This window comes from Orbicella faveolata, unplaced genomic scaffold, assembly GCF_042242905.1.
Source record: "Orbicella faveolata isolate gen_17 unplaced genomic scaffold, um_ofav_v1 contig_35, whole genome shotgun sequence".
NCBI lineage: Eukaryota > Metazoa > Cnidaria > Anthozoa > Scleractinia > Merulinidae > Orbicella > Orbicella faveolata.
This window is the reverse complement of record NW_028301564.1, coordinates 27,727,696-27,867,500: the sequence shown is the minus strand read 5'-3', so window position 1 is coordinate 27,867,500 and position 139,805 is coordinate 27,727,696. Positions and strand designations below refer to the sequence as shown.

The following is a 139,805-nucleotide window of genomic DNA, read 5'->3' as shown; positions in this document are numbered from 1 at the left end:
TTCTCCCAGTGGGACACCTGATGCATCAGTGTCAGTTGCCAGGCCTCCATATCCTTTTGGCTGTGAAGTTTGTCCTCCTCCTCCAAGATACAGGATTCTAAGTTTGTGCCAGTCCTTCTTTTCAATCACGCTACTCGTCAGTTTTTCAATCAGCTGACTCGACACAGGAACTATGAGAGCTGATGTCGCCTCTAAGATTTAAACGCAGCTGTTTAGTTCACGGCATTACTAATTCAACGACTTCCGCAGCGCGCGCTGCAAGGGACAACGCCTAACATTAGCCAATCTAAATGCTTTATTACTGATCCTATACTTTCTTAGTATCGGACCGAATAAAGTTTTTTCATTGTCAGATTATGAAGTCGTGGAATGAATTTCGTATTACCGTATTTTCTCGATGAAACCCTCGGGGGTGGAGGGGGAGGGGTGTTATTTCGAATTGCTCGATGTAAACCCCGTTGACTAAAACACCTTTTGATTTATGGGAATCATAAATCCGAGACCCGGATCTCGAATTTACGCGGGGCAGCTATTATACGTACTCGAGCATGTAGACCCAGCGCTTATTTGGCCCTAACCTACTGTTTATTCGAGGCCTCGAGAATACACTTGCTAGGTCAGGACTGTACGGGGAGAACGTCGGTCTTTTCTGTATGGACCTTAAAGGCAGCCTGATGCTCCCATGCAATACGGCGTTCACGCATGCTTACCTCGTAAGATATCTGTCCTTACCGGTTGCTGTTTTACATTTCCATGTATAAAGTACAGTAAACTCAAACAAAGTCTATTAGGTGCAGTTACCTCACTCCACGTTTGTCATGAATTTTAATTTTCAGAAACTAATCTAACCCAAATGGCCTTAATTTCTGAGAACATGTTATTGATGTCAAGAGCTTGCGTTCCTTACCTTGAAGATTAGCAGCAATGTCGAGAGCGTCACTTAGAAGGTTATACATGGCGTTTTCATCGGATGTCCTCTTAAGACACTCGTTGATTACTTGCATCGATTCCCTTCCTCTCTTCAAAGCACGAAAACAATAAAGCTGGTTGTGATATCCCTAAGAAAAAATGTTTTGCATGTAGTTTTCACTTGGTTAGCAAATTTTAATATTCACATTTCATTTACAACAGAGAATAGGCTACGAGATTAGCTCGAGATTAGATCATGCAGCCGTTATTACCTCAAACATTTCTGGATTCATCATAGATGCAGTTTTTGCATCTTCCAAGCCACGTTCGTAGTCGCCTAGTCGTTGAAATGCTTGAGAACGTTGGCATAACAGAAGAGAAAACGTCTGCTTTGAGTCAGCAGGGGTGTACTTCAAAGCCAAATTCACGTAATCAATACAGAAGGTGTATGCACTTGACACGAAGGCGTGAGCTGCTCGAACTTCCCATCTCTTTGCTTCTTCCTGTAAGGATAAGATATTGGTAACCAATTAATTTTATGCATTCATAATGATCGCACATCAGGCAAAGTCTGCGTCATGCTGATGCTCATTTACAGGGCGAGAAACGTGTCTTGTCAATGCCCCAAAACACAAGAACACCGACTCCTGAGGCCCAGCTCAGAGGTCGTACTTCTACCATGCCGAACTAAATTGAGGAATTAAGTTCTACAAAAGGACGGAAGAAGCACGTTGTCTGAAGCAAACTATTGAATTAAGGTCAGCAAGCAATTAAATACGTTTGACAAGCTCTGCAGTACCACACGACTCTGGCAAGGTAGCGATTCAAATGTCGTGCTTCTGCCGTGCCAAAAAGATTAATACTTATGTATTTTGGGGTATGAGGAGAAATTCTACGTGGCTTCAGTAAAATCACTGAAATTGGTGTGGCTCAGGCACGAGGTATCTGCCATGTTACAGTCGAGCCTAATTGCAATTACGTTCGGCATGGCAGAAGCACGATGCCTGTAAACCTCGTAGTTCACCAACCACAAAAATAATTGTACCTCCTTCGATGATAAATTCGTTGCAGCGATGTCTGTCATCATTACGTTACAGTGATGTTACATAGAGACTCCTACACAGTAATGTACTCTACAAGGAAGTGCTCGATACTTACCTCTGATTTAATTGGTTGCAATTTAAAATACTCGTTTCCTGCGTCGATAGATCTTTTATGCTCGTTTAAGTTGAAGTGGGCTTCTGACAGACCGTGGTATATCTGACGCAAGATTGATTTTTCTGTCTTGGACTCTGACAGATAAAGAGACATGTAGAGTAACATTACCGCCGTTTTATTGTCGTTAGCGTCCAGAGCTTTTCGACCAAGTTGGAGCCACTGCTTTGGTTGACCCTGTCAAAGATAAAATACTATATTGAGCCAATCGTCTGGCACAGTGATGAATTTTGATGTACTGTTTGTGCAAAGAAACGACGTTTCTAAAGATCACTTAAAAGACACCATCCCTGAAATCTGACTGATTAATCATATCAAGTTCTATTCTGTTTAGTTCTGGAGCTGCTTTGTCAAACGACGTGAGGATAATTTGACCCGAGTTAAAAGAAAGCATTCCGCCATAGGTCCTATCTACAACTCAGTTCTCAGCCGAGATAAGAATACGTTCGCCCATTGGAAACTTTTTGCACCACATCTAAGAACATTACAGTTACCTCTCTGTTAATGAATATCCCATGACCAACAATGCAAGATGGATCCGCATTATTTCTTAGCAGAGTCACAGCTATAGGAAACTTCATCATTTCCATTGCAACTAAAAGCGGGGCTCTGACACAACCTCGCAATCCTGTCGGGGATGCACCTCGTTGAAGGAGAAGTGTGACAAGCGTGTGTAGATCTTTAACATCTGACTGAATCAGAAGGTCAAGTGGCACACAAGAGGCGTCATAGTCGTAAGCTAGGCCCCTGGATGTCTCACTTGCAGCCGTACCAAGGAAAAGAAATCTCAGTTTATTCCATTCTCCCTTCTCCGACGCTTCTTTGATTGCAGATTGAAGCATCTGGGGCGACAATGTGCAGGTAATCTGGGACTCTCCATCTACAAGAGGGGCGAGTTCCAAGTTTGTTTCTTAAGAAATAAATTTCATATCTAAAGTTGTCTAACGATGGCCTATTCTGTACCTGCAGATTGACTTCATCCATATTTAAGTCAAGGTCATGAAAAGATCTCTAGAATAGTAACTCAATCATAGTTATTTGAAATGAATTTCTTTCTTCGAACAATGTCTCTCACATTTTAGGCAGAGGTAACAACTCGTGGAAAGCTGTTTTCTGGTCCAACCCAGATAGATAACGTTTTTAAGACGCAAAACATCCCAACAGGAGCTCCCGCATATGTGAAATATTAATATATTTAAAAGCCCGATCATATCAGTCTGTAGAATGTATGCACACCGTGAGTGAATTTTAACAGTTATGTCACTGAGCAGGCTGCACCTTCACATTTCTACATAGAGGCAATTGTCTTCGATGACAATTCACTGCCCATTGCCCTTCTAATGATTTAATCTTAAGTAGATAAATATTACGGCCACCAACCTTCGATGCTCATAGCCGTTGTAATGACTTCTTTTGCAGTTGCCTGCTTTTCTTTATCAGTGACAGCGTTGGTATGTGCTTTACAGAACGCTCGCAGCGCTTCTTTCTTTCTTTTCAGGTGAAGAAGGCAGTTTCCACGTCGTAAATGCCCCTATGCACAAAATAAATACGCAGACATGACAAACTGAAAATGTTTCATTCTAATTTTTTATCGTACCTTTTTGACAGGCTTTGGCGGCATATCAGGCCAGGTTGGTCGAGCCATGGTTCGTATTTTGGCAAGACGTATTCCAGCCAAAATACTCATGGTGAGACCAAACGAGTCTGATAAACTGCCTAGAGGGTGGCAAAAGGGAGGCGGGTACCAGTCACCCATCACGCTGAATTTTTCTTTGAAATCACGCATCACGGAGAATTGTTTTCACCAATCACGCGTCACGTAAAAAGAAGTAAGTACATCGCCAAGTTTACTTTCTCGACCCTAAAAGCGCCGTTAAAAAGAGCACTCTGCCGATTCAACCACAGGAATGCATGGGCAAATATTCCAAACATTTTCCCCCGAAAATGACAATTATTGGTCAAAATAAAAGTGGTGACCCGTACGGGAGACCGGGAGATTTGGTCTGTATCCAGGAGGCTCCTGGTTAATTTGGGAGAGTAGTCACTGTCTGTGAGCAGGCTTCCGACAAGCGCGAAAAAAATAAAATAGGGCGAGGGAAGCGAGCCTAGCCGGGTGGGATTTTCCCCTCTCCAGACCACTGTCGGCTTTATCCGCACGCCTGTTTTTTTCCTTCCCCTGCAATACAATTGCGAGCCTGTTCACAGGCTAAGTTGGCAGAGCTCTTGTATACGAATTGAGAAGACGTCTACGCCACCTTTCATGCTTTCATCATATACGGGCAATATTTTTGTCAGAGCTTTACCCCTGCAAATCCTCTCCTGTACTGCAACGTTTTTATGTAATAACATTAATAATGATGATGATGATAATGATAATAATAATAATAATAATAATAATAATAATTTAATAACTTCGAGAGCGTTATTTACACTCACTGATCAACAGCGCTTGACAACTTAAAATACTACAATTAAATTCAAATTTGTAAAACTAATTACATGTATATTAATAAAATAGAATATTCATAATAATGATAATAAACTTAATTAGCAATACTAATAAGAGTGAATATCAAGCAGGATACGCTTTAAAATCTACATGAAATAAATAAGTTTTCAGCTTACATTTAAAAATAGCTAATGTCTGAATGTCTGGGAATAACATAGCATTTAGATTCAGTTAAGCCCTTTATGACGACCTTCATTAAGTGGTACACAAACTTTTTCCAACTGTCTTCTCGAGTGGCATAAAATGACACCAAACTCTAACGTCTCTATCGTTTTAGCCGTTTGGGTCAACATTCTTTCAGACCTTTCGTACGATAGCCGGATTCGCCGGTATATGGTCTGATGCACTGCCAAAAATGATCGGTCGACAAAATGGATAAAAATAACACTGAATCTCATAGTCCCGATGCAAAGTTTAACTATTTTCTATTGACGTATTCCTATTGTGTCACAATTGTTTGGACCTATCGATACCTTGGAGATCCACGAAAATCAAAGACATCAGAAGTCGAGAAAAGGACGAAAAAGACCAGAAAATGGTGTCACTTCGACTGCCAAGATTTATTGATCTTTTTTTAAGACACTATTATTACGACTATTTACTTTGGATAAATGTTATCCTTCTAGTTCAAAGAACGTTCACTCATCACGGAAATCTAATTGGTAAATCATGCGTCACGTGCTTGTAAAATAGCAAATCACGCATCACGTTATGACGTCTCGTCCCGTGAACACGGTTAATCACGCGTCACGTTACTAATTTTAAGGAGATCACGCATCACGCAAAAACCCTTCGGCACCCTCTGCTTAAGCGTATCAAAAAGGTACGATCACATATTTCCCGTACCCAAATTCGTCCAAGTGACCATGATTTGGTAGCCGCATCTGGTCATACCCAATGACTTGATATCGCAGGACATCAAGACAGTACACACGGCTTCTGATTGGCAAATTGAGGATTTTGGTAACCTAGTAATTGACTAGTGGAGGTATTTTAGTATACGGGATTCTTGGTGCATGTTGCGTGTACGATGCAAACGCTAACTGTTGCCTTGGTTAACAAGTTGTTCTTTCATGAAGTAACAATTCATTTTACAACAACATTTACAAATTTCAGTGACAAATAACAGGACCACCTTAGACCAATACAATGAATCTACAGCTGTTTCGACAAACAGCTGTCCCACAATAGCGTAAAATCGTACGCGACAATGCCGATGGGTACAGATAGTTTGGCGTTGCTTCGTTAAAATTCACGGTGCTTCAGCAAGAAGGAAGGGGAAGCATGAATTTACGTGTTTGTGCTGTTTCTTTCTATGACGCTATAGAAAACAGAACTTTACCTTCAACAGTCAACCACCAATACTGGTAATACCTTTCAACATTTTCGGATACGCTTACACTCTTTTTAGGAAAACCTTGCTCAAAACAGCTGAATACGTGCTACCCAATCCTTCAAGGGAAGACCAATGACAAAGATCCCAACTCACCCTGAACCACTTTGGTCTAATTTTGGTGCACCTGTCTGCGTCTGCGAGAGCCTCTTTGAACTTCCCCAAGTTAATAAACGCAAAACAGCGGTTGCTGAGTAGAGCAGTGGTTATCTCAGAGTTTGATTCTGGTGTGAAATCCAAGGCAAGAGAGTAGTACTCAGCCATCAATTCGTATTTGCCTTCCTTGTGCAACTCGTTACCCCAGTTCTTCCACTGTGTAGCTTGGACCTTTAATGGGAAAATGGGGAGAACATGATACCAAGGAAATATATGCCATAGAGACGAATATGTGTTACAAAGAAAAACCATATATCCAAATAAAACTCCTTTGATCAACGCAAAGCATTTGACGATAGCCAATTAGCGAAATTGATTAACCAATTGCCACGCAGTCTTATATCAGTTACTGACTGTGTTCGATTAAGGTTGCTCCAACAAAACATTTGAAAGGTTCAAATGACTGGAATGGAATATTTTCCAAGTATCTTATGTAACATCAAAATCTGTGCTGATTTTTAAGGTCGAGAGGATATGGTTTTACACGTACGCCCATTGTGCAATCATGCGAAAATCCGCCGTAACTAAGTTATTACCTCATCTTTCTCATTTTTCTCCCTGTTGTAGGTTTCTTTTAACTTCCGACCTGTGTCCAGACAAACATCGAAGGCCTTTTCCTTGAAGTGTAATTCACAGAGATGCTGGAGTACTTCTAGTCGTTCTTTATCTTTGGTTGCTTCGTGCTTTAAAGAAAATTGTAGCAGTTCGATGGCTCTCTTGTTCTCGCCTTTTCGCAACGCTTCTAATCCATCGCTTTTAAACATTCTCTACAGGGCGTAAGTAGATAAAAAATTAATGAACAGGTTGTCAAAAAGGTCAAAAACAGTTGATTAATGAAGAAAGCCGAAAAGTTGTCAAGGTTGTTAAAGATCAAAAGGTGGAGTTGATTAATGAAGAAAGCCGACACGTCGTCAGTCCTTAACCGTCTTTTGACTTCCGTATCTCTCGGTATGTGGAATAAATTCTATTATTTTTCAGATTTAATTGGGTTTGAAGGTGATTTGCATTCCACCCACCACAAATTACTTTTGAAACACATCATAACCCACATATTTAACTCCAGGCCTTCAATATAATGGTTTTATTCTTACCACTAACTAAACGAATCCTTTACCTTGGGACGTTCCCCGGTACTGGCTCCAGACGTGACGTTCCTATCTATCAGCACACTTGCCACGTCCATTTTTCCCAACTCAATGGCGACGTCTAGAGGACTTCTTCTACCTTCGGGAGGGTTAGCATTTGCTTTGTGATCCAGAAGGATGTTAATGAATTTCCCTAGAACTGGTAAATCATTGCGAATAACTTCCTCCAGCGGGACACTGCTCGCATCGCATCCCGTGGCAAGACCTCCTGAGCCTTTCTTGTATCTTTTCTCTCCACCTCCGCCAAGAAAAAGAAGATGAAGTCTTTTCCAGTCCCTGTCAGTTACAGCCTTGTTGATTACGGTTTGCACCAAGTTTTTTGGAATGTTGAATTGGATGCTTGACGTGCCATCGACTTGGGAAAAGAGATACAACGCGTTATTAGCTTCTGAGCTGCCCGGCTTACTTGCTTTGCAATTAAGCTCATGGTTATGGCAAGCGCGCTGATGACAAAATATGATTGATCGACCGAGCGATCATTGAACCCATAGGCAGTCTGTCTATCAATAACAAGTTATTCGGGTAGTGACTCAAGGTGAGTTAAGAGTTAATGAGTCAATGACTGATTGAATCAATCAATCAATCGATCGTTCGATCAATCAGTCGATCCGTCAGACAGTTAGTCAGTCCGTCCTTCAGTGAGGCAGAGCCAGGCAGAGAGGCAGGCAGGCATTCAGATCATATATCGACAAACAGTTAGTCAGTTAGTCAGTCAGTCAGTGAGTCATTTAGTCAGTGAGTAAATAGGCCGGCAGTCAATCTGGCTGTCAGTCATTTGGGCAGTCACCCGGTCTGAGTTGGACAGTCATTTTTCAGGCCGCGTCCTTGAGTTAGTCAGTCACTTGGTCAGTCATTCAATTCATACATTCCTGTATTCATGCATTCACGCATTATTGCATTCATTCATTCATTCATTCATTCATTCATTCATTCATTCATTCATTCAATCATTCATTCATTCATTCATTCATTCATTCATTCATTCATTCATTCATTCATTCATTCATTCATTCATTCAATCATTCATTCATTCATTCATTCATTCATTCCTTTCGTCCGTCAGTCAGTCAGTGATTTCAGGTAGATGGTCAGGTAGTCAGGTAGCCAGGCGGTGAATAAGCTTGATGTGGAAATCGCCTGAACTTTTCTTTATTATGAAGGTACTTCCAGAACTTTCCCAATAGAACTTCTCTTAAACTCTTGAATTTACAGAATGTGGATCGTAAAAAAAATTGGGTAGAAATGACATGTCACATTGGGAAAAGAACACAATCGAGGAACAAAAAAGAACACCAATAAGCATTGGCTAGTTTCAGTTGTACCTGGTAGGTTTAATGCCACTGACAGTAGCTGAGTCAAGGTGTCTACTTTGTCGTTTTCTGAACTTGAAGCATCCTTTAGCAACAACTGAAGTGATTTTGAAAATGGCTTAATTGCTTCCTGGTATTTCTCTCGTGCAAAGAGACTAGAGCCCAGTCGGTATTGTGCCTGCATGGAGTAGAATATTATAAAAATATTAAAAAATAAATCAAGGAAACGAGACCAGTCTGTGCTTAATTATGGAGGGGGTGGGGGAGAAAAAAAAAAACTAACGAACCGTGAACTATAGGTGTCGATAAGTGGGCTCAACAGAAGCGAAGGACACGATTGCAGGATGACTTGTTATCCATTGTATTCTTGTGATGAGCCCATGCATCGTTGTAAATGATATAACTTGTACTAACATTATAAATCAGTGCCAATATGCAATTTATGCTTTCATTTGCAATTAGCGTTGAGGGGTTAGTCCACTGTTACCATGCAGATCGACACCTTTGTATCTGTTTACACCGTCCGTTTTCTATCGCCGCGCCGGGATTTTGGATCTGAATGATCGTACATTAATAGGAGTGCACAGTCCCTCTCCATGTTCAAAACACTTTTTTTACCACACGGACAAATATTTTAATATAAATATTTTAAACTTTTTAAATTGTAAATTCCCTTTAAGGCCTACCTCTACACCTCTGAAGAACAATCTTTATTATAGCGTGGCAAAAATGTTGGTTTTGAACGCGATGGACTAGCCTTATCCCATCTAGGAGATGGGATTTGGAGAGGGGTTGAACTTTTAGTCGGTTTATGATGCGGAAACTGGAGTTAAATCTTTACTTTACCTTAGACCAATCTGGCTTACTATCTACGCAGTCTTGAGCATCTTTCAGCGCCTCTTCAGCGTTTCCCCGTTTTTTGTACATCAAAGACCGATTGGAGAAAATAGTTGCTCTGAGATCTTTTTCGTTTCCCGGTGTAAATTTCAAAGCAAGTGTGTAGCAGGCAATCACCAGATCCAATGTATTTGCTTCTTTAGAAGAAAGAAGTTGATTACCACGCTCCTTCCATCTCGCACCTTCCTCCTGAGACCGAGAGATAAAAAACAATTTCGGATACCTACACAAATGGAAATTCTTAAAACTTCATTCTATCCCTTTGCAGGTGAATAACCAAAGAAAGGCAGCTTTGTCGGTCACAAGCGGTAGAGCCCATATTTTGGCATGGCTGTATCAAAAACCTTTCTCTTTAAGGGTCAACGGAGTAAATAATTACAATTTGCACTGGCTAACAGGCAACTCTAACAGGCTTTGTCATTTTGATTTAGAGCGTTATCTTATTTGACATTTGACAACCGTACTTTCATTCATAGTTAAACCCAAGGTCCCAATTGTGAAAAAGCTGAGTTAGATTTACCCTGTGCAAAATCAGAAATCTTATAATCAAAGGAAATGTTACGAAATATCGTTTCTGATGCGAACTGTCTCTGTTAACCATTTGTTTTCTTTTTTGCAGAACTTCAATGGTGTTATTTATGAATAAATGAAACTTAATGGTTTTCAAATATAGCGCGCACTGCGAAGGAACTTGCTTTAATTTCTATGTGACTTTATTTCATTGTTTGTACTCTAGATCTCATGGACTAAAAGCCAAAAGTTCTGAGCCAATGGATGTGCGTGAATTCTGACAGTTATTCCAAAAAGGAACATATATGACAGGAAGTGTACTAGTACTATTTGATCACTCAACTTGGTCTCACCTTCGACCTGTATGTTGTATTTGTCTTGTAACTCTCTTCTCCAAGTTCCAAAGCCTTCATGTAGTGTTTCAGTTTAAAGTAAGCAGTCGCTTGATGACTTTCAACTGAACGTTTGAATTTCATTTTTGTGGAACCGTCTTCGGGATGAAACCAAAGTGCAAGGTTGAGGTCCTTGATGGATCTCTCGTAGTTCTTGCTCTTAAAGATTGCAATAGCGAAGTCTTTCCTTTCTTTAGCTACGTTCTAAAAACAAAAAAAGTGGGCAGAGCATTTTTGTGTCAGTTCTAATAAGACAGTACGATATTTTCCTGTGTTGAATATAAACTTCATGAACTTTGACAAATGGTGTTTCACTTCTCCTCACCCTTGCTAGATCACTATCCAGTCTTTTAATTTCGTTTATCTCCCTCCTGGCAGCATTTGTTTTCCCCATTTCATACTGTGCAAACGCCTTGCAAAGACATGCCTGGGCTCTTGTCGTGGAAGTGGTTTGGAAGAACAGGGCAAAATTTGCACACTTTTCGGCTGATACGAAGTCGTTTTTCCGCAGGAGTGTGTTTCCATGATCTGTCCACTTTAACGATTCGTCCTAAAAAAAAATAACAACAGCAATAAAAGCAAATGCGATGGAAAGGAGCTGTATTATATTTAATGTTAATCTTAGTACTTGAGAATGGACTCGTAATCCATTATTTGTTCGAGTTACTCGATCCCAAACATTCAAGCAATGAGCTCAAGAAACGTTCGTATAGTTGGTAGTGTTTGCGAAGCTCCTTAAGGGAAAATATAACTTCCTTGAATCTATATATTGGTGTCAAGTTGTTTTGGAATCCGTTTATACTTTTCAGACCAGGCGCGTGCTCCAAAGATATGACTCAGTAGTTACACCAAGTAAGACCATGCCTATATGCTTGGATTCAAAACGGCAACTGAAGTAAGATAAAAGAAAGGCCAAACACTCAACGAAAAAAGAATAGTATCCGTCATACCAAGGAAAACAATAAAATGGGCTTATGCACAATCGATTATGGCACTTATAGCTGCATTTTGACCAGTAGTTCCGTGTTGGGAAAAATAGGGTCGATCACTAAGCTAAAAGAATTTAAGAGGGAATCCACCACAATTTCCGGTAACAAGCGGACTGAAACTTTGTTCCGAGATTATTTACATTGTATTACAAATCATCTCTAACAGCACCAAATGTTGAAAACAAATTTTGAAGTTCATATGAAACACTTGAAAGTACTTGTGAACCGAAACTGATGATGAAATTTTACCTGTGCTCTTACAATTTCTCTGAACTTTGAAATTTATATTTTCAAGTTCCCATGGGAAATTGTTTTTGGTGTTATTTTAGGAATCTTTAGCTTTTAGAAAATGCAAAAAGGAATTTAATATTCTTAACATTATTCTGATACAAGATTGTTGTCCACAAAAACTGAAATTGCTCGATTTCCTATCGGATTTCGTCTAAATTAAACAAAACAGTCCCCCACATTTCTCAATCTTTTTAATACATAATGTTCATGTCAGTCTTATTGAAAACACAAAGTGTTTAAACACGCAGCTGTTACCTCGGCAAAAAAGTCGTCCCTTGGTAATCCATGACGCAGAGAGTCCTCCATGTCCTGCATCGAAGCTTGGACGTCACCTAACCGCCAGAAGCACTCTGCTCGATCGAGAAGGAATGGGGCAGCACAGTGGGGAGGCAAGCGTAGAAACTGCACCTGATCGAGGCCCATGGTAAACATACGTACAGCGTCAGGATAGTTACCTAGCTGCATGGCTTTTTTTCCCATCATGCCAAGCTGGCGGGGATCTTGCATCGGGTTCATCCCCTCCATGTCTCAAGCAGCTACCTGAAATCGAAACGCAACAATACTTAACGACCACAATATATAATGTTAATAGACCTGAATGCTAAATAAGTCGTTAGAAAACGATATTTAGGGTCTCAATTTTTTCAATGTTCACTGTGAAGTGTCAACCTCCCGGAAATATGGTCGTTTATGTTTCATGTCGAAAACTGTAATAATGAATATCGACTATGAGACATTCTCTTCTGAGACTTTCTCATCTGAGACTTTCTCATGAAGCTTCCAAAAATTAATCCATAACAACAGAAATAATGATTAAAGTGAAAGCACCCTGCTAGAATTGAAACCAGTAACTTCAACAATACCAAGAGCGAATGCTTTCTGTCGTTTGGTTTGGCACAACGAAGAGTCATATACATATTTGACCATATTTTTCATTTACCCTTTCACCAAACAGGAACCAAGTGTTTTCAAATCTTTTTTTCATCTAAAATACTTGTTTGGGTGTTTTTACATTTCATAATATATCTGATGAAAGACAGACGTCAGGCTATGGAAGCATTCGCCAAAGGTTTCACGAATTCAGTCCGCTGCCAACTTCAGCTAGTTTCCTGCTCATTGAAATATTTTTTTCCTTGATCAGTGAATGTCACATTATATCAATTTATATTTTTTTACATGTGATTTACGTCGCAATTCAGTCAAGACAACATGCAGTCGTTGGTGATCGTTGCTTTTACTCTCGTTCTTTACTGGTCTATTTGATGATTTGAAGATGCTGCCGATTACCCGTAGAAATTATTATCTTTAATTGTTGATGGAAATAATTTAATAAATTCACTTATTGTACTGCCTCATCGATTAAATCACACTGTACGGCGTCTTCTTCGGCATTATACTATTCCTTAGTGTTCACCTTCATATATATTGACATAAAAAACGAATTACAGTTCAGAACTAGTTATTAATTTGAAAATGTCAAAGTGAAGTGAGGTCTGGCCGAAGCAACGGATTGAACCATGAAGATCTTAAACTTAAGAGCTTAAAGATCGTGACATCAGTCACGATCTGTTCGTGCATGTCTTCAGCACTTTAATTATGTTGTAGATGTATATGCCACGTATCTCTTGATATCTGAAAAGCTGTTGCCATCCTTTGCCAATTTACAGGATACAGAACTTATCAAACACTCCATCGCCAAGGTCGCCAATAATTTTCGACACATTTTTAGCAGGATCTCGAGTCAGTGCATATTGAATTTAGCTGTCATCATTATACAAGCTCGGTCGGTAGTTCTAAATCAATCTACTGCCGTCTGTAGACAGACTCGACTCCACATTCTATGCCTTTCTCCATTGTCGTGGAAACTCGTAAAATAGTTTACCGATACAAGAATTGTCTTTAGCTGATACAGCCAAATATTCACGAGAACCTCGGAAACGAATTCTGAAGCCCATTTAAAGGATTATTTTCTCACGGCAAGAAGAACCTTGTATTTTACGACACTCACCTGACCTTGAAATGCTCGCAGACCCGTTCACGTTACATTTAGTGTCCTCATTTCAGTGTTATTAATCAGCGAACTGAGCGAAAACCCTCATCTTTGGATCGCTCCGGTAGAGAAAATATTCAAAACAGCACTTTTATTTCATTCTGTAATTCCAACCAACCGTGACAAACTAGTCGTTATTAGCCAATAGATTTCGTGCTAAGCTAAAACATCCATTGTTATGACTAAGTCGACAAATTCATGTCACGGCAGGTTTTTCTAAGAAACCGAAAACTATTTCCTAGAAAAATCTCTTGCTTAGCGGCTTTTGCCTTGATGCGCAAGGCAAAGACTTATAAATAAAACATATCATCATGCATATCACATAACCGTCATCGCTTGACGCCACTTATGGCAGTAAAAATAGGTCCGCTGTGGGTGCATAATGCTTGTGTGAACAAGACTTTCGATTCTCAGCAGTTTGGCGTTTCGTGCGACTCCAGTATCGTCCTTGTGCTGTGTGTTCAGAAAAAAATATGGGAGATCGCTGCACTTCATTCGATCTCGTCGAGGCGTAAATTCGAGGTCTCGTCGAGGCGTAAATACGACGCCCCAAGGACAAAAGTTGCCCACTCTAATTCATATGTTGAAAGACCTAATTAAACAAGAAAACAAACGATAAGCGATGTTTTTCATCAAACTGCTCACGAAGTAAGACTACTTCTAAGATAAGAACTAGTGCGGTTATGTTTTTTTTATGTCTTAATACTATGCTGTGGATAAAAGGATTAGCTTTGGCAGTGTACCAAGTCCGGCCGACCTCTGTTAGCGTGTAAACGCCAACCTTAGCCAATGATAGTACCTAACAGGGGTAGGGTCAGGACAGAGTTAACCCGGGAAAATTGTCTTTTGCTGTTACCGATTTTGTCCACCCTTCCTCCTCCTGTGGATTAGTGCGTTCGTCTTCAGATTGAGCGGTCAGGGTCGAGCCGGTTGCCCGGAGACATTGCGCTTTGTTTTTGGGCAAGACGTGTCTCTCTCGACTTAAGTGTATAAATGTGTACCAGCGAACTTAATGCTGGGGGTAACCCTGCGATGGACTAGTATCCCATCCAGGGGGGAGTAGAAATACTCCTACTTAATTGCTTCGCACTACAGAAACCGGGAAAAGCTCCGGCCTGATGGGCCACCTGGCTCATATGCAAACTTTACTTTCACCTCACCCATCCCCCCTTCTACTAACTGCCTCTGGGTCTTCAAGGATGGTTACTAGAGGGACTAAACCCTTTCAAAATGTGACTGCACCCAGCAAAATCTTGGTGTCTTTTTCCAACTGACTGAGATTGAATTAGTTAGAAGTCAAGCCAAAATATTGTTTTGCGAATTAATTTTGTCAAGACCTGGGGCATTTCCAGGATCCTATCTGTTTACCCGTTAAGAAAGGTATTCATAGCTCAAAAGCGGAATTTAAGCATTTGCTCCTGGTGGAGAGTAAGGCAGGAGCACTAGCTTTTTTCTGGAATGACATGGCAAAATAGAGGGTTGTAAGTGACGGATTGAAACGGCGTCGCTGGCAATGTAACGTTTTTAGGCCTCATATTATTTACTGCGAAGGCAGGACTATATGGAGATCGCTACAGGTGACCATCACCATTGCAAATCTTCTTTTCTCGCATTCCACTTCAGAGGGCGTACAAACAAACAAAAAATTTCTACACAAACACACACACGCGAGCACAAAAATAAACAAAACAAAACAAAACGAAAACATACTCGATCTCACCCGATAAGGTAAAGTCTGCCTACGGGCCAAGTGGCCCGTCAGGCCAGAGCTTATCCTTAGCATGAAGCGACTAGGAGTATTTCTACTCCCCTTTGGATGGGATGCTAGTCCATCGCAGGGTTACCTGCATTAAGTTCGCCGGTACCCATTTGTACGAATAGGTGGAGAGAGGCACCGTGAGAGTAAAGATTCTTGCCCAAGAACAAACAAAATGTCCCCGGGCAGGGCTCGAACCCGGACCGCTCGCTCCGAAGACGAGCACACTAACCATGAGGCCACCGCGCCTCCCACTGATCTCACCCTATACTCTAACAAATTTGTACTGAAGCAGAAAGGCCATGAGATTGCTGTGGTTACAAGTTTTATTTTTAATTTGTTAAACTAAATTTCTACCGCCTCATAAGACTCTTATAATATGAACCAAAGTTTCCCTTAGAAATCAAACTAAATTTCTCCCTTATAAATTAAACTTCTATTATATTGTATTGTATATTTTGAGATTAATCAAGTCAAAACTGAGGGGCAAACAATTTAAAAAGTTACAGAAGTGAAATAAAAATTCTGGCTTAGCTTACCCTTATTAGCTTAAGCGTGCATTGCATAATCTGGCTCTGGTTAACTAGTTTGTTCTTTATTTGCTGACTTTCCAAAATCTAGATCAGTCTTTAGTAGATCCTTCATGTAATGTATGCTTGTCGCAAGCTAGAACTTCACTCGAACCTACCTAAACGACAACCTCTCCCAAACAACAGCGGCCATGTTTGATGCTGACAGCTAGTTTAATATATTGAATCATTTTTTGACCTAAGAAACCCATTTAGTGGGTAAGTCCGATCACTAGTTGAATCTATACGTACAACTTTAGCTTTTATGACGAAAAATTTCGTTCAAGATTACATTAAAACCCTCAATTGCGCGCTGCCCAGTGCTAGCTATACTACATCTAAAAACCGAAAAAAGGGATCATAAAAAAAAAAAAATTAGGATCATAGTAGCTAAATTTAAATGCTTCCCATCCCTACTTTCCTCCAAGCAAGCAAAACGCATCCCTAGTAAAAATCTATTAGTCTTAAGGTGGCTCAAAACAGTTTCCAGCAGTCAGATTTTGATGGGTCAGTACAACCGCCCTTTATCACTTGATGCTACAATCAAGGTATCAAAAAAAAACTGCCCAATCATTGGTGAACACGTTGTTATATCACAGTAAATGGTTTGAACCCAGGAGTATCAGTAGCTCGTATAGTGTGATCGTCCGTGTGATAGTTGGCATCACCATTTCTCGTGGCTCGTTTGTGTTCAGTCAGTCTCGTGTTAAGGTTTCTGCCAGTCTCACCAATGTAGGAAGCCTGGCAGTCAGAGCATTTGATCTTGTAAACTGCTCCCTGTCTGTCGTTAGGTTCGTCTCTGTCTTTCACGTTGGTCAGTAAGTGTCGTAACGTAGTTGTAGGTTTGTGGGCTACACGAATGTTGTAGGGTTGTAGGATCCGTGAGATGGTCTCAGAAGTGCCCTTAATGTAAGGTATAGTCACTGTAGTGACAGGTGTAGGGTTCCTGTTCGTAGCGTCAGCTTCAGTAGGTCGGTAAATGTTTCGTCTAATAAAGTCAGCGTTAACACGAGACTGACTGAACACAAACGAGCCACGAGAAATGGTGATGCCAACAATCACATTGCTGTACATCATCAACTGACAAACCACAACATTGACTGGGACTCTGCTCATTGCTTAACCTACAGTACAAACTATTGTCAACGACTGACTCTGGAAAGCTGGTACACTAACCTAGAACAAACGCCTCTTAACAGATGTCAACAACTACCGGCGCCTTACAAACGACTTATCCACGACAGAAACGAAACCGACAAACGGACTTCTAACAGACCGACTTAACAATACACGGACCAAAGACCGACCTACTTGACTAACAATAGACAGATCGAAACCCACCAATGACTGATGACAAACTTTACACGAGTCTTTCAGCCAATACCATCATGGCTATACTGACCAATCACGTTCAACGGACCAGACTTATAACATCATCCACTGACAAACACTATTCACTTGACTCTGAAGATGACTTCCGCTCAGGTTGTCGAAACGTCAGTCACCAACAACAGTTCTTTTCAGAACTACACTCACCCGGACGATCACACAATACGAACTACGTTGTTATATCATTTTTGTGACACAATATGTTACCATAGCAACAGTATGACCTGCCAAGAACATCCTTAATTACAGCTTTGGGGACTTATAACTCAAAAACCGCACGGTGAAATTTTTTACATTATCAAATTTTAATAAGCATGATAGGACGCAACTTTGGGCAAAGTATGAAAAAAAAAATCTGTAAATAGGGTTCAGAGCTTTGAACGCTATGTACAGATTTTTTTAAACGTTGCCAAAAGTGGTGTCTTATCCTGCTTGTTAAAATTTAATGCCGTTTTTGAATTATAAGCCCCTAAAGCTGTAATGAAGGGTGTTTTTAGCAGGTCATACTGTTGCTATGGTAACCTATTTGGGCAAATGTTTGATACCATGATTGTAGCATCAAGTGATGAAGAGTGGTTATAATGACCCATCACAATCTAAGAGCTGGAAACTGTTTTGAGACACCTTAATGGAGGCGTTTTAACAGTCATCTAGGATAAGCAATTTCAAGCTGGTTTCATGACCGAAAAAGCTGAAACTGTCTGTAACTCAGGTATCTGCACCTCGAGCCATTTTACTTAAGGCACTTCCTTCCCTATTCATTAGTGTATCAAACCTGCCAAATTCTTCAACCTGGCCATTTTGTAAAACCACTATCATGTCACAGTCTCTAATGGTGTTCAAATGATGAGCTATAGCTTAGTAATAACTGTGGATTTCTTCAGTTTCTCACGCACTACATTCCAAATTGTTTGCTCCGTGTCTGGATCCACGTGTGCAGTGGGCTCATCTAAGATGACGATCTTGTTTTGTTGCAACAGCACACGAGCCAAACAGATGAGCTGTCGTTCTCCTACACTGACATTTGCGCCATGTTCCAACAATTCGTGATCAAGCTGTCCCCCGAGAGTTCCCACCAACTCTTTCAGCTGCACATCCTCCAAAGCTTGCCAGAGATCTGCTTCATCAAATTGTCCTAGAACATCGAGGTTTCTTCTTAGCGATCCACTGAAAAGGACAGGACTTTGGCCGAGAACGGATATGTACCGCCGAGCCTCTTGCAAGTTGAGATCCCTTATATGAATCTTATCGATAACGATGTCTCCATGGGCATCTGGCATGCGCATAAGAGCTGCTACAAAGGACGACTTCCCAACTCCCGTGCGGCCTGCAACGCCAGTCTTTGCTCCTCCTTTGATGTTAAGATTGATTTTCTTCAGCACTTGAGGTCCTCCCGGATAGTAGGTCATTGATACGTCTCGGAGGGTGATATTTCCTTCGCTAGGCCAGTGTTCAGGGGGAAGTTGCGACACATGGTATCCAGGCTCAGAGTCCAGTTTGGTGTACGTCATAACTCTTTCAACGGACGTCATGTAATTCTCGACATCTGATGTTTTCTTCACCGTGTATTGGGTCAGTTCCATAATCTGAGTAACGTAAACAAGAGCAAGTCCGGCAAAAGCTGGTTGAAGAGAAAACAAAGCGTTTGTTTATTTGTTAATGTACCGTTTCAGAAAGCTTTTTGCGTAAACTAACTGCAGAAAGTCGCTGTTTCAAAACAGATTTCTAACTCAGAGAACTACAAGAACTCATTGATGCCGGTACAAGACTGAAATAAAACTCAAGTACAAATCTTTACTCATGCAGTCATCGTAAAGGGGCACTTAATGTTATCGGAGCTCAGTAACTTTGCGTCTGGATAATCTTAACATTAGATTAAAAGTTCAAATGAATGAAGCGGATAAATATAAAATGTTAACAAGTATCGGACTCTGAACCAGCAGTGTCAAACGAAGCCCGGAAGAAGCTCCACGCACGGTCATCAAGGGAGGGGGCGTGAAGGATAGGGGCGGGGGGGGGGGGAGGGAGGTTATCCTTGTCATGGTATTAAGACTACTGGCCTTAGGCAACATTGTCTTGATAGTAGCAGACACTACGATTAGTAAAGCGTCGTTCCGGGTGCCAGAGAAACAGAATTATTTATGTATGATTGGATACCTACCAGCATCTTGAGATATTAAAACTGCCGCTATAGCCACTAAGCCGATTAATGGGGACGCGAGGAGATCCACGTGCACACCCAGCCATCTTCCACTTGCCATCACCATGATATAAGACTGATTGTAAACATCCAGATATCTACAGGGAGGAACAGTTAGAAATTAAAACCATAATATCTAATATCGGGGATCGGAGGAGCTTCAGGGAAAAAAAAACGAGCCTGGTTCTCAGAACTCATCTGGGTCCATTAAGCCACGAAGCAACAGGCACAATCAATTACCGCGGTAAAGATAGAGGGGTAGCATCTGAGGTTCCCAGCCAACAAAAAATCGGCTGCGGGACAGATATTTCAAAGAACAATTCCGTTGTGACTCCTGGAGTCAGGAGAAATACCGTGCTCAGTAGTTTTCTAGCAAAAGGCGACTAGGAACCATAGATGAGCTGATACTGGCCCGATTTCCCCCTTTCCTTTACCAGCGTTTTGGCAGGTTTTGACAACAATTCGACTGTACGCAATTATTTACACTCTTAAATAAAGAAAGGTGCGAAGAGGATTACCAGATTAAAATAAACTTAATATTACCGAATTGATTATCACGATTATACCTGTGAAACTGATCCACAAAAGCTCTTTGTCTTCCTCTTGTCCGAATCGTGTCCAGTCCATTCAGGGTCTCAGAAAAGTGAGAGAACACTGGACTTCGACAGGTCGACTCCATCCTTTTCAGCTCTCTGGACGTCGTCAAGTAATACTTTGAGATGTACGTTACCAACACTGCCAGAGGAACCACAACAAACAGTGTCCAAGGATTTATGACAATGGGTACAAGAATGGATGTGAAAATCAGAGGAACTAACTGAAGTGACCTCAAGAACGTGTTGGGTAGCACCTCATCCATGCAGCCTACGTCTTTTGAGAAGCGATTCATGATTCTTCCCACAGGATTAGAATCAAAGAAATGAACCGGAGCTTGTAGAACGGCCACAACCATTTTATCATGAAGTCTTTCAGAACATCTCAGAGAAGCCAAAAGAAATCCATGAGCTCGCACGAAAGCAAGCACAAAAGATGCACCAACGAGATAACCATAGATTGTTAGATTTCTTCGGTCTTTCTGATCATTCGGGAGTTGCCTCGTCAATATCGAAACTCACACGTCAGGAGAAACTATCATTGCTGAGGAAAAACGAGACAAGGTCGTTTAGTAGAGAGATGGTTGTTGTAATCAGACATCCATCAGTTAAGAGTACGTACAGGCGGTGCACGGTTTTGATGAAAAGACTCGTGGCCGTTGTAAGGAGATCATACCGTAAATTTTAAAGACCTGTTTGAACTCAATATACCGAAATAGTGTAATTTTCATAAGCTAATGTAGACCCATTGGCTGAAAAGGTCCTTTGGGTCGACTAAAATAATTCCTCGATACGCCTAGTTTGGTCCAAATTGTACAATAATAGCTGAACAAAATAGGCTGGCCTTTATGTTTCTGACAAAACGTTACAAGGGCGTAGCTAGGAGGGTTGGTCCTGGGATGCCCGTAACCCCCCTTTTGTAAGCCTTTTTTAAGCAAACAACCTACACCAGGTGGCGAAAACGGTGGAGGTCAACATAGCAATCTGGTAAGTACCCTCACTTTGACAAAGTGTGACCCTCCCCCCCACCCCTTTGAAAAATTCCTGGCTACGCCCCTGAGTTATGAAGACTTAGTATACTTTTTAATGCCACTTATAGGCCTTTAATATTCCTAAGGTGCTCCATTTCAGGTTATTCGTAGATGACTTCAGGAAGGTCTAGAGAGAGCCAATCTTGCGATGTGTATTTTTCTCACGCGGGTAACAGAAGATACTAACCACGAATTTTATTTCTCGAGGAAAGATTACCTTCCGAAGAACTGGCTGCCATGTCTAAAACTAAATCGAGAGGGATTACCTTGGAAAAAAAGGCCTTTAAAGGGATTAACCCTCTTATTCTTCATCCTCTCTTGACCTGGTAATGGAATGCAAAGAATTGGTTCTTGAAGTTCTTATTTTGTTTCGGTCAAGGGTCATCACTTTATTTTAATCACCTCAAATTAACCTGAGAAATCAAAGAAATGCAACCACATTTCACGCCACGTTTTTGCTCCTTAAAATGATTTAGGGACCGGAATTGTATTGTTCCTTCACAAGAAACCTTGCTAAACAACTGTGGAACACTTGTCTTTGACAAGTGACAAAAATGTACCGTTTCAGGGTGGACTTATTGAGACTTAAGTAACAAGGCATAAACAAACTATTCCCAAGATTGCCAATGGATGTAGCCCGCTTCTTAAGTAGTCCCAGTAAAGCTTAGATGACACCACTCCAGTTGTGCGATCTTCGTCCGATATTGGCTTCACTGGCCAAAGGAACCATTCTACCACCGTTCTCAGAGATTTTCCGTTCTTCTTCGTCTTCCTCCTCTACGCTGTTCTTCGACTCGTTTTCCTGCATCACTTTCTTATACAGTGGATCAGCAGTTGTACTGAGAATACCGTTGCTTTGTAGCTCAGTAAAACTTCCTTTCCCCAGTACGTAACCTTTGTACAGGACAATCACTTCGTCGGCTTCTTTCATTTGCTGTTCCTGATGGGAGGTTAATACTCGAGTTTTATCGCCCAGTAGCTCTTTGATGCACCTTTCAAAGATGCGTTTTCCAACTTTTACGTCCACAGCATTCAGAGGGTCGTCCAACAGGTGAATGCCTCCATCAGCGTAGACTTCGCGTGCTGAGTTGACTCTCGCCTGATGACCTCCACTCAAACACTGAAAACTGCACCGCGCTCTCCACCAATAGTTTGGTCGCCGCCGGGAAACTGTTTGATGTCTTCGTTGAGGGCGCATGCTTTGATTGTTCTGGCGTACTTGTGTTCATCGTATGGAGGACCAAACAAAATGTTCTCTCGTATAGTTCCGGAGAAGATCCAAGCTACTTGAGGCACGTAAACAAGAGAGCCTCGACAGCTAATTGCTCCGCTTGTATCCGAGACCTCGCCAGTGATTGCTGAGAGAAGAGTAGATTTTTCTCTGCCCACTGGTCCAGTGATGACGGTCAAACTTGTTGGTGATGCAGTAAATTGGATATCGTTCAGGATAAATTCGTCATCTCGATTAGTTTGCTTATACGTCAAATTGGATACACACAAAGCGAATGACTCGTCAATATCTTCCACCTCATTGTGATCAGCACCGTTTTCCTCAATATTCAGTTTTCTTTCTTCACTATTTGATTTGGTTAAGGTACTGTTGAAAACCCTAACAGCCGATGAAAAATTAACTATTGCAATTGTACATAAATAAAACTGAATCAACAAGTATTCTAAGCTTCGCCTATGATAATACAACCATAGAAGCGTTTTCCTGCTAAAATTAAAGTGCGGAAAGGTTATGGTAATCACTTAATGATCATCAATCCAATTTCTGCAATGACCCAAGTCGTTGATCGGGATTCTGTTATGTCACTCTCGACCAGTCCCGTGAGTAATGTCGAAACAAAAGATCATAATGGCTCTGATGTGGACATAGTTAATAGAGGGCTATGCTCAATTTTTCCTCGCGGTTTATTTACGTTCTCGCTAGACGGACTTTCTAACAAGCTAGAATTTACTAATCAGTTTGCTATCAGAACTCTAATGAATCTGCCCTAGTCAACTCCATATGGGGATCTACTTAATATAGTAAACATCAAGTCCCTGCAGCATCGCAGATACATGCAAGCCCTTATCCTTCTTTATAAATCTTTATTTATTACGGGGCCAAACTACATCTAGACTACGAGTAGTCCCTCTTTCGCTTAGTCCGTCGTGCGTGACGCGAAAGAAATTCGCGAGAAAAAAATGGCCGCGCGAAATCCTGGGGGCTAGGAGCGCGCGAAAGGAGGGACTACCGCCTAAGCCCAAGAGTTTGCCCTTTCACGGCCGAGTGATTTTTCGGTGTAGGATTTCTCATCTTGACGTCCTCTTTATATCGCCTGTTATCAATAGCCCCAGGAGATCTGAATAAAATTGCTCTACTCTACTCTTCAAGTAGCCAGGCAAAAACATATGCCGTGAGAAGTATATCTTCGTTCAGTGTTCGTTCAGCGAAACTGCCAAAGAAGTTTTAAAAAGAAGACGGCGAAAGAGGCCTCTTGTAACGATTTTCACTGCGTCTAAAAGTTATTGCGAAAATTTCAACAGAGTTTCAACCGAGAATTTACATTATACATTATACATTATACATAGGAGATCATCCAACTGCGGTGAAATGTTTGCCGATAGCAGCGGAAAATTTCAGGTGAATGTCCGGTTTCAAGTGAGAGGCCGGGTCAATCTTTCAAATGGACGGCAGAAAAAGGCCAAGCTCAGTGAATTTATAGTCGCTGACTTTAACAGACGATGCTGTTGAACGGCAAAATCACTAACACGCTCCCAGTCGGGTTGGAGGCAGAAAGCTCTGCCAAACAAAACACTGGATAAATTTAAATCTTTCCACAGCCTGTTGGCAGATTCGCAAGAACATCACGGCTTGCGAAGCTCGATTCCAACGCTTCGATTTGCTCCGGTTCCAAAACATTCCTGCAAGACGTCACAGGTATCTCGAATGTTGACAACACATTGTCAACGCTCCTAACATAAGCCAATCATATTTTTGCGTTGTGAGAGCAACGCATAATTCAAACTCTTGGGCTTAGACGGTAGTCCCTCCTTTCGCGCGCTCCTCGCCTCCAGGATTTCGCGCTGCCATTTTTTTCTCGCGGTTTTCTTTCGCGTCACGCACGACGGACTAAGCGAGAGGGACTACTCGTAGTCTAAACTACATCAAGGAATTGTTCTCCTTGCGTTCTAGCAATTATGACCTAAGAGGCTATTGTAAGCTTAATCAGCCTACCTTTAAATCAAAGTATTTGCATAAATCTTATCATTACATAACTTCACGTTTATGGAACAACCTACCTGACAATATAAGAGGAGCGTCCTCTCTTAGAATTTTTAATAATTTACTGAACAATGACGGTTAGCCTGACTACCGAGGCCAATTGTTGCTGTAATCTTTGTATTGATTAGTTTATGTATTTAAATTTTTATAGTCTAGTTTTTAAATTTTATAGTCTAGTTTTTAAATTTTAAATTTTATAATCTAGTTTTGTACTTTTATTGAATAGATAATATATTTAAATTTTACATTTTAATTTTAGCATACACGTTCACATTTAAACGAGCCCCAGGTTCACTGGTGAAATGTGTCTAAATAAAGCACTTACACACTTACTTAGTAAGCGAGAGAGGGACTACTCGTAGTCTGGCCGGGCGCCATCTGACTGTTCAATTCGAATGATCAGCACATCACAAACCCCTATTAAAATCCCAGAATAAATGGGAAACTAGGCGAGAAAATTATTTCTTGTCCTTGAAATCAGAGACTCTTCTAACCAAATAATAACGTCCCACAGTTAGCTGATTGAGACTGTTGAGGCTTCTAACCAGCTGAACTAGCCATGTAATAATTGTCCATTTTATATACAACCACACTCATATTTTCATTATACTGAATAATGAACATGATAGACTGGTGTTATGAACTTGTTAAATATACCTGTCTAGTCTAAAACTTGAAATCTGAAACAATGCTGTAACAGGTTACTCAATTAATCAATCGGGCGCGCAAAATGAAACAGAAATGCCTCCAAAAATTAAGAAAGGTTTTCAAGAGTGGCTTTGACGCTAAACATCATCATTCCTTAATTGATATTAGGGAAGGTACGTTTTTTATTGGGGGGTGGTGGGGGGGGGAGGGGTGGGTCGGGGTATTTTAGAAATTTTTTGCGGAAAACGTCGTGGCCCTCCCACTTCCCAGAATGGTTTGATGCATGACCCTTCACAAATACCTACACAAAAACATCTGACCCTCCCCCACCCCACCTCCTCCAAGACAAAAATAACCGGAAGTGAAAATAACTAACCGGATGAGTTACTTACATAACCGCGTCTGTGCACAAAGCAGTTAATTGCGTGGCGTGTGATTGCACGGTGAAAACTTGAAAATGGGCAAGGATGTGCGAGGAATAGAAAGAGGGAAATGCGCTTGTGGTGAATGCGAGGATTTCATGAGGTCAGATGGAGCAACTTGCTCAGATCAAGCGATTGTTTGAGGAAAGTGAACTAGTCAGTGAGGACAGCGAGGCTATTAGAAAGTTTTCAGATAAATACATTGTCCCCGAAAAGCTTGTCAGTCCCTCCTTTCGCGCACTCCTCGCCCCCAGGATTTCGCGCGGCCATTTTTTTCTCGCGGTTTTCTTTCGCGTCACGCACGACGGACTAAGCGAAAGAGTGACTACCCGTAGTCTATCCGGTTTTCCTCTCTCCTCAAAAACCAGCATTTCTAAATTCCAATTCGATCTGGATTATTGTCAGGCACGTTATCATGAGCCTGTGTTTGACATTAAATTTGCATTTACATTTACATTTTTTTACAACATTTTAAACTCTAGCATCAAGAGTGGCCTGGTATGCTTGGGAGGTTGTTACATAGAACGTGCACCCCCTGGGGTACTCCCTGTAATCGCCTATACGGGGAGGTTCCCCCCGAAAGGGATACCTTTTTCAGGCTTTAGGTCAGTATAACAGGGTAAAGAATTCAAATTCAAAATAATAAGAAGATTCTCCTTTTTTGCCAATTATACATAATACGGGCCGGTTATGAGCATGTAAAAAGAGTGCCTTTAAGGGTATAAGAAAGCGGAAGTCTTTCTGTATATAAAAGCGTGTCGAGGCGGATCCACCCCGTGTAAAACTTTGTATAGTACCTCTCTAGATCTTCCTGGGAGAGAGAGGTTGATCTAGTAGATTTGAAACGGTAGTAGATAAAAAACAAACTAGGTAACCAGAGTCCGGTTATTCCAAGCACGATTGAGTTAATCGAGAATTAAAACGAATTTTGATTTCGCTTTTGTAACTTTTCAGTAACGTGTTTTTATGGTATTCGCCCTTCAGTTAATTTTTCACTGGACTAGTCCCGGAATATACAAAAGAAAAGACTTGAAAACATTTTAATATTTAGGGGAAACATTATAATTAAAACTCAGAGTCGACGATCAGTCCCAGAGAAGAATCAGCGATCGGCGATCGAACAACCGGGCGCAGATTTGTAGCAAGAGAAGATCACAGCAAATAATTACGCAAGATCTGGCTTTATCCTAAAGTGGAGTTGGCAATTAAGGGACGCTCGAAAATTAAAATCTGTAACCGAGTATGGAAGATGAAATTAAAATGCGAGGAAGAGAGAATGTCCTCTGTATATACATAACATAACGCTAATAAATCGATGTCTATTTGTTCGTTTGTGTGGATTTTTTTATTCTGCAGCAAACACTGATACCTTATGGGACAACTGGTTTGGATGAACAGCTTATGATGCAACTGTCTAGCATTTGTTTTACTTAACACTGGGGATCGTTTTTAACAACTGCTCTGAGTCACCTTAGGACAGTGAGCCCATTATGGGCTTAGTTAGGTTCATCTTAAAGTTATTTCAAACTGAAGCGTCTTAAAATTTCTACAAAATGACATATCAAATGATTGAAGTCTCCTCGAGGTCAATTTATGTATTTGACTACCTTGCTGTAATGCTGTGAAATAAATATAAATTCACGTCGAAGTGTGCTTAACGGCTTTAAGAAAAAAACGAATCTTCGCATTGATTCAAGCCTCAATGACGTACTGGCCTCCCTCCTTGTAGATGTTCAGGTTTTTCAACGTAGAAACTGTGATCTTCTCTGGTTCTTTCTTCTATATGAAAAAAAATACAGAAAAAAAAAACATGTTAATGTTGATAAAGTATTCACCATTCAAAAACTTTATGGAAGCAATTAAATTATACCGCGGTTGAAAGAAGTAGGCTGTTCTGTTTATTTCACGTTGTCGAAGTTGTAACAGGCCACGTTCGATCTATCAATATTCTAACATGCATTCGAGGCTTTCGGGTAAAAATTTAAATTCTTTTAAGCTTCTTTTGTCTCACAATTCCCAAAAAGACTTGGATACAAAGAAAACACCACCAAATATAGAAGTATGTCCTGAAAGCCTCGGAGCCACTGTTAGTAAGAATATTGATACATCGAACGTGGCCTATCGGTAAATTACATCGCTCTAAGCCAATAATCTTTTTCTACCCTGAAAATGGAACAATTCTCCAACTGATAATGAATTGAAATGAACTCTTATTGTACCTCTTCCACAACATTAGGGTATAGCATTGTGAGCATCATGCTTAGCAATACTAGAAACCGCCCTTATCGGTTTAGAGAGTCTAGAATAAATCGGTTTAACAAGAAGCAAGAAACCATGTCTTCGTTTTCTCTCGCTTGAAGCTTGCAAGCTTCTGGTTAAACTGGTAGCTGAAAATTGGTGGAAATTTTAACTGTCAGCTAAGAAATGACCTGTTGTTTAACTGCATGACAACAGAAAATTAAGGTCTGCAAAATTTACTGACAGTTGAGAATTGGTTGACATTTTCGCTCTAAGCTGAGATGCCAGGTTTTGGCGGCGCAACCGCCAGCGCGATCAAGATCGCAAAGCGCGAGTGCGTGCGCCTAGCGCTCGTGTATCGCGCTTTGCTTTCTGATACGCTTATAAACCGCCTGTTCTGCATGCTACTAAGATGCTAGCATCCCCGTTCACAAAGATGGGCTGTGTTTTTTTTTTTTTTTTTTAAATTAAAACAGGGACTACGGATGATAAACTTGAGAACAACTGGCCGATTTTTCAAGACGCACCGTCAGTTACCACTAAACACTTTACTACCTGAAAAATTTAAGATCTTTTAAAAGTATTTTAACTTACAGATAACTTTTTCTTTCGAGGTCTCTTCACTTGTCCTTCAGCTAAGTCGGTCTCAGGCTCCCTCGCATCATCAATGGTTTCGTAAATATTTTCGATGGGTTCTTCCGTAACGGCCTCGTTGTCGGCAGCGTTTTCTTCCTGTTTAGTGTTCTCGGGGCGTTTAATGAAGTCCTTTCGACCCTGAGAAATTTTTAAAAAAATATAGAATATATGTATGTTTTGTATCATAGTCTTGAGTAGATCCGGAAATATGGAAATGATGACGCAGTGGTTTGCAAAGTTTTAACACACTTCTCAAAACGACTTTTTTATCTGCAGAATGGTTTCTTTGAATTCTATCTTTAAGCTCAAGAAACATTTACACCAGTAGCTCTTTCCAATAACACGCCCCATCCCCCATTCCCCTCCAATCCCTCTCTACCTTTCTCCTGAATATAAGCCCAACAAAGGCCTTTCAATCAAGCATAAGTAAAGGGTGTAAATAAGGAATTCAACTGTAACTCTGTGGTTCCCGGATAAAGTTTTTATATCTTCCTTGCTTCCATTTTGTTTCACTCCATTTTCCACCTCATAGTACTTACCTCTCTTCCGAAAACAAACATGGCAATGGCCTGAAAAAAGAAAAATAATATTCAGTTCAGAAACTGATTGCTATAAAAGGAACTTGAAGAAGACTGTATAGATAATAGATAATAGATAATTGGGGTGCATATCTAAAGAAACCAGGAGAATCCATTGAAAACACAATACAACACAATAAGGGCAGGCAGGATGCCTCGTCGACATGTAATTTCTTGTTATTTCTAGGATAGAGGGCCACTAGTTCATTGTTGTCTTCTGTTATGTGCCATCCTCTTTAAGTAATTGTAACTTGCTACTACACGGCAGGCGTAGCATGACACAACTCGACACAGTTGCATCATGATACGAAACAGCACGGCACGGCACGGCTCGACACGACACGACAAGGCACGGCACAATTCGACACAGTTACGTCATGACAAGAAACGGCGCGGTACGACGAGGCTCGGCTCGGCACGGCCAGGCACGACACGACACAACACGGTACGGTATGGTATGGTAGGAAAGGTAAAGGTACGAAACGAAACGGTCCGACACGAGACGACAAAACACAACATGACACGACACGAAACGATACGACGCGACACGACACGACACGAAACGAAACGAAACGACTCGACAGAGCAAGACAGGGTATGACACGACTGAAGGCCAAATGTCCAGGAGAAAAGGAAAAACGTAAAGAGAGATAAATTCAACATAATAAAAAGTTGACCTGCAAGACAACAAAGATGGACAGCAAATACTGTTCAAGGAACCGTTCCTCCTCGACAGCTTGATAAGCAAGGGTGCAGGTAAGTCCAAAGCAGGCCAGAAATATGAAGTCCTTGATCACGCGAAACCTGAAACGAATTTACAGTACAGTTACTTTCTCTTGCTAAAAATATCCATCCACCCCGAGAGAGAAGACAGCTTTGAAAAACAGTGAAGAGATTTTTATCTAAACCAATAGATTGTCAACTTATACTTAACTTATGTGACGGTCGACATAACAGTAGCAATTTGATAGCAACTGACAGACAGCCATGTTTGGACTGACCTCATTTCTTCATAGTCATAGCCATTCTTAACATCTTCGGTTGGGATCAAAAGCTTCAGCAAAACGGCCACATTGAACTGAAAAAAGAAACATCAATCTAAGCGCTAAACTTGTTTCCAGTAATTGAAGAGAGACTTATCACAGAGCAGATCTTTTTCAACATTCACTAAAAGGGGCAAGAAACAATAACAGTCCCAACAGAAGAAATCATTAGCATCGGCGAAACAATTTACAATTTGTTTTGAATGATATTACTGGATATCCTCAGTTGTCAAAATAAACTGATACTCAGTTTATTACTCACCAAGGCGATGATAATGACAGGCCCAGCATATCCCCACATTGCACTGCCAGCTGCCGCCTCCCAACAACTGTCACGTGATTAAAAACAATCAACAGTAAACAATTAAAGGTAGAAATGCGTTGTACACATTTATTCGTAAGCAACTGCTCAGGTGAAAAAACGTTTGTTTGTTTGCTTGTTTAGTGTTTGTTTGAATTTGCTATTACTAGCAGGGATGGCGCAGTGGTGAGAGCTCTCGCCTCCCACCAATGTGGCCTGGGTTCGATTCCGGTCTGGTGACATATGTGGGTTGAGTTTGTTGTTGTTCCCGCCTTTCTCCGAGGGTTTTTCCCGGGTTCTCCGGTTTTCCGGTTTTCCGGTTTTCCTTCCTCCGAAAAAGTCAACACTCCAATGGGCCACTTTCGATATGTTAAAATTCAGCCTGATAGTGAGGCCAAGAGCACACAAACAAAAGAAATGAATAAACATGGTCATTCAATTTCCTTTGTTTGTGTCCTCTAAGCCTCACTGCCAAGCTGAATTTTAATACACTGGAAACAGTTTATTCGACCAGGATAGAGGACCCGCGTGAAAACATCTAAGCTGATGTGGCTTATCTCTAAATATCGCAATTTATTTTATTTTACTACAATGGTGTCATGGTGATAGGCCAAACCAAAAACCTGTTGCTAGTAGAATTTAGCAAGTATTATTCTCAATAGTAGCTAACTTCATGACAGGAAAATAAAACACTAAATGAATCTTAAAGTGCTTACACGTCGTCCGGGTTCTTCAAATCGATTTGTACTCCAATAGCGATAAGAGCCAACAACATCGGCAATCCTGAAATGAAATACACGTCACGTGACCATTCTTGGTGAAATGGCTTTCTATAGAAAGACCTACTCGGACTGCACTCGGACTGCACTCGGACTGCTCTTGGGCATATCTAATGTTACGTGGGCAAAAGGTGATCATTTATAAAGTCATTATCATATCATCCTTCCTTAAAGCTCCCAGTGGGACATAGGGCCGCTTATGAAGCCGCATTTATAAAGTAAACACAAATATATCAACTGAATGCCAACCGTAAAAAATGTTAGTAAGCAATGACCGGTGCACAATGAAACACAATTTCAGATGAAAACGTGAAGATTGTGAATTCTTTTGCAAAACAAACTGAGATTGAAAATTGAACGTCTTTGCATTTCATGACTAAACAGTGACCATTCTCCTGTCTTCGTTCTCTCCAAAGACCGCTGAACCAAAACATCGGAGGCACTGTGTCTGCTTACCCCATCCAATGACGACATAAACGATCTCAATGTTGAGATTCGAGGCAAAGATTTTCTTGATTTTGCCATGGATTCGTAGACCGTGAAGAAGAAGCCAGCAAAACTCAGCCAACACAGAAAAATAAACTGCAAAGGCCAAGAAGCCACACAGAGTCTAGGAAATGTATGGAAACACAAGAAAAAACCCATTAAACAGGGGAAAATCGCCTAAAAAGTGGTAGAAGTCAAGCATCTTATGTTCAAAGAAGAAAGATTTCTCCTCAGCAAGTCCCTGTTGAAAATCTGGCATTAAGTCAGTGTTACTCTAGGATTTATTTACAAGTAGTCATGTACGTTGTCTTTGTCCTTTAAGCCCCGTTCACATTAGGCCGGTGGAATTTCAAGACGGAGGTTTCGCACTGTAAGCGCATCAAATGTTTTTCGTCCACACTACGCCAGAGGAATTTAAAAACGCAACAGTCACCGGTCATTTTGGATTATAGTGTTTGTGGAAAACTCAGTCAGGGAGATCGCATGATTAACGTGACGCAATCGTTTTCAAAAAGTTCCGTTTTCCATCACATTAAAACTCAAAGCTGGCGTTTTCAAATTCCTTCGGTTTAAAGAGCGCTTTCGAAGAGCTTCGTTTTCGTGACGGGTTAGTGTGGACGGTAGGCCTAACCGTAGAAATAAAGCTGCGTTTTCAAATTCCTCCAGCATAGTGTGGAGGGGACCTTAGTTTCAATTTACTCCAAGGACTCAAGGGGATTGGCTTTGCAACAAATAAAATCCTTTGGAAAGTTGTATTTACAAAAATTTCTACGAAGTGATCATTGCCAACAAAAATCCTTTCTAAGGTAATTATTCAGTGGATCCCAATCAACCTCAATTACAGATGGCAAAAAGATCCTGGGACCGAGAAAACACAATTACCTGTTGAGCTTTGACATGAGCGCCAATAAGAAACACGCTCTGCATAACAATGATGGCGGCACACATGTTAATACGCATGATCTCTCCACCGTGAACTTCACTGTAAGAACACAGAGACTATAGTGTAAGATTAGCTGTGAATCTGGAGTGGGGGAACATACGCCAAGCGCTGAATACTACCGACAAATTCACGATTTGTCCAATGTGATCTGAATTCGTGTCAGTTTAAATCATTGGTGGATAATGCACCTTTGCTCTTTTTGTTCAAACTTCTCTTGAAAAAAATCGTCAACAAAATTAACCTCAGATTGTACTTATTTTTTGGTGTGGTTAGGGACAGTTTGTTACCCGCGCCCCTCCGTACCCCCGCTTGTGAAAGTCACGTGACATTTACGTAAATTCCATTTGCTCTGCAGTTTTGTGCGTTGCGGAACGTTTTTGGAAAGTTTGTTTGTTTGCTTTTTACTTTTTAATTCCGTTTTTGTTTATGTTTGAGTCACCAGTTTGTACTTTGTAATTTTCAGCTGTACCAACCACGAGTATCGACGAGTAACGGATTAAGCATCTTCAGTGCCTCTAGTTTGTTGTGCGGTGGTTTTGTTCAACAGGTGTTATCACAGCAAGTTTCTCTACCTACATTTTCCAGACGATGTGCACAATCGCCAAGATGAGAATGAAAAATGAAATTCCAATTCCAATATAGGTATTCGCCAACAGCTTTAGCTTTTGCGATTCGATCTAGAGAAAGAAAACGAATAAGAGGGGTTCAATTTATTGATCTATCTTTTGCAGTAACGCGTAAGCAGCACTTGACAACATTTAAATACACTTAAACCCTTATGCTCTCAAAAGTCCGTTCTGGTTGTTAATATATCGAGAACTCAGTCTACTCTAAGAACCCAGGGCCGGGTGAACATGTATCGTACCACTTGATTGGATTTTTTGTGGTTGTTTTGCTTTGAGCCAAAATACGGCTGTATCTTGCAGTTTAAAAAAGTTGCACAGTATTTAACATTTTGAGCGAATAGAAAACCCTTGTTTGACAAAGTATCCTAGCGAAAATGTCTTGACAAAATGCCAACTAGATCAAGATCAGGGCTCTTTTTATATTTTGGAGTTGTTTTGAAGTGAGTAAAAATTTACTATACCAGACCTTTGCAAAATCGCAAGATCGTATTATTTCATTCAGGTTTCTATGAAAGCAGCACTTGACAAATAAGTATCTGTCCTACCTTCTTTTTTCCCACCACTGCAAATAACCCTTGATGATCGCAGGCGCAAGACGTGTGTGTGATGTTAGTTCTCGTAACTGTGCAGCCCTTCCTCGTCCATGCACCTGGACTGGAGACTGGAGACTGGAGTCTGTAAGACATTCATCGTGAGATAAATACATAGAGGATATTACACGGTGGCGAGAAGATATGAATTTTATGTTCGAGTGGCAAGAACAATATCTCACGAGTGAGCTTCGTTCACTCGTGAGATATTGTTTTTGCCACGAGAACATAAAATTCATATCTTCGAGCCAACGTGTAATGTTCTTTTTATTATATGGAGAAACCAATTCAACAAAAGCAAAAGGCGGGAATCGTGAGGTCATTGAACGATACGACACTCACAAAGGTGACATACGGAAAATACGCCACTCGGGTCCCGGATGAAGCGGCGTATGGAATTTACGAGTGGTTTAGTTCCCAGTAAAACACTCTTCTCCATATAATAAAAGCCATTAATACAGACATTAGACCAAGTACAACGTTTGCAATGTTCGTCCTGAAAGCGTCGCACCATCATGTTTAGATCGCTTCGAACGACGTCTAGTGAACTTCTGTGGTAGGCCGAGTATTTCAGTTGTTCCCAGCAGACTATACTTCCAGTGGGAAGGGTTACTCTACCCTGCATCCCTTTTCTAAACCCTTGGAATGAAGTCAATGAACAATTATACAGGAGAACACCAAGCATTATTTACCAGAACAAAAAAAAGCAAGTGTCAATTATTTGGTTCCCGTTCACGTTATACCTAAATGACAGATTTCGCTACACTTTCATATACCTCAACTTGTGAAATTCCTACCCTTTCATATGCCTGAAGACCAAGAAAGGTACCCCTTCTCCCCGTATAGGCTGTTATAGGAAGTACCATCCCCCCAGGACTACATTGACAAACATTACATCCTTCATAACTGTGGTGAGAAAACTTTGCTTTTAATAGAATATTATGGTTGCATTATGCGAGAGTAAGGATTTTTAAAATTTTGCGTGTAATGATATGGATTCAATGTAACTGAAATTTGTTAACATCACAAAATGTGGTTCATGATAATGTGTTTACTCTATTTATGAAGGTTTTATGCCCACGTAGGTATATTTCCTTAAGGTGATATAATATGACTAACAACAATCCGGCTAGTAATGACTTACGGATCAGAATCGTCAAAAGGCTCTTTCCTAGAGAATGCGAATCATGCGTTAATAACTACTTATCAACCGACAGTGAGGTCTTTACGGGAAAATCTCAATCTGTGACCTTGCTGTATTGACCGAGCAATAGCGAGATCAATACGGCAAAACCAAGGTTTGAGATTTTCTCGTAAAGACTGAACCTTCAAGGTTAATAAGTTGCTTATTATATGGCTTTTTGCTTTGTTTTTACAAGCCCGTAATCGGCCCGTTGACGTTACGGGAGAATAATACCCTAGTACTAGCCAATCAGAGCGCGCGTTATATCGGCTGCAAATACAAGCCATATACTGTATTAACAGTAAATAAACTAAGGTCATTTGCAACAAGAAATAAATAGCGCGTCATTTAACCCCTCTTCCTTCCCCCACAAATCACATCATATTTACTTTTTTTTTTATTCGAACACTTTGGTGGTCTTTTAAAAAAAGAACTTAGAAATGTGGAGAGTCATGAGAGCAATGGCTTTTTAACTCGTTTTGAGATTTTTCGAGATTTACCCTTACGGTATTTCGAGTGTTAAAGATCTTTTTGCGCAAGCTATATTTCTAAAATAACTTACATTGCTTTCTTATTCCAGGTGACACATTGCTTTTCTCCGTTGTAAATTGCTGGAAAGAGTTTTTCGTTCTGAAATGAAATAGATGAATTTAGACGTCGCTTCTATTGCTAATGTATCACGCTTCCACGTCATAAATACTAAAACGCATGCATACTATAGATTAGGAAAGGTTAAAGGTAATAAAAATGAGGATAACCGGTGATGCGTACATAGCGTACCTATCACATGGTGTTTTGCGACTGAAATGAGGACATCGTAAACTTGTGTGAGGTCGTTAGTTCGTTAACGCGATCTCACCTCACCCACCCAACCCATGGTAACCAGACAGATTTACACGTCACTTAGAATTCGAACGTAGCTCTGCGGGGGTTTTAAAAGTACCCTTCAGGGGACTGAGGGGGGTTAATAGACTTGATTCTGATCTATGTTACCAAAGGCTACGCCAGTGGCTTAACAAACAATGCAACAAAATATCATGCATGTGGTTTTTGTTTCCAGTACGTTTTCAGTCTCAAAAAGGGCAAAGTACACTCTTTAGGAATATTCTCACCATTATATGCTCAAAGTTTATGACGATCCTGTTTGTACCATCGAGCGGAAGATTGCGGTCAATATGGGCACTTATTAACCGAGAAATTATGAAGACTGTATCATCAAAGATGCATTCTTTGTCAATGGTTTGGCTGAAAATGAAATAGAAATCAAAAAAGGGATGTTATTAGTTGATACTATTTTGGGGTCTCGTTAATTCGAATTTGTACTCATCTACTCGATACAATATACGATACTACTAGATACAATAGTTAGAGCTCTTATTGGCAAGCAGTGCCTCTTATTAAAGGACAGGATTTTTTTTACTCCGGAGAAGGATTAGAAGGATTTATAATCTGGAGGTCCCGGCTTCAAATCCTCCTCCATGCCACTGGATGGATTAATCTGTCATCCCAGATTCACGTACAACGGCCCTTTGTAAATAGCCGGTTGGGACTTTTAACATTTTTTTTATTTACAAATTTGTCTGCTTATTTCAATGTTTCCAATTAGGACAGCAGTGCTAAAATACCCCTACACTTAAATAAAGGGAATCAATAATTTCTTTATTTTAAGTTACTTTTAGGGTTCTATGACATCTTCAGCTATATAAGGCGAATACCTTCGTCGTTTTTCAAAACATTTCCACCCCTAGAAGCAGTACAACACCTAACTGTCACCTATCAATCTACAGAACAAGCAAGTGTCGTGTTTTGTAAATGATCGTAAAAAGATATACAGGGCTTCCGATCCTTATCAGCCAATGAGATGCTTCCATGAGCACACAATGTTACCTAGCAACCCCACCAATAAAATTGCATGCTCAGTTAATTCCATTCCGGCAGAAAGCAGAAAAAAGTGCTCTCTGGTGTTGCCATAAATTATCATGAGTAGCTATGGGGACCAGACTGTATTGCAAGCGGCGCCAAATCGGCGCGTGCGTACCTGTCTGCAGGACATGTGGTTGCCGTCCCAAGCGGATAGTGGGTGTCGTTCACAGTCGGACTGTACATCATGACCAGAGTTGTCACGTGTTGCTCGACGTACTCTATCACTTTCTCCTCTGCAAATAAAGGAAAAAGAGCTGCTTCAAAAACAGTTTTTTTCATTAACATATCTGAGAGCCACGAGTTCCGCATAGCGACAGAACGGCATGCGGAGTGCAGGAATCAGTTTTTCTTTAGCTTAAGACTTGTATCGAGCTTACTCTAGACTACGAGTAGCCATGATTATTTGGCTCTCGTCCAAAATGTTGAAGATTTGACAAAACCTAATATGTTAAGTCTATGTTAAGCCTAAACAGCGCCCCGGTTAGCCTAAATAGCTCTTAGGTTAACCCAAATATCACTGACTTGAGGGTGGTACGTTCTCAATAATTGTAGGGGATAATCGTATCCCACATTAAACTCTCTAATAACATTATTTACGTTACTCGATTTTCTTACTCATTCTTTTAGTTTCCCACACAGCTCGGAACCCCTTGTAGTTTTCACTTTTGTCAGATTTAAACACCACCATAAGCTTCTGTCCCGTGGATTCAAGGGGTTGGGGATCGTGTCTTCCGCACATTCTTTCTCTGATCAAATGGTGTTCTTCCGTGTCGCCGTCGAAGAACTCCATGTAATCATAAAAACACTTCTTGTCTTTCTCCAAGTGAAATTCTTCCAAATCTAACTTGACGGTATGATTGACCGGCGCCTCCAGGATCCAAACACATCTGACCCCGTCCGGATAGTTGTTAGGAAACAAAGGGGAGGTGATGTTTCCACCCTCGGTCATATTGTAAGCACAATCTGTAGGACAGCAGAAAGGTGAATTCGTGTTAGCATTAACTATAATAGAAGTTTTCTTGAGTTTTTCAACACTTGACTCAGTCGGGGAAACACATGCTCTTGTTACTGTTGTTGTTGTTGTTGTTGCTGTTGCTGTTTCTGTTGTTGCTGTTGCTGTTGCTGTTGACAAATCAGATCTCTTAGTTTTCATTACTATCTAGGGTAACTAAAAACGAGGACACGGTCAATTTTTGGGCAAGAGGTTTTGCTCTCAAAACGGTACTTGTTCCTTCAACTGTGTTTTTGTGGATAGGGGTTTATGTCCTACCATTTTAGTCGAATCTGTTGCGTAAGAGCTGCCATTTCAGCAAAAGTAAACCCCTGAAAATTGTTTCAACTGATGTACGTAGACAAAACCAAGTCGTATTATACAAGGAAGGGCAACAAGACCCAATCAATTTCAAAGAATTGAAATAGTCTGACGGCTCGTTATAATCGCAGCTTATCTTCATAAAGAGACCAGGGACTTCTACAATCTTTGGTTAGGATGCTAGCCCATCTGAATTCAGCCCCGCGCATTTATTAAAGTTCCCCAGCAGTTCACTGCAGCTCCCGAGAAAGATTTACTCTCAGCGAGAGTAAAGTGCCTTGCTCAAAAACTGCCTTGGATATGCTCGAACTCGATTGCCATACAAAATGAACCGTTAGGCGACCACACGTACAAGTGTGGATGGTGACCACGGAAAAGACTACAACAGATGCTACTGAGTCGAGCCTTAGAAGAATGTGTGTTCTTTTTTGAACCAGCCTTAAACTTGTAAGGTAAAGTAAAGTCAACATACGAGCCAAGTGGTCCATCAGGCCGGAGCCTATCCTGGTTTCTGCAGCATCAAGCGACTATTTGTACTCCTCCCTGGACGGGATGCTAGTACATCGTAGGGTTACCCCCAGCACTCATTAAATTCGCCGGTACCCATGCAACACAATATCCCCGGCCAGGGCTCGAATCCAGACCGCTTGATCCGGAGTCTAGCGCGCAAACCATGATGCCACCGCGTCTCCAACTTGCCTTGCCCCGTATCAACATGGACCATAGGATCATATTTCTTACCACATTTTCTGATTTCTTCAGGTTCGCCATCACACTTTCCTCCGTGCTCAGTTCCCTGGCATTCCCGGGTTCTATTGGTGTCAAACTTGTTATCACAAACTGACCACGGACTCCACTGGGTGTAATTACCATCAACTAACAACACGAAATTGTATCAGTTTACGAAGTAACAGATCATAATGTAAAAAAGCTATTAATACTGGTTTGCAAGTATTATAATATAACTTCTTCGAGGCGTGATTTAGTTTTATCACATATTGTATACATAAACCAAGCAGGACGCCGTTAGACATTTGCATTTTTATCTTTGTTGAAGAAGGCAACAGTAGTAGCCGAAACGTCCAGAATATATTTTTAGCCAGTGTCAACTTTTTATTTCTTTTTGCCAAAATTTTTAAAATGCCTCGCTACACACCGAATATTTTTAATGCCGCAACTGTATATTGGTATCGTAAATAATGTAAAGTTGCTGTATACATAATGTAAATAATGTAAAGTAGCTGTATTAGTATCGTAAATAGTGTAAAGTAGCTGTAAAAGTATTGTGCGTAGTGTAGAGCAGATTTATTAGTATCGAAAACAATTTTAAGTATCTACCTTTATAAGTAGTTGCAAGTAATGTAAAGTAGCCGTGCTCTAAGTCGGGGAAGTAGATGTATTGTAATGTTAGTTGCGTAAGTATCAGTATTGTACGTAATGAAACTGGCTTTATTGTATAAAAACAAAAGCTTATTATTCAAAAAACTCAGCTAAACAAGATAAGAAGGTGTAAAAAGGTTAATTTGTGAACAGAGGAGAAACTACTCCAACACTCAGTCCAGTGTATTCACCAAGGCAAAAGGAGACCAACAATTTACATGCTTTACAATTTAATGGCCTTTCAGTGATCTAATCTATCTTACATTTTACATCAATTTCAATCCACGCCCACAAAACAGGATCTTGGTACCTCTTTTCAAAATTTCCTAAAGAGCACCCCCGTCTTTGTTGTACAGGAGCCGGGCTAGACCGGGCTAGACCGTTAAAGCTTACCTATTTGCTCTGACTAAAAAAAGCTACTCCTCGAGATTTCAAATTCGCTAACTCGTTACTGCTGTTGATTTACCTTGATCATCTTCAGGTTGATATAAATTTATACATGTAAATAGCTAAGCCGGTCCCACTTGCCCGCGGACACAGTCCAACAGTTTTTTAAGACCTTAATAACCTAAACTTACCAACAATCCTATGTATGGCTTGAAAAGTTGCTGTGTCTACTTCAAACTTGCCAAGAATGTCGTTCACGACAGTTTTGTTCAGTTCATCGATGAGAGTGGAATTTTCAATGTTGCCTTGCACATCGAGATAGAATGTGGCTTTGACCATGTTTCCAGGAGATGCAGAACTGAAATTAATAAGAAGGTGATAAAGGGTAAATTCGCTCGAGCGATATGCACTGTCGAGGCTAAGAAAGGATTAGAAAAACTTACGTGCGAATTCACGGAATCCAATATGGCGTACAACTGCTGAGGTTAGGGTTTTGGCAGAATCTGTTTTGCAGTGCCAATCTAACAGTTTTTAAACAGTTTTAAAAGCATTTTACAGTATGTCGAAGAAATATCGAAGACGAGATGTCTTTAAATTCCTACGTGAGAGTAAATTCATAACTGCAGCAGAGAAATCGTGAAGCTGATGTGTCGAGGGTCAGGCGTTAGTCAGAGCGAAGACTTACTAGTGCCTTCTCCGGAAGACGTTACTCTCACAGGGAACTATAGCTCCAAAGGTCAGCTTTATATTCTCGCTACAGCGGACAATTTACCTTAAATTTAACAACTTTGAGTTGATAAATAGGTGATAATTCACTTGCGCGCCGACACAGTGTTACTTTAGAGAACTGACAAACACCGTGATTTCGCAAAAGAAGAGTCTCAAGAGGGCTTGGTCAATTATTCCAAGTATTACTTGTCCATTGTTTCTTAAAGCAAAATTTGTTTTCAAGTTTCGCAAAGTAATGTTAGCACTGAAAGTCGATATTACTTTGTTTGGACAAATACCGTTAGTTCTCTTGTATACTAACGAGGGAATTAAGACTGAATCACATTTCTCTGTCTTTCCTGTTTGCCTCAGCCAACTCACAACGAGTCGAACCAAATTGCAGTTCGGCATAAATACATATGGGTCATTGACCAAGCATGAAGTCAAGATGGCTGGGTATTGGCCAAGTTCTTTTTTTGCGCGTTTATGGACCGACACGCAGTCGTGGTCCATAAACTCGCAAAAAAAGGACGAGGCCAATATCAAGCCATCTTGAGGGAACAAGCTTGGTCAATAAAGGATTTATTATATGGCTTTCCGGGAAGATAGCTCCATCTTGTCCGCTCGGGCAGCCGATGACAGCGCAGGATTTGATTCATATTGCCCGCTCATGGAGCCAGCCCTATAATAATCTGCATTATTGACCTGTGGTGGCCAAAAAGGGACATATATAACAAATACTTACGAAAAGCGGAGTATTTGTACCGTCTCCAAGGTAGGCGCGAGGTTGGATTTCAGCTAAAGTAAAGAAATAAATATCGATTACTGGCTTACGCTAAGGTGGAGGCGCAGTGGCCTCATGATTAGTGCGTTTGAGCTCTGGCCGGGGACATTGCGTTGTGTTCTTGGGTAAGACACTTACTTAATGCTGGGGGGTAACCCTACGATGGACTAGCATGCCATCCAGGGGGAAGTAGAAATGCTCCTGATCGCTTCACGCTACAGACACAGGGAGAAGCTCCGACCTAACGGGCCACTTGGCTCAGCTTGTACGCAGACTTAACCTTTTACTGGCTTACGCTATGATACCTAAGACCCGACTTATCATGGTAGATTTCAGCTCATTTTAACTTACCGTTTCCTTTAACTGCTCTTCCAACTCTTTGTAGTAAGCTGAGCTTGAGTTGTTAAGGCGAATGTCAAAAGTTCTGTTCTTGATGACGAGAGTAGTCTCAAACCGTTTTACTAGAAAACAATATATAGCAGAATTAATATTGACAGTGAAATAAATTATAATTAAATGGGCTATACGGTAACTTTCCTTCTAGCCAGGGGTCGATGTAATCCAAGATGGCCGCTGGTCAAACAGGAACAATCTTGAATTTGAACACACAGCCCTTTGTGAAATTCAGTCCTCATTTCCAGTTTTATTTTGCTGTTATACTAAGTCCTGTAATCTCATTGAACCAAAGTCGGGCCCTTGCTCGAAATAATAATTCTCCTTACTTAGCTTGCCCAATTTTGCAATTAGCCAATCAGAAGCCATGTCATTCTACTGCCTTGACATTCCGCTGCGATACCAAATCAATATATACCGTACCTAATATCGCCGGATTTGTGGCCAAATAAGTATCTTATCGTACCTTTTAGGTACTTCTTGCAAAATTACGAACCATCGCGTGATCGCACTTGCCATATTAGACCGGCTTGTAAAACGGACTTGAATTCCGATTTGGTATCATAATAGGGACCTTACGCAAACACGACGGCAACGACAACGAAAACGTCACTAAACAAAAGGTTTAATGAGTAGAACAATAGCTATGCACGCGCATTGTAATTCTTGGTACATTTCTTTGCCGTCCTCTGGAAAACAGCAACATGCATGAAATGACCAAATTCGGCGTTGTCTGGAGAACGTGAACCAAATTTGGAATTGAACGCATTCGTAGCACATTCAGCAGGGGCAAGTTTTAATACCGACAGACACCCTAGATAGTAAAAAAATAAATAAACAAATAAATGCGAAATTCCAAAGTAAAATGGAAACATTTTTTATTAGGCGTCGTCCTCGCCGTCGCCGTCGTATAAGCGTAAGGTTGCTAATTACTATTCTATTGGTGTAGTGGCGCTATTTCGGTGAATTTTGGTGAATCCGAGGACACAAAAGACAAAATGGCCTACTTGATGAATTCTTTACTATCATTACTTTTTAAAACGTGGACCAAAATTCTCAAGAAGCAATAGATCAGTTCTTGTTTTGTATACCGGCCCAACATGATTAACTCTTACAAACTGAACAACTGCAATTATAGGTGTCTCTTTAATTAGTTCTCTTACGCTAAGCGTTCCTTAACTTGGTTAAAAAGCAAATTATCTTCATACAATCTTCTTTAAAGTTTGCTTACAGGAGCTGTACGTCACGGTTTGCGCACTCTGTAAGTTTAGCCTAAATTTTTCTTGTTCGTCGTTTGAATTTTAATCCGTATTAGTCTTTTCCATCCTTAAGGGGTTCTACCTGAAAAATGCCCCTTTTTTGCACAGTTGTCACAACCCTGAGTTTCATCAAAACCCTAACAAACTATGTATCAATGAAAAGCTAATTGCTTGTACAATTACAAAATCTATCTGAACCTGTTCTACTCACCATCACACATCCGTGATTGACATTGCTGGTCACTCCTCCTGACTCGGGAGTGGTGATACAGCATCTGAAACTCCTCAAAGTCACCTTCGTCATCAGCACTGATATCCATGGTAACCTCAAACTGCATCTCTCTCAAATCTCGCCTTTTTCTCAAACTTGGACGAGTTGCTGTATGGAGTAAAAGAGACACAAGCAAACTTAAATTATGGTTTAATGTTGTTTGTTTTTCATGTCATTAATAAATCTCTTTGGTGCCCCCCCCCCCCCCCTTAAAAATGGCTATTTTTGACATGTTTTGGTAAAAAATGACCAGCTCACATTATATTCAACCAATTTTGTTATGCTTTATGTCATTTTAAAGCCAAATAAATAGACATCAAGACTATGTTGTCAGTTTTTCTTAATCTCTTTTAGTTAATTAATTTAGGCTAATTTATGCTAATTAAAATTTCACGCAGTACACACTTTTTAGGAGAAATTTTTTAGTAACATCTGCTTTTTACATAGCATTGAAAACTAAAAAGAGAAAAGTTGCTTCCCATCAAATACTGAAAATTTGACTGAAATTCAATGAAAATTCACAAAGTTATACCTATTTCTTTCAGGTGCCCTCAAAAGCCCCACTTTCTTCTTGGCGAAGATGACAATGATTTTTTAACGATCGAAACATATCTTGTTACAATCTGAAAGTGGTTGTTCTTATTTTTTTAAACAAAAAGTATTCTTGGCTTTTACATAGTATTGATTGAATTTCATAGTTAGTAAGTATGAATCAAGTTAAAACTGAATTGTAAATTTGGTTACCAAATACTGTTTTGTTATGCTATTTTTTAATGGCCTGAATTAAAGCGTTCAGAAGACCCAGCACAACAATATAATGATAGTTTTTCTTGAAGTATTCTGATAGCACACATAGCCAACGCATTGGAACTTCAGCAAAATCTTTGACAAAATGTGCCAAAGATTTCAATTCAGGTCCAATTCCATTAAACAAACATGATAAAATTAAACTTCCCATCTTCTCTTATTATTTTGTGTCTTTCTATGTTCCCCAACCACATCAAAATGGAGATCTAGGGAGCGATTTATCTAATTCGCCTATTAATTTAATTTACCATTTTTCACTTTCCATGGACAGTCAAACTTCGCAGACACATAGTCTGTAAATTTTGTCAAGGCTTGGCCTGTGTCCTTATTGGAACGATCAGGTATTGCTGCCGACCTTACTTCGAGGCAGTCAAACTTCTTCATGGCTAGCACTAGGGAAGGAAAAGTAAAACTGACATTCTCTCTGACTAGTACTATAAGAAAAAAAATAGAGACTAGAAAGGAGAATGTGTCTGTCGACTCTAAGGAGACGGAACCAGTTGATAACAGGGGTAGGGGAGAGGGGCGGTTATGCGGTAGTCTGATGTTGTCAAATTGGGATCCAGAGCCCTGGCCTCAGTCATTGCGGGGTGTTCTCTGGGAAGATACTAATTGTGCCTACGTACACCAAACCAGGTGTATCATAAGGTACGGGCGAATTTGACAAAAATGTTAGAGGAAGGCAGACAGTCTCAAACTGTAATACTAACTCTCTCCTAGCGATACTCTGGAGATCAGAAACCAGTGCAGCGCCATCACCAATAGGCCACTAGGCTCCTTAAATCTTTTTTGTTTTACTTTCTATTTTTTAAAAAGTGATCAAAGTCTCAGGAGGGTCTTACTGTCTTTAGCTTTTGGAAACCACAGTCACTGTTTTGTATTGTATGGCCTACACTGCATCTACAGTATGTATTGACTGTATTGAATACGTAGAAAAAGACATTTCGATCTTGACCGTCCTCGCGCATTTTACTCACAACACTTGCCCGAAATCACTCTCTATGAAAAAATAAATATCCAGGCTAAGTGCAGACCACTATAAATAAGATTTACATTTTTTTTTTACAAGCTTTCTACTCTTTGCAGTGAGAACAAACTGATTGAAACATTTTAAAATGAAACACCCCTTCGCCTTGCGCCCCCTCCAGCAGCATTACAAACGCGATCTTACCGAAGCTGAAGTCATCGGTAACGTTAAAGAAGTCCACTGTGGCATTTACAGAGTTGTTATATTTCGTCAAGAGAGACAAGCCCTTCGCTGTCATTTTTGATAGTGTCTCGATAACGCTTGCATCCTTTGGTTTGGATTTTGTTGGATCAACTTCCGTAGTGATTTTCCCACCAAGCTGAAAGTTAAACGTCAAAGAGAGAGATATATAAGTATAAGATTAAGATATATACATATTTGTTAAACTAACCTGTCCCTTTCAACGGACCAGACTCATAACATCATCGACTGACTAACACTATTATATATAATAAAAAAAAAAAATGCAGAATTCTTAAAGATTTCAGGTTTTCTGCGTATGTACGGTCTACAATTAACCTGATTTTTTGTTATTTAAGTGTACGAAGTGTAATTAGAGATGTTAAATGGTAAGGCGCAAGATAAAATTGTAATTATAAATAAAGATACTGGAAAGAGCCTTCTCAGGATTTACACTGGCAGTGCCGCAATATACCTCCTCAATTAATGGTGCAAACTCTTTTTGAAGTTCTCGTTCAGCCTCTGTCAATGTCCTCTGGTTTTCCTACAACGGAGACAATAGATTTAATTCAATAAGTGTGTGTTATTTAATCCTGGTGATTTACCTATATGCTTCGGTAAAGGTGGATTACATCGCGAGGTCCCGCACGTCTTGTCAGTTATCTGTAAAATTTCAGGTGATTTCTCAGTTATCAGTTAACATTTCAACCCATTTCTCAGCTTTCTGCAAACTTTTGCATAACTAGATCGCGGCTTAAGCTTAAAACGCGCTATATCTCGTGTGATAGTGAACGTTTTGACTAGTTCTCCTCTATTAGTTACAACCCTCCCCCACCCCTCCCCTTCTCCTCTTTGATTCCCCCCAAATCCAAAATCTCAGGTAGAGTCATGCCACGAGTCATGCTATCAAGAGACGAGTCATTTCGGCAAGTAAACATTTCTAATCATTTGTAAATTGCACAATGGACGTCACTCCGTAAATCTCAACTAGTAATCTGCTAAATGACGTTAAACCTACACAGGAAAACCACTCACCGTGACACTGGAAGACTGTGTAGAAATGACCGACGACGGACTGGGCGCCACTCCGGTATTCAAAATCCCGGTTGTCGTCGTGGTAGCATCTACCACTTCCACAGAGGTTGCCAAACTGGCAGTCTCCTCTACTGAGTAACTGATGGTCCACGTCACGGTCGCTGAAGGCTGAATAGTGACGCTCTCACTGACTGGAAAAAAATGTGGATAAACCAGTCATCATTTCCGGAAATAAGGGGCTCTTTCCCCATATATTGTGCCGGCCAAGCCGACCTTTCCTAACGGGTTGGATAACGTAGTTTATTGAAAACCGGATCATTAGATAACGCATTACAAGAGTTTTCATTGGCTTCGCCACCAAGATATATGACCAATTATAATCCATCAAATCTGTTCGCTCGCGCGCAATTGGTCTAAACGCAACACGTGATTGAATATCCCCCAGCTAAAACTGGGGGATATCCGAGTGATACCGGTATTCCCCAATTTTCAAAACCGCGCGTTGCGAAAAACATTTGTTTGGCGTGAAAAAAAATATGCTGTTTGCTTCTCAGAACAAATAATATGTCCGCGGACAAATATTTAAGCATAAAATAGAGGCTGTTGTTCACCTATTCACCTCTACTTCGAACAGGCTCTATGCAGGAAGGGCCTGCTCGCAAGCTAGATATTCCCCTGATATATGAACCAATTCTGAAAACAAACTTATAAAACTAAAATTGAATGCACAACCATTATGCAGCCAGTAAGGAGGATGAATTGATTTCGAGCTTGGGGCTGCCAAAGACTCAATGGGAGAGCAAGCGATTAATTTTACAAACAGCAGGATTTCGTTTACAATTACTTCAATGAAGTAAATTTTGAGTCAGTGTCTTTTTCTGTGGTTTCTTGAGTTTGACTGTCTGGAAGTCGTATCTTCTTTTCCCCAGTGCATAATGTTGTTTTTATGTTGTCATGTGGCTTGCTTTTTCCGGGGTTTACTTCACAGGATTATGTTCGCAATTAGAGGGGAGTGAACGGATATTTGAATTGATTAAAAACGTTTAAGCTCGTTAACAGCGCCATTAGCATGTCTGGAAAAACTATTTTGACTGTGTGGGAAAAGTTAAACTTATTTGCGGTTTGCTGTTACCAGACGTGGAAAATTAAACTTCCCTTTCTTCGGCCGGATTTTCAAAGTTTGTTTATTTCTGCGGTCACTGTACAATTATTACAGAGCTCGGCACGCTAAGAATATACAGAGCCTATTGTAGATTAAGAATAAAAATCATTTCGAAATAACAACAAATCGACCATCGGCTTCCAACGCGGAACACGACTACCAGCATGAATATTATTTTCTCAATAACTTCGTTCTGATTATCTATGAATGAACTATTTTTAGTCATATCGTCATGTGAAGCCCAAACAATCTTCGACACACAAAAGAAATAATCTACGGAACATTTGTATTGAAATTAAGATCCTCATTTAATTTGGCTTTTCCAGGGAGTTAAAAACAATTGGAATTGCCAAATAATTTCAGTGAACACACAAGCCCATTGCTCATCGTTTTGCCATTCTGTCAGCGAGAAATTACAGGGAACAATAAAGTCATTTCGCCATGCGAAACGCCCCCAAAAAATTTCTCTTCCTTTCTTCTGACACCCAGCTTAGAAGTTACACGAAATTCTCACCGACGCTAGAAATGCCATACTGTGACAATATTTTTTCAAATTTGGCTCTTTTAAAGGGTGATAGCAACGAATAATGCGTAAAGTAAAAGAAACGTTTTGAAGAAATATAACCTGGGCATATCTAGGAACGTTTATGGGGCAAATCATGTTCAAAGACTGACTCCGCATTCTAATAACATTGTCTGACTTTTACATTCTACACTGATAAATAACCAAAAATTTAATTCAGACTAACTCTCCCTGAACTGTGGAGTGCTTCAGGAGTTATAGATTTGAATACATCCTGGCTTCCTCAATAAATTGCATGTGTAAAACAATTACTGGAAAATAACAAAGAGAATAACGTTTACGAGCAATAATCACCCGCATCGAAGGGTTACCACAAATATTTTACCGTGAATTCAGATGTTTCAACCACGCACAATTTCTAAAACATTGTAAATTTAAGCTTTCCTCTCTAACGGATTTGGGAGCAGTCCTTCCCCACGTCTCCCAGGGTCCTGCATAACCTTAGAAAAGAAATTTTGCGCCAAAGAAATAGAGAAAACAATGATGCGAAAAATTAAGCCTGGCGAGAAACAACCCGTACCGCCCGCCAACTATTTGGTTTCAGCCATGCGTTACACACGCGAGAAAAACATCAGCGCAGACTTAACATTAAAATGGAAGAGGAAAATCGTGATCCTTTGCTTGAAAAAGCTGTCCTAATGGTTTCCTCTATGTTTAAACGTCATTTCTGTTCTATTGACAAACGTACAAGACCCAAGAATGACCATTCTTAAGCTACGGTTAAAACGTTTTTAGGCTTAGAACTGATAAATTTTATCTTCAAAGCGAATACGAGATAGCCGGTCTTCGAATTTGCGCAACATTTAAGTAAAAGTATTTCTTTTGCCTCCGCAGAGGTAAAAATGACGCGAAAATGTCCTTGGCTTATTCCAGTCTTGTTTCGTTAATTAAACGACGAAGATAATTTCCATATTGGAGAGATCGATCGCTTTATACACCTGCTATACATCCTTGCAGAAAGTATTCATACGAGAAGCTAAGAAATTTACCAAAGAAACGTAAAATACAATCCGGGCCGTTTTTAAAGCCAAAAAATTTCGCAGTTATCTAACAAGCTTAGAGAGAAAAGCCCGCTTTACGTTGGCAACGAGACCGTATTCATGAAAACCTGCTTATTTACATTGTCGAGAAGAGTTTGTCAGCTTAAGATGGCCTCTAAGCGATAAGCTGTTGCCATATGCATTAAGTTATAGCGGCGTTTGGTTAAAATGCTAGTTAACAACAGCAAACTCTAGTTTCTTTGCATCGCGCGTCGTCCCTTAACAAGCCTTACGGTAATTTAAAAAACCGATTATTCGTGTGATAACGTTTTTAATTTACCTGTCGTTGTGGACTGAGCAGAAGCAATATACACAAGAAGGAGGCACACAACCTGCGAGTAAGGAAAAAACAAAGCAAGAAAGATCATTTTCTCTCAAAGCTTGGAAAACTTATGATAGCGAATTTTCACTTTGGACTTGTATCTTAATATCCATAGCTAGCGAATTTGCTAATGATCTTCGGAAAGTTAAAAGCCACACGTACTTGTATTGCGTTTTCAACGACATTATCAATCCTACCTTAAGCGGAAAAGACATGTCCGATCTTTTAGTGGCCATACTTATGTTAACCGCACTGAAATTTTCTATTTGGCAACCCGTGTTACAGAACCAAAACACTGTTAACTGACTTGTTTAAGCCAACGGAAGCGCGCCGGGTAGTTTGAGTACAAAATATGTCCAAAAAACTGAGCAGGGTTTACATTAACACTAACAAGCCACTGTGCATAATTTGACCAAGAGCCTAGATAATCATTATTTATTTATAACAGCCGATCTTCATCGATACGAGTATGTTTTATTTAACAGATGACGAATAAAGTTAATTGCTGATAGGTATGCTTCAATTTTATCGCACATTTTAAGCTCGGACAACTCCAATTAGGAACGAGAAACGGTAAACGAACTCAATAAACAAGCTCCAAATCATTGTATGCAATTTTTCTGTTTTCATTTTATTTTATGCTCATCGGGGAGGAAAGTTCTAATTAAGACCATGTTGATTCTGTTGTTTTGTGTCGCCAAGGAAGCCTTGGAAAATTTGCAGACCACCTGCTCAAAATCAAGAGATTTGATTGGCTTGCGGATACAAATCACGTGCTTTCAAATTGTTTGCTCCACGCCCTCCGTCACGGTATTTCATCCGCTTGTTGTCATGAGTGGGCCCGGAACCTTTGCAAGTTTCTTCTTACTCCGTTTCGGCACCTCGGGACTTCCAAAACAAAACCCGAGAACGAGTAAGCGAGTTCCAGCTGGTCACCAGATTGCTTTTATACGCGGTAAGACATGACATGACCTCTATTTCGCTCGCAAGTTTCGCTCAAGATCTCGACTTGCCAAGATATCTAGAAAAAAACTTAGCAACTTTTCAGTTGTGGAAAACGCATCATCGCGGCAATCGAACTCCGCTGAGTCACAGTAAATCCTCTCAAGGAAAACTTGGGCGGCAAACACGACTAAATTTCCGGCCTTGTCTGTGGAGGCGGCGTGGCTTACTGCACGTGGTTAGGGCGCTGGATTTGTAATCCGGAGGTCCCAAATTCAGATCCACCTCCCTGCCGCTGGGTGGTCTGATTTTGTTTGGTAGTCCCAAATTCAACTTCTCCAATTGTGGCAACAAGTCAACCTCCAACTAGTTGGGATTTTTAACGAGCTTCTGTTCACTTTTATAATAATAATAATAATAATAATAATAATAATAATAATAATAATAATAATAATAATAATAATAACTTTGTTTAAGTTCGTTTCATAGAACGGTCTGTGCCACATGTTTGGTAGAGTGACGTTACATAAAGCGCCTGGTCTGTACAGTGTTACGCAGCTCTGGTTTTCCTTCAACACGCATAAATCTTTCGCCTTTTACTAAAGATTTCCGTGGAGGAGAACAACTCGAATGAGTCTATAGACGAATTTTTCGTCGCCCTGCCTTTTGGCGGGGCACCTAACTTAAAAGAATGAGTAACTTAGAGTCTGATGGGAATTGTGAAATTACCACCATTTCCGTAACTGCTTCATCACACGGCAAGTCGCACTCTTAGCCTGATCATGAAACTGTTAAGTCATTTTGGTCATATTTGAGCAGCTTGACAAAGAATACCAGCATGACAAAAGTGATTCTTAGTTTAGAAGGTCTGCATGAGTTTACCAGTTAGAAGTTACGTCATTTCTTAGCTATCGTTAACATTTGAGCTATATCTGAGTTATCAGTTGATTTTGACAAATCTCGGTTAACTTTGACTTCTCACTTGCCAAGCAGCGAAAAAAAAAAAGCATTTTCAATTAATACGAAAGTTGCAAAGTATCTTACAGTAACGTACGCTTTACAGATGCGCATGCTCTGAAGTAAGTGTCATAGACCAGACTGTCCCACATGTTTCGCAGAGTGACGTTACACAGAGCGCCTGATCTGTACAGTGTAACGTAGCTCTGGTTTTCCTTCAACACGCATAAATCTTTCGCCTTTTACTAAAGATTTCCGTGGAGGAGAACAACTAGAATGAGTCTATAGACTAATTTTTTGTCGCCCTGCCTTTCGGCGGGGCACCTAATTAAAAGAGTTAAGAACTTTACAACCGCTAGGTGGCTCCCATGGTAACGACCTATTCACTGATGAAGAAATCCGACAGAATTGATAAACGTTCGCAGACTGAAACAGTCAATGGCAACAATGTAAACTCAAATTCGTAACTTGCCATGAGAGCTTCCCAGAGGTTATCTTCACAGAAGAAGAGAATACAAAATGGGCGGGCAGGCTCTTCTCCATTTTTCCTTTCCCTCTTTTTTTCCCCGTGAGGAAACTGCTCGCAGAATACTTTCTTCACTTCTTAACACGTTAGATATTCGTTGGGTGAATGTTCATTGCTCTCACTTTCGCCCAGGTCTCAAACTCTGATCCATTTCGGAAAACAAATTCACATTCTGACTACCGTACAAATTGGTGTGGCACACCACTACAAATTGGTGTGGCACACCTGTACAACTTGGTGTGGCACACCTCTACAAATTGGTGTGACACACCACTACAAATTGGTTTGGCACACCTCTACAAATTGGTGTGGCACACCTCTACAAATTGGTGCGGCACACCACTACAAATTGGTGTGGCACACCTCTACAAATTGGTATGGCACACCTCTACAAATCGGTGTGGCATGTGTTTCCTCTCCAAGATTGACTTTCCTTTAGCTCCTCTAAAAACAAACATTTCAAATCACCAGACGACAGTGAAAAACGTTGCTATAAAAGAAATGACGCCGAGTGATTTAGTATTTAGCGTATTGGCCCGTGTGAATGCCGATCAATATTTATTTGCTTTTCAGCCCACTCAATTTATCTGAATTTCTGGATCTGGCCCTGTTGTCTAGCTTTAATTTGCAATCACACGAAAACTTGCTCCTAGAAGGTATGGTATACATGAACAAGCTTTAAAATCAAATTAAGTTGTGAAAAGGGTTACTTACAAGTCTTTCCTCTGACACTCGACTTGTTGAGAAACTGTACAAGATAAAAACAATTTACAAGTTTCTGTTGAAAAATTAATGCTTGATAGCTTAACAAGGGAGAACTATTTGCTGTTTACACTAGTAAACTAGAAACTTGTCAAAGAAAATTAATAATAGAAATAGAGGATATTACATGTCCGCGCGTGGATACGAATTTTATCTTCGAGTGTTCAACTCGATATCTCACAAGTGATCGCAGCGAACGAGTGAGATATTGAGTTGAACACGAGAAGATAAAATTCGTATCCACAAGTGGGCATGTAATATTCTGTTTATTGTATAAACATGCTAATAACGACGTTTTAGACGATTTTCTTAAGATTTCCGACCAGTTTCCGAAGATTTCCGAAGATTTCCAAATTTGCTCTGAAGACCAGACGCACGCTTCCGAACATTTTCCGAACACTTCCGAACATTTTCCGAAGATTGCCGAATATTGCTGAAAATTGCCGAAGACGACCAAAGAAGATCCGAAGATGTTTCGATCATACATCAACAAATTTAAAAGAAAAATGTTATAAAAAAGGAATGATATCTTCACAGTGTGAAAGATAAAAATAATAGAGAGGTTAAGCATGGCGTTTACGGCAAACGGCAAACGGCAAAAATGAAACTTGTGCCGTCTCTCGTCAGCTGTGTGTACAGTAGAGTGAAATTATTTGTATTTGCAATGAATAGTAGGAGACGTTATTCCATTTTTGTGTGCTTTATTTACGGATTAGAAGAAAAGAACTCAAAATCAAAGGTTATCTTTGCCGGTTGCCGTCTGCCGTTAACGTCATGCTTAACCTCTCTAATATCTTCACTGCGCGCGATGAAGATGTGAATTCCTAGTAAAAGGAAAAATCCTGGTATTTCACTGGTGTTTATATAATAAATATGTATTTTCAAGTAGCCTTCGAACAGGCTCCTGGCGAGGACGGAAAAAATCATTTGGCGAGCGAAGCGAGCGGACGAGCGAGAAACTGAAGAACTCAGAGAGCGAAGCGATCGGGATGGGACGGAGCCTGTTAGCAGGCTAATTTTCAAGGCGCGGCCCAGTCTTAACCGATACCTGAATGGTGGGAAGAGCAAACCATAACGAATATTGTTGACGATGGATTACATTTCTCCATTTTTTTGACGTGAATGCCTTTCCTGTTTAATCTGTGAGACTTAAGCCTATACCAAGAGGGGATCCGATGTATGGTAAATTACCCTATATCCCCTCTTGCTTAAAAGTATACTCGCTTTCCCCTTAGTCGATCGAGGAATAAACTTAAAATAACGAGTGCCAGGAACAAAATGGCCTCCCGAACATTACTGTTGAAGCGGGTTTAGCCCCTTTTGTATTCACACGAATATTTTTGTCAGTGAGATTTCCGTCCCACATTTTTGTTCCACTCAATGGTATTATGGTGGCCCAATCGAAACTGAAGTTGCCAATCCAAAATGAGATTTGACAGATCGATTTCGGCTTCATAATATGCCTTGTTTGCCGTGAAATCACGTTGGAAAGATGTTATTCGTATCAATGGAGGGTAAAGATTGAATGCTGCCTTAGCTGTTTTCAGTTTGCCACTCTCTTTGCCTCCTACAGCTTTCCACGCAGAAGCTCTTTTCGAACTGGTCAACAAATCTGTCGGCATTTTGTTGGTATCTTTAATATAGCCTTGTCCTCTACTAGCTACGTTTTCATTTCGATCGAATTTCAAATCCCTAACTCCTGGCTCCGTACACACTCACAGTACACTTTGGTCATCTGCGATAAAGCTGGCAAAAACCCAATAACAGCGTATTGTCCTTGCTTGCTAAAGAATGTATTACATGTAAATTTATGGCCCAGTTCAGACGTCGTACTTCTGCCTTACCGAACTAAATTCAGGAAATTAAGTTCGACAAACGCACGGCAGAAGCACGGCGTCTGAATCAAACTTTTGAATTAAGTTCGGCAAGCAATTAAGTTGGACAAGCTCTGCCGAGCTACACGACTCTGGCACGACAGCGATTCAAACATCGTGGTTCTGTCGCGCCAAACTAAATTCATAAATTATGTTAATGCATTTTGGCGAGATTGCGTTCCCTCGGGGAGTTAGGAGGAGGAGAATTGTTACGAGGCTTCAGTAAATGCTGAATTTGACTCGACTCTGTACTGTGTCACGACGTCTGAATCAGAGTTGATATCCTGCCGTGCTACAGTTGAACCAAATTACAATTTAGTTCGGCACGGCAGAAGCACGACGTCTGAACTGGGGCTAAGTTACTTTTGTTATTGTCCAGAAACTTTTAATCGTTCCAAGATCGCCGATTGGCTCATTTGAACAATCCAAGCCAACGTTCATTGGTGGAAGCAAATGAACACCCGGAGAACGTAAGTGCGACAAGTGTATTCGATCAAAGTACAGTACCAGCAGTACCATCGTCATAAACAACTTCGGTAATTAAGTACCACATTTCATCATTTCTGTATACAGTATTCTTTTGAAAGGTTGTTCTTACCCTTGCCGAAGGACACAAATTTTAATTGGTTAACAAAATTTAATAATTCAATACGTGACGCATTTAATTCTTTGCGTTTTTTTTCGGCAGCACGTAGCCTGCGTAGCAAGCGTTTCCGTACGAGGAGAACGTGGGCCGCGCGAGGGAGTTTTTCGCATTCGGGCCGCGCGAAAAATGGGAAGGAGCAAAAAGGTGGATGGAGCGGGGTGGGGGAGCGAAGGGAAGAGGTCCCTTCGCTCCCCTCCCCCACTCCCTCCTTCCACCTTTTTTTGCTCGTTCCCATTTTTCGCGCGGCCCGAATGCGAACACCTTCGCGCGGCCCACGTTCGCCTCGTACGGAAACGGTTGCTACGCAGGCTAGCAGCACGTGGTCGATCAGCAGACTTAGCCAATCTTGAACATGGCGTTTAAGGTGCCTTACGTTCTTCTGTCGCTTTTCGTCGTAATCGCCTCGTCTCAGGCTGTTACCGATAAAGAGATCGACGAATTTCTGGATATCTGCATCGACTCCAAATACCACAAAAGTAAACCCGGGCCAGAAGCTGATGTCTTCAACAAGAAGTTTCACTGCACTCCATGGAAAGGCCACGCTTGTTGCACCGCCAACACCACGTTTAATATTCAAGAAGACGGCGCTTTGTCGCTGTATAATATGCATTGGGATCAGTGCAACACTACCATGTCACCGAAATGTCGCAGATACTTCGAGATTGATACGTGTATGTACGAATGCTCGCCTTATATGAAGCCTTGGATCACCGTCGATCCCAACTCAAAGAAGACACGAAAAGAGAGGTTTACAAACGTCCCGATGTGCAAGTCCGACTGCGATGCGTGGTTCGATGCCTGCAAAGACGACTTAACTTGCTCAGACAACTGGGGGAATTACAAAACCTGGAACTGGAAAACTGGAATGTGCAAGATGGAGTGTAAGACCTTCAAGGATTACTTCGGCGACCCCGAAAAATTCTGCAACAAAATCTTCAACTTCTCATGGAAATACACCGAGGGGAAAGCTGGCGACGATTGCATGACTCTTTGGCCGAACGGTACAACAAATATTAACGAGAACGTCGCTCGCAAGCATGCTAAGAGATTGCTGACTACGAAATCTTCGGGATCAAAGGTGGCTGCGGGCTTAATAGCCGTGATTTTACTAGCAGTCTTGGCGTATAATATATGCTAATTTGAATGGATGAAAAAATGGCGCAGTAAATTTACTACGAGCCAGTTTAATAACACGTGGTATGCGTGACATTTACGTTCCGTACAATGTTTGTTACGATTGTTGTTTTCATAATATTAATCGTCTGTCAACCGATGTGTGTATATTTAGGGACTTTTAATATTTAAATTTGTACAATATATATCGATGTTGTTTCCGCACCTTGACTTGCTTCAATGATCTCTGTTGTTTGTGTTCAGCTTTTTGTTGGTTTTCTCCTATCTGTAACAAAATTCTTGATTGTGATTGGTTCTCCATGCACGCCTGTCTCAATCAATGCTCCCTGGTATGGTTGTGTATTGGATACCTATGCCATTACCAGGTCAATTACTGTGCATGAGATTTAATAGCTTCCTTCTCAATGTTCCATACAGTTTTTAACTTGTGAAAACAGTACTGGCTTTTTTGCTCAAAAGACTTTTTTAATCTCCCATTTTGTCATTGATATGGTTAATTAGTAATAGGACCTCATGTCTTACAATTCAGAGAGAAATCATGCTCATTATTTCAAATTGGCCTTAGCGCAGCGTGCTCATCCAATTTCGAAATTACTCGCCTGATTACTTCCTGAGTTGAGTTGAGGTCTAATAATTAAGATTTTGATTACCCTTGGAAGACTTCTGGTTACGGACTAAATTCTCCTTAAGTCAGTGATGGCAAAATGCAAGGGAATAATACAGAGAAATTCAATAATGACCTTGAAACAGAAAAGGATAATCAGTGGTGTTTCAACTTGCCTGCGGAGGATTGGAGTTTTTCTCATTTCTGCCAACAGATCGTGATATGTGGGATGTGAAAATATTGTAGAATGATTATCTTTGATTTCTTGCAATATGCAGGTGTTTTTAGTAACATGTTAAACCGTCTCAAGACAGTGTTTGACCGCAGTTACAAACACCTCTAAGTTTGTCAAAAATACTCCGCTGCATGTCTTATTTTCAACTGTGGAAAATAATGTATGTACGTGGTCAAACACAGTCATTTGAGTCTGATATATTGCTTCTCAGTCGAAACTAAAACTAAGGAGAAATTTTAATTGTAAAAATCTAAGCTACTTAAGATCAGATATCCATACACCGTCATGATCAGACTTTCCTTTATTTAAACTTAATGAATAAATTATTAATTAGTTTGAGAAGTGAATCCATAGGATTCAGTGGAGAAAAACCCCTGGCAATGTGTTTTGTAAAATCTCCAGATTTTCAGTTCTCATGTACTAGCAGGTCTGGGACATGGAAATTATCTTAGATGTACATTTGGCTAGATAAATGTTGTAAAATAAGACATATTCTCTTTGTTACATTCATTATGTTACTGTCTTGCTGAAAGATTTTTTTTTTTGGTTGATGTATTTGATAGGTTGCTGGTTAAACTTCAATACATGGTGGTAGAGAATTGTTTCTTGCAAATAATCACCCAGAAAACTTCCCAGTTAGACAGATAATATATGTAGCAATTAAGTGTAATTGCGAGTTAGCGTTAGAAAGTTGAGTTATTTAATTTCTTCAACATAGTGATTGGACCTGTAGTTTTAATTCTAACTGATGGTTAAGCTTTTATCATTGCAAATTGTGATAATTTCCATTTTACATGTGTTTGTCACAGGAAAATACTGCAAATTAATTCTAAATTTTTAATTTTAGATCTATCTTCCACATTTGAATGTTATTTGCTATTTCAATCATTCTAGTTAGCTATTAATGTATTCGTGTGTAGCAATTATTTTTTTCTACAATAAAAAGTAAAAACAATGAACCAGTTGAATCTACCACATGTATAATTAACATGTAGTACATAAGGATGGGAGGGGATAGGATACCACTTCCCTGCATAAGCTAGGTGCTATAACTGACTAAATAAGCCTCCACAGGGACCTTGCACAGAAACTAATCAGACTGGTATCTTATTGTTGAGGTGGAGGGGCTTATTGAAGTTGGAAGTATAATGCTGAAGAGCAAAATGATCAACTGCTCAAACTGTGAATGAAACCTGATGGGCCAAAAATCACTTGGCGCTGATCTGTACTGTCATGGCTGAGTTCAGTGGCATAAACACTCACTTGGGGTGCAGCACAGCATGCCACATGAATAGAGATAAATGGAGAGGGATCATTGCTGAATATCCCACATGGGATGAAGATGATTAAGTAAGTATTAATAACTGAATCCCACAGCCTGCCATGTATTGCTATCATGCTTGATATACACATACAACACACAATCCTCTTTAAGTGGCCCTAAGGCTGTTGGCAATACATTCCAATGCTGTCTGTTGGCTGCCCATTGCAGGATCTGTCCCTAGGTCCAGCCAGCCTTTTTTGTTTTTTTTTCCCACTGTACTGGTTCACATCAGTTTCTGCTATTCTTTTTTCCTCATCCCTTCCCTTCCTTGGCAGCCCTGAGGATGGGGATGCTTGATGTGGGTATTCACAAATAAAATGGGAGGGAGGGGCGGGGGGTGGGGGGGTGGGGGGTAAGAGTTAGGGTGCTCTTGTAACAAGTGATGTTCAGTAGATAGGGAGCTTATTCAGACCAGGGGAAGCTTATTCAGTCAGTTAAGGTACTTAAGGTGGGTTTGACTTGTTTGGAGTCACCTGTCACCTGCCTTGATCTTCTCACCCATAACACACCTGCCTTGATCTTCACACCCATAGCACTTAGAGTATAACAACAACATGAAAATTCCCGTTTACCTGTAACATGAAGGCCTTGGCAAGCATAATTGGCCATAAACAGGTGTTATGGAATACAGTGCTTAATGGTAGCTTTGCATTAGGTACCGACCACGTGCACCCCAGAGGATATGGACTTTATCATGTTTTAGGCTAAACAATGGCCACATGCTATTTTAGTCTGAAGTTTGGTATCGGTTTGCCTTCTGGTCTGAAAGTCTCTGGTAAAAAAGATGCTGTGCCTCAAAATCCTTTGCGTTACCTTTAATTCTAAAACTTACATACGAGTTTAGATGCCAGTTATGAAATCAAGCATGCAAAATGAAAGATAAGGGTGGGAGGAAGATCCCACCAAACATTCCATGAGTACCCCAGCCCATCACTAAGCTAAAGACCACAATCTGAGCATAAAGTTCGGCCATACCATCACCTGTGTCAAGTTGTTCAAAGGGTCAAATTGTTATTATTTTGAATGAACTAGGATGCTGAAAATAGAAAGCAAGGTGAAATTAGCACCCTGGCTCCAGTCGACCACATAGACCTATAGAGGGGCTTATCTTATCCCCACTCCTACAGTTTTGTCAAGAAGGAAGGTACTGTACCATGTCACTCAGAAGGGTTTGAAGGAGATGTTCACTTAAGTAGTATAAAACAACATTTTGCTTTCCCATTAACAAATGGAAGAGTGGCAATTAATTAGTGTAATTGCCTCATCATTTACAGATGGTCAAAAGGACCATTCAGCTGGACTGCCAGTTTAATCTCCCAACCAAGGAAGAGGTTTGCAACTATTACAAACAACACAAACCATAAAGTAATTCTGTTAGGCTTTATTTCAAGTCACACATTCACTTTAGCTTTTCAACCTTAATCATCCATTAAGAATGCCACTTTTTACAGCTGTATGCACAGTTTCTTGTGGAGTTGAATCACAATAAACAACCCTACTGTATTAAGTAACGGAGCCCTTATCCACAGACAAAATTGCCAGTGATGAAGTGTTTTCTTTTCTTTTTTTTTTTTTTTACATTTTGCATTTTGCATTTTGCACATTCAAGGTACAGCAGTGTCAGTAGTTTTCATTCTAAGCTCCAAAAAATCGAAAAAGGTCACAAATCTTAATATCTCACTGCTCTGTTGAGAAGTTTCAAATACTTTGAAGCCTTAGTTCTCTCAAGAATGGCTCAATGTATCACAGTAAACGAAAATAATGCAATGATTAATTATCTTTCCTGGATCTAAAATTGAATAAATAATAAAAAAATAATAACTGCAATAAGAACACCAACAAGAGGAGAAATATTTCTGAGAAAAGACAAAAGAATAAATCCTACCTAATTTTACTTTGGTCTTGGTAAACTGTTCTGGATTTTGACATTACACCAAAAGTTAAATTAATTCCATCTGTGCACTACTTTGTTTTGAAGAAGATAAAAGACAGTGTGCACCACATGAGAGGAACATTTTCAATCCAACATCACTGGTTAATTCTTTTTTTTTCTAAAATCTGCCTTAAAAACATCAAATATCAGGCAAGCCGAGAGATATCGCTTCACACTACGTCCTCCCATGGTAGTTTTTACAAAATGTATGAAAAGCATTAGGGGAGTTTTAAAATTGATCTTGTGGATGTGTCCGAGTAACTTGTACAAATATGCCTTTTCTTAAATACTGTACGAAAATAATTTACCAGAGTGACAGGGATAGAAAAGCACAATTATATTAATATGTTTAATCTTACTTCAACTTTAACCTCCATTAGACTAAATAGCCAAGCAGTCTTGCTTCTCCCTGAAGCTTCGTCTAGTGACAAGTGAAACTTGAACATGCACTAAAGAGGCAGATTGCTGTGAAGGAGCTAGAGATGGTTGTCTTACGAAAGGGTAACTGAGTTCTGTCTCTGTTGTCAAAATGTGTAAATATCTGCCAGTGAAGTCTTCAAGCCCCAACAGAGATAAACCTGTATTTTTTTCTCAAAAGATCAATCTCAAGTTTAGCACATGAGTCACAACAAGGGCATGATTACAAAGGAGTAATGATATTATCGCATTGTTCCAATTCCTTCAACTACAGTAATACTCTGCCTAACCATTGATACAACCAACTGGTTATCATGGCCACTTCTTTGGCTCATAGAAAACGCTTGGTCAGTCATTAACTTCTGTTAATTAAGAAACCTGTTTATAAAGCCACCTCTTCAACAGGGTCAGTGTTATGGCCTTAAGCTACAGGTCATATTCACTGTGTACAGAAAATGGCTAGCAAATCAAATTTAATATGAACAGACAACTTAAAGGATAAAATGCTCAATGTGCAGTTCCATGGAATCTCCATTCCCACCCCCAAATGGATATGGAAATTATCATGGAGAGAGGGGTTTCAAAAGCTAAGTTTTAAAAAGATATTTAGTTAGATGTTTAGCTAGAGTTAAAACAGGAAGGTGGGTGGCAGAAGGGAGTCAACCAAAAAAAAAAAAAACTTTCATGGGGGGGAAGGGGGGGGGGGTATGGATGCTTTCTGGAACAGCACATTGCCCCATTATCCAAAAATTGTTAATTTTAATTTATTTCCTGATTACTCTGAACTTGCAAAAGAAATGTTTCCTTGTTGCCTAAGCCACATGTACAAGTGTTTGCAGCTGAGTACATTACTTATTTCCTGTTAAAAATATTAGTTTGAAGTTCTGCAGCATGTGTGGTACCAATTGATGCCGGTTAATCATTGTCAGTGAGAGGAAATCTTTGCAACAACACTCCTCTGTTTAAAAAGACTTCACTTTGTACAGTTACTAGTTCTCTGCATTGCAGTATATAACTATTTTGAGCTTGAAGTGTATTTATATAACAATGCTAATCATATCATTATGCTTTCAAGTAAAGTAACATGGTAAATACTGGTACATTCCACACTTTAGGTTAATAATTAATTAACATTAATAATACAATATTTTTTTACCAATACGAGATGGTGGCCAGTGTCTGCCTGCTTCACAAGTTTGCTGCCTAATTTATGAAAAATTAATCTCTATCAACTGGCTAATTAATAAAATTCATGTCATGTGTATTCTAAAATATAATTATTCAAATTCCTGTAATTCCAGTTACTTATAAGGATCTCCTAGATGTTGCAGTTTGTGGGTAAAAGAAGTAAGGTCTCTGTTAAGATGCAATGCCATCATGGTTATTTGTTTCAGCAATGTTTTTTCTTATGAACAATTTTCTAACATTTTGAAGAAAATTCAAAGTTTTAGTTCCTTGGCTCCAAAACAGAAGTGCAACATGCCTCACTCCCTAATGCATAGGAGTTGCTGAGGAATCTACATGAAAATAATATGCATGTAGATATTAAAGTACAATCTTCATACAGTGGAACCCTCTTTATCTGGTCATGAATGGGCCATGAACGCCTGGCTGTATTAATGGGGTGACCATATTAAAGGAGATCTTTAAATAAGACAATGACTGACTGAGCTTTTGTTCAGGCAAGAATAAAGTGGTGACCATATTAACTGGCTGGCCGTAAGGTGGGGTTCCACTGTACCAGAGTTGTTATGGTTACGGTTTCTTTATGTTGAACAGGAATGCAGTGAGCACCATACAGTCAAATAAAGAAAATGTTACTTGAGATCAATTTCTGTTTTCTTAACACTGGTCTTAATTGCACTTCCTTCATCACAGAATTACAACTAAATTCAAGAATTTAGCATTACATGAAAGGGTGTAAGACCATTTCCTACCAATAACTTCAGTTACATTATTATTTTTTTTTTTATGATCTGATGAAAAAGTACCAAAATTTACAAGAACCATAACATGGTGTGATAGGTTTAATGAAGTGATGTACTCTGTATATTGGCTTCAAAGTGAATACAAAATTACCTCTACCTGAATGTTTGAATTCTTTTATTAATTTTGCAAAAAGTGGAAATCCTTATACTTTTTCTTTGCTGTGGAGGCCACAAGAAATCAAAAATCAAAAAGGATTGCCTGGGATTGTGGTATATTATCCTCTATCAACGACTTGTTCACCATCTTGTATTGATCAAGCCCAGATGACATTCCACTTTGGGATGGATACAAGATAGCAATCACGTACGGTCAAAAATTTCAAAACAGGAACAAATGGTGCAGACATTTCCTGGGAAAATTTCCAGAAATTGTTCAATTTCCAAAAAGACCATTCTTGGGAATTCTGGAAATTCTGAAAATTCTAAGAGGAAAGCCAAATGGAATGGAAATTCCCAGTAAGAAATTTCTGGAAAGTTTGGTATACCCCATGTCCCCATTTCCAGAAATTATGGAAAATGCTGTTTCGTTTATCACTGGAAATTTCTGGGAATTCAAACCAGAATTTTTCATTGAATGGAGTGCACTCACAATTTTTGTGTCATATACATGTATTACAACAACACACATTGCAAAAATTTCAGCATCCCAACTGCCTAAGAACACATCAATTACAGTGGTGACTCCTGAACAGTGAAGAAAGTTGAAATTGACTGCAAAAAAGTTAAAATTGAGGGCGGAAAGCTGAAATTAAATTGCATGTATATTACTAACAAGTTCTTGTGCAATTTGCAATGAATAAGCACTTGTGAATTTTTTAAAGACTACTGAAAAATTTACTGGTGCTTATTTATTCCAAAATGCACTTGGAATTATTTAGTTACTTACATGTATACTTACTGTAGTCATAGTTAAACATTTACTTCACTTGTTAATTAGAATCAGAGTGAAACAAAAACAAAATCATACAAATTGAATATTGATTAGTGAGACCAAATAGGTCAACAGGAGACGCTTTTTGGTTCTGTCGTTTCTGGATAATGGTACTGACATGAAACTGGACATGACCATTACTGTGAAATCCTAGGGCTAGATTTAGAATAGCAACAAAATAATAAACTTCAGGGTTAACAAATACTTCTAGTTTTATAATCATTTAAATAAAACTCTGAAGGGTGTACTGTCACTTCAACATTAATGGAAATGTATGTTTCCTAGGTAACTGTGGTACCTAGTTGTTATGGACAGGAAATTTTTCAGTACTGCAAAGTTAACTCGAAGTGTCCAAGTTGATTATCGAAGTCTAAGTTAATGATGAAATCATCTTCATCAACAAACTGCTCAATCATGCGGTCATCCATGTTTACAAGGATACTGAAACAAAGAAAATTGTCTATTGTCAATAACAAACAACTCAAGATAATTTGAACAATTATAGCTACATTGTAAGCATCCAATATTTCAGTGCTTCAAAGCTCCCGTGAATTTTATTTTTTAATCCATGTATTTATGCTAATCCATCTATTTGGTATGGGTAATTGTATGAATATGAGACAGTGCAATTAAGGACTTACACTACAAGTGATACATGAGCCTTTAGGTGAGTGCAATTTGAGAGAATCTCCAAATACCACAAGAAGTGTACATCCATAATTGATCAAGCTTTCAATGATTACCCATTTATTACCTAGGACTGCGAAAAATTGCAAACACACACACATTAATTTGGACTGCAGTGTAAACTAAAAATCAAAGATTAATTGGTTTGCTCTCAGCAAATCCTAGTGAAGTAATTTTCTATGTCATATAACAAATTTGCTAATCCTATCTATTTATTTGCTAATTCATCTATTTTCCAGCTGACAGCAACCTGCAGCTGGTGATGGACAAGAATGGCTGACAATTCCTCAACTTACAACCAAGAAACAAATGTATTCATTTACTACTGTGAGGATTCTTGAACTATAACACCTGACATGTTTTAGTACATTTTTTGTGGCTATAGAACGAGGGCATTTCACAGAGTAAATATTTATGTTAATGTTGTATGAAGATTCCTCATTCTTAAGTCAACAAAAAAATGTTGAATGTTAATGGTTTGAGTGTCTCCACTTTAAGAGTTATACGCAGATGTAGAAGAACACATGACTTGTGTATCTCTTACCCCTTCTTAGTCTTCTTGTACACATTCTTTATCATTTCTGGTGGCATGCCATATTTACTGGCAACCTGAAATATAATCACAAGTCAAATCAATCACACATTGGAAAAAATGGCGACTGGTACATTTACACATAATAATTTTACCTAACACAAAACTTTAACAATAATAATACGCATAACAATACGAGCCATACGAGCCAAGTGGCCCATCAGGCTGGAGCTTATCCCAGTTTCTGTAGCATGAAGCGACTAGGAGTATTTCTACTCCCCCCTGGATGGGATGCTAGTCCATCGCAGGGTTAACCCCAGCGTTAAGTTCGCCGGTACCCATTTATACACCTGGTTGGAGAGAGGCACTGTGAGAGTAAAGTGTCTTGCCCAAGAACACAACACAATGTCCCCGGCCAGGGCTCGAACCCGGACCGCTCGATCCGGAGACGAGCGCAGTAACCACGAGGCCACTGCGCCTCCCAGACTCCCACCATGCACAGCTTCAAACCTTACCTGCACAGTGTTGTTAGCACAGGGGCAAATTTTGCAAAAATATGGCTTTCCTTAGCTTGCACTTTATGGGCTGTGTAAGGTTACCATGGTATTATCGGTAAAATGTACAGCTGTCTCCTTTGTTCAACGGAAGATTACTCTCTGATCCCAATACAAAGTTGGTTTTACTTTGCTGATATGGTTTCAATGCAAAGAAATCAATTTACACAGCACAATGCCCTGTGATAAGAGGAGGTAAAATCACTTACTGCCTCAACCATATCTCCAACTGTTAAGCTGTCAAGCATCAGTGCATTATAAACCTTTTCCTCCTCTTTCTTTACATATATGGTAACAGCTACAAGAAAATTAACACAGTCATACAGTACATGAAGTTCTACACGTTGCTGGAAATAATCAATTTTCTGATGTCAATTTTACTTTTTTCTAAATAAACAATTCTGGTAAGAATTAAACTATCATTATGAAGTTACTAACCTGGCCTGTTAGGTCTGTGGATTTTTTGCACTTTTAATCTAGGAACGACCTCTAAATCAGCAAGTTCATCCTACCCAAAAAATAAATATTTGTAATTAGTTGGGAATAAATTTCTAAACTACGTAATACCTAAAACTGTCCCAGAAATCCACTTGACACCAAATCATGTGGAAAAGATCTACACAGAGCTAGAAGAAACATACAGTTAGTTAACAGAAAATTATTTACCTTAGCCATGACTAAATGAGACTGTAGTGTTCTCTTGTTTTCTCTATCCCTACAATATCAAAACCAAACTATTAATCTCTAAACATTCCATCACTTAATTCACATTTTTCGGAAAAAAGAATCAATTAATCAACAGTTTAAGTCAACCTACTTAATGGATGCCAAAAGGGACAAGGTCTGCAACGATGACTCCTCAAAAGATGCACCCTGAAAATTACGTACAGAAAGAAAAACGCATCAAAGAAAAGCAAGCGAATTTTAAACAATCAATCCCACAAAGAGAAAATTTAATTGTGTGGTTCCAGAAAACATTCATATACTACCTCCACCAAGGATGGTTATTTGGTTTTTACCCCCCTACCCCTAGAATTTTCAATTTAGCTTCATACTTCAGGGCTCGACCTTCAGGAAAAAACCTTGGGGCCAGCTGGCCCCTAGTTTTCAGATTTGGTCAAAGTGTTTCAGTGAAAAGTGTGAAAAGTTAAATGCAGCTAAAATAAATTGGTAGCATCGGCAAAGCCAGCAGTCACAACATCAAGCTCTGTACTCTCCCTTTAAAAATTTGGCTATTGAGATCCCCCCAACCCCCTTGGAATTTCCAATGACCATCCTTGGTGTGGGTATGAATGTGTTCTGAGCCTGCACATTGTGTTATTAGTTAATGATTCTCTTAAGGTCTCATTTATAACTTGCCAACAGTAAATGGGTCTAGCTGTTAATCTTAGTGTTGCGATTGTCCAGGTGACGGAAGACTTCAATAGCACTGTTTCTGGACACAACCAGTGAGGAAATCAACTTTAGAGTCATGTAAAAAGTTGTATATAAATAAATTAATTAGTTAAATTTACACTATTTAGAGAGGAAGCTACATCAGCCTCACATCAGTAAAGCACTTCAACGATCACTTCTTCCATGAAAAGCAATTCCTGGACATTATCCTTCAAACATTCAGTAGCCTTCATACAAAATCATGTAGAAGTCAACTCACATGTGCACTATGTACAGTCGGAGTAAAAAGAACAGGCTTAGGGCCTAAAGGAGTGGTTGTTTGCAACTGCGTGTATTTACTGGGAGGATGGAAGAGACTTGTAGGAGAAACCATGTTAGGATCTGAAAATAACAGAATGATTATTTTTACTGATGGACACTTAGAAGTGAATAATTTTATTATTGTATGCTCATCGCTCTTTTAATGCAACAAACCTCTTGCACCGCTAACAACAGTCAATGTTGACATTATCAAAGTAAATCGTGATAAGTTTGGATGACTACATTTGACACACAGTGATCTAAGTTACACCTATTCAAGTGTCCAGTTAAACAATTTCATGAACTTTTGTAATGGGGAATGACTCATTGCAATAAAATATCAGACACAATTAAATTCACTTTGACTTTTATACAGAATGGAAATTCGAATTCATATGACTTATCCAAATCTGATGGATCTAGAAGAGGAACATCCAACTACAAAATAGCAGGACTAAAATCCACCATAAAAATGTTTTGGACATTTTGTTTAAAGCAGAAACTCATGACATCTATAGCTTGAGAATAAAGTTGAACTCCCAGAACAACAGTTGCATTATATCCAGGAAATAATTTCTTCAAACATTTTGTTTGACTTAAACAAGGACAAAACTGACCAGCACAAGATGAAGTATTTTGCTTCACCCATTTCTGAATCCTTTTTTCTGCACTCTTGGATTCATCTTTGTTCTTTCTTTCTGCACCCTTGGTAAATGACAGTACAATATTTCAGCGTAAGCAAGATTATAGAAACAAGGAAAGAAAATTGCCAAATGACCTGTTTATTGCAGATGCCAAAGTACATACATGTAGATCAAGTGAAGGGGTGTGTGGGAAAAATCCCTCTCGATCTCATGTCAAATTCTCCTTTCTTTCATAGAAGGAAGAAGAATCCAATTTACTAGAAGAATCTTGCAGTCTATCAGATGTCACTTAAGGTCTTTTTTCCATGCAACCCTTCAAGTATTAACCAAGATTCACTTACTTTGTCACGGAACACTTTAATCTGACAAAAGGTCCTATGCACTGGCTCTGCATCAGGATTAGTTAAATCTTCATAAGTATCTATCTGAAGATGCAGTGGAATTCCCTGCAGAAGAATCAACAGATCTGCCATGATCTGAGTTATAAATAATCCATTACAGAGACACTGTACAGAACAGCCTCTTTTATTAGTTCAAGGAACAACTTAAACATACCTAAACAGACTTGCTAATCCAACAGCAGTAAAGCCTGCTTAATATTAAGGATGGGGTGGGGGAGGGGAAAAGGGGGCAGGGGACTCAACTTAAAAAAAAAAAAGAAAAGAGAAAATGGAGAGAGGCAAATAGATGAAGCCATGATTTTACATTTCTCCCATGGCAAATTCTCCCCCTACCCTGCAAATAAATCTCAAGCTGTTTTACAATGACTTCCCCGAGAAGTACATTGGGTGCCACAATCACTGATTTCACATTCCAGATTTATAACTCTTTACACCTTCCAATGGAGGCCTTATGTGACACCTAGGCACAAAGAGATAGGTACACCTCCCACTCACTACTGTTCAGTACTTTACCTCTTTGGCATTTGCCAAGCTCCATATCTCCCTTACAACAGTCAAAGCAGCCCCTCTTTATCTACACTGCTTGTAGTTAGAGACAAGGGGGCAAAAGGGAAAACATTGTACACATTGATCACCAACCTTGACTCCTTTCTGAGAGGAGAAGTCAGTACTCAAGCAGTTAATCCTGATGACTATCTTGGCATTCAAGTGAGGACTCCATGTAAACCCTGCTGCATTGTAAGATATCTCATCTATATTCTCCTCTATGTTTTGGCAAGATTTGCGATCTGAATAAATGAATGAATCAAAATAATAATGATACAATTTATAATATAAATTGATATAAATCGAAATAGAAGGATATGAATGAATGATTGAATAGACAATGTTTATTTTTAGACTGATGAATATCAATAGACATGTAATTATTAGTAAATTGATTAGTCAAAAGCAATTGGTTATTTCATTATTTTATCATTGAATAAATCACTGATGCCATGCATTTAATTAATCAGAACCGACATACAATGCACAGCTGTAGCAAAGTAACCAAAGTAAGACAAGTCAATGATTCTGTATTATTTTCATTCATCAATTTAAGTTACTTATTAAATCCATTTTGAAATCACTGGCTATCCTTGCAATCTGATTGGCTCTCAATGGTGCGATTTATTCATGAATCGCACTATTTTTTGCTCTAAATCGCATCTTTTTCTCAGCCATTGAAAATGGGACAGTAAAACAAAACAACAAATCAGATTTCAATATTAGTTTAAAGTAAACAATAAAATTTCTGGAAAATGAAAGGCAAAAAGCCATTGTGTGGATAATTTAGCAACTAGTATTGCCAAAACTCTGTTGTTATTGTGTGTTTTTTCCAGAAAACTTGACGAATGTAATTAATTACAGTTTCTAAATGACGATTATCAGCTCCTTCAGGCTGAACACCAACTTTAATGGAAGTTTCCAACTTTCAGTGTCCATTTTGACGAATATTTTGGCGATTTTTCTTCAACATCTGCTCAAAATCCGTATGATACCGAGTCCAGTAAAACATAAACAAACGAAAACCACTCAACAACAAATTCAGGGCCATCTCAAGAAGGTAGATGTTTCCAGGTTTCTGGTAGTTTCAAACGAAGCAACAAAAGAGCTCAACTCTGTCGCTGTGAATAAACATAGTCAAAATACGCCCCGCTCCACAAAACAGTGAATGAATGAACGTCTTACGAAGCTGGTGTTAGTCCTGCCATCTTGGAAATATCTTGAAACAAATGGCGCTGCAAGAACTTGACAAGGTCCTGAGTATTGAGTCCTTCGCCGAGGTCACAAAAAGAAACGGAGATGATAACGAGCTGGACTCCCTTAAAATCATGCCATTAAACGGTATGAAAGAAAAAAAACGTACCATCCACAGGGCATCGTGCACTCGAGGGAGTTTCACAACTCAAAAGAAATCCATCACAGAATTACGCAGGATGCACCTTCAAATTCCTTCTCCAAAGACAATGAAAAGTCTCAGCCTCAACCACACAAGAAAGAAAGACCTTCCATCATTGATTCAACCGACGAGAATTGAACTTTTATACCTGAAGCAGACTATTTTCGTTCTGACTTCAAAACCGCTTGTTTCTTTGTCATGCTCGGATGAGTTTTCGTCACATGACATCGTTTTGCATACTAAATGAGACGTAAAGGCGTTTCCGGTTCCGCTTTTTTTTAACAAACTGGCTACTGGAACAATACACCAAAAGTCTAAAAATTAAGGCGATAAAATTGTGCGATTTCAAAATGGATCTAATAAAGTGGCAATTGAACTTCATGTCGTGCAATTTTGATCTGAAATCATACTTGTGATTTCAGATCGAACGAGCGCGCAGCGCGAGTTCGATTTTGAAATCACGCGTATGATTTCAGACCAAATTGCACTCCACTCAGTTCAATTACCATTAGAAATCTGTTGATTAATTAATTACTAAATCTGTACATGTTAGCTAAAAAGAAACAATAGTACACAGTACACTGCAGTCAAAACTAAAGTAACATTTTAAGTATTAAAACAACAATGAAATTGCATTTTACTTCTGATTGTTTGATTGCTTCACAATCATACAACACACTAATTTACAGAACTTTTCTGGGAAAAGCAAAAACAGGCACTTTCCATATGATGCATCTAATATCTTAGCCTTGTTTTTGGCTTTATGTCTCACCTAACTGTGGCTATAGCCTTCCATTGGACAAACAAGGTGACACTGAGATTATCCAACTTACCAATATCAAATGCTCGTTGTTGAGGATTTGGTTGCTGACTGTGCCAGTATTGCCAGTGTTCACATTCAGTCCTGGGATCCTTCTCATCACGAAAAACCAGATGTACGTAAGACTGCAATGAAATGGGAAATTGCATTATTTAGGAAAAGCTCTGCAAGATTTACCACATAGGACACAGTTCTCTTTAGTGCAACAGCATAACCAATCATACCTTTACTCTTTGGATTTCACCATCAGTTGTTGCAGGATCCACATTACCCTCAAAGCCTATAGCGTAAAATTGTCCTGAAAAAGAGAGAGCAAAGTTCACAGAATTAGACATCACTGTCATTACTCCATTTGCCTGTTTCTTGACCATAAAGTGACTTTGATAGGAATTCTTTTACTTCTTCCCCTGTATGGGAATTAGATGATGAGTTGCAAAGATGACTTGCACTTGTGAGTATCATGCCAGGTTGAATACTTTGATCTCACACCTAGCTGAAAATTGCAACTTTCACAGTTTTTAAATAGTTAATATATGTAAATTAGGTTTTACTCAGAAAAAGTTTAAACTACTGGGTGAAAACAGACACTGTGGAAATAAAGTGTCTTACCCAAGAATAAAACACAGTGACCACAGTCAGTCATTGAACTTAGAGTTGTTGATCAAAGTCCAACAGATCACCCTACAGATGTTGACCTATCACTAAGCCCTGAAGCAGATCTACAGTTTATAAAACAACCTGCTAGATACCTTTGTTGAGATATGTTAATGTATCGTCTCCTCTTCTTTGAATGATAGACGTTGGTGCCTCAAGAATGAATGTATACCTTGAAAAAAGCAATAATGCATTGTCAGGGGTGGTAATTTAAAGCTGTGCGAATACAAGTGAACAATTCCAAACAAATATAAAATAATGTATAAATAATCTGTAAATCTTACTTGTCTTGAGCAGAGAAGACAGTTGGTGTGGATTTTAGTGACTGGGTGTACGGAGAGAAGTTAAAGGCCTACAAAAGAAAGCACAAGTCGGTAAAAATACATTACAGTACACGGTTACACACATAACTGATCTACATTTCTATGTTTGTCTCAATACATCTTCTGGGGATGATGGATGACCATTCCTCAACACATTCATATGGGTTGGCCAATGAGACTGTGCAAATGACAATAAAAAGGTTGCACTGACAAAACACATGCAGTATCTACATCATGGGAAGATAAACACTTCTGAAAAGGACAGCATCTGAAGCCCACATGTCAAACAATATCTACAAAAGAGAGCAAATCAGAATATTCTGATCCTAACTCTTCCTGGCCACCCTGAGGTCATAGGGCTCTTGTGTTTCTGACAAGTTCCCCAGCCATAGTTATTGTAAACCAACACTATGTAGATATATTTGAACTCAAATACATGTATAGATGATTTGTACAAGCACATGATACTAGTACATTTCTCAGACAGTTTCTTCTGTAATGTGCAGCTCCAGAAAATATCCATACCCACCCCTTGAAGGATCACTGGAAATTCCAAGGGAGTGGGGGAACGCAAGGGCCAAAACATTTAAAGGAAAGTACAAAGCTAAATTGGCATTTCTGGGAAAGTTGGGGTGGGAGGGGGGGAGGGGGGTCTTACATGGGAAGGGTGTGGATATTTTCTGGAATACAATGTAACTAACCTCAGGGGGAGTGGTGCTAAGTGAAAGTGGCGACACATCACTGACTTGTGGTGTTCCTTTACTGGAAGGTGGGTATGATGAAGGGCGACCAATGGGAATAGGGGTATGGCTACAACTTGACGAGCTAAAAGGAAATTGGGAAGAGAACCGTCACTTAATAATCACTGACAGGTATTACACCCTTGTTAAATGAAATCTGCATTTTGTAACGCTACAAACTCTCAAGACCAATACTATGACATAGTGCTACATGTACACAAAGAGATTAATATATTTTTAGAAGAAATATGCTTCACAGAGAATTTCATCACAAATTTCTTCAAAGAAAATGTTTTTCACCATCTGTAACAAAAATGTTGACTAGAGGTAATGTTGCAAAAAAACAATAAAACATGCTTTTTCTATGTTTTATAATCTGATAAAACATGGGTTTTTGACCAATCAGAGTGCGTGCAGGGTCCTATCCATATTATAATGCTAAGTAAAGAGGATTATATTAATTTATATAGTTCTCAAGTATAAAATTATAAAGTTCAAACCATATTGATATCCTAAAACAATAAATGTCAACAGCTTTATCAAATACATAACATGGTGCTGGGAAAAATTCAAATTTTCACCTTGGCTGCACTTTAATCTGCTGACCAATAGCAAGTGCCTGAGAAACAAATTAAATTTACGCAGCTTGATATTGTGAATTGATTAAGGCCTTATTAAGTCCCATGATGCAATGAGGATCAATGATGATGAATTGTGAATTGATTAAAAGTTCTTGTCCTGAATAAGACAAGTACAGACAAAGAACCAAGCTGATATAAACTTCTGAGACTTTCCACAAAAAAGTACGTACAATAAATAATTGTATTGTAGAGTGAAAAGGGATTGACATCTAGGAACTAAGCCAGGATTAAAATCACATATTTCAATCTTTGCAAACTTTACACTTTTTTCACATCACATGACAATATTACTAAATGGGATAGTTGCTATCGTGCATTAATTCATTTTCTCACACACCACTGGCAGCCATGTCAAACTGACTGCCGCCGTCTGACCTTCATTGCAAAATCAGAGCTAATTCAAGTAGCATTACGCTTAAGACCGGAAATAACGAAAATAGTTCAAGGATTGTACAATATACTGGTACTGGATAAAAACTTAAAATCTTTGGATGGATGGGCGCGAAAGTCAGCAATGGTCGAGGCAACAAAAACAACTGCCCGCCCCATAGGTCACATAACCTGTACCCAGATCTCAGCAACGTGTGAGAAAAACATTTTTCACTAATTTCATTTTACTTGGCCAGTGAAAAATTACTCATGTCCCTGTTTTTTTAAATACATATATGCTAATGAGGCCATAAGAGAATGCTCACTGCCAGTGATCACTGTATTGCCATGACTAATTCCGCATGCGTGGAATGTTTAAGGAACGAATCACATAATCAGAATTGTTTTAGTAGTTATATAAGCAGGCATAATGTATGTGCAGTGTGTGTGGAAACCAAGAAGTAACGGTTGATTCGAGTATATTAAAAGTAGATGTTATTTTATTCACCCCGACTCTACAATCGCTTTATTACTAAACATGAAAGAAGACATTAACAATGCACTGTACCTTAACACTTGAGGTCACTTTTTCCTGTTTTAGATTAACATGGTGGTTACCATGGTCACCTTGGACTAACGGTGTACTAAAACAAATAACAAAATGTAACTTATTGCCACTTAACATCATTTCATAATTTAACGCTGAAGCTATGTATGACATCAAGAAAGCCTTTCTAAAGACAGTAATGGGCTTAACATGCATTTGTTAATAGCTCTGCAATTAAGCACCTCTCAAACTCATTACTAATTCATCAGGTTTAAACAAAGGAAATCATGACCATGACAGTTTGGATATCCGATCTTAATTAGCATAGATTTTTACAATTTTATTTCTCCGGTTTCTCCTTAGTTTTAGTTTTGATTGAGAAGATATATCAAATGCTCCAGACAGTGTTTGACCACATTTCCAAACAACTGAAAGTTCGTCAAAAATACTCCGCTAGGCGATGCGATGTATTTTCAACTCTCTTCTTGGTGTTTGGAAATGTGGTCAAAAACGCAGTCTTTCGTGCTTGATATATTACATGAAAAGCAGGCCTTTTTATTGCCCCATTCTTTGCATGTTCAAAAATTTGAACTTAATCTGTAAATTTGGAGGACATCTCTCTCAATTCAGGCAGGCATATACATGTGTGTATATATGTAATCTAAGGATTTGAGGCATCAATAACGCCTCAGAAATGTGTTGTTTTGTCAAAAATTAGGTGTCCCTGGCCAATACAAGATCATTATATTTTGTACATTGTAAATCAATATGGCTGATGTGCAAAATCACTTAGGAATATTGACTAATGAGAAATATAATTAAAATACATGTCTTGTATTGACATTGATTGGTATTACTGTAATCTCTCATACAGCTGCTATTCAGGTAGCATATCAATGTTTGGTTAAGGAGGAGCACAACATCACTTAAAAGCCCTGGGATTTCAAATTTCATCTGTAACACTTTTTCAGTTCCGTGTCCAGTCTGTCCAGAAAGATCATGGGAAACAATTGGCCATGGAAAATTGTTGCAGCAAAATTTCACGCTTGCTTTGGACACAAATAAAAGAAAATGAAAAATAGCATTGATCTTGGTTGCAAGACCTCACCTGTGTTTTGGACTTTTTATTTGTTGCACTGCTTGCAGAAAGCTGAGTGTAGCTTGCTAAGGAATACGAAAAAATAACAGTAATTAAAACATTATAACACCAACCAATTCTCTGCCACACAGACAGAGTCAAAGCATAATGGTCAGTACAAAATGTAGCTTCAGCTTTGGGCCAGAAAGATCTATGTGTGTCCTATCTCCAAACATTCTTTGGTGAAAATTATGGAAAATGCCCCAACTTAGATGTTACAGTTTTTAACATTTCACAACCACACCAACAAAGTAGCTCTTAAACTTATCTAATGTGATCTCTGGACTGTTTCGCACTGCTTGTTGCTTATCAAAAAACAAAAATAAGCTGAGACCTTGCAGGACAAAGTAATCTCTAAAAAAAGTTTGGGTTTCTTGAGCAGGGAAGAATGAAGTAAGTTAGAGAACTCAATTCTCAGTTCAGAGTTCAGGCCTTAGTTGTTCAAAGGGTGGATAAGGTTATCAAAAAGACAAATCACTGTCCACTACATGTAGATAAGTGTTGGCAAAACAGACTATGTTATCCACGGGACAGTGATTTATGGGTGGATGGCACCACCCACTCTTTGAAAAACTGAGGCAAGATTCCCAGTCTGGCTAAATATGTCAGTTTACCTCTGACTGAGCAGGACTGCCTGAATCTGAATCACTATTTCCACTTTGGGAATGATTATTCCCTGAAGATGAATTTCCTTGACCTGCTGATCCTCCAGATCTAAATGAAGAATAAAACCAAGTTTGAGCTGCCATTTACCGTAGTAAACTGAACATTATACCTATAGCATGAGCCACTGGTTTCAACTTTAATTTCTTTGTCAGAAACTTTTTTGTAACAATTATAATACAAATACACTGCTATACAAACAAAGGAAGCGGGTATCATCAACCTTGAGATAAGAATACTATATTCTTACACAACATAAACCACCTACAGGGTTTGTACTACTCAGAAACAATGAAAATTCACATGTTTGAGGCAAAGGTTATAATGACAACTTCATTTGCTTCTTTGATTCAACTGCTAAATTCCAGGAATTTTCCAGAAGCAGGTAGAAAAATGATAATTTTCAAGGAACTTTCCGAAGCCCTTGAAGAAATGTTCAAATTCCTGGAGTTCTCTAAGAATTCCAGAAGCAAAATAGTTTGTTATGTCAGGGGTTCAAGATAGCTGATAGTAAGTGACTGAAAAAGTATGATCCAAGGAAAAATGATTTGAGTTCAAGATCAGGGAGATACTGGGGAATTCTAAGAGGGAGGTAAAGGGTTTATATGTGACATGTGAAGAGGGCAAAAATTAGTGTTTGATGCATGAAAGCATCTAAAAGACATATGTAAAGAGTGAATTTGGGGAAAAAGCTATTGTTCACAGAGGCTAAAAGTAAAATGTGACTGGTGAATTTTTGTTAAAATTTGTATGTGAAACAGTAGAGCTGATTCCTCACTAACCCATAATTTCAACCTTCACACTTGAAGACTGAGAGTAACAAGTGAATTTTAATTTACCAAGTTGGTTGATAGGTAATGAAAGCATACCATAAGAACACAAAGACTGCATAAATTGGAAGGGCGTACATTTAAATACTGATAACCTTGAACTGTTTTATAATGTTGACCTTGACAATAGAAAGGGAAAAAGGAAACAATGGGCTGATCGTACGTTAAACAAGGTCATGGTCATATCTTCCACGTGAGATGTGGTATTCGCAATTTCTCTGATCTCACGCAAAATAACACATCAACAACAATTGCATTTCATCACTGACTTTGTAACGACGGTATCAAATGTATGCATCAGAATCAGTATTTATTTTGTTTTGAGTTTTTCATTAAATTACATAATTATAAGAACTACTTCAAATAGAATTTAGCATATTTGCTGTTTCTGGAAGCTGAGGCAAGGACAAAAAATGGAAACAAACAGAATCAAAATGGTTAAAAAATCCAATATTTACTCGCTTGAAAACAAGAGTTTTTCAAATGCATATATTGAGTTAGCGTGTAACACTCCATAACTTGACTGTATGAGAGCTTCTTCTCAAATATATAAGAAATTGGAAAGAAATGTCGACATACTGGTACATGCTTTAACCACACCAAATTTACCCAAGCAAACTGAAAATTAACAATGGCGCAGAAAAGATTGCGATCAATCAAACAGTAAAAAGTTAATGGGGTTACCTACTCAGAAGGCGGGCTCTTGACTCAAAAGGGTATTCCTCAAGATAGGAACTGTACATAATTTTCGTACCAATATTCCGATTGAACGCAAAGTTAAATACTGTTTTTCCGGTGCTCTGATTCATGGAGGTCTGTGTTACCAAAATATCAATTAGACGCAAAATTTTTGTACATGCTCTCTTCAGTTTATGTTCGTGAAAACAACAACGTCAAAAACGCGTAATAATAATAACAAAACATAAACATTCCGCTTTAGGTTCGACAGGTCTTTTTTAACAAATCAATCGAACAAAAGACCAACGCAAATTGCCTACATAAGCTAGTAAACGACAGGAGACAAGTAATTTATGAAGGTATTATTCGATTTTTCTGCTCTTAGGCCCAAGATGGCGCTGGCTAACAAACTAACTTACCCCTGGTTTGGTGGCGAAGGGGGAGCCTGGTTTGATTCCTCAGTGACCTCGTAGTAATCGTACAAGAATCCAAGATTCGACGCCATGTTTAAGTCCTCTCCGTTCACCAGTAAGGAAGATGATATCGGAGAATCGATCTGCGAAACGTAGGCTTTCCAACTGCGGTCGTCTCGCACTCCTTCACTGGTCGGTGATCCTACTACCGTCTTGGTACTCCCCGACGAAACAACAATCGAATTTCCCTCCGTTGTTACCTTTCCTGCCATATTAACACTCAGTCCAGCGCTTTTCCTTCATAAAAAATGACACGGGAACGACAAGTTATCACAAAGAACTACACAACAGGGACGGATCAACACTTACGCGCGCAAAAGAAAACACCGCGGACGAAACAAAAACTCCGCCGAAGGGAACGCACGCCAAGCGAGTAAGCCATGGAAGACAGCCGCAGGAGTGGTAAAAAAAAACTTTTTCAAAAAAGATCCCTTACAATGTTTGCTTCCTAGCTGTATCAACCATGGCAAAAGAAATGCCAAACGCTTGAAACCTTCCAATCCATCTGATTTCCAAAAATTTTATCGTGCGAGTACACGCTGTTTATGGACCCGCTACTCTTGACTCGAGCCGAAACATGATGACTTTCAGTGAAGACTGAGAACGAACGATCACGATCATCATCGGAAGCAGTCAATAACTAATCGTTCACCAAATAAGGGAAAAGTCGTTAAATATTGCGCAATATGAGAATAACAACAAAATTGATCAAATTGACTTCTGCTGTCGCCTTGCCCTGAATTTTCATCATTATTAAGAGTTTTTATCGTTTCGAAGTTTGTGATAAGGTTTGAGGTTTTTTGTTTTCAGGTCTGTCCGGAGGAGGAGTTATATAAGCCTGGGGGTTAATGGTACGTAATCTGCAAAAAAGAGATTGTGAATGTCGCCTCACACGGCAGGATGTGTCTAACTGACCGCGTGCTCAAACCGTACCACTAAAGTCTGTTTCCGACAAGTGCACGCAGTAGTTTCACTTGAGCGGAAAATGAATACTTCCTGGTTTGATGTGTGACAACGTTATCACAGAACAAAGAAAAGCCCTTCTCGATCTAAGCTTATTCGAATCAATGACTCTTTTTCACGTGTGCAAAAACTAAGAAAGCGTCCTTTGTATCTAAACAAGCCATTTTCTGTATGTCTGTGAATTTTTAAGCACTAATTATGAGCCGAGAGATTCACGGAAGTTAATAGATTAACCTGGCGGTTAGACATAGGAAGTTACGGTGGTATAGTTCAACAAAGTCTAAGTCAAGTACTTTCAAACAAAATTCCGCGTGAGTAGTTTTGCAATTTTCTTACTTTTCAAAAGTTTGACATTTGTTTTGACCTGTATTCGCCACGGCCGGCCACCCAAGAGAAAACATGCAACCCGGGCATTGGTTACTACAGCAAGGTGTTTTGCGTGGAAATGCAAGCACTGTGGTGGTCAAATTAACTTACAATACTGATAAGAGTATGATTTGAACTGGCCACGAATTGTTCATCTAGTGACGTTAGTCCAGGAAATGTGAAGAGGGGCAGGACATAGAACTAATTTACACACTTATTTAATTTGTTGGCCCTGGTTAGCACGACAAATCGAGAAGCTGAGCAGCAACTGATTGCCGGATCCGATGCGCTGGCGACGTCAATCCAACAAGATGCCAGGTTGATCACGGGGAAAACAATATGTGGCAGCCGCACAGATTTTAGAAAGATTTTCGCAAGCAGGATAAAGATTTAAGCAATCAGGAGCACTTTTTCCGTGTTTACATAGCCTCATCTAAACACGAGGAGGGTTAATGTTGGGAGAATTCGAGACAGATGTGCAAAGCCGACACGGAAAAAGTTTTCTGCTAGTCAAAATAATTCTCAAAAATACGCACGAATCTAAAACGTCACAACCGCGCCTCACATACTCTCATCTAAACACACCTATCGACCAATGAGAGCGCGCGTAGTAGCTCAGTCATCATTTGTAACGATAAATCGTTTGTTAAAAAGTACACACTTAGCAGTAATGCGGCTGAGTTACGTGTGGAGTTTACATGCTACTAGTGAATTACCATGACTAGGTAACCCCCAGAAATAATTTGCATGGAGGTATACATTAGGAGCTCAGTTTGAAATCATATCGATTAATAATGGTGACAGGACTGAGTAGAGTCCAATTCGGTCTGTAACTGATACGAGTGATAAACAAAATCGGACGACCGCGATGCATGAGTCCGATTTGTTAATCACGAGTATGATCACACACTGAATTGGACGACACGATGTCCTGTTACGGCAAATAATCATAACCATTACAATTTCCAACAAAAGTAGTCATTTTTAAAAATCATAATTTAAAATATGGAGAAGAGCTTGCAAAATGGTTATTAAGTTTTTTTCAAAACAGTGACTGTAATCAATGTTGTGATTGGTGTATTTAGTGGAGGTAGGAGCCATAATCGGGGACGGAGTCCCCGATTATGGCTCCTGGTGGAGGGGACTTAGGTAACTGTCCGATTTCAGGTGTCCGATTACAGCCAACTGTGTCATTACAACGTAAAACTTTGCAGGCTAATTAGAGCAAAATACAGCAGTTTATGCACCAATCACATTTGAGGAAATTATAATTGTTATGATTGTACAGGTTTTTCACCGAGTAAAGAATCAAATATTGTTTGCTGTCAATTCTTCTCATCCGTTGGTGTTTAAACGAGATTTGAGCGAATTTTGGTTCTTAACCCTATGGTATTATAAATAAAAAGCCCGAGAGTCACCGTATTCCAGTTGGAATTTCTGGAAATTTCCAATCGCAGTCACCTGTGGAACATCATTCCCCGGAATTTCCAGAAAAGAGGACAGCCTATGCGAGATATACCGAAATTTTCGGAAATTTCTCAGCGGGAATCCTAGCTAATCCTCTTTCCATTTGACTTTCCTAGCGAAATTCCCGAAATTTTCGGTTGAATGGTTAACTTTTCGGAAATTCATCAATTTCCTCATTTTCTGGAAATTTAATTCCGCATTCGTCCCCGTTTGGATCCATGACCTCTCGAGTGTAACAACCGCGAAAAACTGGTTCCAATTTGTGGTGGTGTAAACATGGCGGCCATCAAGCACAATTTGCAGAGGGATCTGTTTAAACCAAGCGAAGAGCGACTTTACGCTGTCGTAAGTGTAACAAAGGCAGGAAAAAAGAAGAAAGCAAGCTTCCTCTGTGTTGCAGGTATGAATTCAGTTTAAACCCGGTCAGCCAATTCTTAGTACTGGTGCGTTCTTCCGTGTTTACATCCGCAGGCTCGATCAGGTCTCTCAAATTAAAAGCGAACTCTAGATCTATGGAATACATGGCAAAATAGCCGTTAAAAGAATTCATAAATACATATGCGTGTTTATTGTGAATGGAGTTAATTTTTCGTAGGAGCTAACTTTTGAAAATTAACCTAGAGAAGCGTAATACTAAGCTTATAAGCATTGTACTAACTGCATGTAGTTGGAATGAACACAAGCATTCTCTCCCCTGGGGTTAAGACTGAGGGCGGGAGAGGTTAACACAGGCACGGTGCCATGGGTTAGGGCAAATTCAAGTTATGCAGTTATTTGGGCAAGTCACAGACATATTGCTGGGCCATGAGAGATGTGGCAAGGTGTTTTTGTTAAGGTATCCAGATTCAAATCCCCTGACCTGGAATCGATGATGCTGATGCTGCTGCTGATGATAATGATGATGATGATGATGATTATAATAAATGCATTGAAATTTGTGTGGAATGTGTCTTGACCAATCATATACAAGATCTTGAGACCACGAAACCAGACACAATGAACAATTTTTCGTCCATTATAAAATACACCCTCGAGCCCTATGGTAAATGTGTCTCATAGGAATTTAGATAATTCAATTGGTACTCCTTTTTCTTTGAAAATCAAGTACACCATGAAGAATAAAACATATATTTTAAACTTTTGAATTTTTTTTACTGATGTTTGTCTAGTGACTACAGTAAAGCCAGAGACAGTGTCTGTTTATCAAGTAAAAAAGACTGAGAAAGATACTTACAAGAAGAGAACTAACTGGAGGCTGAAAGATCTCAGACTCATTGATGGCAGAGATGAAACTAATGTAAGAACTTCAAAAAAACAATTTGGCTTCTTGCAATGATTCATAACACGAGCTATGTTTCATAATTTATTATTGGCACTTTATTGTTATAGAATATTTTCTGCTGGGTTTATTACATGTACATTGAATTAAAACCTCTGTGATACAGACACCAAAGGTGTCGGTATCATGGAGGTGTTGGTTTTTTAGAGAAAGAGTTAGAAATATAATCAATTCTGGTTTTTCTGAGACCAAGTGAGCTGACCTTGACTGTAGTTCCGTCCAAAGAATTTTCATTGCCTAGCAATTCCTAAAAATATCACAAAATAATTTGACAAGAATCTCAGTCGTACAGTACACTGTATATCTATAGTTATCTGTTTTCATTTTGGCTGCTTTCAGTCTGCAAAGCCTTAATAGGCGTGGTTTAGAAATCATTATGAATTAATGAATTTTATTTGTTAATTGCACAACTGTATGCACTTCCTTTATGAACTTTAGGCAACTTCTAACATTTGGAAAATGACCACACTGTTATAACTATAATAATAAAAGTATACTATTTTCATTGATATAATTGCGCTGAATTGGCCACGCATGCTACATTATTTAGAGCACTTTTCCACTAGAGACCCTTGTAATACCCATGGGTATTGAGCATAATATTTATACGCCCTTTGCACTTAGCTTGTGATCTTCTCTTATGCATTCAAGCCCCGAGAGGTCTGTTCAGAGTTCCCTTTTTTGCCCCACCCACTTCTCCTCGGCAACAGAAATTTCTATCCTGCTGCACTTCTTTACATGTGCAGAAGTTGTTTTCGTCCATATCTTAGTACAGTATCCTTGCATGTGCCATAGAGGTACAGCATAACAATGAAAATTATTCTACTATAGAATTAAGTGTTCATTAAAACTTGCTATTTAAGCATATGTTTTGTCAGGCAATCAGTTTGTTGATGTTCAATACTTTTGTACCTCTTGTAGGAAAATCCAGAATTTCATCTTCATTTTGACAAGACGTACAAGTGGGTGGCAAGCAGTGTTCAAGACAAAAACAATTTCATAACTGCACTCATAAAGGTATTGATTAATTCACTCCTTATTCCTTCATTTAGTTTTATTTTCAGAAGTAACAATTCTAGAAATAGACCATATTCTTATTCTCGGTATTGGACTGGAACTAGCTTGCAACTGAGGCTAATGCGGGGAGACTGTCTTTCAAACGCAAATAGCATTTATCCCTTTTTAATGATATTCCCCTCGCATGAGCCTTCATTACAAGCTAGGTCCAGTACAAATACCAAGAATACAATTTAATATGGTCTATTGAAACATAACAATGTGATTAAATTAAACACTCAATCGCAGCATTGTCACAATATTTGGAAGTAGCTGTTTTTATTGTAAGTTGCTCTAGTAGATGCAGATTTTGCAATCTAAGATACCCCTGGAAAATACAAGTTTCACGTTCATTTATGAATGAAAAATAGCTTAGTAGTTAGAGATGCCAACCAAGATCGTGAAGTAGAATGGCATATTTTTGACAACCCTGTTTATACTGGGTGTAAGATCAAGTTGTACACAATTTAAACCCCTTTTTAAAAGTCAGGTGTATTTCAGATAAGAACATGCTATGATCTGTACTTGATATTGCTGTGTATTTCTCTCTGTCAAAATCTAGTTTCAGCGTATACTCTACTGTCGATAGATCCTTGTTTTTTATAGAGGACAATGTAACACCTCTAAATGATGTACATTCAATGTCACTCAAGAAATATCCTCATACTGTATGTCTAGTAATATATATGTACAGTGTAGACTATTCTATACTCTAGTTATGCAATGCTTTTGGGTGGGATACTATGGAATATCCCACAAGTCTCATGAATTTTCTTTGTATAAACACAAGCCTTTAGGCGACTGTGTATACCAAGAAAATACAAGTGACAAATGAGATGTTCCATGTTATACCATGAGAGAGCGTTGCATAACTATTTTATACCATGCCATAGAAGATACAGTGGCCAACACAATCGATGCAACATATGCGCAGCGCATGATGGGAAGGTTGGGTGTAATTCCATTCAGTAATATACAATTGCTTTCCTGTTTTGATTGGCTGTATTTGCTATTAATGGCATTTTAATTTATAATGTGCACTTCCAGGAAATATCCATACTCCCCCCACAGAAGGGATTGGAATTTCCTGGGGGGTGGGGGATTCTGAAAGACCAAACAATTTAAAGAAATGTATGAAGCTTAACTGGAATTTCCAGAGGGGTGGGGGAAGGTGTTAGAAAAATCCCTTCCTTGAGGGAGGTATGGACATTTTCTGGAACTACACAATTTATTAAAATATTTTGCTAAATTGCACACACTTTGAGCCAGGAATGTGGTTAATGTATACTTATATTTGATGGTTATCCTTATTAAGTTGGTTGAGAGGCACATAACACAGAGGAAACCAACTTTAGTGAATGTTGGTGTGATTGAAGGTATGTACAGAAATGTATTGTAAGTGATTCAATCTTGTGATAGACTCACATGTAACCTCAACTACTTCTTGGTCCATAAGTAGCAAAAAAAGAACTCGGCCAATACCCAGCCTCCTTCTTCGCAAGCTTGGTGAATAACCTGTATGTCTAAAAGGGAGGGAATTTATTTGGTAGGGAGGGGTTCTTTTTTTGAGACATGATGTTCTTTATATTGGAATGGGGAGTTTGTTTTCCTTTTGACATAGTGTATACATCTAAATGCATTGTTTGAAGAATTGTATGCCTTCTCATGGTAGGGCTGTGCTCTAGAAGCACGTGGTTGCCATAGGCAACTAACTTTTTCCTTTGAGCGACTGGAAAAACTTAATTTTTTCATATAAGCGTAAGTTCTTGGCACCCAGGATTTCATGGTTAGGAACCTTTGGGCTCCTTGTAATTTTTCATACACCACAGCCTTGCAGTGAAATCATAGTTGAGATTACAATTGTTGTGTATCGCTGGCTGGGTTGATGTAAGCAATAAACTAGGGTTGTTGTCAGTTGGTGTACTCTGATGGTACCATTGATGGTATTATTTGAAACAGAATAGGGTAACAATGGCCAAAGGGTATGCAAAGGAGGTGAACTTACATTAGAGAAGGGGTACTTATTGGGTGCAGCACACAACCTTGAACCATTATGATCATAATTATGTACAAGTTTAACTTGTAATTTTTTCCATTCAGGTGTTATTCATGGTGGAGAGAGTAGCAGAGTACAGCAACATACAGATGACGGAGCTGAAGGTAGGTGACTGCTCATTCAAATGTCTACTTTGTAATTTTTCCTACAAAACGACACTTCTATTAGCACACACCTATAACTTGGGCACTCTTTCCTTGAGGATGCCCAGCAAAAATCTGCTCTAAGGGTCACATTCCTAGAGAGGAAGCCTCTCTCAGAGGCCATTCAATCCTCACATGGGACACCCACCTTGAAGATCACCTGAGCAACACTTCCCTTAAGAAACATTACCTGCAGTGCATTAGACAGTTTGTCTACATGTTGAGAAAAAGTGTGGCTTCTCCTATAATGGGACACCTCCTATAAGGGTATGACATGTAAGAGGGCTACGTCCATTAGCGAAGAATATGAGAACACTTCCATTATGGACCCCCTTCACCTCCAAGAAAAGGCATGGTGCTTATCAATTTTTGGTTAGTATGTTGTTTTTACCATTGATTTACAGTGTACCTGTTCCTAAACATAGGTGAAGACTACCAGGAGCTGACACAGCGAGAGGAGAAGGATCTAGAGTACATGATATCACAGACAGAGAATGCCATCAGCAATATTGAAGCATTTACTGAGCAGCTTTCCAAGGACCTATCAGTTTTGGATGGGGTAATACATGAAATCAAAAATATTGATTTGAACAATCTTTACTAATTTAAACAGTCTTTAGTTAGCAACTAGAAAAATGGACATGTGACTATCTGAACATTAGGTTAACTAATGCGACAGTTTATCAAGTGGCTTGGGAGATGTCTTATTCCAACTCATTTGTCTGTCAATGGAAAGATCTTCTGCTTTAACTGCGCAACTATGTGCAATGATATCCACTTTTAATAGGTGCAATATATTTAATATATACTCCCAAAACTGAATATGTTGTTCAGAGAATATCCATACCTCCCTCGAGCTCACAGAAGGGATTTTTTAAGACCCCCACCCCTCTGGAAATTCCAATTAAGCTTCATACAATTCTCTAATTTTTTTGGTCTTACAGACCCCCCTTCCACCCCCAACCCCAGGAAATTCCAATCCCTTCTGTCAGGGAGTATAGATATATTCCGGAACTGCATGACAATCTACTAAATTTGACTATTATTATCCCTCGGGTACATATTTGATGTACTGACAAAGAAAAATGTCTGAATGATTTCTACAGGCTAATATACATTCCATCATGGATGCTGAACCTCAAGTAGAGTCACTGATGCAGCTTTTAAATGATGCTTTAAACGAACTTGATAACTTGGATACACGGCTGACAGGCTATGACAATCTTCTAAGAGTAAGTTGAACTGAAGTAAGTTATCAAAACGTAGTAAATATTATGTTGTTGAAACGCCTGCCATTGTGCAAGGCATTTCTCTTTTGATGATCTCTGCTGACGTTGATATCAATAAACAATAGCCTCCATTTGGTGCAAAAATATGTTCGCATATTTGTCCTGGGACATTATCTGTTCCAAGAAGTGAACAGTTTTCTGAGAGTGTAGCTCGAGGAAAACTGTGAGCTTTGAGGAACAGATAATGTCTAAGGACAAATTAATATCCAAGCATTATTTTTGAGCCAAATGGAGGCTATTGTGTTTATAACCCTTCAAATGGTTTTTGCAACACACGCAGTTTTGAAAAGTGGAGATACAGATATTTCAAGTGGAGATACAGATATTTTACAGTTTTAGCTGGGGCATATTCAGCCACGCAATGCCTTTAGACCAATCATGCATGAACAAAAATATTGATAGATTATAATGAACATTAGTATTCTAATAATATTAGAAAATCTGCGAATCTGATTGGTTCTCTCATCATTTTCTCAGTATTTGCTGATAGGCAACAACCGGGTGCATGCACTGGTCTTGAAGCTGAAAAATTGTTTTTAATTTTAGGCTTGAAAATGCACAGAATTGAAGGTTTTGTGCTGTAATCCTTTTGAGTGTCTACTAAAACAATTAGACCACTCGCCTTCGTTTTCTATGAGTGATGGTAAACTAGCAAATTGAAAACTCAGGCTCGTAGTCTTATTGTTGAATATTATATTTTATATTAGGAAGTGCGAGCTCAGATGGAACAGATGGAGGACAAGGATAAGCACATGGTAACAGAGAGCAGGAATCGTAAGAAGCTGCTGGAGGAGGTGGAAACCTTAGTGGTCAGTGGATATTCCTATTGCGTATTCAAGAGTTATTTCATCGCTAATCAGTAATGTTTAGCATCATTTTGAGAATAGCCAAAGCAAAAAAGTGAACTAACAACCAGAAGTTTCATTAAGGGCTGGGCACCGGGCAAATTTACCAGTTTTGAGGACAATTTTTCCTGTCTGGTTTGACGGTTTAGAGGAAAGTTTTTCTTATATTAGAGGTTCAGTTCCAATAGTTTCGCCTTTCTGTAAAAACCAGTTGCCCTCTTGTTGAAAACGTCAAATGAAACCCCTGAACAACAAATCCCGGAAAGAAATCATAATGATTGTTACTTGAGCTAACTGTCAACGGTGTAAGAATTTAGCTCCCCTTTCTCAAGGATTGTCCTTCTCCAAGCTCGTTCCTCGGGTCTTCGTTCCTTTCTGCGCAAGCTTGACGAAACAAGCGACTCTCAAGAGTTTCTTTACAGGCTTGACTTCTATTGGTTTTAAAAACAATGGAATTGAGCGAAAGTAAAACATTAGTGACTCGATTGAGTCACCTGTTTGTCAGCTGGGCATACATTTCCCGTTCATTTCCCGACCACTGGCCAAGAAGAACGAAGACTGTGGTTATAAAGTTGATCCTTCACACACTAGTAATTGCTGTTTGCCACCAACTGATTGTTACTACACTTTATCTTGCAGCACTATTTAGATGTTCCTGAACGTAACATCGTGGCTCTCCAAGAAGCTGACCTCTCTAAAGGAATGGGGCTGAAAGAGTGTACCCATGCCGCTTTTGCTGTACTGCATGCTCTGCAAACTGAACTCAGTCCGGGTAAATGTTGCTTTTATTAGTAAACAGGTTTCCGTTGTCTTTGTGGTTTCCCAAAAGATTAAACTCTGAAACGGTGAAAGAATGAACAGCCAAACGAGCACAAAGCAAACGAAAGCCCGGCCGAACAGAAAGACAGCTGAAAGTACAGAAACAACCGTGCTATGAACCGTCTTTTGAAAATCAAAACATGACATTATTTTTCACCACATTTCCCGCCTTTTCGTCTCAGGTAGTTGCGAGAACTGAAGTCGCTTGAGCTGTCCATGCATCACGCGAATAACATCCTCGGATGAACTAAGTACCATGTCTAAAATTAACTTAAGAGGGATTACCTTGGGTAGAACGCCTATATGGGGGATTCACTCTCTTACCTTGATTTTCTCTTGCCGTTCCGTAAAAGCTATCACCCCATTGAGCCCCTCTTATCTACTATATAGAAAACTATGGAATATGGACACGATTGTTGACACTTTGTTTACCGGAAGAAAGTTCTTCATTTTGAAGGTTTGACTGAGATGAGAGCAGTCAAGGAACAGAGAGAAAAGTTCTGGAAGCTTAGCAGTGATTTTGCTCAGCGTCTGAAGTCACATCTTATTGACATCTTTCAGCGTCACGTAAGTTCTATATCCCACTGTGTTGGTGTTCATAGTAGGCCATATTCGTATTCTCGATATTGGACTGAAACTACATTCAGGGACAAAAATGTCGAGACATTTTTGCAAATCGGACGTTTTCGAACTGATCAAAGAAACACCTTTTTCGTCAATAGCCACCCCCACCGCCCAATGTTGAAACGGGCTTTGGCAACGCTGTCACGTGGTTTCAACACTGGTACGAGGGGAATGAGGCGAGATAAGAGAAGTGTAAGTAGGATAAATTACACTTGAAGGTAGAAAGTTTGTTTTCGGGTAGTGTCGCTACTACTCTCGTCCCTGATTATAGCTTGCAGGGACTCTTTTCAAATGCAAATGACATTAATCTCTTTTTAATGATATTCCTCCGCCTGAGCCTTCTCTGCAAGCTACTTCCAGTCCAGTACCGGAACACGAATATGGTCTGCTAAATGATGACGCTTATTACTGACGGAAAGTCCATGGCAATCCAAGCTCGTTCAGTCTCAGCTGAAAACAGTTAAAAAATATATATATATATCAGAATTAATAATGAATTTTGACGATTGAACGATTGGGAGCTGAAAACTTTTTTTTGGTGTCGCTTGCTTGCAAGCTTACAGTTTACGAGTGGGTCAGATTTACTTCAATGCAGTTTCCGACTAGAATGAAAAGATAACTGCACAAAAGTATGAGGCAAACTGAAACCCTTGCCTCAGTAATTTTTGTTTTTGTTTTTGTTTTTGTTTTTGTTTTTGTTTTTGTTTTTGTTTTTGTTTTTTTGAAGGGGGAAATACAACAATGCTATATACCTAGGAAAAGAATTTAACCATGGACATTGCCTCAGTCATAATTTTGTTCTGGCTATGGTCCTGAAAATCAAGTCCATAAGCTACGAATGTCATTTGCAGGAATTACCATGAATTGACATTTAGCACCAGGGTTTTTGTGTTAACGACAATCCACAAACGGCAGTTTCAGGTCAGGCGTTTGACGTTTGTGGCCTCCACCGTTTTAGCTATACGAAAGCATGAAATAATTATTTCACTTGAAGAGGCCGCCATGCATATTGAATTTCGGGACAACAACAGTGCTTGATTCTCAAATAGCAACAAAAAGACCTATTTTCACTCGTTCGCTCAAACTTACACCTAAACATGTATTAAAAAGACTGGTTTACATAACCCTCTTATCGGTACGTGGCATAGACAGAAATTCAGGATAAAAAACGCAGAGGTAAATCACTTACGTGAAAACCTACTTCGCGGCGTTGAAACTCCAAACGTGACCGCAGCCCTTGGTCACGTGACTTCTAGCGGTTTCTGCTGAAAACCGTGATGCTAAATGTCACTATTGTCTTTACAGGGCACTGATATGGAGACCGTGGTACAGCACTCCAGTGAACTGTGTATACCAAAGCATCTGTCCTGTCACAATGACCTTGCTCCATTCTCGGATCTTATGAAGTGGCTCAAAGAAGTGGACCAGACGGTGTTTCTCGAGCTTTGCCAGGTGCTTGTACAATGCCATTTACCCTCAGATTTAGCTTGCGTGGCCGGCCAGATATCCATTGTAACCTCTAACGAGGCTACAACAAATCGCACGTGTACACGCGTTGAAATATGCTGCGAGGACAGACGTGCTCAGGTCTTCGATATCCTCGGAATGGAAGGATTTACGTTTTCTCACAGATAACGTAGTACTCGAAGATCTGAATTCAATGTAAAAAAATAGAATGTAAAATGCAATGTTTTCTTACTCTGCCCTTTGAAAACCAAAGAAAAGACAGAGAGAAACCTTAGCTCAAAATTCAGACAAAAAGGTTGGGACACGAAGCAAGCTCTCCTCTCCCCCCTCCCCCCCCCCCCCCCCCCCCACTTGCTATGTTGATAATCAGGTGATTTTTTTCCCTTTTTGTTAAAAAAGACGCGACATTTTCCAACATTGATTAGGGGGGATGGGGGATTCGTAATCCAGCTCAACTGTCCCAACTATTTTTGTCGGGGATTTTAGATCTAAAAACCTAGAACTAATAATCGAAAAATTAACATGGGGGATATCGAAAAAGAGCTTTTTTAAATTGCATTATAAATGTGATCTGGTGCTCTCCGGAGCCCTTACATGTACATGGCGCGAAAATGAACATTTTCATTCCTGCATGGTCTCAACATGGAAGCCCAGAATCTTCCAAAAACTCAACACTAATATTTCTGAATGTACATCACATTGTTAGGCCTACACTCAGTCTCTGAGCAAAGTATATGAAAAGGAGCTGAGGGATTTCTTTGAAGCTGCAAAACAGAGGGCTTTGACTAAAGGAGTTCGCCGTAAGTGGTTCTTTATATTTCAGAGCCAAGTTTCGCTTTGCTTGTTCTTATTGCAGTTCTCTAATCTTCCCTTGAATAACCAGTCAACATGTGAGTCAATTTTCTCCAATTCTAACCGTGATGTTTGTGGGATTCCTTAGCTTACACCGCGTTCAAGATGACAGGCTCCTCATCTGCCGTCAACCGTGATGACCCGAGAGCGAGCCCTCGTCCCAGCCCCCGCATAAAGACCGGCTCATTCAGGAAAGGAAAGGGAGAGCCCGTCGAGAGAAAGGACACTGATTCTATTGGTTCAGATACAAGATCTCGATCAGGCTCCATGAGTTCAGTGGATTCATCTGACCAGCTGCAGGAGGGCAGAGGAAAATTTGAAAAGGTTTCTTTACTTGGATTCGTTGACACTCAGTGTTTCCTAAGGAAAGGAAATCTGACAATATGATAGGTTTTCTCATTGCTGCAACAGTGTGAAATCCGAAAACTTAAAAGGTTATCCTGTTGTTGTCTTTTCGCTCACAGAGCACAATCACGATCACAATCGCGCACGTCACGAGTCACTCTTAAAGCAGCTCAGTCGCGGTATTTTGAGTTATTTTGGCCACAAACAAAATTACATTTAAATATTGAAGGAAACCTGAAAATAATAGCTTACTAGGATAGAAAAACACCAAAGAGATAATAATAAACCATAAAGGAACAAGGATGGTTAAGGATGGAGAAGATTGACACGGATTAAAAACTTTTTCAAGATGCGCAAATCGTGACGAAGCTCCTTTACTGCAGTTCTTCAGAGTGTCCACTAAAACACACGGACGTCTCGCGCTCCTTTCAGCGAATAGTCAGCTCGACTGCGAGTTTGTAATGTAGTTTTAATTAGATCTTGTTGCTTGTTTTTCTTTCCTTGATCGGTATTACAATAAGGCACAAACACGGACGACAGATGTGTAAACGCATACACTTTTTTGTACAGTTTGCTCTTATTCCTTCTTCACTTTAGTAACTTATAATTTGTTCTCATCAGGTGTTCGATATTCTTCTTTTGGAGTTAGAGCCAGTTTGCACAGCTGAGCAGGAATTTGTGCAAAAGTTTTTCGACTTTACTTTAGACGAACCCGAGGTGTGTGTTTGTGGGCATATTGTGGACTGTATTCAATTTGTATTCTTTGACTTTGGATGTCATCTGTTCTTTGGTTTCCTTAAAGGAGCTAAGTCAGGGTTTCTTTTAATATTTTTGGCCGTGTTAAAAGGAAATCTGAAAATAGCCGTTAACTAAGATAGAAAAACACCAAAGAGATACTAATAAACCATAGAGGAACCTGGGTGGTTAAGGATGGAGAAGATTAACACGGATTACAAACGACGAACTTGAGAAATTTAGGCTAAGCTTTTCACGATGCACAAGCTGTGACGTAGCTCCTTTAAATATGTGAGAATTCTTTGATACATGTAGGTGAAGTGCTTCGTCGTGTCAATTCTGTACGGACGTTATTTTTCACTTCCTCTGTCTTCATTTGGTGTTTCTTCTTCCTTTGTTTTAGCCCTCAGATTCAACGAATATGGACTCGTCTGATGGAGCCATGTTTAGCAAAGCATCATCGCCAAAGCCTACTGACTGCACGTAAGCATAGCAACGAGCATAAATGGCATTAACAACAATTTCACTCCTGTTAAACTCAACATTTTACTGCGGCTATGCTACAAATATTTCACCCATAAGTTGGTATTCTTTGTTTTAAACTACTGTAATGTTCTTTTCGTTTTAGGGACGTGAAAGAGAGAACACCATTGAACGAAGAAGTCAGGTAATCAACGTTGTGTAGTACTATATAGAACATCCTTCTCTGAAAGACTCTATACTCTATTGCCCTTTATTCTGTAAAGCCTTCAGCCAGTATTTCTAGAGTGGAATAAGCTACAGTTTCAACCATTCACAGAAGTGTTCGCACCGTCCAGCAGTCAGAAATTCAGGTCGCGTTCACACTACACCGGAGGAATTTGAAAACGGTGGTTTCTCTCTGAAAACGCATCAAATGTTTCCCGTCCACTCTACGCCGGAGAAATTTGAAAACGCAACAATCACCGGTCATTTTGGATTTGCGTTTGAGGATAACTCAGCGGCAGGGAAATCACATGGTTATCGCAACGTTATCGTTTACGAAAAGCTCCGTTTTCAAAATGTTTTCAGTCCACATTAAGACGCGAAACCGACGTTTTCAAATTCCACTGGTTTGAAGAGCGTTTTCGAAGTGCTCCGTTTTCGTGACAGATTAGTGTGGACGGTAGGCCCAACCGTAGAAATGAAGCTGCATTTTCAAATTTCTCCAGCTGAATGTTGACGGGGCCTAAGCAGTTCAGCTGAGCTGACTTCGGTCAGAATACCAATTAGAGGACTGAAGTCATCTTTGCATGCTAGGTACAATATTACCTTAAATCGAAAAAAAACTCAAAATAATTATTGACTATAGCACTTAAACACCAACCAAAACTGTTCTGCAGTATTTATCCGTCACCGATGTGTCTTTTTTTTTCAGTCTTCAACTTGGCAATTCTTAGGTTTGAAAGGGTTATAAATGAGAAAATTAACTTTCAGTTAACTGTTACTCCTCCAGAAAAAGAAAACAGCGGATCAATAAAAACCGAGAAGACATGAAGTATGTTGAGTACATTAAACCACAGCACTGCCGCTTATAGGTTAAAAGTAAACTGAGTGTTAAACATTGGCTATCACCTATATCACCTAAGCATAAAATATAAACATGGCACCGGACAATGTTAAATCGAATTTGTAATCGTTAAAGCGTTCGTGTAGCCAGTCTGCCAAAGTTTAAATTGTAAAACGAATAAATTCTGAGTAAAGTCTTAAATTGCACGATAAAATAAATCACGTAAAACTATGTCTAGTGTAATATGCACGCTTTAAAACTAGCACTGTTAGAGCGGTTTTCAGTTAAGTGTCAAAGTAATTAGACGATTACTTTGGTTTTGCTTTTGGTTTTGCTTTTGGTTTTACTACAGTTTGAGATTGGCTGAGTAGTCCAATTGGTAAATAATTGGTTTGGTTTCGGTTTTACGACACTCAATTGAGAACCGTCCTGGCATGTCAATGGCAATGCGATTAATACTTGAGAGCTAAATATCAGAGCTCTTTCACAGTCTCAACTTTTTGATAAATCTTCCGATTGAAAAAGACTCCAAAGACATCTGAAGAGAAGCAAAAAAGAGGGGGCGCGCGAGGACTGGTGAGCATCACACCTCGCGCGTCCCGTCTTACCAGTATTCATTCCCAGTCTCTTCGCGACGTAAAATGTGAACAAAAGTGATTGGTTTGAAAACTTCCACATCGAGCTCCTACGCAGACCTCCTATGCTCGTCACGTAATCTTCCTCGAAGATTGCGTGACGAGCCCAAAGGAGGTTAACTTCGAGATGTTCTCCGAAACTTTTATGTGTTTTCCTCAGCTGAAACTGTGAGCGAGCTCTTTAAAATTCACTGCCTTCGTTGTGTCTGAAATTTTCTCCTTGCTCCTTATTTTCTCTCTAGGAAAGTCATGCAGGGATTGTTTAGTGTGTTGGAGACTGAGTTACACAGCTACATCCACTTTGCTGATAGACTTGATAACTTGTAAGTACACTTGATTCACTTATAATTAAGGATATTAGGATATCACCTCAAAACAGTCCTAAAGGAGTCCTAAAAAGCTTTTTTTTTCTTAATGCATGTATTCTTTGCATTGTGGTAAAGTTTTATGTTGATTCTTGGATGAAATATCTGAGCCTTTCTAGCTTTCACCGCCTGAGGGATTCCGTAACTCATGACAATGTCTTTAAACCATACGAGGTAAAAATAAGACATTTCACTTTGATGCTACTGAGAATTTGCGTCCAAAAGAGGAAATACAGGAGAAAATCGTGGCTGGGACAAGTGACATTTTACTACTACAATAAGATAGTTTAAGAGACCGTAGCACATGTGCTTTAATCTTGTGTTAACGGTTTTTTTTTTCATTGTGTTACAGTAACACCATGTATATGCTGGTGAAGATCGGTCATTTCGTCATTACAACCCAGCTCTCTGGCTCGCCTGTTTCGTTCCTCAGTCAACAGCTTGGAAACTGCCTCATTTCTGTGAAGAGGCTCTTTGACAAGTTTATAGTGAGTCGCTGATGTGCAAAGCCCCACACTACCCTCCACCACTTCCACTCCACACAATAGTAACTACAGCTTACGAAATATTGCAGAAATCTTTTTTGCATTGTAATAAACCAAAACTTGGTTTTCAAAAATCAATCCTGGTACTTGTCTTCTTCGTGGAGGTGCAGTGGCCTCATGGTTAGCTCGCTCGACTCTGGATCGAGCGGTCCTGGTTCGAACCCTAGCCGGGGACATTGTGTTGGGCAAGACACTAAACGTTACAATGTCTCTCTCCACCCGGGCGTATAAATGGGTGCCGGCGAATTTAATGCTTTGGCGTAACCCTTCGATGGACTAGCATCCCATCCAGGGGGGAGTAGAAATATTCCTAGGTTTTTCGTGTTACAGAATAAGCTCCGGCCTGATGGGCCACTTGGTTCGTAAGCAGACTTTTATTCCTACTCGTCTTCTTTGAGTTATATTCATAACTGTCAGATGGCGTTGGATTTTACAGCTTACTTATTGATTTAAAAATGTATTGTTTACCCAAGACTGGTACAAAAAGTTTCGTTTGATCTTTCCTACAGTCGAACATGAAGAAACAAATTGAGGAAACGAAGATCCAAAAGACAAAGAAATGTGGAATTTTACCTTTCGTGACCAAGTTCGAGGTAAACTGAAAAGAGTGAGTCTTATATTTTCGATTTGTTCTAAGTTACAACGAGTTATACTCTTACCTTCCCCTTAGGAATTTGCAGGCATTTCAGAAAGCGTGTTCAAGAACTCAGATCGTCGTACTGACCTCGACAAGGCTTATCACCATCTTATACGAGTGTTGTTTGAGAACATAGAACGAATGGCTGACGAACATCAAAAGACACCGCGCGCGGTGATCATGATGGGTAAGTCTGCTGGGGACGGGACGGTGGGGCTTTCTTGTGCCTGCACTGCCTCCGTAGTGTACAGTAAAAACCCGCATAAAAGAACAAGTGGATTAAGAACACTCAAGCTGAAATTTGGTCAAAAAAGTGCCGTATACATAAGAACACATTCAGCCTGAAAGATGAAAATTGTTCTTATATAAAAAAATTGGCTGCCAGTTAGATTAGAATAACCTACTAGAGTGCAATACTGAGTACAGTACTGAGTGGATCAATATATGTACTATACATTAATTAATTAAAAAGTTGTGCTTGCACTTTGATTTCTTCTGTTGGTAGTCTATGCAGTATTTCATTTTTAGAAACGATTTTAAGAACACCTTACGAACATTTTCAGGCTGATTTTGCAGAAAACACCCGATATATAAGAACAAAATCAGCCTGAACCCCCAAAACATGTGTTCTTTAATGCGGGTTTTCACTGTATTTATTTTTTTTATATCTCTCAGTTAGTGCGCGCGCTGTGATTGGTCAATTTAATCGGCCGTACTCTTATGTACGGCCCGCTAAAACTTAAAGCTATTTTTGTTGCCAAAATGTTTCGTGATTTATTACCAAGTTTTCTTAACTTTTTTAGCAAGTAAAAGTTTAAAACTTTCTTTTACTTCTGAAATTGTGTATTAAAATCTGATAACGTCTTAAGAGTCACTTAACAACGATTTCAAATTGACTCGTTTTGCTTGCGAGGTGCGTCAGGAATTTGAAGCCGTTCCGCGTGAATAGAAATCGTTCCCGAACCCGTCAAACACATAGTAGAGATATAATAAATATCTTACTAACCTCGGTCCGTAACTCACAGGACGGCCCTCGAACTCGGTTAGTTAGAGGTATCTACCATCTCTCTGTATAGAAGAGTGATTTTCTCAATTTCTTATTGGCTAAGACTAATCTCATTTGTTTTTTTCGCAGAAAACTGTCATCATTTGTTTAGTAAGTATTGAGCTGTACAAGAAGAACTGAACTCTTTTCCTACTACATGCATACATACATACTTTATTGCAGCTCCCTACAAGGGTTTTTCAGTCACATTACTACTTATAACTTATAACTAACTTACTTATAGAACTACTCATAACTATACGAATGAGCACAACAACTTCTACAATTCACATAATGGTCTGAAAAACATAAAAACATGAAAGAGGCGAGCAACGCGCGGGAAATGTAAGAAAATTGGAAATTGGATGCAAAGCAAATTTAATCGAATCAAATCAAATCAAATCACGCAACCTGATTGGTTAGCTCCCTTTGCGCAAGTTTTGTGACCCAATGAGCATAAGCTAAATCAGTGACGTAGAGACTGATGTCACTTCACGCGCTTTTTTTGTGACTTTTCTCAGGGGTTTTGACGCGACTAAAAATTGTTTGCTTGGAGAACGAGAAGAGGGAAGCAAAGAAGAAGTACAACGACAGCCAAAAGATGTACGTGAAGGAAATGCTTGGAAGACCCATGGAGAAACTAAATGTAAGGATATACAGACAGGCTTTGTGGAGATGAAATGTAGACGGATGATATTATCTCGTCTTCATTTGCATGCTCTAATGCCCCGTCCACACTACGCCGTTGGAATTTGAAAACGGAGGTTTCACTCCGTCCACATTACGCCGGAGGAATGTAAAAACGCATCAATCACCGGTCATTTTAGATTTGTGTTTGAGGAAAACTGGGGCAGGGAAATCACGTGATTATCGTGACGTCATCGTTTTCGAAAAGTTTCGTTTTCAACATTTTTCTCGTTCACACAAAAACGAAAAGCCGGCGTTTTCAAATTCCTTCTGTTAGAAGAGCGTTTTCGAAAAGCTCCGTTTTGGTGACGGATTAGTGTGGACGGTAGGCCTAGCCGTAGAAATAAAGCTGCGTTTTTAAATTCCTCCGGCGTAGTGTGGACGGGACCTAAGAGTGCCTTAGAATGGATTTGTGTGTCTACGAGTTTTAACTTTTGCCTTATTAATTAAGTCTTTTGTGGCGATTTGGAAAAAAAAAAAACGTTTTCGAGAACAGCTAAAAACGTAAGAAGAGCCCAAGTGTGCAGTTGTGGTACGGTGTCTGCAGGAAATTGAGAAACGTATCCAACAAAAGGGCAATCTTACACATTCTAAAAAGATCAATGATCGTACAAGAAATATTGCCAAAGAAAGCGAAAGGTGAACTTGAAAAATCCAGGCTAAATATTTCGAGCTGCGCCGTCCGCGGTTGTCGCGCTTTTAATGACTATACTCTTGGTGTTGCAGATCTTTTTTGAGGGAGTCCAGGAGTGCATCGCAGCTGGAGTCAAGGAGGATGAAGTTGGATATCAGTTGGCATTTAGCAAACAGGAACTGAGAAAGTGTATCAAGGAGTACCCAGCGAAAGAACTTAAGAAAGGATTGGAACAGTTGTACAAAAAAGTGGAAAAGCATTTGTGCGAGGAGGAAAACTTGCTCCAGGTACTAAGAGAGCTGCATCGTTAATCTGTTGAGTCTTCTCGCGCTTTTTATGACAGTTCTATTTCCTTTGAGAGTGGTACACGGGGGGACATGTACCATTTCTGGCCTGTTATCTTTGAAGGGCTCCCACAGATGCTTTGGAGAAGCACACAGTATGCTCAGGGCTAATCAGTCAGGTTATTTCATCGTTAATACATCGGTCTTTCATATCTTCTGGTCGATTTGGGAGGCAACTGTATTCGCATGGGACATACCAAGCCTGCGTTGAGGCTAGTGTCGTTTATGTTCGGTTTGCGTAAACATGTAATGGCAAGTAGTATTTCTACTCTCTGTGGTTAGGATGCTAGTTCATCACAGGGTTATCCCTTCCTCCCTAGCATTTAATTCGCCAGAAAGCGAGGCGAAGAAAAAGTCCTGTGAGAGTTGTAACGTACCCAAGAACACGACACAGTGGGCCTGGGCATGGCTCGAGCCCAGACCACTTGAGTCAGAGTCCAGTGCTCTAACCATTAGGCCAGTACGCCTACCACAATGTAGCAAGTGTAACCTCGTTCCCAGGTTTTTTTTCTTTTCTAAGGGAAAAGCCCGGGGAACTAGTGGAGACGTGCAGTTTCCCTTGCTCTTTATTTCAGTGAACTATTGTTAACCAGAGTTAAATGTGAATGTTTTATCCGATCAGGTTGTGTGGCACTCCATGCAGGAAGAATTTATTCAGCAATACAAACACTTTGAAGATCTTATTCAGCGCTGTTATCCTGGTTCCATGATTAATCTTGAAGTGACCATCAATGACATTCTGTCGTACTTCTCTAGCATTGCTCAAAGTCACTGAGCATTGAAACGGTTTTAGTCTTGACTTGTATTTGTAAAGACGGCTAAGATTAAATGAGGAGTTGTGTCGCTCTAAGATATCTGGGTCGAGTACGTGACGTTTTGGCGGGAACAGCGCTGCTTGCCAACCCTTACCAAAATGAACTCACAACTTAAAAAGGTTGTGCAAGTCTAGATTAGCGATCTATATGGAAAATAAAATCTAAAGGATCATTGCTGCTTGACAAGAGATGACTATTAAAAATATATGTATATATCATGTGAAAAAAAGTGTGGAGCATTAGCAACGGAATGGAAAATAAAATCCCGCCCGGGAACTTATTTGCTTTTATTTTTGTAAAAATAATCAACGGCTTTATCTGTTAAGTGCCAGATCGGTTACAGAGGCCAGAATTTGTTTAATTTTCCTGTTTGTTTTACTAAATCACTAAACAGCCCGATGTTGTCGCACTCAGCGCTTTTTGGACCCGTCACGCAGTCGTTCCTTCCTTATAAGGGGTGAAAAGATTGCGTGACTAGCCAGAAGAACATCTTTGCATGGTTTTACATCAGTGCACAAGTATGTTGAGGTTTATATTTCAGCTTTATTTTCCTCTTTTTCAGGTAAAATCATTAGCTTCAGACAGACTTGTCGATGTTTAGGTACCAAGATTAACGAGAATTACAAATATATGTACTTAATTTACGATTAGAATGTAATAAATAAAAGATATGTTACAGAGGCCTAGTTTAATACCCAGATTTATTTAGACTCTGCCCCAATCTCTTAGGCTGGAAAACTCGGTAGCCACGTTCGACCGCCATCTTAAATTCCCGGGGGGACTCCCATATAAAAAAGACGGGGGTGCTCGTCGGAAAGTTTGAAAAGAACCCCTAAGAGGTACCAAGATCCTGTTCTGTGGGAGTGGCTTAAATATTTTTCACCCCTAAGAGGTTCCAATTCTGAAAAAACACATTATCTCCTGACATAATTTTTTTTTTTTTGGCTCAATACCCTAAAAGGAACCTCGAACGCGTGCAACCCTTTGAGGTAACCCCTAAAAGGTGAGTAGAGCACCCTTATCCTTTTTATATTGGAGTCCACCCTCCCCAACCCCTCGGTCTTAAATTATTGATATAAAAGACAATAAAAGCGCTTTTTTTTTCTCTCATTTGCGTTGCAATATAACCTAACCGGGCTATTTTGCAGATTCAGCCCGAAACATGCCTCTCATCAACGTTAGATTTCATTGTAATGTAAATGATGAAAACTAACCGTGAGAAGGGCTATTGCGAGCATTTGTTGTATATCATTTATGTAGATTAGAAACAAGAGTCCTGTAAAATGCACCAGTAACAGTGCGATTCCGCGAAGAGCGCAGTGCGTGAATTATGCTGTTACGCAATAGCACGTGGCCTTAAGGGTCACGCAAGACATTCCAGTGTCACACTGACTAGGATTAAGAAAGAAACATTTAAATAAGTTGTCTTACACTTTTCATATCGTTTTGTGTAGTTTCTAAAAAAAAATTACATAGCGCCGTTTGCTAGAGGTTGCACCTTTTGACTACACGTAAGACAACTGTGTTTAATTAATGTTTTTTTTTTTTTTTGTAACCTGGTCAGTGTGACACTGGAATTGCATAAGAACAAAATTTATGCATTGTACTCTTCTCGGCATTGCACTGTTACAGCATTCGATCAGTATCTGTGAGGGGTCTATCAGTTTGAAAATGAATCCTTGTCATTCGATTTACATACTGCACGGTATAGAAATTGCTATGTTCAGTTCAGTTGGGTTGAGGTCATATACACTGCGCACAGTGCTGACCAGAATCTGTACGTATTGTACATGTATTGTTCTATTCATCAATGGATCTAGATTTGCATGGTATTAGAGCCATTGTTATCGTTCAAATCTCGATCTGTCCTCCCTCATCAATTGTTTGCTTTGTCTTTCACTGTGTTAATGCAGCAAGCAGAACAACCAGACTAGCTAGTAGGTACAGCTGAAATTTTGTGCAAAAAGACTCGCTTTAATGTTACCTTTGATTAAGAGATGCGTCGAGTCGGCTGGAAAAGGACTTTGTAAAGTTTATGTGTGTAGAAACCAACACAGTTCTGCTGCCGCATTACTTGCTGTGAAATGCCTGGAGTGGCAGCCAGCCGAGTTTGACGGAATAGAGGTGAATTTGGACCAGCTGGGAGGAAACTATAGCATTGATAAATTTTCTTTTAGGTTGAAAGGTGAGTCAACTTTACCACTGCATTAGTTTTCTAATGTTGAAGATAACATTTCAACATTTTAAGGGTTACGTTCGCCAGTGAAAATTTATAACTTTCATATAGCACGACAAAGGGCGGCAAAGGGCGTCTAATCAGGCGATATGTAAATTCACATCTTCACTATTGCGTGCGTTTTCTTAAAGTATTGAGTTGTACAAAAGGAACTAAACTCTTTTCTTTATTCTGGGACAATTGAAAAAACATAAACACGAAAGAGGCGCGCAACTCGCGGGTTCAATGCAAAAAAATTGAAAATTGGATCTTTGCGGGAAATTGGTTGGCGCGTGGCTTAGTGGTTAGAGCGGTCGATTTGTAATCCGGAAGTCCAGGGTTCAAAGCCTCCTCTCTGCCACAAACTTAAGAAGTAGTTGAGTGCTTCGGTTTGGAGCCTAGTGGATTTTTTATCCTACTCAGGAAGGTGTTGTCAAAGTTGTCAAAGTTGTGATTGGTTTGATGCCACCGCCCTCCTAAATCATCATTTATTGAACCGGAAGAACGTGGATCGTTTGGTATTCTTGGCTTGCATTGTCACGCAGTAAAAACTATAACTCGAAAACCATTCAGTGGATTAAGTCAAGCAATTGTGATGTTATAGGAGATTGATAAAGAAGACACTTCTCCAAGTTTTAAGGCTGTGCGTTTTCCTAAACTTCAGATATTCGTCGAAACATTTTGCACAAATTTACAGAGCCCAGTATGGAGCCGCCATGTTGGTGTACCTCCGTGGTACACCAACATGGCGGCCTGAAAATAGTGTAAACATGAGCAACTTACTTTGGCTATCTAGGAGACTGATTATCTGTACTGAACAAACAAGCGTTTACATAAGCAGTTTTCCTAATACTTTAACTTCTGAATAGGCCAAAAATCCCGAGATAAGTATATACTTTTCGAAAACGCATTCCTAGCTTTATGCATGTCACGCACGCCATAATTCTGAAATTCAAAATGCGCTGGTTTCCAGACGAAGCAAGCTACTGGGCTGAAAAGTTGTACACAGATATAACTATAGCACACTTTATGCCTGATGAGGATAGAAACGGTGGTGTCTCTTTAGTTTTGGATTTTAGAACATGATGACGTCAAGTGCAAGCGATTTTTTCTTTCAAGTTCAAAATGCAAATAAGATCATCTAATAGAAATCAGGAAACTAACTTTTGGTACGTAGAGGGCAGCAAAGACAGTAGAGGTGGGACAAAGTCCTGTTTACGAGTGTATGCTTTTAATTTTATCCATAATTTGCCCTTCAAGTCGCGTCTGGCTTCATAGCGTACACTTAAAGCACGTCACGCACTCATCACGCGTGACGCGATGTACTTTTCATAACTTACAAGAGACAGGTGCATTTTATCTCCGTTTGCTTTGTTGTCCAGAAAGCATTCTTTATTGGAAGGAAGGCAGAAAAACGTCTGCATGGATGAAAGTACCAATTGCCCAGAGCCATTTGATACCGGTGGCATTTGATCATGGCTTCATTTATCATCACGCTGTCAGTGATTATGCCATGCTGTTAAAATGGCTCCCACAATTCGAGGAAAGTAGAGTGCCACCTTTCGCTACTCACCAAGTTGGAGTCGCAGGTATAACTTTTACTTTATCATATTTCTTCAAAGCTATCAAATCTACCGGAGCGATAGGGTCATCGAAATTTGGCATCCCGTACATAAGTGCTTGAAACAGCTCAGATCACAAACATATATCACACAGCTTGGGGATCTCAATGGGGCTGGGTCACCTTTGACGGTTGACGGTCAAAAAAATATATACTGTACCTTTCTAACGGTTGGCGTTTAAATTTTCAGCTGCTTAACGGTTAAATTTCCGTGATATAACGAGTATACGGAGAAAATTTCGTTGACGAATTGGACCTTGATCGATGTTTACCGTTGTGTGGGATCATGAGGCGTCATGGATAAACAAGTCCAGGTTTGAATGCAGAAGAATGCACATATCTATTCAAAAGTGCAAATTTATGTAGTTGGTGTTAAAGGTGAACTGAGTAGTAGCGCGTTGGTGAAGACAGTGACCTGCTTTTAAAATGTATGATGCCATTACTATTTAATTAAGGCGCGGGTTTAGCGACTGTAAGTGTAGATCTGTCCGGGAAGCCTTTTTGATTGACGCCTGAGTTGGCATACATTTCTTGATCTTCATATTTCCATGCTTTGTAACGGATTCTCATGAAAATTCGTATATTTGTTAAATTAGGCATGCGGTTTTAGTTTCTATGAAAAATACGAAAAAAATTGTTGACATGGCGTAACAAAGTCGAAGTGGTGAGATTCTCGTTGCCGTCGTCGTCGTTGTTTGCTTAAGTTCTCTAATTTCCCAGTTAACTCTGTCACCCTTCATCTTCTTGATTTTTACCGTGTGTTTTTTTTTTTTCTTACGCGATATGTTGATTATTTTCAGGTGTTGTCCTCAACAGTAAAACAAGTGAGGTGTTGGTAGTTCAGGACAAATATACGGTAAGTGCACACAAAACGTGTGGTTAAATATACATTGGCAAATCAGCGTAACGATCTCTGTATCTAATAATAATAATAATAATAATAATAATAATAATAATAATAATAATCACTTTATATAAGTGTCGATGTATTTAGCACTAATGTGCTAATTGGGGACACTGTAAATAAACAAACAAATATTTCAAATATAACATAAACAATTAAGAATCCCAACTGGTGGGAGGCTGACCAGTTGGCTTTTTACACAACGCGGTCGAGGAGTTGAACTCGGGGCTACCGAGAACAAATCCAGATAGCGGTAGGGCGGAGGATTTGAACCAGGGACCTCCAGATTTCAAATCCAGCGCCCTAAACCACTCGGCCACGCCGCCTCCCAAAATTAAAGCTCTCTGCGCGGCATATAGGTGTATCATTATAGGGGTCCATCATAGGAAACAACTTGCTTACACAATCGACGCTAAGAGCTCGAATTTCTGTCGTACTTGAAATATTGCAATTACTGCAATTCAGAACTGACGTTTTTGCGCGTTTTTTTGTTTTGACTATTGCAAGGAGCTTCTTACTTTCAGTCCCCGTCCACACTATGCCAGAAAAATTTGAAAACGGAGCTTCGTTTCGTTTTTGAATTCCTCCGGCGCAGTGTGGACGGAAAACATTTGATGCGTTTGCAAAGTGAAACCTCCACTTTTCAAATTCCTCCGGTGTAGTGTGGACGAGGCCTCGTACTTTAATTGGTTTTGCTATTGCTTAGCTCTGTGATATGATTGGTTTATAAATTACTGCAGCATGCTTCAGCCAATCAAAGTGAGCATTAAATTATCGGCCAGTTTTCCAAAACCAAATCGACACCAATCGTCACTTGTGAGCGTTTTTGCCAGCCGTGCACCGTATTGTAGGGCGCCTTCCATTCAACCGAAACGTTTTCGGAATTTCCTGCTGAATGGTTCGCGTTTCGGATTATTAGTGAGTGTCGGATTTTCTAGGAACTTTTGTAAGAAATTTCCGTTCCGTTTGTGCCCGTTTCAAAAGTTCAAGAAGTTTCGGTAGTATAGAAAGTGCCACCTCAGTGGTTTTGTTTTGAGCTCTGATGACTGTTGTATAGCGTTCATTTTCCTTTGATAAGACTGACTCAGAAGACGAGTTTACTTTTGGTTTGTTTTTACTACAGTCATCATTCGAAAACCGCCCTACCTAGTAAAACGCTTAGTACAAATAAATAAATTACAATATTACAAAAATCCTCGGAGGAAGGCGAGAACCAACAACAAAGTCAACCCATATATGACACCGGGTGGGGCCATATTGGTGGGAGGTAAGCGCTCTCACCACAGCACCATCCCTGCTCCACAGGTTTTGGTGATTAGTTTGGTGATGATAATATTAGCATTGCTCTTAACATTGCAGTATAAAGTTGGACAAACAAGGAGACCTAAAATGTGGAAATTTCCTGGAGGACTTTCAAATGAACAGGAAAATTTTGGTGAGTTATTCACGAAAGATATATTTAGCTCTTATTAACCGAGCTGGAGGTCTGTATGGGAGAATCTTGACCGAGGTCGTGAGTACAGACCGAACGCAGTGAGGTCTGTACACACGACCGAGGTCAAGATTCTCCCATACAGACCGACTTAGCTCGGTTAATAAGATGTTTATTATATGGCAAAGAAGAAAACTTTAATTCGTTTAATGTAACTGGTTTGCGGACAGTTTGCTTGCGAACGGCGATGAGCTTAACTTAAACCTGCCGAAATTTGCTCGTTCTCTTTACTTGTTTGTTTTGTCATCAGGCTTTTTGGCAGTGCCATAAATGATTGAGAAGAAAATAAAAGAAAATGGTGAACATTTCTGTAGTTTAGTTTGCTACTTTGTCAACGCAAAATGAAACCGGTCTAGCTAGATGCCGATCTAGATGGGAAAATCTAGACCGCGGTCAATATCGATTTCAGCCAATCATATTCGTGAATTCGGTAGTTCCCAGTCTTTGTGAGACGCAGCCATATAATAAAACATAATATTTAAAATTGAATTTATGAGACCTCAATTGAAAAGAAACACAGCGACAGATATTTTTGGACTTCTTCAGTTTTGGCCTCCATATTCAAATCACCTTTTTTGCAATTGTTTACGTTTTATAAACCTGGGCCTGTAGGAAGTTGGGAATTTCACAAGAGAGTCAGCCTTACCTCTTTTAATTTATTTTTTAACAATAAGCGGCTTTAGCCTCTTTAGAATTACTCAACTCGTTGTGCAATTACTGATGATTACTGATGAAGTTCTCGTTTGTAATATATTCTTTTTCCTTGACATGTTTAGAGGAAACAGCCGTTCGTGAAGTAGGGGAAGAAACTGGCGTCCAAGCAGGTAGTGTGTTTTAAGAAGCTCATATCACTCATTCCTAACTGGAAAACAGAGAATTTGTTTTCAAATAAAAAATTGATTAAATCTCATGACTTTCCATGCCGCCCTTAGGTGTAAGAAATTTTAATCTCAAATCATTTCAAATCATATGGTTCACAGCCTCTTTACACATTCTCAGGCCTTGAATATAACAGCTGTACTTTATATTTTGCTCTCTTTAGATTACACAAAACAAAATCTTCACAAAATAAAGAGCATATATGATTTTAAGTTTGTCTTAACCCTTTTATGTTGGAAATTAAACAAAACGCTAGTTCCAATGACTTAGTTGTTAGAATAAAATCAGCCAATCAGAACGCTTCACCGTCTTTAATGTTGCCAGTCGAATATCTTCTGCGTATTGGACCGGGTAAAGTTTTCATAGCTGACGTCTTTCAATCATGAAGTCATGAAATAAATCTCTTACTGACCTAGCTCGCACGTGACCGCGCACTGGTACAATACTGCTTAACAAATTAACGGTCTCGGACTTTTTTGCGTACTGGGCGAAACTTAAAGCTGACACTCTTTCAGTGCTGCTCGCAGAGCATTTATTAGGCATTAGTATAAATCTACTTGCGTTCTTCCCCGAATGCGGTTCTCTTACCGGCTAATATACGCTACTCGCTATATATTCTTTTGTAGCAAGAGTCCATGGCCTATGGATCATGGGCTCCTGGTTGTAAGTAGTGAGTAGCCTGACACGGTGTACATGTGCGGTTGTTAACAAAACGGGCGACGCTTAATTCTTTGCATTTTCGAAGTGTCAGCGAAGAGCTAAAGTTTTGAAAGAATAGTACACAATTAGATTATTGGCTCGCGACTTCTATGCGAGCTCATAATCAAACTGTTAATTCTTCATCACTGTAAAATGAGCGATCAGTTTTTTTTTTTAAATCCTAGATTTCAGATCTGTCTTAATGTTCAGGCAGCAACACCAAATGAGGAATGACTTTGATAAGTCTGACATCTACATTGTGTGTAGATTGGAGCCACTGAGCTCTGCGATCAACCACTGCGAAGAAGAGACTGACAAGTGTGAGTGGATGAAACTAGCAACTCTCCTTACCCACCCAGAGGTCGGTCCATTGACGAAGCTTGTAGGAAGGTTGGCTGCCCATGGATTAAAGAACGGATTTGAAAATGTCGATATGGTACAAAACAGAATGAGGTCTTGGATAAATCCTGAACAGACGATCTCTCTTTATCACAGATATCTGCCCAACTAACAAATTAAAACTGTTAATTTCATTCATCTTTAGTAACAATAAAACTGATAAGCATCTTGATAACTAATTTAGAAATCATTTTGAAGAGATTCAAAATGGCGTTTGGTAATAGAAAAGTTATTAAAATAAAATGTCTTACTACTTATACACCTGTTCTATTTTTCCCAGCAGTTACTGATACTTAGCAAGAGATTATGATCCTATTCTCGTGTATTTAATCAACACTGATCTCGAAATTGATTCGTCCCCCAGTTTACGTTTGCTAACGCTACCAGTTGTGAAATTTTGAAAATCAGCCTCGTTTTCATGCTGATAGATCTCGTGACCCTACCTAAGGTATCAGGTACGTGTGGTTTCCACGGCGTTTCATCTTTTCAAGGTTCAATTGTGTCTGCTTTACATTTACGAAATAGAAAACATATACATGTACCGTGTTTCTATCGAGTTTTAATATAAATCTACTAGCATTCTATCACAAATGGCGTTCTCTGATTAGCTACGCTATTCACTATCTATTCTGTTGTAGATAGTGAGTAGCTTAGCAGCGTGCGCTTGTTAACGAACTGGCCTTCAGGCGAGTGTTTCCACAGTTTTTTCTAGGTCTCCCAAACTTTCACTTCATTTGTTATTTCTAGGTCTCCCAAACTTTCACTTCATTTGTTAATGAAGTGAACAACAAAATTTGATCGCTTAAGTTTGACTGATGTCGGAATTTATTATGATTTGATTCTTTAGATTTTTAGTTCTCTGCGCTGATAGGTCTTTCTAGTTTTATACGATCAATTATTGTACATTTTTTAGTTTTAATTTTTAGAATATACTTGGGCCGTGGATTACCTGTAAACTAGCTGATTAGCTTTGGGTAACTCCACGTTAAATAAAGTATCGTATCGTATCGTATCGTATCGTATCGTATCGTATCGTATCGTATCGTATCGTTTACGGTGGAAACAGCGTCCTTGTTTGAACTCCATGCTACAACTCCCATACTGACGTCAGAGGTCCAATAATGGCAGTCTTACCATTTCAGATCCTCTTCCCGTAGACCATAATTCTAGAGGGAGAAAGGTCATGAGACCACCTGTAAAATGTGTCTTCAATTAGAAAGTTTCTAAATAACTGCAGTTTTTAATACTCAACATATATATAAGTAATCACCAGTAATCACAGACTATACTTCGAGGATGGATCGAATTTCTGCAGTTATCGTAAAAAACGTTTTCGAAACCTGTCTCAAAACATATATTTCAATTTGTATTTTTCTATAGACGTTTGTGTGGCCGTTGACAACTTACGCTGACATACCAAGTTTGTAATTTGACGGCTTTCCAACAGAATTTTAGTGTATGCAGTCTCTTGATTTCCACAGTTACTAAACGGTGCATCAGCCATTACTGATTTGCGTGCCAATATTTTTGCCAGACCAGTCATTTGGTATTATTTTATTTCAACTGAGATCATTAAAGGCAACTTGACCAAATACACTTTATTTCAGTAGATTTTAATGTCTCTCAGTAATTGCCTGAGAATTGTAAGTGTTTCTCGCTAAAGTTGTGAAAATACCGACAACACGAATTCAGAGGCAGGGTTGCTAAAGGGGTTGTCTGGAAAACCCAAGTAGCGAATAGTCGCGAATAGCGAATAGTGCGAATAGTACAAACAGTCTCGAATAGTGCGAATAGTGACGAACAGTCTCGAATAGTGGCGAACAGTCGCGAATAGTGGCAAGTAGTGGACAAATAGTGGCAAATAGTGGCCAAGTTGGGGGGAATTTGGTACCCAATTTTCCCGATAAAAAGCATGGATGCTTATCAGTAGAAAAGGTGTTTCTAAACGTAATTTCTTCTGTTTTCACCGCTGCAAAAGCGTAAATACGTCTTTATTAGGTTATCCTTGTGTTTTCTGTCTTCTTACTGTCGACCCTAGCCTAAGTCCTGAGAAGACAAGGTGATAAATTCCCTGAAATTCTCATGCTTGTTTGGATAATTAATTAACGCAAGATGTAGCTTAGATGTTGTTGTTTTTATAACTGATTATCAGAGCAGCTCGTTTGTGTCTTTTCAGCTAATTGATAAACTAATCACAAAGCACTTGCCTCACATTCGTATTTTATTGTTTTTTGTCACGTGATCAGTTTCAACGAATCCAGATCAGTGCTGAACTAAAGCGGTGACTATTGACGACTATTCGCCACTATCCGTGACTGTTCGCCACCATTCGCTATTCGCTATTCGAGTTTTTTAGACACGCTACTAAAGGTCAGGAAATGGTCAGGAAAAAGACATTTTCCCTATGAAAAAGGAAAATTTGTTAAAATCTTGTCAGTCATAATGAATGGATGGAAAGGAGGGCTGCCCCCTGAAAGCAGGCTAGAAACCGTTACTATGTGTTATATATTTGGTTAGAGAAATTTTATTTTTATCAAGGGAACTGTCAGGAAAAAGCATTGTTCTGGCCCTCTAGTTTTGTCTCTAACTCAAATCCTTGCATTGTGGGTAACAAATCATGTTTGGAATTCAAGACAGAATTGATGTTAAATAAATTTACAGAATTATTTTTGATATGTTTATATTTTTTGATTTTACACAATTTTACAGTCCCAGTGTTGTCACCGAATAGTCTGAGCACGCCTTCCGTGCCTATCTTGGTAAACACCTGACACCTTCAGTTTACAGGGCTTGGCTCTGTAAAATGCCAACACAACTGAGTATAAGACACGTTGTGCATTTAAAACACGACGATGAATTTCAAGCTCCCGAAGACACATGTTCTGTCTTTCCTTGGGGATTTCAGTGATATCACAGAGGACTTCAAGAGTCAACTTCTTGAAAACTATTCAACGAATTTCATTTGAAATACCTGTACTTTTTAGAAGAAAATAACTGGCGACTGAGTGCGTGCTTTATTCGATATTTTTTATTGATATCATTGTATGCTCTATTGTTTGACGCACAGAAATCTCAGTGAAATATTCTGATGCAGCAAACACTTTTCTAGTGGGTGGAATGAATTTTAATCGTGTATGTAAGGAAGTCTCAAAGGACATCCTGTTCATTTTAGTGTCAGAAACCGTCGTGTGATGTGAAGGTTGAACCAGCATCTTCGTCGATGTACGAACTCCCCTTCGCAGATAAGTATACGCTTTCGTTTTCTCTTTTCATGTCCTTGTTAGCTTTTCGCTTCGTTTCGCTACGCTTGCCCTTTCTCGCAGTTTATTGGTGTAGTACAACCATTTCGTTGAGCATTTTTTTAAGTGCACACAGTAAAGAAATTGTTGTATACTGGGAGGGTGTGAAACTTTCGGAATAAAGAATTACCAAGTTCGTTTAGACAAGCACATCGGAATAGCAGGTTTGAAAGTTTCTTACTGAATACCACATTTCAGAAATAAGTTAATTTACTAGCTCTCTCGTTCGTCGTTTTTGTACCTGTTTTATGTTGTCCACGGCGGGTCTGTACTTCGGGTCACATTCCACAGGTCAGAGCACAGGTCACTGTGCTACAGATAAATAAACAGCACCAAGATTCAGTTTCTTAGCCCTAATTAAACCTAGCACTCTGCGAAAATGTTTTTTTAGATCGAGGGGAAACTTTTGGCATAGCTATTCATCAGTAGAATAGGGATTTCTACTCTTGACCTGTGGAATGTGACCTGTGTTTTAGACCCGGCTTGTTGTCCATTGCTCTGATGCTCTGAGTTGCTAAGGGTATGAGGATCTGACTGACTTAATATCAACTGTTTTAAAGTTACGTCAATAATATTTCCTGAGCATTTAAATCCTTTTCTCATGCAGGAACAGTTTGTTTCAATACAATTGCTGAACTAACTGCTCGTGAAGGTTTTAATTGGGGTTTAATTTAGTCAGTTTTACTTTGGGAGCGATTTTGTTGAGTTGTTATACAGCCATTCTTGTCCTTTACTTCAGGAGTGATTTCTGATACATTTTCGGGTAAGTAATATCAAAATATTTCGTTAGAATTTCAGACATAAAGGCAGATTTGTGTTATAATTGTCTTTGTGGTTATTGCTCATTTATCTTCGTGTTTTCATAATTGTTTACATTTTTGTGAAATCAGAAATTGCTTGACGAATAGCACCAATTTTGAACAAACTTGCTTTGAATTCTTGCGAGAACATTAAACTACCTCACTTCAAATAACATAATTCTAGGGGAACATTAAGAAATTTGTTAATGCAGGCGATATTGACCGATGTTACGTTATATGGCCGGTTTCTAACTACCGAACTGATTGACCTACTAAATATATTTTTTGACAGTTTTCTCTCTCCTTCTGGCACTAGACGAACACAGGGGTATTCAAAGGAAATGTAACCATTATGAGCAGCCGTGTTCAGCTTTGGAGCTCCGTCCTCTCCTTATCAGCAGGGAGTTTAAGCAAATCACTACGGCTGGTGCTACAACGGCTGCCGTGACTGTAAAGGTCTGGGGAGAGTACGTCTCGGTGGTCTGCCGAGTTTTAAGTTTAGCGAGTAAAGCGAAATAGAAAGATGAAAGAAACATCGGCTAAGGAGTTTAAAATCTCTTTTATTTAGTTTCTCACAGCCAAATGGCTTCGTTCAAAGGACGATGGCCGTTATTCGGTAGGACGAACAGATTATTTCTGAGCGAAAGCGAATGCCATACACTTTGTACCATAACAATTTGATGGCTGAAATATATAATTTCAGAGACAAATATCTCAAAGAATATCGAGTGAAGAACACAAATAGATCAATACTCAAACAAGCAAAGTAGCATTGTATAGTTATCCAGATATAAAGCATCTTCACTAAACCCTCAAAGCAAACTTAACCAAAGAAAACCAACCTCGTCCAAGTATCCTGTAGAGAAATCTAATCGGGAGTAGTGAAAGATGAAATTTTGATCCTGTGGTGAGCGTGGGACAAAGAATTGAACACCTCAGTCCGTGACGGGATTCGAACCCATAAACTCTCAGATACCGGTTGGGCAATGAGGAATTGTTCTGATGTCCGAACGAATTCTTAAAAGTGACACGATTGCGAGAGATTTGTTCATCAATTTCAATAAAGTAATGCTTTAGAAAAGCACTGTAAATGTGTATTTAGGGGCAAATATTCGAAATTAACACAACTGGGGATCCGATAATCGTTGAAAAGTAATTTAATTTGTTGTTTTTTGCTCTTTTTATCACCAGGTTGAATGCAAACATCGTTTCAACAGAAAGTGTAGCCATGCTAGATCAAAATGTGTAAGCTCTCGAAGCCTGGCTCAAGTTGAAAGCCATTGAAAACACCTTTTTCAGGTAAGTCGTTTTCTTCTCTGTTTACCATTGAACGGTGTCAGTCCAAAGAGTGATCCGAGTCTGACCATATAAATGCCTTCCTGACCCTTGTTATAAGTATCTCAGTTGGAGAGAAAATATTGGAATCAGGGTATATTGTAACTAGTAAGAAGAATTTTACTTGAAGATTGGAGACTTGTCCACTGACATAATGGAATCTAAGTTAACAGAATAAACAACATGGTGGTGTTAATTATTACAACTTTCGTAAGAACATCGAGAAAACAGTAAGTGTTGAGTGATACAGTCCCATATCAATATTAACCAGCTATTTGTCGATGTTTCCTTTCTTTCTAGGTTTAATGCCCTTTCAAAGAAACGATTGCAGTGTACTGGCTCTTGGACCCTGGCCTGGAAATATTTTACTTCAGGTAAGTCGTTTTCTTGTTTCTCTAGTCGTTTACCATTTTACGGATTCAGTCCAAGAGTGATCAAAATATAACGTCATCGTACCTCGTTGCGTTTTCAAGTATGTTACAAAGGCAATGTTACCAAATTCATAAACTAAGAACAAAAGAAATGTATGACAATCAATTGGGAAAATAAATATTTGAGTTTAAGACTGAAGTGAAAGGTTGAAAATCGCGATTTATTATTTTAAAGGACGACTTGAAACGGCCGAATATTCTCCGCAATGCAAAATTGAAGTGCTTTTTCCTGACATTTGGAATTCAAATTTAACAGAATAAAAACGTGGTGGTGGTACTAGTAATTGTTACAAATTTATTTTGATATAAACATTGTGAAAAACAAAGATTCTAAAGAAGCATTTCAGCTCACTCTCGGCTTGGCTTTGCGAACGAAGATTTAAGGAAGTAATCCACTTATGCTGCAGACAGAGAACCATGTACGACAATTTACGAGAACAATTCCAGTTTAATAGTACAATGATAACTTGCAGTGCGAACAATGCTTTCCTTATACGAGGCCGCAAATGAACTTTAAAGGCGATTCATTTAGAGAAGGAATTGCTCAAAATCAAATGTGTTTTAAAATAATATTGTCAGGCATTCAAGAACGAACAGCAACTTAATTTATAACGACTGATAGAGCTCGTGACTTTATCGGCATGACAATTCTACTTGCGCTTTGGTAAACACTGTTAACAATGTTAAACACGATCATTTTTTGGTCATCAATGTTCGAAGCTTGACCAAAATCTATATAAACATGCACCACTTTTTTGTCTGTATAACTGATATAAGTACAATGTTAAACATGGAGGTGAATGAAAAAATATCATCGCCTAGGGTAAACTAGTGTCTTGCTACACCATTTAATATGGAAAATTAACGTTTAGAACAGAGAAAACACAATTAATTTTTCAGGTGACTGAAAATATTTGCGAGCGTTGTTTGGTTTCTGGCCCTATCCCCCACTCGGGGGGAAGGAACTAAGCTGGTTGTTTGGTTTCGATACGTACTTGCATGTCCGGGCACAAGTGCACTCAAGCCTTGAGAGAAATGTCATGTTTTCGATGTAGCGATGTTTCACTGACATGGATTTCAAAGTGTAGTTTGAGTATTTTCTTTTTCTCAAGAAAACAACAGTTTGTTGCACGTGAATAAAGTTTTTGTGTCAGTATTCAAACAAACAACGAACAAATAACATTCCAGCCAGAATAAATACGTGACGCTAGTCTCGCAGGGTAGCTGAAATGATAAATTGAAGTAATGGTCGTTACATTTTAAAACAAACAGCGAAAAAAAAAAAAGTGGACCCTGAGAAAAATAGATAAATAAAACAAGTACACAGGTCAAAAGGTGTCAAAACTACTGTTTATACATATGAAATGTAATAATGAAATGGAAAATAGATAAAATAGAATCGAAAACTTTAGAAAGCTTTAAATTTTCATAGTATGTTAATTGCTGCACGCGCAGTTTCCCGCTTCCTTGGAATGTCGTTTTTCGTAAAAAATAAACAATCTTCAATCTAAGCAGGAGCCATAACCGGGGACGGAGACCGTAAGTCTCGGGATCTGCGCGCACCTAATGATATGGGGCACTTTTGCTATTTTTAGAACAAATTGCGCCACCCTGACGACATACATCCGCGCGGATCCACGCACACGTCGTGGGCTCTCGCGTGGATGTTGTTTAAAGAATAAAGTTTATGTAAGAAGCCTCTCTACTCTGGTATCGAGGTAATTTGTGAATTTCTCAAACAGTGCTTAATCATAACCAAAACCTGTTTTTGATAGTTCCTTATTATTTCTGCTCGTTTGGCAAGTTTGCAAAAGTTTTTTGAAGGAAAGTCTGACGCGTACAAGTAGCTCCAGGGCGTGCACTTTAAAGCCCGAGTCGGTGTTTTCAATTGTAGCTAATTGTCAACAAATCTTGACAAAGATTTCTTTCGTTATCTTTTGTGCTGAGATTCTGCGACAATTTTCACCAACGCCAAAAGGCTACTATCATGTGTGTTTCTTCAACGTAGTGAAATTTTACACAGCTGCGAAAATAAAATAGACAAGGAGTTTTGATAACTCAGCCAACAAAATCGAAACCGTTATTCGAGTTGAATAAAGAAAGCCTCATCGTAACTTTGCTGATTATTCCTGCTGTATTCACATATTTTCAGCTAAGCAGTTTAATATGTTCTCAAACATTTATCAACCTTGAACATATTTAAAAACAGGAGATATTATTGCGGAAGTCCAATTTGTCATGTTTACTGACTGTACAAAACACGCATCGGCGGGCGCTCTTATTCATCGACATCAGACAATTTATTGAATTTTTACGCAAACAAAGCCTAGCCGTATCTACAGACGTAAACTTATTGGGCCTTGATGAAATGTCAAGTGTTGCTTACAATTCAGGGGAAATGAAAACTTGCAATTTTTTACTACTTTTCGGTGGCGATAGACTCTGGCGAAATCTCCGCAAGCGTGTGGCAAGAGGAGGGAAACTTTGAAGTCCTAAAACGCTGCAATATCCAAATTTTTCCAAATAGTTTTTTTGCTGTGTTACGGAAAAGCTGTTAATCTTCAGCATATGTGAAATTTTGAGTAAAGTAATGTGGAACTCTTGTAAAAGAAGCAGCGGAACACAACTTGGTCTGAGTGAAAAAAAACGGGACATACCTAAATTCGACACTGCCTTACTTCAGTCGAATTGAAGCAGCTTACGACGAAAATACTTTAGCAAAATTCCAACAGACATAAATGTATTGAGTTGTGGGCCAAAAGCATAAAACATGTCGGTAGTTTCGGATGCCATTTCTCCCGCGCTACAACCGCAAAAATCCTCGCAGCATGTACGCGCACTTTCCGCACACGATGGCGCAACTTGTTCTAAAAATGAAAAAAATCGTCCTATATCATAGGGACAGCCCCAGTACTAGAAATGGCGCGTGCTTACGGTCTCCGTCCCCGATTATGGCTCCTGATCTAAGCTCATTTTAGCAACTCAGTGTATAATTGTCACATCGATTCGACATAGGGAAGATTAGTAAAAAGTTATTGCATTGAAAAACGTTATTATCAGAAGTTAGAAACTAGTCTCACTTAGTGCAGGAACCGTGATTTTACAAAAAGTATTTACAAGCAGTATTAGTGAGGAAAAGTTTCAAGACATAATTATCATTAAGGTTTAAATTTTGCTTTGGAACTTTTGAACAAACCTTTTGAATTTTAATCATATTCGTCTATGCTTTTCATCTGTTATATGGAGTTCTTAAAAATGAAACAAATTTTAGAACATGCAAAGGGTGAAGGTTAACTGAGAGTGTCTCTTTCCATGTTTATCAAATTATAAATGCGGTATAGTGATAAAACATATATGCAGTATGTGGTGCTTAATCATCTAGAAATGTTAATTTTCGTGCAATAACTTGTCAGGTAAAAATGATATCGTGCTTTCGAAAAGGACCTCCATCTCGGATTTCACAATTTTGCAAATATGTCAAAAAGCTTGAAAATACTAAAACATATGGCGATTCAGATTTTTCTTTTTTTAATTAAGACTTTGTAAAAACCAAAAAAATCTCTAAAACATAGACTTGAACTTAGAAAAGTACACCAAAATTCGTAAAACACCTTTGAGTGTGCTTGTTTGCCACAGGAACGTCAAGAAAAGCAATGAACTAATTGACGAAACAAAACGTTCCCTGATTGTTTTAACAAGGAGTTACCAAGTTTAGTTATTTATATTGACCTGCGTTTTCACTTTATCAAGATACTGGAAAGAGCATTGACCTAAATCCTGTTTCGATGGCAATACTTAAAATGAGATAAGAAAGTACTTAAACACAATACATTTGAACATAGTTAATAGAGGGAAATGGTTATGAATAATGGTAAATTTCTTTGTTGTATGTTTTTGTTGGCTTATTTGAGGGGGGGGGGGGGGGGTAGGGGAGATTGACCCTGCACAAAATGTGGAAAAAGTGCAAAAAGTGGTTATGTGTCCTCATAGAACTAACCAATAGAAACATTGCGATTACGTAATTCATGCGCAGTCTAGGAGCATAAAACAAAAAGATGTACAGGGTCAAAGACCTTCCAACATAACTCTTACCCTGTTTGTTTGCTTTTTTGATGTTTGCTGGGATTCTTAACCATTTCCTCTATAAACTATTTTTTGAACAAATACAACTGTCTTAAGGATATGCTTGAAATTGTATCGATGACCTATAAGAAACTGGAACCGAGAATCAAACACGTAACCGTGAGGAAATTTAGTCGTGGACATGTTAACAGGTCGTTGATAATTTGCAGCAGGATATCATTTCACATCATTGCTGATAAAGGCTGTATTTTTACCCCGCATTTGTAAGTCTATTTCTTAACTGGTCGGTAATAGCAGATCGAGTTTTGATGTTGTTTCCGAAGCAATATTTGTTTTTCAACTCCTTGGCAGGCAAGTGTACTATGGTTTCTGATAGTTAAATAAGCGACGCTTTGGTAAGCAGTGAAAACACAAGGTCAATTTGAAAGGACCGACGTAACCTAATAAAAAAAAAAAGAAGTACCGGACCCTGTCCCTGCAAAGGATGTAATTGGACTTGGTGATGTCAGGCTACTGACAAAAACGCTAGGCTGATAAAATGGTTTGAGAACGACATAATCAATTCATATATTTCGAAAAGCTTAAAAAAACGCCTAGTGCCTTGAAAAGATTGCAGAAGCTGATTTTTCAGTTTTACATTCTTTTATCAATAATATCAATACTTTTGAAGCATGAATCAGTGGTACCCTATTAAAAGTTAAAGGGACACAGTCAGCTGAAGCACATGCGCATTAGATACCATTTGATTTCATAGTTAATTTGCATATCACAGACACACGATCCATACTGTTTTAAACCAAATGTGATAAAAAACTATCAAAGGATGAGCAAAAGCCCACTCAAAAACAGGTTTTTCAGTAAACGATTGAAAATCAAGCAAAACACTGCGAAGATTGAAGCGGATTTCTAGATGTACTCGACGAGTATTTTCGATTTCAGGTTGAGGTGAACTTTTTCAAAGTAAGAAAACTAGTGTCCAGGTCAGCGCGGTCCCAAAGCCCACTGTGTCCCTTTAAGGATACCAAAAACATGAAAAACCATCTTTAACAAGAGGTGCTGTTTTCTGTAAGAGATAATCCAACCAAGTTTTAACACAGCGGAGCAGGGCTTAAGTTTGTATCACTCGACTTCAGTTTGCAGAGAAATATTGAGCCACGGCCCATCCAAGGATGCGAATAAGACAAGTGGAAATGAATATGTCAGTTTCTTTCTTAAGATTTGTTAAGTGCGGTTCAGAAAACCTGAAAAAAGACATTAAATGCAAGTCATTTCTTCCCTACTGGTTCAGATCGAGGCAGAGCGTGTTGTTGATCATAAGTAAGGAAACAAGGTCGTGTCAACATGCCAGCAGAAGTAAATAGTTGCTGCAAAGTTAAAATTTTAACTTTGAAAATTAAATTTACAATTTTAACTTTAAAATTTTTAGGTCCAAAAATGTTTTCTAACAAAAGAATTCACAAAGTCAATCAGTCTTCATAATGATTTCATGAAAACGTTTAATTGTGATCACTCTTGATCATTATGTAAGAATTAATAACCAACAGTTATTGTGCTTGACAACGGTACAGTAATCTTTTTATCACTAGTACAAATCTAACGGATTAGACTAATGCAATACTGCATTCTGATTGGCTAAGGTATATCTTGTACGATCACCCACTACTATTCAGTGATTGAAGATTGTCTGCAAAATAGGGACATTTTTTTCTCGCTTCACCGAAGTTTTGGAAGGGAATTTAGAAATATTGAATGGATAATCAAGTTCTCCAGAAGGCTGAAACAAGGCCATTTGCTGTCACAGCACTCGAAATTTTAGAGAAAAAAAGATAATCGCTCGGACAAAGCTCAAAGATGGACTCAAAAGACAGTTCAATCTGCCCTCGATAACACTATGGAGACCTTTTAAAGTGTAGAGATTTAATTGGCAATCATTTAGCAAGAGTTCTATATTTAACAACTAGTTTATTTTGCTTAGTATTTGTTTATATATTTTTTTCTGAAGCCAAAAGCTAGCGTTACCTTGTGAACATTTCATTATACATGTAAGCATCGTAAGTTTTATTTGGAAAAAATATATTGAACAAGTAGCAGAGTATCGCAGCAGCACCCTCACTCCGACAGTTCATCACATAATAATACATGTTGATTGTGCGTGACACATTCTGATGAACTGTTAATATTTGATTCTATCAACAGGTGGCTTGAGGAATAGTAAGGAAAGTGAACAATGATACACCACAGCGAACAACTGGCTACAAGACAAATGCAGAAACACTTTCAAATAAACTCTCTTTGAGCTTGGAAATAAACTTTAAGAAAAGCACCTGTACTCCGTTTATCGTAAATCTGTCGATCCTCATAGTAAGTTACGATGGAATAGTTGATTAACAAATGAAGCGGAATATATAATATCAAGTCTGTATGAGGGAAGAATAAAAAGAGAGATTTTCGCAAATAACGAAAGTAAACTTAGCTGCTGTAAGGAAGGTGCAAAGAGCAAATTAAAGATTAGACGGCAATACGCTCTCACACCTTCCTGTGATAAAATATTATTTAGAAAATAACTGTAGAAAAAAAATATGCCGCAGAACCAGAAAGGTGAATGCGGTTAAACCTGTGTCGTTGTCCTTTACTTTGCATTTAAATTCAGTTTAATCCAATGAACATTGCTCATTCCCAAAGCAGAGGGCAATGCCAGAAAAAAATCGTCAGATAATCAAAAAATCGTGAGATACCCCTACACGAGCCATTTTGCACAGTAGTTTATCTTCGGCCAAAAATCCCCCACCATCTTAAAGGGGAAGATTGTTCGAAGAGTCTTAATTCCTGTCCTCCCAAACCCCCACTCCCCTGAATGAAACAATCGCGAAGGAGGATTAAATCTCATCCATAATCCTTTACTTTCCTAGAGAGAATATTTGGAGAGGAAGTTTAACTCTCATCTATAATCCTCCAATTGTCCTTTAAAGTTCAAAAAGGGGTTGTAATATGAGTTAAACCTCCTCCCAAAGTACTTTTCTCTGAGAGGGTTAAAGGTTAAGAAGTAGCGGTAAGACTAAAGTACACTGTGTCGACACTATGGGCACAAATAAGCCGTCTAGTCTTACAGCCATTTCCTAAACCTTGACCATCTTAAAGAAAATTACTTTGGGAGGAAGTTTTACTCAAAATATAACCATTTTTGACTTTTAAGGAAAGATTAAGAGATTATGGTTAAGACTTACACTTCGCTCCAAATCTCCTTCCTAGGAAAGCAAAGGATTATGAAAGAAATTTCTTTCTCACGTGGGATTATTTCATTCAGGGGAGTGGATGTTTAAGGAACAGAAATTAACGCTCTTTGAACAATATTCCCCAGTAAGATAGTGGGAAAATGTGGCCAAAACATAAACCACTGTGCCCAAAACATCGTGTAAGGGTATCTCTCACTGACGATTTTCTTAAGGCATTGCGCTCCGCTTTGAGAATACAAAAGGTACCTTGGATTCAACTAAATTATAATGCAAAGTAATTCTCCTTCAAAGCAAGGTGGAGGAAAATCACTCTTATTAATAAAAACATTGGCACCTTGTTTATTACGATTTCTGGAGTAATTAACTAAATTGAATATATGAATAAATTACCAGGGAAAAAGAGTCATCTTGCTCCCTACTACCTCCTCTGGGGAGGAGCAAGGAGGGAAAAAGAGTCATCTTGCTCCCTACTACCTCCTCTGGGGAGGAGCAAGGAGGGAAAAAGAGTCATCTTGCTCCCTACTACCTCCTCTGGGGAGGAGCAAGGAGGGAAAAAGAGTCATCTTGCTCCCTACTACCTCCTCTGGGGAGGAGCAAGGAGGGAAAAAGAGTCATCTTGCTCCCTACTACCTCCTCTGGGGAGGAGCAAGGAGGGAAAAAGAGTCATCTTGCTCCCTACTACCTCCTCTGGGGAGGAGCAAGGAGGGAAAAAGAGTCATCTTGCTCCCTACTACCTCCTCTGGGGAGGAGCAAGGAGGGAAAAAGAGTCATCTTGCTCCCTACTACCTCCTCTGGGGAGGAGCAAGGAGGGAAAAAGAGTCATCTTGCTCCCTACTACCTCCTCTGGGGAGGAGCAAGGAGGGAAAAAGAGTCATCTTGCTCCCTACTACCTCCTCTGGGGAGGAGCAAGGAGGGAAAAAGAGTCATCTTGCTCCCTACTACCTCCTCTGGGGAGGAGCAAGGAGGGAAAAAGAGTCATCTTGCTCCCTACTACCTCCTCTGGGGAGGAGCAAGGAGGGAAAAAGAGTCATCTTGCTCCCTACTACCTCCTCTGGGGAGGAGCAAGGAGGGAAAAAGAGTCATCTTGCTCCCTACTACCTCCTCTGGGGAGGAGCAAGGAGGGAAAAAGAGTCATCTTGCTCCCTACTACCTCCTCTGGGGAGGAGCAAGGAGGGAAAAAGAGTCATCTTGCTCCCTACTACCTCCTCTGGGGAGGAGCAAGGAGGGAAAAAGAGTCATCTTGCTCCCTACTACCTCCTCTGGGGAGGAGCAAGGAGGGAAAAAGAGTCATCTTGCTCCCTACTACCTCCTCTGGGGAGGAGCAAGGAGGGAAAAAGAGTCATCTTGCTCCCTACTACCTCCTCTGGGGAGGAGCAAGGAGGGAAAAAGAGTCATCTTGCTCCCTACTACCTCCTCTGGGGAGGAGCAAGGAGGGAAAAAGAGTCATCTTGCTCCCTACTACCTCCTCTGGGGAGGAGCAAGGAGGGAAAAAGAGTCATCTTGCTCCCTACTACCTCCTCTGGGGAGGAGCAAGGAGGGAAAAAGAGTCATCTTGCTCCCTACTACCTCCTCTGGGGAGGAGCAAGGAGGGAAAAAGAGTCATCTTGCTCCCTACTACCTCCTCTGGGGAGGAGCAAGGAGGGAAAAAGAGTCATCTTGCTCCCTACTACCTCCTCTGGGGAGGAGCAAGGAGGGAAAAAGAGTCATCTTGCTCCCTACTACCTCCTCTGGGGAGGAGCAAGGAGGGAAAAAGAGTCATCTTGCTCCCTACTACCTCCTCTGGGGAGGAGCAAGGAGGGAAAAAGAGTCATCTTGCTCCCTACTACCTCCTCTGGGGAGGAGCAAGGAGGGAAAAAGAGTCATCTTGCTCCCTACTACCTCCTCTGGGGAGGAGCAAGGAGGGAAAAAGAGTCATCTTGCTCCCTACTACCTCCTCTGGGGAGGAGCAAGGAGGGAAAAAGAGTCATCTTGCTCCCTACTACCTCCTCTGGGGAGGAGCAAGGAGGGAAAAAGAGTCATCTTGCTCCCTACTACCTCCTCTGGGGAGGAGCAAGGAGGGAAAAAGAGTCATCTTGCTCCCTACTACCTCCTCTGGGGAGGAGCAAGGAGGGAAAAAGAGTCATCTTGCTCCCTACTACCTCCTCTGGGGAGGAGCAAGGAGGGAAAAAGAGTCATCTTGCTCCCTACTACCTCCTCTGGGGAGGAGCAAGGAGGGAAAAAGAGTCATCTTGCTCCCTACTACCTCCTCTGGGGAGGAGCAAGGAGGGAAAAAGAGTCATCTTGCTCCCTACTACCTCCTCTGGGGAGGAGCAAGGAGGGAAAAAGAGTCATCTTGCTCCCTACTACCTCCTCTGGGGAGGAGCAAGGAGGGAAAAAGAGTCATCTTGCTCCCTACTACCTCCTCTGGGGAGGAGCAAGGAGGGAAAAAGAGTCATCTTGCTCCCTACTACCTCCTCTGGGGAGGAGCAAGGAGGGAAAAAGAGTCATCTTGCTCCCTACTACCTCCTCTGGGGAGGAGCAAGGAGGGAAAAAGAGTCATCTTGCTCCCTACTACCTCCTCTGGGGAGGAGCAAGGAGGGAAAAAGAGTCATCTTGCTCCCTACTACCTCCTCTGGGGAGGAGCAAGGAGGGAAAAAGAGTCATCTTGCTCCCTACTACCTCCTCTGGGGAGGAGCAAGGAGGGAAAAAGAGTCATCTTGCTCCCTACTACCTCCTCTGGGGAGGAGCAAGGAGGGAAAAAGAGTCATCTTGCTCCCTACTACCTCCTCTGGGGAGGAGCAAGGAGGGAAAAAGAGTCATCTTGCTCCCTACTACCTCCTCTGGGGAGGAGCAAGGAGGGAAAAAGAGTCATCTTGCTCCCTACTACCTCCTCTGGGGAGGAGCAAGGAGGGAAAAAGAGTCATCTTGCTCCCTACTACCTCCTCTGGGGAGGAGCAAGGAGGGAAAAAGAGTCATCTTGCTCCCTACTACCTCCTCTGGGGAGGAGCAAGGAGGGAAAAAGAGTCATCTTGCTCCCTACTACCTCCTCTGGGGAGGAGCAAGGAGGGAAAAAGAGTCATCTTGCTCCCTACTACCTCCTCTGGGGAGGAGCAAGGAGGGAAAAAGAGTCATCTTGCTCCCTACTACCTCCTCTGGGGAGGAGCAAGGAGGGAAAAAGAGTCATCTTGCTCCCTACTACCTCCTCTGGGGAGGAGCAAGGAGGGAAAAAGAGTCATCTTGCTCCCTACTACCTCCTCTGGGGAGGAGCAAGGAGGGAAAAAGAGTCATCTTGCTCCCTACTACCTCCTCTGGGGAGGAGCAAGGAGGGAAAAAGAGTCATCTTGCTCCCTACTACCTCCTCTGGGGAGGAGCAAGGAGGGAAAAAGAGTCATCTTGCTCCCTACTACCTCCTCTGGGGAGGAGCAAGGAGGGAAAAAGAGTCATCTTGCTCCCTACTACCTCCTCTGGGGAGGAGCAAGGAGGGAAAAAGAGTCATCTTGCTCCCTACTACCTCCTCTGGGGAGGAGCAAGGAGGGAAAAAGAGTCATCTTGCTCCCTACTACCTCCTCTGGGGAGGAGCAAGGAGGGAAAAAGAGTCATCTTGCTCCCTACTACCTCCTCTGGGGAGGAGCAAGGAGGGAAAAAGAGTCATCCTGCTCCCTACTACCTCTTCCTCCTCCTCCCAACATGTTGTGTGCGTTTTGCCACCCTGTTACGACGTGTTTCGTGTTTTAGTCTAGTATGAGCCACCAGCACGTAATATGTCGGAACACTTATCAACAGGGTGGCGAAGCGCGCGCAACATGTTACGCGTAGCAATGGTGGGATATGTTGGGTTGACATGTTGCGATCATTAGGGGGCGGGGGGGGTTAGATCTTTATTGATTACGATACTTTGTTTAATTATTTAAGTAATGGACAAGGACACAAGATTTGGCCGCAAGCTTAGTTTGCGGCTTGTTTATATATCTTTTTTCGTTATTTAATGATCTTAAGTTGTAGAAGGTTTCAAGAGCGCTTAGTTGCGAGTCCTTTAATTAGCCCTTACACCTTCTTAACACCAGGAGAGGCTTAACGAAAATTCACTTAGGTATTGTACGTTGATTCACATTGTTTTAGAGAAGAAAATGCTGATGAAAGCTACTTTGCAAGTCTCGTTTATTGATTAAATAGCTTTAAAAAATTCAGTAATGTTTTTCCAAAACGTCACTCAACTCTTTTCGAGGTTTTGCTCACCTCCTTTTTTTAACACTTTATTTTAAGGTGGTTGAATTTAATATTGATAAGTGCTACAGCCCATTTTCTTAACGGATCCGTCTAATCTCTGTGAACCTGTTGACAAGAATTATCATTATTGATCAGTTAGAAGGCAAGTGTAAGTGTTATCTAGACAATTGAAATACGTGTACTGAGACACTATATGCTAATTTACCAACCGTACTGGTTTAACAAGAATGAGTGCAAAAATTTCAAATCTCTATGTCAAGTTTTTTCTCTCTTTAATTTCTTTTCATATACACAAGCTATTCGTATCTTTTGGGTTTGATAGGTTGCCATCAATATTTGGGTGCTACTTTATCACAAAATCCGTTAACCAGGATTCTATTATCATTCTATAGAAAGTCAAGTTAACAACGTCTTATGCTAAAATGAACAAGAACTGTAGATCTACTTGAGCTACCTTAAAAACAGCAAGGAACACACATGGTATCCATGGATACACTGACTAAACTTACGCTAAAAAATTCGGCAATGTTGTCAGATTTGATATCTAGACAATATCCTACACAGTTGCTTTATTTCTTTATTCTCATCAGTTGACTTTTTGAGACTGTTTTAAGACAGCTAGGAGAAATTGTATGTTGATTTCTGGTTCTTGAGAATTGAAAAGTTTATTCAGGTCTACCTTACCGCTATTTTCTACGTGACGAACACATTGCCCTCCCACTGTCAATTTTAAACCTTAATTATTCATAAGACAAAGCATTTAACTTGACTTATTTACTATTTTATAATGTGTCCATGAAATGATCTTTCGAGCTAAATCAAGAACCTCAAATTACTGTTTATTTGTGTAACTGAAGTGTGAAGAAACATATTTTAATTCAACTCAAAATTGGTAGAAAAAGCTCTATTTCGTTTAATTTTGGAGACTGATGGCAAAATCAGATTTGTAAACTGTCTCGCTTGTCAGTTTCCCACTGTCAGACATATTAAACAGTGTGCGTTTATTTTCTCACTGAACTTGTCGTGTATAGTAAGTCATTTTATACAGAGAACGGGTTTGTTGGGGAATTTGATGCCTCGCCGACACCTCTCTCAAGACCGTAGCTAGAAACGCTCCAAACATGCATGGAGTTACCACTTTTTATCGGTACTAACTGGAAAATTTAATATCCGTTCACGACAAACAGAAATATTTTATTATTCTAGGCCATATTCCTTCCAGGAATCTTAAAGGTAGTGAATAATTTTAAAATGCCTTAAGCTATCCCGCAGCATTTCTAACAGAGTGTTGCCAAATTATTTCTGGTTACAATAAAATAATGGAAAATCGAAAACTAATCATTATGGAATAATATAACTTTACTTCTTGTTTACTTTTGCAACAAAGTAGGCAGCACTATTGAACGTTGGAAATGAATAATTAACTTAACTCACGTGTCTGCGTATTGAATATCTTACTTTTTAATTGTCATCGTACACAAAGAAATTTGAAAAAACTCAGAAGTCGAGAGTGAAATTTGCCTTCCATACATAGCAAAAGTGGTTTCGCACGAGAACTCGTTTTCAAACAGGAGGACAAGGTAAACTCGGACATGGCCTATTCACTGCTCCATCAAGACAATGATCCAAAGTTGACAACTTCCTTTTTTCTCATCATCTGGTTGAAATTAATGTTATAATTAACTGAAATTAATTGAAATTCTCATCATCTGCAGAAAGGAGAAATGAGCTGTCGATCACTATTTCTTGGAAATAATAAAGTTCATTTCTATAATCGACATAACACGTTTCAGTGATGAACGACTTTTAAACTTGAATTTGTTATCGCTTTCTAGGAACAATACGTGAAAACTGGAGCGGAGCGAACGCTGGAAAGTCACATCTTCGTTAGCACCGAAATCGCAAAGATGTCTTTCTCTTGAATTTGTAAACAATCCACATCTGAATTACAGCTCAACAGTTTCTCACTTTTTCTTCTACAAATCACCAGTTAAAAACTTCACAACCTTAACTTTTTTTGTACAGGACGCTTAAAGCAAAAGTACTGTTTTTCCTTATCATTTTTCATGTGACTGTACCATGCAAGGAATTAAATTCGCACTCCTGGTATTACTTTGGAATTTTTTCCTATTTTGTCGTTGACCATCTTAGTCGTCATTTCGTTTTTTTAAAAAAACATGCTAAGTCGAGCTGCCAAAAATTGCAGCCGCTTGATTTAATGATCTAAAAAAACGACTGTATTGAGATGAAATCTACACAATATGCGCAAGAACAGTTCTTACAACCTGTCTGTGGGTAATTTATAAATCCAGAATTCCTCAATCAAACGCAACGGTTATTTTGGGAGCATTGATTTCCCTTCTTGAACATGTACTGCAATTTTGGTGTCAAGATTGAACTTAAACAAAGGTTTCAAACACATAAATCCAATTCTTTTTTCTGACCTTTTCTAATAAGAACGCCGCAAAGAGCTTGTAAATTATACATTTCTTCTACCTAGCCTCCTCTTTAACAATGCATAGAGTCAGCTTTCGTCACGACCCACGACTGAAAACAATCTGCTGCTGGTGTTTTGTGGCGCTATTTCAGCCCACAATGCGAGCGATTTGACAAAATAAATCTTACGTTTGATATTTTTTCCACTTAAAAGTACGAATCATTCAATACTTAGCTGCTACATTCTTTCTGGTATATTTTTATATGCGAAAGATGAAAATTTGGCAATAAATATTGTAAATTTTGACATCATGGCAATATCTCATAGTTGATGTATTATTTATTCTCATCACCTGACTCTTTGGCAATGTCTTAATTCAGTCAAGAGATTTAATTGCTGATCCACTGTCAATTTTATAACTTTACTATCCGTTGGCTCATTTGCAATTTTTAAAGCGGCGCCCTTGAAATGAGCTTTCGAGCTGAGTCAAGTCACTTTTTTGTGCAAGTGATGTACGAAGAGTCCGTTTTTAATTCGAAATTGGCAAGAAAGCCGTCTATTTATTTCCCTTTGGGCTGGTATATACGCAGCCAAACAGTTTTGTAAACTCTCTAGCCTGTCACAATTTTTCCTTTGTGAAACATAACCATAATACATTTATTTTTTAGTCATGTGATGCAGTGAACCACCGGATTTGGTTTAGAATTGATGTCTCGCTGACATCTGTCTTCAGACCCTTTTCGTATCAGTTCTAGCTGGAAATTATCCACTCACGAAAATCAGGAACACTTATTGTCTGATGTCACCAAAGAAAAAAAAAATAATAACACAGAAAAAATGCGTTAACTACTCTCGGAATTTCGCTAAAAGAGGCGGAGAAACAAATCATTTGCAAGCAGTTATCCCACAAAGGTAATATGATTATAAATTTGAATTTACGGAAATGTCTTACGAAACACCGCCCTACGCTCCCAGTTACCCGTGTGTTCTAACTTTCAGAACATTAGGGAGCTCAAGCAAACCACGACGGCAACGGCAACGAAAAGGTTTGGACGGAAGGGCAGTCTCAGTCACGTAGAAATTTATTAATCTAAATATTATGTTAATAATGATTGCCTATTTTTTTTTCCAATCTTCTTACATTGCGTAGCACAGTAAAGGCAAGCGCTAATGTGACTTTGACTATTGTTTTCCTATAAAAGAAAAATTGGAAAAGCCAAATAAATGGGTCAAGCTAAAGAAAGAATTTAGCCTTGATGACAAGCAAGTTTCAGAGACATTTCTTCTGCCAGTGAGGGCTGCTAATGAACCGTATCTACGCTCCTTTCGGTACAAAGTGTTGAATTCTGTTCTGTATACTAATGACCGCCTGTGTAAAATAGGTTACGTTTCTAATCCCAACTGCACCTGTCATCAGCTAACGGAAACAATATCCCATTTTAATTAGGTTGTTTTTTTATATTCTCTTTGGCATGAGGTTAATGAAAAATTTTTGAGTAAAATCAAGAGTTGCAGAAGCCTCTCGCTTACATATTGCGACGTTACCGTTGGGTCTTTTGAGGAGGAGAAAGATCTATTTAATTATGTAGTAATTTTAGGAAAATCTTTCTTGTGGACTTGTCGATGTAGAGAAACGTTACCTTCCTTGAGCCACTTCATAAGAATTTAGGCAATTAAATATGAAACTGAAAAACACATATATTTCAAATCGAATAAAACGAATTTGTTTAAAGAATAATAGAAGATCTTTGAGGAAACAATTTTAACTAATAATTAAAGTAGACAACGCTATTATTAAGGAAAATCGTTAAGCTAAATAAGTATCAAGATATAAGAATTGACAAAATCTTTTTTCCTAATTAATTCAATATGGTGTGATTGTTAACTTCTGTAAACCAAACTTTATTCGTTCTTCTGTAACTTAATTGTTGAAAAAAAGAATTGCAATTGATGTAATTGTGGAAATTAAAAAAATCCCAAATAAAGAAAAAAAACATAAAACGGCAACGAAAATGTCACCAAACAAAAGATTTATTGAGTAGAAGAATGGCTGTGCACGTGCATTTTAAATCTTTGCGCATTTTGTAGCCGTGACGTGAAATGAACAGGTCCTGTGCATTTTGAAGAGCGTAGGTCGGGATGGCAAATTTTTTGTATTTCGTTTTGGAATTGATCGCTGGCATTACATATTTAGTTTGAGCAAGTTTTAAGTACTGATTGGCGTACGGAGCAGATGTCCAGATTGTTACGAGATTAGAAATATCATTTTTCTTTTCAGGAGTCGTCCCTGGCGTAGGTATCGTCGTTTAAGCTAACTGTTTCATTTCTTATCTGCAACTCAAAATTCATTCTTTCATGTATGAAAAACAGAGGTTTTCGCATGCAGTTTGTAATGAAATTGAAAACAAAGTAATGAGTTTAAAACCAGTCAAGAAGTATGATCTTTTAAGTCGATTTCAGTAAACGACAGAAATTCCATTTATTAATTATATAAACTGTGTTTTTTTTTTCCAAGGATTTCCAGTTCCACTTCTAACTGACCTTTTATCATGTCTTTAATATCGATGTGTTAACACAGTTTTAATTTTCGGTCTATGATCAGCTATAATAATTCAAGATGCATTCTTTAAAACTAATATTTTCTGAATATTTTAGCACATTGGAATGTCATTCAAAACGTTTTTTCCCAAGTAAGTACAATTTTGTTTTGTTGTTAATTTAACTTCGGTACGTTTTCGGCTAACATTGTATCACGGAAATTTGATGAGAGAAACTTTATTCTTAGAAAGAGAACTCATCGCCGCAAATTGCGAAAAAGCGTTTTCTCCGCGAAATTTAACCTGTAGACCTAAATTAGGTCATAGCTATGTTTTTTGAAACTTTTCGGTCTTTCTGATCTATCTACGAATCTGTGAAAGATTTAATCCTCCAAAGGCATTGTACAGATTTTGAAGGGCCAATGTCCAAATATATTCTGAAATCCCCTATCGACGGTCACTGTTTTGGCTGTTTTTCATTCTTTTTTGGGGGTGGGTTGGCGGTGGAGGGTCAGTTGCAGTATCAAAAACAGTATCCTTACGTGCTTTCATAAGCATGACGTTACGGAAAAAAAATTTACTCAGGGCTCCATAGATGTAAACATTATGCAAGTAAAAACTAATTAGTTAATTTCAAAGGCACTTCAATAAACTTGTATACTGTGGTATTGGTGTAAGTCATATTGCCAAATCCTGTGTTAAAAATTTCCAGTGACGGTATAAAAGTTGTTTCATGGTCTCCTCTTACAATTGCTCACCAAGTTCATTCAATAATCTCCCTCCAAGTAATTAAGAAGGAATCCACAAGGCGTTCGAGTAACAAGTGATGGAAAAAAAAAACTTTGTACCGAGATTATTCACATCGTATAGCAAACTTCTGTGCGACTGTTTCAAATATCTTCTTAAAGGAAATTATTTTTAACAACACCAAATGTCTAAAACAGATTTTGAAGTTCATATGAAACACTAGAAATTACTGGTGAAATGAAACTGATGATGACATGTTACCTTTGTTTGCACAACTTCTCTGAACTTTGAAATTTATTTTCTCACGTTTCCATGGGAAATTGTTTTCGGGGGTTATTTCAGGCGACTATTTAAATCTCAAGCTTTTAGAAAATGCAAAAAGGACTGTAATATGCTTACAAACATTCTGGAATAAGGTTTTTGTCCAATAAAAACTGAAATTGGTCGATTTCCTCTCGGATTTTGTCTTAATTATTATTGTAGAACTAATTAATGATTAGATCTGAATAAAGAGACTTTATTCCATGCTCATCTCAATGGAACGTTTTCACGTGACGTCATCAAGTTTTAAAATCCAAACCTAAAGGGCCACCAGAGTTTCTATCCTCACCAGGCATAAGAGGTGCGAAAAGTATATATCTTCACAACATTTCAGCGGAATAACGTCCTTCGTTTGGAAACAACTGCATTTTGAATTTTAGAGTTATGGCAGTGCGGGACATAAAGCTACGATCGCGTTTGTCGATATACTTATCTCATGATTGTTACCCCTTTGTGGAATAAAAAAAGTAGTATTAAAGTGTTAATTTATAGGTTTGTGCAGTGCAGGCAAACAGTGGCCTAGATAATCAAGTAGGCTCCAGATTATCAAACTATTTTCCGGCCGCCATATTAGCGAATCTTTGCCGACTTACTTGCTGACATCTTTCCTCATTAACATACCACTTTGCACGGAGAAGGTATCACGCTAGACACGAATTGACTACAACAATTTAAAGAGCTTGTGAAACTTAGTAACTGGTGAAGCTTTTGGCTCTTTGGGTGTAATATTCGAGGAGAAATTGGCTTTCAAAAACTGCAAAATTTCTCGGTGGCAGAAGCGCTAAATGAGCTTATACATTCTTCGTAAAATTTTGAGCTTTTAAACCCGCGTCGCTCAAAACGTATGCAATACATCGAGTTCAAATTCCTTGACACAGTTGATCGTGCTATGCCCTTTCAATATTCAGAACTAGTATTTTGGTAGGTCCATCAGAAACTCTTTAACTTATGGAGCAAATATTCCAAACAAAGATTCGTGCACCATGTAGGTACACCAATATGGCGGCACCATACTGGGCTCTGTAAATTTGTGCAAAACATTTAGGCGAATATCTGAAGTTTGGTATAGCGCATAGACCTAAAACCTACAGGTGCCTTCTTTATTTATCTTCTCTAAGATCGCATTTTCTTGTTTGTTTGTTTGTTTTTTTATGGCATGTCAGTAAAAACGATCTATTATAATCAGGATATCTGACTAGCTGTGCCCATGATTTTTTAAAGATTCAAAACCTTCTTTACTCGACAAAAACAAAACAAAACAGCCTTTCCAAAATTTTTTAAAGATTCAAAATCCTTCTTTACTCGACAAAAACACACAAAAAACAGAAGAAGCCCTTTTTAGAGCGATCCCTAAACGTGCAAACAGATTCGATTCGCGCAAAGGTATTCACTTGAAGAATTTGTGATCCTTTGTTATTATGTTAATTTGTAGAGACTATAGAAATCAAATCATCGATATCGCATTATTTGTTCACTTTGCCGTGAGAATGGTGTCACGATGACACCGAAACGTCGGCTTTTAACGTTGATCTTACTTTAAATTTTAAAAGTAATTTTAATACGGTTGTACTCAAACAGCACTTGCGATGTACGAGAAGTGACGAACTGGAAGATTAAAACCTTTCAATTAAGATACTTCACTTTATATTCTCGAGAATACTGCTCAAATGTAAACGGTTTATACATGCAAAACAACAATTCGATGTATCATTCATCTCAGGCTTAATGGGAAAACTAGCGAGCATTCACGAGATGATTTTATTGATAAGCGGCGCGGTCGTGTCTTAATTACTACCCCTTCCTCTTCATTTAAATTTTTCTCGAAAAGAAACCACCATTGTTTTCAATTAAGCAAAATATTTTTTCTCTTATCTACATTTCCGCAACGTTTGGTTTTGGTCTTCATCAACACCTTGAAAAAAATATGAATTACAAGAAATGATATTCGAGAGTTTCAGGTTGACCTTCAGCATAATGAACTGAGTGGTAACTTTTAACACATCCCATGCTCAAAATGGATATTCTCATTACTGGTTTTCTCATATTGTTTTTAATGTCAACTCTGAGAATTTAGTTTTTCAAAGTGGTAACTCTTAAGTACGTCCCATGCTCAAAATGTGTATTCTCGTTACTGATTTTCTCACATTGTTGTTAATATTAATTCTGAGAATTTGGTTCTTCATCAGGACAATAACTCTAGTTAGTCTGTTTCGTAAATTACTGAAACCGTTAAAAGTTAACGAGAGTAGAAATAATGTACTTATCTGAGATCTGATGTCTCCAATAGTCAACTTGTGCCAGATTTCAACAGTGCACTGCGATTTAAGATGGCTGCCCTCTCTGTCAACAGTGATTCATCAGCCGTCTGGAGCGAGAGAGGGAGAGAGACAAAGAATATTTAATCAACACTACCTTGTCAACTAATAAATTTACAGTCGTGTTAGATACAGTTGATAACTATGTAAATTCTCAGAAAACAGTAGTGTTTTGATCCGGTTTCGAATTTTGGTATTTTCTTCAAAAATGAAATAGCTAGAATTCCCACGGAATCCAATATGGGTTGTATTGTTCGCGCTTCTAAGAATTACGGATAATGCTTTCTAACTTAGTTAATAGTATGAGCTGGCTGTTAAAATTGGATTTAATGATTATTAATGAATCTTTTTATGACCTTTTACGTCGTGGTATTCGCCTCTTCACCGAAACGTTTTCAGACGCTAAATTCCTAGAACAGCTAAGAACGTAAAATGAAAAGTGAAAGATGTCCTTTCGCATAATAACTCCATCCCTCTCCCCCCCGCCCCCCCCCCCCCCCCCACGCGAAAATGATCTAGGCCAACAAAAGTTCGACCCAAAGTAGTTCAAAGTCCTTTCAAACAAACGGTAGTCTCATTATCATAATTATTCTCGAAAATAATACAGTGCACCTGTATTGTATTGATCTAAATTATGGCATTTTGTGGACAAGACAACCGTATACAGCAATAGTACGAAACTTGAAAATCTATCAATTTTGCAATCAGAATCATGATTTTTAACACTCTTGGACTGTAAAGATAGGAAAACCATTATCTACTTATCTGAGCTGGGATGTTTTTCCAATAGTCATCGTACGCCAGAAGTGAAGCTCTGCACACTGCCATCCAAAATTCAGTTAAAGTTGATGAAATTCAATTAATTAAGGTTGACGGATGAATGCATCCAGAAACTCCTGAACTGTCCTTCAACACATCTTTGGTCATCCTGGAGCAGAGGAGACAGCAGCAACTTAAGATATTTAATCACCTAGGTTTACTTATGATTATTTGATGGACAGATAACTTGCTCACTCCGAAAACTTCTTCGTAGTCAGAGAGTTGAATTATTATAACCAATGTTCTGGCCGTCACAAATTAAACAATCAATTTGGAACAACTCTTAATCTTTCATGTATTTCTATTCCACTTGGTAGCGTAAGCGAATGAGTTGATAATGAAGGACAGCCGCCATTTAAGATAACAGACTTGTAAGGTTGATAACAAGATTTACTTACTTACTTAATCGTCTTCGTTCTCTGTGGGACACAAGGCAGCCACAATCCCTCTCACATTTATCTCGTTTTTGCACGATATGTTGTTCCTCATTGAGCTCATGACAGGCGCCAGGTGGTTTTTGGCCAACCAGGTTTGCTGTTGTCAGTTGGTGTCCATCTCTAAGCAACCTTGGGAAGTGTGTGGTCAATCCATCGGATTCATCTGCGTTTGATTTCCATGACAACATTCTAGCGCCGGCGATACGTTTTTCTGTCAAAGGATCCGAGATAAAGAACAATATTCACTGCTTGCAGACATTGATGTCAATTGTTTTTAATTTAATTTTTCTAACCAAAGAACTATTTGTTTCAAAAGCCAATTGATCTCTTGTTGGCGAACAAATGACAATACAGCGAGCCTAACGAGCTTGCAAATCTTTCCCTGCGCCGAGATTCTTTTCAATTTTTTGCTCATTTTTTCTAATTGAACTATGCCCATATTAAACATTACACACAGCTAAGCGCCCGTCAGTTGCTCAAGCTAAGATTTTTGTTTGATTTTTTTAGAATTAATAAACGAGATCACCGATGAAGTCAATAAATAAGAAGTTATCAGATTCTTGCTATGGATTTCACAAAAATTTTTTTAATCAGAAAAACACAATCACAGGACGATAAACTGAAGCAATCAGCGATAACGGCGATAACAGTTATCCACTTATCTGAACTTCAACGGAATTGTTGCCAACATGAAACTTGCCAGGAGTCCATTGCTGGTCGTGCTACACTTCATTTGAATTGGCGATTGACGCCTGTCACTCCAATTCAATTCCTTTGGATACAGTTGCTGCTTCTGGTCAACTCTTGTGAAAAAACAGGAAAGCCATGGTTAAGTTTATCGAAGGTTAACTCAAGCAAAACTGACTTGATTGAGTATTAGCCGGTATCAGTTAACGGACGTCTATCGGCCTTGCGCTTAACAAAACTCCTTCAAAATGTGGAATAACACTTTTGAACGGCTACCAACAAAGTGGTGCACTGCAGTGGGAAAGGAATGGAGATTAGTTATAGGTTTTGATATAAACTATATAACTGTTCTCTTCATATCAGAGCAAAGGCAAAGGCGGTGGGAATTTTCTGTTTTTATAACAGTTAGAAAGAGTGTACATGGTAGCGCTCCGAGGTGACGAAACAAATTGCGAATGACAAAGTCAAACGGCAAACCAAGCAGATTATCAAGCTGTAAACAAACATTTTATTAAAAATAACCATTCAGTTACTCACAAGAGAAATGTTTGCTATTCGGTATATCAACTTCGCCTATATACAGTCTTCGGTGTCACCGAAAAATACATGCACCTCGAAGCTTTCAGAGCACTGAGGAAAGTTTTATTATACCATGCCACTAAATGATCAAATTGAAAGACGAGGGAAACAGCTAGGACACGTAACCAGTGGAGAAAATGTGGACTTACCTGAAGGAAGCGCATCGACTAAGATGTCTTCGCCTTGCCTTCAATTCAACGGAGATAAACAAAGAAAATATGGACTTGCCTGAAGGAAGCACGGCGACCAAGATGTCTTCGCCCTTGCCTTCAATGTAACGGCGACCGACGTTAAAATGGGTGTGTCATTCTACACTTCTTTATATATACCCACATTAAAATTCATTGCAACCACGAGAAATATGCTTTGAACAAAAGAAATGCATCCCACGTTAAGATTGTGTGCTTTGAATTGTGAAAAATGAGCAACTTGGGGAAAAAACACGCACCTGAAAGGAATTTTGATCCGAACATGCTATGTTTATAGTTATATAGGCCAATTTCGATATATTAAAATTCTAACTTGGCTCAGAGGCGTAAGGAAATAAAAAAACAGAAGTTAATTATTCATCCTTAATACCCGATGCGGTCTCTTTTGTTTTATTCCCCTAAGCCTCGGAGCCAATTAGTAAGACATTTAATAAATCGAAATTGGCCTCTAACTGTTTAAAATCTCACAGACAAGAATACCGCGGTGAAGCGTCGTAAACACGTAGGGGCCAAACCACCCCCCTAATATTTCATGAAGGCTATATTTGCTTGGTTTATATATTTCTGAACCAAGTTTGGCAGATGAGCTTTCTTTGTTCTCCAGTTTATTTCAATTTGGAAGTTGTGACAAAATGTCAGATTATGACGTCATAATTGATGAAGTCACCAAAACGTGCTATAATTTTTTGTAAAATCTGATAAAAGGATTATGTCACTGGAAAGGGCTTGACTTGAGGAGTAAAATGCCGGAAACCGTTTTTAGCTATGATGATTATTTTTCGAGATATGGTAAGTTAAATATTTTTTGTTGTTGTCCCCGCCGGAATTTGCTTAACCATACTGTGTTTCTTAAGTCAGTCTCTCTGGTTTATTTTTTTCAGTTTTATTCTAGGAGGGCTAATAAACTAGAAAAATAGAAAGCTTGATGTTGTCAAAAATCGTATGGTTTTAGAAATTTGATTTTCGGCTTTGTTAGGATGGTATTAACAGTAAAAAAACGGGTGACGTCACAGGTTATGACGTAACAAAACTAATTTTAACGCAATAACACTAGAGAGATAATTTTTTATTCCGATTTTCTTCTTTATTTTTGCTTTAGTCATCTGGCACATCACATGTGCAACATAGCTGCATTTGCTAGAACAAAATTACGGCTCCAATTTGGGGATTTTTCTCAAGGGGGGGACCACATATTTTGCAGAATTATTTTTGATATTTAAAAATGCCATATTTCATGTACTTTTTGTGATATGGACAAAATTTTTCAGGTTTCAACTCCCCTTGATGAACACTTTCGAACACATTGTAAATAATATGTATATTAAGAGTGTGTCCATGGGTGCACCAGGCAGGTCTGCTACATGCCAACTCACCGATTTCAGTGAAACTTAGCCAGTATAAAGGGTCTACCCCAAAACTCAGAAAGACACATTGGTTTCGGTTTTGGATCTTTCAGGGGGGGAGGTAGGTCACCCCCCCGGTTTTGCTAGATTTTTGCTAAGAAAATTGCCTCAATATAGGCAAAATGTATGAAGCTCTCAGAACAACTGTATTCAACAGGTTGCTACCAGGTTTTGTACACATATTGGTATATCTATAGTGAATGCAAAAATCAAGTGTCAGTCTATTTGATCAGCCGCTTGTCAATCAATGGACATAAATATGTGACTGTGTTTTTAGACCCTCAAATATTTGACGATTTTGAGGTCAAATATCTGCCCTTGCCAGAAAGGTATGACACTAATTTCAACGTTCCTTTCTCCATCGATCATTTATCTTTAAAAAACAGTTAAAACATCTTTGGGCACTGCCGTATTTTCGCTTCGGATGCCACTTGAAAACTGCACTTAAAACAAGCTTATTTGAACCTTATCCGTCATACAATGCTGGCAAAAGCGGCTACTAAAGAAAATAAATCGACGTTCACAAGCTCGTTTAACAACAAAACTGCACCAGAAGGGAAAGTAAGCCTAAAGGTTTCGAGATTTTGAGAAGAAATTGAAGATTACGCGTTTTTAGAGATACGTGTCACCAAAATATCGATAGTAAAATCGCAGTGTTTGTGATTTGACGTTTGTTATAGTTGAGATTTGCTCGCAAAATCAGGTGTTGCCTTTCGCACGGCATAAAGCACTTTTCAGTCTGTCATTCAACTCTTTATCATCAAGAGGTCGTGCTGTTTATAATGCCCTGAGGAGATTTCAGGGTCACATGCCAAGTTCTTGTTTACATGTACATTCCAGCTAGTTTGCAGCAACATAAACTTGCACAAGCTAAAAAAGACATTACGAGGAAATCTTCCTTTACTGACTAAAAAGGAAATGCAGTTCTAACAAATTCGTTAGTTCAGTAATGCATAATTCCAGTAATAAAGACCACAATTATTGTGTCATTGTTGTCACTTACCAAGGCTTATTACCGTCATCTAAAATTTCTACGCATAAATGGTATTTGTAGCGTGACGCGACCTGATAACCTTTCATGAGAATTCCAACAAATTATTCATCCCTTGCGCTAAGCAACGCTTTTAGGAAGTCCTGGAAACCTCTAGAGTACATTTGGCTGCTATGTGACCTGGTTTACCGCCACTTCGCATTATTTTTACGCTGTGACTTTCTATGCCCCTCGCCAGTAAATATGCGCCAGCACTCTTTTGAGACAGCTGGTACACAGCTGCGGGATAGGGGGATGTTGTTGCTCCGAATTGATCGATACAAAAGTCAGCCTTGACCTTAAGTACACCCCTTTCCGATATTTTTCTTAAAGAACCTTTGTCATTTTTAACAGCACTTCTGTTGCAATATGTATATATTTTCCAGAGATTGTTACTGTTCAAAATCCAGTGACAATGAAACTTGACGCCGACGTAATGTTTCGTGACACCAAAGAAATATGCTCGCGACGTCAAAGTACATAGACACGCGTTATGTCTACATTTGGGTAATCAAAAGCGCTCGAGCGCATCATTAAGGTTACAGTATACCTTCGGGTCGGTAATTTTCTTCAAATTTGGATTTTTGGGTCAAAATAGTGGTCGAAGAATAATCTCTAATTTCTGAAAAAAAAATTTGAAAAAGGCTAAATATTGGGGGAGAAATGGCGGTTTTACGTTTTCACCGGAAGTAAAAGTTTACTTCTTGATTGACAGCCCTATGGCGCGTATGCAATCAACCGAGACGATTTTCGCGGGAATATACCTATATCGATGTCACGAATTGACTACTCAGTTGATCAGCATTGTTGTTCTGACTACCCAGCATTTTTGGTATTAGGCGTGTCTCTATTAAGGTATAAG

General features: G+C 39.3%; 6 protein-coding genes, 2 non-coding genes and 2 pseudogenes across 13 annotated transcripts in view; 6 read left to right on the top strand and 4 right to left on the bottom strand.

Moving 5' to 3' along the window:
• LOC110046576 (uncharacterized) overlaps nucleotides 1-13,941 on the bottom strand; it is a 25,571-nt gene extending 11,630 nt beyond the window's left edge. The window contains exons 1-15 of one of the 3 annotated variants that reach the window (XM_089273726.1): nucleotides 13,725-13,941; nucleotides 11,972-12,256; nucleotides 10,762-10,986; nucleotides 10,398-10,640; nucleotides 9,484-9,723; nucleotides 8,650-8,815; nucleotides 7,297-7,682; nucleotides 6,719-6,949; nucleotides 6,123-6,353; nucleotides 3,505-3,655; nucleotides 2,619-3,004; nucleotides 2,068-2,301; nucleotides 1,182-1,412; nucleotides 908-1,058; nucleotides 1-191 (exon numbers count right to left, since the gene is read on the bottom strand). The exon at nucleotides 1-191 is cut by the window's left edge and continues 241 nt beyond it. In XM_089273726.1, coding sequence (XP_089129852.1) covers nucleotides 1-191; nucleotides 908-1,058; nucleotides 1,182-1,412; nucleotides 2,068-2,301; nucleotides 2,619-3,004; nucleotides 3,505-3,655; nucleotides 6,123-6,353; nucleotides 6,719-6,949; nucleotides 7,297-7,682; nucleotides 8,650-8,815; nucleotides 9,484-9,723; nucleotides 10,398-10,640; nucleotides 10,762-10,986; nucleotides 11,972-12,241 — 3,336 coding nt within the window. In that variant the 5' untranslated portion in view covers nucleotides 12,242-12,256; nucleotides 13,725-13,941. The remainder of the gene's footprint in view (nucleotides 192-907; nucleotides 1,059-1,181; nucleotides 1,413-2,067; nucleotides 2,302-2,618; nucleotides 3,005-3,504; nucleotides 3,656-6,122; nucleotides 6,354-6,718; nucleotides 6,950-7,296; nucleotides 7,683-8,649; nucleotides 8,816-9,483; nucleotides 9,724-10,397; nucleotides 10,641-10,761; nucleotides 10,987-11,971; nucleotides 12,257-13,724) is intronic. The other 2 variants (XM_089273724.1, XM_089273725.1) reach the window with 2 other exon arrangements.
• A 4,208-nt stretch (nucleotides 13,942-18,149) lies between these two features.
• LOC110046552 (ATP-binding cassette sub-family C member 4-like) lies at nucleotides 18,150-23,359 on the bottom strand (annotated as a pseudogene).
• Nucleotides 23,360-26,967: 3,608 nt separating this feature from the next.
• Nucleotides 26,968-50,035, bottom strand: LOC110046851 (uncharacterized). The gene is made up of 26 exons (XM_020752570.2): nucleotides 49,819-50,035; nucleotides 49,580-49,631; nucleotides 46,515-46,705; nucleotides 45,955-46,023; nucleotides 45,444-45,618; nucleotides 44,521-44,664; nucleotides 43,406-43,573; nucleotides 41,894-42,003; nucleotides 41,504-41,556; nucleotides 40,242-40,408; nucleotides 39,025-39,159; nucleotides 37,587-37,934; nucleotides 37,087-37,204; nucleotides 36,161-36,293; nucleotides 35,611-35,678; nucleotides 33,821-33,950; nucleotides 33,226-33,326; nucleotides 32,589-32,688; nucleotides 31,677-31,830; nucleotides 31,158-31,224; nucleotides 30,403-30,469; nucleotides 30,099-30,175; nucleotides 29,775-29,901; nucleotides 29,059-29,088; nucleotides 28,478-28,657; nucleotides 26,968-27,424 (listed from the first exon to the last, which is right to left on the bottom strand). The coding sequence occupies exons 1-26, from the start codon at nucleotides 49,855-49,857 to the stop codon at nucleotides 27,338-27,340; spliced, it is 3,090 nt and encodes a 1,029-aa protein (XP_020608229.2). The 5' UTR covers nucleotides 49,858-50,035; the 3' UTR covers nucleotides 26,968-27,337.
• A 1,083-nt stretch (nucleotides 50,036-51,118) lies between these two features.
• LOC149104108 (U5 spliceosomal RNA) lies at nucleotides 51,119-51,240 on the top strand. Its single transcript, XR_016202250.1, has one exon. It is a non-coding gene; the product is annotated as a U5 spliceosomal RNA (small nuclear RNA).
• A 481-nt stretch (nucleotides 51,241-51,721) lies between these two features.
• On the top strand, nucleotides 51,722-51,843 carry LOC149104107 (U5 spliceosomal RNA). The gene has a single exon (XR_016202247.1). It is a non-coding gene; the product is annotated as a U5 spliceosomal RNA (small nuclear RNA).
• A 3,757-nt stretch (nucleotides 51,844-55,600) lies between these two features.
• LOC110046841 (folate receptor gamma-like) lies at nucleotides 55,601-58,260 on the top strand. Its single transcript, XM_020752562.2, has one exon. It carries the CDS (start codon nucleotides 55,681-55,683, stop codon nucleotides 56,464-56,466), a length of 786 nt encoding a protein of 261 aa, XP_020608221.1. The 5' UTR covers nucleotides 55,601-55,680; the 3' UTR covers nucleotides 56,467-58,260.
• A 1,726-nt stretch (nucleotides 58,261-59,986) lies between these two features.
• On the bottom strand, nucleotides 59,987-78,821 carry LOC110046591 (grainyhead-like protein 2 homolog). Its single transcript, XM_020752280.2, has 21 exons — nucleotides 78,662-78,821; nucleotides 78,172-78,462; nucleotides 76,196-76,295; nucleotides 75,552-75,607; nucleotides 74,465-74,540; nucleotides 73,468-73,505; nucleotides 72,848-72,971; nucleotides 72,108-72,175; nucleotides 71,919-71,995; nucleotides 71,394-71,467; nucleotides 71,183-71,294; nucleotides 69,047-69,195; nucleotides 68,348-68,452; nucleotides 67,980-68,067; nucleotides 67,322-67,443; nucleotides 66,485-66,540; nucleotides 66,334-66,382; nucleotides 66,106-66,175; nucleotides 65,877-65,965; nucleotides 65,126-65,190; nucleotides 59,987-64,335 (listed from the first exon to the last, which is right to left on the bottom strand). The coding sequence occupies exons 1-21, from the start codon at nucleotides 78,688-78,690 to the stop codon at nucleotides 64,218-64,220; spliced, it is 1,956 nt and encodes a 651-aa protein (XP_020607939.1). The 5' UTR covers nucleotides 78,691-78,821; the 3' UTR covers nucleotides 59,987-64,217.
• Nucleotides 78,822-81,253: 2,432 nt separating this feature from the next.
• LOC110047106 (exocyst complex component 1-like) lies at nucleotides 81,254-100,507 on the top strand. 2 transcript variants are annotated; one of them, XM_089273081.1, is made up of 25 exons: nucleotides 81,254-81,421; nucleotides 82,191-82,318; nucleotides 83,282-83,377; nucleotides 84,732-84,792; nucleotides 85,517-85,576; nucleotides 86,041-86,174; nucleotides 86,722-86,847; nucleotides 87,612-87,713; nucleotides 88,389-88,521; nucleotides 89,026-89,135; nucleotides 90,498-90,644; nucleotides 91,366-91,459; nucleotides 91,600-91,835; nucleotides 92,478-92,573; nucleotides 92,995-93,074; nucleotides 93,220-93,258; nucleotides 94,066-94,107; nucleotides 94,997-95,077; nucleotides 95,472-95,607; nucleotides 96,174-96,257; nucleotides 96,335-96,488; nucleotides 97,437-97,457; nucleotides 97,868-97,992; nucleotides 98,760-98,954; nucleotides 99,634-100,507. In XM_089273081.1, the coding sequence occupies exons 1-25, from the start codon at nucleotides 81,298-81,300 to the stop codon at nucleotides 99,784-99,786; spliced, it is 2,757 nt and encodes a 918-aa protein (XP_089129207.1). In that variant the 5' UTR covers nucleotides 81,254-81,297; the 3' UTR covers nucleotides 99,787-100,507. The 2 variants fall into 2 exon arrangements, with proteins under 2 accessions (XP_089129207.1, XP_089129208.1); XM_089273082.1 differs by lacking the exon at nucleotides 94,066-94,107.
• An 850-nt stretch (nucleotides 100,508-101,357) lies between these two features.
• Nucleotides 101,358-109,042, top strand: LOC149104106 (nucleoside diphosphate-linked moiety X motif 6-like). Of its 3 annotated transcripts, XM_089273083.1 has the most exons (6): nucleotides 101,358-102,011; nucleotides 103,424-103,630; nucleotides 104,463-104,518; nucleotides 105,926-106,001; nucleotides 106,835-106,882; nucleotides 107,822-109,042. In XM_089273083.1, the coding sequence occupies exons 1-6, from the start codon at nucleotides 101,804-101,806 to the stop codon at nucleotides 108,145-108,147; spliced, it is 921 nt and encodes a 306-aa protein (XP_089129209.1). In that variant the 5' UTR covers nucleotides 101,358-101,803; the 3' UTR covers nucleotides 108,148-109,042. The 3 variants fall into 3 exon arrangements, with proteins under 3 accessions (XP_089129209.1, XP_089129211.1, XP_089129210.1); XM_089273085.1 differs by lacking the exon at nucleotides 103,424-103,630; XM_089273084.1 differs by lacking the exon at nucleotides 106,835-106,882.
• Nucleotides 109,043-114,541: 5,499 nt separating this feature from the next.
• On the top strand, nucleotides 114,542-125,011 carry LOC149104105 (uncharacterized; annotated as a pseudogene).
• Nucleotides 125,012-139,805: the final 14,794 nt, after the last annotated feature.

Excerpts from the sequence above, each read along its gene's own strand:
- LOC110046851 (XM_020752570.2), bottom strand. The coding sequence starts at position 49,857 with ATGGCCACTAAAAGATCGGACATGTCTTTTCCGCTTAAG. Across the intron at positions 41,557-41,893 it reads AAGAGCAGTTAAAGGAAACG|CTGAAATCCAACCTCGCGCC; the intron begins GTAAGTTAAAAT and ends TCTTTACTTTAG. Across the intron at positions 37,935-39,024 it reads TGAAGAAATCAGAAAATGTG|ATTGTGCTTACAATATGACC; the intron begins GTAAGAAATATG and ends GCTGTCCTACAG.
- LOC110046841 (XM_020752562.2), top strand. The coding sequence starts at position 55,681 with ATGGCGTTTAAGGTGCCTTACGTTCTTCTGTCGCTTTTCGTCGTAATC.
- LOC110046591 (XM_020752280.2), bottom strand. The coding sequence starts at position 78,690 with ATGGTTGATACAGCTAGGAAGCAAACATT. Across the intron at positions 72,972-73,467 it reads CAGATTAAAGTGCAGCCAAG|CTCGTCAAGTTGTAGCCATA; the intron begins GTGAAAATTTGA and ends ATTTCCTTTTAG. Across the intron at positions 66,541-67,321 it reads CGACTGTACATAGTGCACAT|GGTGCATCTTTTGAGGAGTC; the intron begins GTGAGTTGACTT and ends CGTAATTTTCAG.
- LOC110047106 (XM_089273081.1), top strand. The coding sequence starts at position 81,298 with ATGGCGGCCATCAAGCACAATTTGCAGAGGGATCTGTTTAAACCAAGC. Across the intron at positions 85,577-86,040 it reads TACAGATGACGGAGCTGAAG|GTGAAGACTACCAGGAGCTG; the intron begins GTAGGTGACTGC and ends TCCTAAACATAG. Across the intron at positions 95,078-95,471 it reads GCTGATAGACTTGATAACTT|TAACACCATGTATATGCTGG; the intron begins GTAAGTACACTT and ends ATTGTGTTACAG.
- LOC149104106 (XM_089273083.1), top strand. The coding sequence starts at position 101,804 with ATGTTACCTTTGATTAAGAGATGCGTCGAGTCGGCTGGAAAAGGACTT. Across the intron at positions 104,519-105,925 it reads TAGTTCAGGACAAATATACG|TATAAAGTTGGACAAACAAG; the intron begins GTAAGTGCACAC and ends TTAACATTGCAG. Across the intron at positions 106,002-106,834 it reads AAATGAACAGGAAAATTTTG|AGGAAACAGCCGTTCGTGAA; the intron begins GTGAGTTATTCA and ends TGACATGTTTAG.